Source organism: Corvus moneduloides, chromosome 1, assembly GCF_009650955.1.
Source record: "Corvus moneduloides isolate bCorMon1 chromosome 1, bCorMon1.pri, whole genome shotgun sequence".
NCBI classification, from domain to species: domain Eukaryota; kingdom Metazoa; phylum Chordata; class Aves; order Passeriformes; family Corvidae; genus Corvus; species Corvus moneduloides.
Genome location: NC_045476.1, coordinates 50,101,617 through 50,223,512, shown reverse-complemented (window position 1 = coordinate 50,223,512; position 121,896 = coordinate 50,101,617). Strand labels below are relative to the sequence as shown.

The following is a 121,896-nucleotide window of genomic DNA, read 5'->3' as shown; positions in this document are numbered from 1 at the left end:
TGAATCCACGTGAGAAAGAAACCTCTTGTCTTTTTTAGTTCCAGAGCTGGATCCTCTGAAAACTCATCTTCCCCTGTGATATCTGCTTGGGACCAGATAGAACAGTCCTTAACGCTATCCCTGTCCACGAGGCCACTCTTACGTGTTCTGCATCTGTCAGTACTAGCTTAGATTTTATGAACTTATTTTTCGATTATATAAAGTTGTTTAATCATCTTTCACAGATCCTCTTGCAAATCTCCCACTATCCTCCAAAGCTGGAACAGACCAAATAAAACAAACATTATAGGAGGAGCATTTATTAACCTCATCTTCATACCTGGAAAACTGAGAGTAAATATTCTCTCCAAGGTTACCCATGCACACATCCAGTTCTCCTACATTCCCACCACATCAGGTGACTTGATCCCTGTACGAACTTTCCTTTCCAAGGAATATTTTCAGCCATATCAATATTTAGTCCAGTTGTTAACTTCCATAAGGTTTTGTCTTTTCATACTTTGAAGAGCTATTGTTCTTAACTCCCTTCTATGAATTTTGCAGATTAGTTGCTGCATGGGTTCCCTTCTAGCCTCCAGGAGATAGAAATTAAACACACTGTATATAAAACAATCTGGAAATCTAGACTTCGATAGAATGTTTTATTTTAAAACAATCAAACCCCCAACACTTTACGTTCCACTCTGAGACCAGCACCAGATTTTTGGGGTTTTTAGTGAAGTTTTGCTCTTGCTACCTTTTCTCTCAAGTGCCAGCAGTGGATGTGATGATATCATACACTCCCCAGCAGAGCCAGCTGCATTGAAGGAACATTCAAGACCACCCTGGCTGCACAGCGACAGCCGTGGTTACTTGTGCTACTGTCACTGCTCAAGCAGAGTTGGCATCAGCTATTTTTATTATCACTTATATTTGTTGCAAACGTACGAAGGACATTTCGACACAAGCAAGAAGCTGGTCTTCAGCTTGGCAAATAACCTGGCCTTACCTGCTCTAAAGAGGAAACAGGTCTGCTAGATGTTCCTTTGGACATGGGCCAGCAGGATGAGGCTGACATCTTCCCTGTTCAGATGTCCGCTGATACACAGAGAAGAAAGGCTTTGGAATGTGAAATGCAGGTTAGGACCTGTTATCTCTGCTTTTTTCCCCCTCTCTGCCAAAGAGAACAGGGAATTCAGCACACTTTCCTGTGCTCCACTCCTTGCAGTGAGGGGATAAGAGACCCAGCGAAAGCAAGAGGTGCTGAGCAGCAACCCCGTACCTGGCTAGGGGCAGCAGCTGGGGATGTCAGTGTTTAGCTAATGGGAAGCTTGACTACCTGTAATTAACCTTCCTCTAAAGTTAATTAATTGCTCTGAAGGAAGGAAAATGTTCATGCCTCTTGGAACTATATAAATAATTGTCAGACTGAAGTTGTATATGATGCACTGTTAAAATCTTTGGGGCTTGGGGTGGTTTTTTGTTGTGGGAGTGAGGATAATTGTTGTGGGGAGTTTTGGGGTTTGGGCTTTTTTTGTTTGTGTTTGAGGGGTTTTTTTGGTTTTTTTTTTTAAGAGACCTGTTCCTAAGCATTTACCACACAAGTCTGTTAAAGATAAAACATAGAAATCCAAATTAGCAGCTCTGTCTGGAAGAAAGGATCATGAACCAGACAGAATTCAGCTGTAAAGTAACCATGGGATTTTTCAGTGTGAAAGGGATCACCTCTTTGTTCCCTAGATGCTGCTCCTCTCTGCCCAATCCTGCTCTGAATCCAGTGGTACAGAGAAAGGGGAAAACTGACATCTAGATCAAGGAGGAGACAAGAAATAGGAGCACTAGGAAAGCATGTTAGACTGTGAAAGGTGAGAAGCAGGAGACAGCTGCTGGCTGGCAAATTCCATTGCCATCCTACCACAGTTCAGACCACACCAAAATATCTCAGCAGTGCACATGAGAGTCATCAACCAGTTGAATGTTCCCTGGTGAAGGCAGTTTGCGTGTTTATTGTGAGATTAGATACTAGACAATATTTGTAATGATGTGTGTTGTTAGTGCAGTGGAATCATGTATCATCAACAGTGATTTAGTAATCAATGCTCCGTGGTTCCTCTCTCCTGCACTGCTGTGGGAGTTAAGCATCTGCTTCCACAGAACCTGTAAAAGACAGTAGAGTCGCTGCAAACTATTAAATCCCAACATCATACAGGGTATAAACATCAGTTACCTTTAGCCATCCATCATGTTTTCTTTATCTCCACGAGTTTTACAGCATTTCTACCATGAGACAAAAAGGGCCATCTTACAATTATTGAGGTGGTACTGCAAATACACCTCTCTCCCATAACCTTGGATCCACAAACCAAACTGGAAAAGACTGGCTACTGATCGTGCTGAGAACAGGAGCAAAAATGGAGCAGTGAGAAAAAGGGGTCTGGGCAAGAGCTGCAAGACTGGACTCCATGCAGAACCGATCTACTACCCCGGTTAGTTTACATGCAAGCAGTTCATAGATTTTATTTATTTAAAGCAAATATAAAGGTCTATGCAAACCCCTGTGATACACCTGAAAGCTACTTGAGGAGTTCTCTGTACTTTCCTTTGGGGTAAATCTTGAAAGAGAAAGACACTGAAGCATGGTGGAGTGTTACCTTGTGCCTGTGCTGTTTACCACTGCTGCTATAATCCATATATTATGGGAGTGGGTCAGCACGAGAAAATTGAGCCTGGAAATTTTGGCAGATCCTAAATTACTGAACTTAAGGTGCTGTGCAGAGAGTGCAATCTTGTCCTAATGCAGTACTGGAAGAAGAACGAGGGTGGAATCACAGATCAGACTGGTGGAACAGCTACACCAATATTGGCTCTTGGGAACCACAGTGCTCCATTCTTGATCCCTAACGTATCAGACACCTTCACAGTCAGAAAGCTCCACCAAAAACAAAAGAAAAAAGAGAAAAGGGGGGGGGGGGCAGAGAAACAACTAAGTTTTAAGCTTAAAAAATAATCTTACACAGGAAGCACCACTAGCATTTGCACAGTGGGAAAATTATTTGCACCATAGCTGCTTGTTAAGAACTGACTTAGAGAAAGGTTTGTAGACCTTTGTTAACAAAGACCTTCTTTCATGTTTTGCCAAAACAATTTAGTTGCTATTTGAATGTGAAAGAGATCTACCATTAGATATCAAAAATGTAGCCTCAGTTGCTACCACAAAGATTAAGAAATCATTCTGTGTAAGGTGGTCTCTCACTTCCTCAGGAAATTCAACAGCAGGCCCACTGAAGTGGCTCATAGTCTTTCGAAGGCCATTAGTGTATCCGCCACCTTTAACGAAAGTTTCAACTTCTGTATCCAAAGCAGTAGAAGTATTAAGGTTTATTTGTTCCAGTTTAATAACAAGTTACCTCAAACTGAGAAAGTGTGATGATGGTATTTTTTGTGCTCTCTGGATGTACCAACCTACTTACGGAAAACTGTTTTCTACCTTAACGTGATCAAAGTGGTGTATTTACGAATACAAGTGTATGACATACAGAAAAACATTCCTCTGCTGAACCTAACAGTCCCTACCTGTCCATGTACAGAGGCAGTGCTACCTGGAAGATTTTGTGCAGAAGTAAAATGTCAGCAAAGCAAGAAATTATGTCTACAGGTACTGAAGGTGAGGTGGCTTAAGTGCATTTTGTGTTCTCCTTTATGCTGCTGTTTAAGGGCATAGGCAAGGGCAGTGACTGTGAGAATGAAGGAAATTCATTCCCATCATTTGCCCAGCCAAAGAAAAAAAAAAAAAAAATTGCTTTTGTAGAAAGCAACAGAAAATGTTTAGCCCAGATTGTTTTTCTTCTCTAGTTATTCACATCAGTTCTAGAGGACTGCAGCAGCTAAGCAGAGTAGACTGATAGCAAAGGGTGGCAGTGGTGTTAAGTCTGCCTGAACTGTTGTTACTTTGTGAAGCCCTGCAGCAGAAGGTGCTTTCCCAAAAAGCATGCTCTAGCTGCTTGGGCCTCACCATTTCCACATCATGCAGCACCACAGTCAAATGCTTTGCCGAGTACTGCAATACGAAGTCTTAATGTCATTAGAGATTTGAAGTATAAGTTCTATAGGACAGACTAAACAACAGTCTTAATAAACTTCATCTCATGGGCATTGTCCTTATACACACACTCCCTCTTGGAAGTTATTCTGGCTCCACATGTAAACCAGTGTGTCTCTTAACTGTTGTCATCAGGTGCAAATTTTCCATTACATACCCAGTCTCAGACTAGCCTGGGTAGCAGCTGTTGTGAACTTCTTGTGGCCACTTCTTGGAAGTATTTGGGAACACAGCATATTTAAGAGCAAGTGTTATCTTGCATTCTCTAAGCTATGCCTAGAATTGAGGCTATACATAAACCTAGATAAATGTCAGGTTTGTCTAAAGTCAGTATTTAAATATTCCCTGCAAATCATTCTGAACCTCAGCTTCCTTTGTATTAGCCCAGAGTAACACCAAGGTTTTTTTACTTAGGTTGACTTATTTTTACTTTGTTGCAAAAGTGTATTATTTGTTCAGAGTTCTGACTACTCTATAATTCATCTAGGACTAAACAAAGTATAAAAACATCTAGAGAAAAATATGTATCTGTTTCAGTACCTGTGTGCATAGAAACAGTGTAAAAATTACTTTGGCTATTTAATTTCATATACAGAACCTGGAGCTTAAAGAAACAATGTTCCTAAATATATTCACAACAAAGCAGAGATGAGACTCCCATTCCTGGGGAGAATGCAAGCCACAAAAGTTAAAAAAACCCTGCTAACACAGAGATCTCTGCCCAAGTGGTCTCGGTTTAAAAACCCCCAACCAACCAACAAACCAACCTCGCAAAAAAACCCCGCCCACAAGTGAGGAAACAGCTGCAAATTATCCTTTCCATTTCAGGACTGTCAGTTTTAGAGATGGCCAATTAAGTCCAGCAATTATTCATACATTTCAGACATCTGCAAGTATGTCCAGTATAGTAAGTATTACCACTTTCACCTGTTCTTCAAATGGACTGCCTTACACACTGAACATGAAGCACAAAGTGCACCATGTAACAATGCTGCTGCCACTGGTAACTTTGTATGGACTTGTGCTAAGTGGGATGTTTAGGTCAACAGATCAAACTGTTGGAAGCAACAATCTCCAAGCTAAGGATCCCAACACTCCTTCAGCTTTCAGGCAACATATTTGCTGAACTGCTCCCTAGCTGGCAAATACAACTTCTCAAGCCTTGACAATTACAGGCCACAAATACCATAAACTAATGGTAGTAAGTAGCCACCTCTCTCTCTCGCTTCCTGTTATTTTAATTCCCTGAGCCTGAATGCCTCCCTCACTGCACTGCAGCTACTCCCCATGCATTTGCATCTGGCTGCCTCACTGTTCCTGCACACTACTCTCCGTAATTTACACAGAATGATCCAGGCTGGAAAAGACCTCTAAGATCAAGTCCAACCTTTGACCAATCACCTTGGCACTAAGTGCCACATTGAAACACAACACCTCCAGGGATGGTGACTCCACCACTTCCCTGGGCAGGGGGTCCATTCCAATGTTTAACCCTTTCTGTCAAAAGATCCTTCCTAATGTCCAACCTGAACTTCCCCTGGCATAGCTTGAGGCCATGGTCCTCTTGTTCTATCACTTACTGCCTGGAAGAAGAGACTGACCCCCACCTCTCTACAGCCTCCTTTCAGGCAGTTGTAGAGTGGATGCAGTCACCCCTGAGCTTCCTCTCTCTGGGCTAAACTTCCTCAGCTCCCTCAGACACTCCACATAGAACTTGTGCTCCAGACCCTTTCCCAGCTCTGGTGCCCTTCCCTGGACAGGCTCCAGCACCTCAAGGTCTTTCTTAAACTGAGGGGCCCAAAACTGGACACAGGATTTGAGGCCTGGCCTCACCAGTGCCCAGTACAAAGGGACAATCACTGCCCTGGTCCTGCTGGCCACACTATCCTTGACCCAAGCCAGGCTGCCATTGGCCTTCTCTGCCACCTGGGATCACTCCTGGCTCATGTTCAGCTGGCTTGCAGACCAGCACCAGAAGGTCCTTTTCTGCCAGGCAGCTTTTCAGTCCCTCTGCCCCCAGCCTGCAGGGCTGCCTGGGGGTGCTGTGACCCAAGTGCAGGACTTGACACTTCACCTTATTGAACCTAAGCCCATCAATCCAGCCTGTCTGATCCCCCTGCAGACCTTTCCTACCTTCCTGTAGATCAACACTCCCACCCAACTTGGTGTCATCTGCGAGCTTGCTGAGGGTGCACTCAACCCCCTCATCTGGACCACTGACGGAGATATGGAACAGGGCTGGCCCCAGTGCTGAGCCCTGGGGAACCTCATGAGACTGGCCAACAGCTGGATGTGGCACCATTCACCTTCACCCTCTGGGGCCAGATATCCAGACTCATTTTTTTATTCAGTGAAGAGTACACCAAACCATGGGCTGTCAGCTCTTCCAGGAGAATGCCATGGGAGGCTTTGCTGAAGTCCAGGTAGACAACATCCACAGCCTTTCCCTCTTCCACTAAGTGGGTCACCAGGTCATAGGAGGAGATCAGGTTGGTCAGGCAGGACCTGCCCTTCCTAAACCCACGCTAATTTGCCTGGATCACCAATAAATACTGGTAAATTAATCAGACTTGCAAGATTTAACTTCAGTGTTTCAGCTACTCTGCTTTCAATTTACTAGAGTTTTCAACTGCAATTTATGGGAAAAAAATTATGGATTCAAAGGTATTGAGCAATAACCAGTCAGAACTTTTTTGTCACCAATTTCTCCTGGCATATTCTATCAAGCTTTTAAGATAGTTGGATGTGTGCTGGTGTTTAACTACTCCTTAATAGTTCCTGGCACCAACACTCTGAAATAGCTAATGCAATTACATCTCATATACTTACCATCTTAAAATCATGACAAACTCTTTTAGTGGCCTTCCCTGCAAGGGCTTTGTGGTCCTATTCCTTTTGCTCTGGCAACATCAACATTCAACCAGCCACTTGCCAGAAAATTAAACAAAATCAATAGCATTTCCCTCTTTCAACCATCTCACCACAACTCCAGCAAGTGACAAGGATGGCTCAAGAGACAGCTGGACTACCCAACCCTGTTTAGCCATCCCATGTAACTGCTTACTGATTCTCAGGAAAGACAAGGCTCCTGAGAAGACATATAAAAAGCTTTATCACCCATACCCCAGTATCAAGTATTGTTTAACCAATATTCCAAAGCGACACAAAATGCAGAACAAAAGACAAGAAACTGCAGATCAGTGGACTTAACTTTTATTGAGGGGAAAAAAGTTTACATGTAGCTGTAAGTTTTTCCATCCATACTTCCAAAAGTTCAAAAAGGATTGGAAACAAAACTTCCTCCATCATTATTTCAATACCAAAAAGTTGGCAATTTTTTCTGTCATGAACAGCAAATTATATAACTAATTGCTATGTTCAATAAATATTTTTTCTCCTGCGCCAATTAAGGGGAAATATTCAACCAAGTACCACAAAGACCCCAGGAATTTAACAATTTTAATTTCAATTGTTATCCACTGCATTGCAATCCAAAAACTTTTTTCTAAAAAACACAGCCTTAATTTTGAGTGTACAAGGATCTATTCTCCCAGTCAGTCAAATACCAAATTTTGCTCTAGCTCAAATAGTCTACTCCCAAAGCAACTACCTGACAAAAAAAATACAAAAAAAATCCTCTGGTTCATGACTATCTAAGCAAATTCATCATTACAGAAAAGGCTCAAAGTCATTACTTGTTTATCAAAGTAATAGGTAAACATTTTAACAGAAAGATTAACAACTTACTTGGAAATGCAGGTTTATGTTAAAGTATCCGAGTGTGTATACTACATATGACATGCAAGATTTAAAAATATCAATGCTCTCTTCTGATTAGTCAGGAGTCCAACTGTTTTAAAAACGAAATAGGAATGACTTCCAAAATGTATCAGCACTTTGGGGTTCTCTATTTCATTTTACTCAAGATGTTTTACTACACAAAAACTACAACAATTACAATATTTAAGAGTATTACAATAAGGAGGGATGGAAAATAGGAATACTTCAACCGAAAATATGTATATTCTAAATGAACCAAAGACTTGTGAAAGAGCTGGAAGGAGGACAAGAAAGGGAAGATGGAAGGGAAAGCAGTAGGGATGCTAAAGATCTGAACTTTGTATTTAAAAATCAAGTCCTCAACTGTAACTCTTCTGATCTTCAGTAGCGCCCTGGAAAAAAAAAGATAACACAATTACTAATTACACAATCATAAACTAACTGTACACGTTAGCTTAACTGTGCCCAGCTTTTTTTGCTTTCACATTCAGAATTTCCATTGATCAATTCATATAACAATGTTTATGTCAGCCAGATTCTGTTTATTCACTTGTGTTCACTTACTTGGACTATAGGAACGGGATCTTGATCGCGATCGGTATCGACTATAGTAAGGCGATGGTGATCGTCTCCTTTAAAGGAAATTAAAAAAGAAACCAAACAACATCCATTATGAAAGAAGCCTTATTCACATCACTTCTACAGAACAGAACCACTTCCTTAGCACTGAAAGACTTGGCCTCCATGAATGATTTCTGCTTTATTTGGCTGTGGCTTATGGTTATTTAACAAATGCTTTTATATTTCTCTATTTGATGTGTTTAAAACTGTATGATATTCCCAGACAAAGAATTTAATAAACTCTCACTAGCCTTACAAACACATGAAGTGCTTTTCCAGATGCCTACAATTCTTGTTGAACAACATTCTCTGAAACCAGATAACTTTCAAAACAGCGAGATGGTTATGAAATGTCAAGCATTAAAAACCCCATCCACAAATAATCCCTTTTTAAACAGCAGTGTGTATCAGCTGTCTCTGGTTCTATATACAGCACAGAAAAACGAGTTCCCTTTTTATCTGTCCACTTGATTCCTGGGGTACATGCTCTCTACTTCCTTCACGTAGCAAAATTAACCCCTTGCCCAACTGAAAAACCAAATTACATAAACACTGAAGATTCTGACTACTTTAATCCCACAAAACTTAAGGGAAGGAGGCCCTAACACATAAAAGGCATGTATGCAGAATATTGCTGCAAACTGACTAACGTGTTTTGTAATGTAACTTTTCAGTATTCCCCACAAATCCACTGCTCTTACAGAAATAGAGTAGGTACCTGTATCTGTAGTCATATTCTTCATATCTGTCATATCCTCTGTCATACCCCCTATCATAATATGAGTCCCGGCGACGACCCGCTCCACCACCACCACCTCCTCCACTGCTATTAGGGGAAAAGAAAGAACAAAAACAAAAACCCCTTTATATATCTATTCTTTGTCTTGATTTAAATTATTAGATAAACAAATATAAATTATTTAAAATCTTTTTTTAAGTGGTCTTGTAGTAAATCAGACACTTAAAACTACACCACAAAACAAATCGCTAAACAAAATATTTTAATAAAAACACCTTCAAAAACTCCCAGAAAAATGAGGGATTTGAGTCTAATTCCCATCAAAATCAAAGGCAAATGGGCACCTTAGTATTTCAGCAGGCGAAAGATACATTAATTAATCATGCTGGGTATTATTTTTTAATAATACCTCCTTCAACACTTTTGTAAATAAAGATATGATAAACCATAGTAGAATTTAAGAGTGTATGTGAACCACAGAACTACATTCTTTATGTTAGTAACTTTGTGATAAAGTACAAACTGGCATAACTCTAAATCTTTTTAGAAGTACCTGGAGTTTTATTTCTTCAACCAGAATCCAGCACTCAGTTTTAATCCATTGAACTTACTGTGTTGGCCTGCCCATGTAGATGCCTGGGGTGGGTGTATGTGCTCTCTTGGTGATTGAGTAATCCACTCGAATCCTCCTGCCATCCAGCTCCATTCCATTTGCATGCTCCATCGCCTGCAGGAGAGACAAGGACCAGGGATGTGAAATCTGCAACCTACTGGTAACTATGGAAGGCTATGTACAAACACGTTATTTTCCACCAGAAAAACAAGCCCTGAACTTGTCTTGTTTAGACTGGTTACTAGTGCCCCACTGTGGTGAATGGCTCATCTCTTGTCCCCATGCCTGTCTGCCGGTGGTGTTACAGGACTGCACTGGGGTGCCGGACTAATGCGACTCTCAATCCCTTCCTAAGGGAGCACAGCCTAACTACTAACACAGCCACTCTCCCCAGACTTTATCTTTTACCCATCTGAAAGGTAAACTGAAAGTCAAAACAGCTTTTTTTTCTGAGAACTGCATCTTTCCTACCGCCGTCTCCGACCCAGAGAGGCCGGGCGGATTCAAAAGCTGTGCAAAACAGTGGCTTCCTGTAGGGTGCATATGGCCGGATTACTGCTCGTCGGCTGCCATTTCATGCTCTCCCAGCCTCCTGCCATCTCCCTTACAAGGACCTACTTCAGCAGAGCTTAGTAAAATGGCGGGTTCAGCCTACATGGATACCTAATTACAACCTTCCTCCCCACTCCCTCTCACAATAGCAGCTCGCTTAAGTGATACACACAAGGGTCTGCGCTCAGACGCCCGTGCCTTCAGACCCGCCCGCAGCCCCTGCACGCACTCGCTGGGTGTTCCAGCCCCTGCTTCTCCACTCTGACAATCAATACAATGGCCTTTCACAAACTCAAACCATCAAAGTAAGTTGCTCTCAAAGGAGCACAGCGTACTTTTGAGAATTATATTCATGCAAAAGTAGCCTAAAAACCCAAACGCCAACAAACCCACAACAGTTAATTTTAACAGCTAATGCCAGACTTAAAAGGATTTTTAAAAATTTGCTTTTTGAATTTTAATAGCTTTTATTAGCTGCTACAGGATCTCTGAAATACCAATACACACCACTTGCTTCTCCACACTAAGCACAGCACTTAGTCCAATATACATTATTTTAATTTTTCATGTGTGGAAAAGAGACACTGTTTCAATCTTGAGTTAAAGAACATAACCACGTTGCTGTTTTTTAGCTACAAAAAAACAACACCCAAGCTCAAAACATGAAGGTGCTGCTAAGCAGAGAATTTTTTTCTTTTTTTCTTCTTTTTAATAATAAAATATTTATTCAAAAATCTCAACTCCAACAAGAGCCTTATTGAACTTACATATAAGTCATAAAGGAGATACAGAAACCTGACATCCACATGATTTAACTGCTGTGCCCAAACTGGAAGTGACTGATGATCACTAACGTATTTATTGAGAGTGAGTTTGGATTTTAATAATGCTGTTTGTGTCCATACTATATCGCCACCTAGTGATTTGTGCTCCCGTACAAAACTAACTGTATCTAGCCAACTGCACGGCTCAGGAAAAGAGCATTCCAAGTCTTTCAACATACACTCAGGTATATTTTGTGACTAAAACATGCTCCTCAGCTTTAGTTTCCTAGCCTTAACACCTTTTTTTAATATCCTGTTCCACAATGATCTAAATTAATCTGTGCATGCATCCTAGGAAACTATGTGTGCACAAACGTAAAAATGAAGGCTGCAAATATCTGGCTGAAAAATTAACTTTATGATGAAAAGCATCTTTCTGAAGATGCATCAAGTTAACCTGTAAGAAATTTTCTGCTTCATGGCATTTTTAAGTCCAGTCAACAACTTGCAGAATAGTAAGCCTAGCTGACAAGAAGCCACCTCAAATCCAGAACATCTGGCATGCATGTCTTATTTAGTTAAGCCAACAAACACCTCTTCAAGAGGAAGAGTTCTTTGACAGAGGGAGCAGTACAGGGAAGAGCAACATACCAGAAAAAGAAATGAAGAATTAATTTTGAGACCTGACTGTTTGTTTTAGAAATACCAGGAAATGTGTTACATTTCAGTGGATAAAGATTAGTTCATGGTTACCAGGCTGCATGGAACTCCCGACATCCTGGTAATAATGTCTAATGCCCTACCCAATATTAAAACATTAATTTTCTTATGGTTCAGCCACTGCCAGCAATAACTGCCACCTAAAAAATTCAAAATAAATAAAATCTTTAACAGATATACAAAAGTAGTAAAGGCTCTTACAGTTCTGACTGCACCCCTCAAATGCAGAAAAGCCAAAACCTACAGTAATTAATTGTATGGATCACTCACATTCAGTAATTAGCAGCTGGAAATTCCTTCCAAGATGTTTCCAGATTCCCTGCACCACTCTTAATGTGCACATCTCAGGTCTTCGAAGTAAAGTACTTAAGTTGACATTATTAGGTAAGGACTGCTGCAAGATGACCAAAAGCCCTTTCTGAAAACCTGTGTTCATGTAACTAATACAACAGTATTTATTTTGGATGAAGGCTGTGAAAATATATTAGTGATACTAATCACTGGCATTTCTGTGCTTTATTGAAAGTTGAAGTACTTTAAAAGAACATTTTGGATTTTACAGTTTTATTGTATGTCATATTCAAAACAAATTTCAGTTTCCTTTTCTTGCTGTTTTTGAGTATGCATGACTGCTGTGTTAAAAATATTTAAGTGCCAAAGAGAAAAAATTGCATATTCTCTCTAACAATGCAGAAGACATTCTCAAATACTGTTTAAGATGGTCAAACAAAACTTTTAAAGAAAAAAATCAAGTAATATTTGGGCTTAAGACACACAATGCCCTCTTAAGGAGTCTTTTACTGCCAACAATCTGTTTTTATTACAACCTGGATTCTTTTCCAAATATCTGAATGTTGTTTGTTAAAAGACTTGCATGGCTTTTGCAAGAGGACGGTAAGCAAGAAAACAGCATTCCTATCAACATATAATATTAATTCTGTAGCAAATTCTATGGAAAAATTATTTTTGTAGGCTAGAATACACATCTACATGTTTGCAGTCAGAAAACAGAATTAGGGTTGGGAACAGCACAGGTTCCATCTTGGATCACATTTTTGAACTTTTAGAGTTTTAAACCTTCAGCAGACTATCCATAATAATGAAACTTATCTATAAGGTGTTAGTTTGACAAAACGAGCAGTTCCTGAACTACAGTTATCTCCAGTGGCTCAAAAAAGTCAGAAGGCATTAAATTTAACAAAGATTTCAATTTCATTTGATATTTAATACACTACATGATGTTTTCCACATGTATGAGCAGTTATGTAGAGTAAAACAAGTTTGGAAACACAACTTTTAATTAAGTGCACAAACTTCAATGTGTGGCTGGTAGTAGTTAAGCAATCAAGAACTCATTGGAAAAATTAGAAGACTTTCAGTCTGGATAACTACTTCAACAACTTGACATCACTACAAAGTTAGCAACATACAGACTGAATACACTTAAATAGACAAACATGAGCAGTTTATATTGTGATTTATATTGAAAATGTGTTTTCATGATTTAAAAATAACTATACAAGGTACTGTCTTTTTTTTTTTTTGTTCACTGTAGTTTTGGGGAGTTTCTTGTTTGTTTGTTTTTTACTGGAAGTTCTTCCCTACTGCATTTAATGCCACTGATAAAAACATCATCTCCACTCTATCACAGGTACAGCAAGGGATAAAAGACACAATGGATTAGATCCCCCTCTCCAGTATGTCGATTACTCGTTCAGTTCTGGATTTACTAAGAACAACTGAAAGAAAATTCTGGGAAAAAAAAAAAGTTCTGATGAAATTAATAAATTAAGAAACTCATCTTTACACTTGCGGCAGTCTGCCAAGTTCAATTCAAGTGTCCATTTCACTTTTGAACAACACTCAATTTTACATTCTCTAGTTTGAGATTTTGAAAAAAAAATTTACAATATTGTCAACGGTAACTTTTAAACACATACAATTATGAGCTTAAGCATTGATAGATTCAATGTATTATCTTTAAAGCATACTTTGGAGCTTCAGAGTCAAGAAATACAGGATTTTAGACAACCAGAATGAAGAACTGGATGTTTCCGCAAGTATTAGCAATTTCATGGTATTTCAGAGTCTCTAGAAGTCTGTAACTTGTAATTCCAAACATCTGAGACCTTCTAGTGCTCTTTTCTGGTATATCAAGGGTTGTTTTTGATACCATGAACAATACTTAAACCATTTCTTCAACAAGCCATGGGAGTTTTGTTCAATAATGTTAGTTCTAAGCTTGCACCACAGACTGTATGTTTTTCAAACTGAACTGATAAACTCTGTTATTATTCTGGTCTTTGGCAACTGAATGATGTTAATGGTTTGTGTTGATTGTTAATGAACAGTACTTCAGAAAATGGTTCTGGAAAGATGGTCAAAACTCTTTGAAGAAGAACTAACTTTCTAACTATCTAACTAGCATTAGAAAATTCCATATTGCCAACAGCTGCTGTAGCTAACACTTCTTAAGATGAGTTCCTCCTACAGACAGTACATTCACAGTAGCCTCAGTTTAAACAACTAACACTTCACAGTCTGAGCTACTGAAAAGCTGGTTTAGCAGTATATGAAATCCCTGGTAACTTTAATAAGAACCACGTCCCTAGAACAGCCAGCACTTTTCACTCATGATCTCAACTTACTGTTAACCCTGACACAATCAAATCCTCCCCCAACAACTTAATTTTTTTCTCATCCTAGTACATAGAAGTTTGTGATCCTCTTAAACACAGGAAGAAAATCCTTATGTGATGGGCAGATGAATATCCTCTATAATTTAGTGAAAATATTGCAAAACAACATTACAACACTGGCTCCACACCAATACTGCAAGCTATCTAAGAGAAAGCAAGAAACAAATCTTTAGAAGATGTTTACAGATAATGCTCTTTGCATGTTGCACCTGTAGTTCTAAGGACTTGGAAAAGGGTGGCCAAGACAAGACACTGCACCACCCAAGCAAAAAGGCGATACCAAATATTTTTAAAAAACCATCAACTTTTTGAAACAAAACTTCACAAAAAGTGAAACCCACTATACCCATTCTAAAAACAGGTAGATAATAACAGAAGCTTTTAAAACAGGCTTTGAACAAGCCCACAGACAAGAACATTGGCACAGCAAAACCTCAGGTTTCTAGACAACCATTAGACATTCATCAGAAGTTTCCTAGACATCCATCAGTCCTTGACATTTACTGTCTGCTATCACACTTTGAACTAAAGAAAGTGTCCACAAGCATCTTCAATATGGGTCAAAACCTAAGATTCCTGTCGAGTGTTATTTTGCAAACACTATACCACTGCAATAAAAGACATCTGATGGAAAAGGAACCTTCTGTCTGATCATAAAGTTTCATCTTAACCTCAGCAGAGTTTCAAACAGAATAGAACATATTCTGCAAGTAATCTCCTGGATTGGACACATACTTTGAAAACTTCTTTCTCAGTCCTGTTAAAGTGGAATGTCTGAAGCTACTGTGATGCTTTGACAGCTTCTCTGCCTAGTAGTTAGCAAAAGCTAAGCCTGTGTGCCTCTTTATAACCAAGAGGATCATGAACAGCTAACAACAAGGCTGCTACAGTGTCATAATCTGAAATTTTGAAAGCGTTTAAGTAAAATAAACTTTAAAACTGCCCCTTTGGTGTTTTTAGGACACTGAGAAGTATCACCTTTAAGAAACGCTATTCTACATTGTCTTAAGAGTTCCAGCACGTTGAGCTAGTTGGCAACTCAAAATGTCTTTACCACCATATGGACACCGTACCACTTGGTTTCAGAATTAGACCCACAGCAAGATTTTAACTAGTGCAATAACTGATCCAGTTTGTAAAAGCAGTAGTAACAGGGATGACAAAGAGGGATTTCAGCTGCAAGAGAATCCACACACAACTGACACTAATCAATCTTTAAGTTATGAAAGTTTAAAAATAACTACTCACAATTAATCTGATGTAAAATTTTAGTATTACCTGTATTTCAGAGCTTGTCTACTGTGAAGCTTCCTTGCGCTAGCCCTCTTGAAGGGCAATAGTGAAGATTATGGAAAATCCTCATTTTTCTGTGGAGTTCTACTCTCATTTAATCCACTGATCTTTAAAAGCACTGGAATTTAGTTCAACATCTCATCTCTTGATTTAGATGTTTAGGTAGTTGAGGGTTTTGGATTTTGGCTATTGTTTTTGGTTGGTTGGAGTTTTTTTTAATTATTATTATTTTTTAAGAGGAAAGTTACTTACTCAGAACAGAAGTAATTTAAGTGTCATCGCTTTTATGCATACTCAACTTTTCAAACTATCTTCCAAACAGAGAATTGCTTCATTTCCTTCAGGATTCTCCTACAAGGCCTGTCACAAGATTTCACACCTACAGCTATCTATATCTATCTATCTATAAATCTATCTATATTTATGTATCTCCTCTTTTTCTGTACCAGCTGCCACTTATTGCCATCTTCAAATCTGTCCTCAAGGCCCATGAAACAAGTCAAATAAACAAGTTTCTCTTCTGTCCTTCTTGCTAAAGTATTTCAGTTATTTAAGTTCCAGGTGTTGGGAGGGTTTGCATCCTTTCCCCTTCTTCAGGCACCAACCCATTGGGAAAAAGAAAAATGGGTTTAATTACATTCCAAATTATTTTAGTTCCTGCTTAAGGCCCTAATCTTTACTTCTGTATTTCTGAATGCAAGTAACATCCCTTTTTGTTTTCCTTTGCATTCCAGTTTCATAGCATCTGCCAAAACAGCTTTATACTCAACAAATTACTTCATGCTATTTACTCGGAACATTTTAAGAAATGCATGGTGTCATGCATGACCATTGCCCATGATAAGCAGGAAAAAACTACTTCTAAAGACATATGAAGCTGTAAAACTGGTACATGAATGTGCCAAGGAATACTGTGTAAACATTTTGGATGTGAAATATTTTACAAAACAGTTGCTTTTTCAAAATCCCAACAAATCCAGCGTGTGAAGAAATACAAGGCTAGAACTTAGAAGAGAGTGGGCCATTAAAGACAGATGGATACGCAGCTATCCACCCCATGAACCTCTCTACCAACTTGTCCAACTGAAAGTGTAGGAAAATATAGAAGGGACAGTAAAGGAAGTTTTGTGTCCTTCTACTCCCCTCTATTAACCTGCAACAACCACACACAAACATCTACAAAGACTACTCTTCCCATAAACTGATACTCAGTTGGATCACACCACAAGTCAAAGACAAGAACTAAGTATAGTTCAATCAAGTAATCCACAAAGCTGTGTTTTTTCATTAAAATATCATCAAGTATAATCAAAGTTCTTATTTTTCAGCTCCTGACAGGTTCCAGAGTTGCCATCCTCCCTGCCTTCAATGCTAAATGATCTATAAAGTGAGGAGTCATATTTAATATCTCCTTCTAAATAAATTTATCAAATGCACACAGAATCAAACAGCAAATCTGAAACATCTGCCCAAACCTATTAATCCATAAACAAGATGAAGTCTGTGACTCAGTTTATCCCAAAGAAAGAGATTATCACACAATGCAGGCTTAAAGACATTTTTTTAGAGGGTGTGTCTTTACTTTCAATAGCAACTTTATCTACAAATTTCAGTAAATGTGGTAAAGTTCACAGTATCATTACAGGGGTTAAAAAACTACTGCTAATTGTATATTGTGGTGAATCATAGCACAGGCTGCTGTTCATATTCTTTGATTCTTTCCTTATAGATCAATTACACTAACAACTCAGTCTAGCTATTAACAGCTATCTGTTAAACAACTAGGAAAGCAATTGATTAAGGCACAAATCAAGGCAAACCCCACTATTTTTCAAACGTACAACATGCCTAAGAGAAGAAAACATGAAGGGAATCTCCAGAATTTTGATTCAGAAAACAACTTAAAAAAGTTAATTTCCAAAATGTTTCAAAAATACTACTGACATAGAAGCCTCAAAAATTTATTTGCATTTTGAAGTAACAGATTAAACTCTAAGTCCAGTGCTCACTGGTGATTCAATAGACAGCTTATGCTCAAAATCTGTCCACGCATCTGAACACTGAAAGCAAATGCTTCATTTGTTTAAAAGTGCCATGCTGCTTGAACAAAGCATTTTAAATTAATCTCACTGTGAGAATCTGCTAGTGAATACACACTCAAAAACTTGTGTTTTTTTAGACAATTAATGAAGATAATGCATAAAGAGCACGCCTGAAAAAAACAGTAAAGCATGCATTTACCTCTTTAGAATCATCAATTCTCTCAAAATAAACGAAAGCAAATCCTCTTGATCGTCCAGTCCGTTGATCATAAACCACATTGACACCAGTCAAAGGTCCATAACGGGAGAAGACTTCACGCAAATCTCTCTCAGTAGTGTACAAACTGAGACCAAATACTCCAAGACAGGTATTAGGATCCGGATTAGCCTGGTAACACAAATATTCAACTCCAATTAATTTGAGTTAAAAAAAAAAAAAAAATTCTTATATAAAAAAAATTATCAATTAGAAACAAATTTGATCTGAAGAAAATTGAACAGGTTAATACAAAGCTTAACACTCCAACAGTTACCATTCTACCTGTAAGATCATTTTAAAAAGCAACTACTTCCAATGGTTTTTATTTTAGAAAAAAAGACCAAGAAAAACTTCTGATGTTGGTAAAAAACTCAGTTGATAAAATTTAAGCATTCTGATTTACAAAAAAGCTACAGAGCAACAGGAACCCATGTTATTAGTATTTCATACTGAAATTACCAACAAGGGGCAGACACCACATACAAATCTGTGCTGAGAGAAGTTCTGCCAGCCTGAACTCCCACCTTCAGCCCTTTTGCACGACAATCACAGGCACTAAAGAGTGCACACTGCCTCCAGCTGCCCACACTGTGTATGTGAGCACTTGAGCTCCTAAGCATAGACAACTGAACTGTAATCTAGCTTCTACTGAAACTTTCTCCCCCTCACCATTTCCTATCTAATTACACTGAAAGTCAATATTTACATTTCAAAGTTAATCTTTCCACTTGTAAACGGGATGAAAGTCACCTGTTTCTTTCATCTAGAGAGCAACAAGTGTTGAAGGCCAGTTCTGTGAAACTGTAATCCAAAAGCAGGCATACTTCCTTAGCGCAAAACTCTTAACTCTCTAACATGATGTAGCATACTTAATAAATTTCACTTCAACTAGACAAAGTCAAATATGTAATAGTACAAGGTACAAGTTCTCTTTTAGGATCAAAATTACTCTACATGACAGAGAATTCGTATCTGATGCCAAATCCTCTGTTAGAATTATTTTGATTGAAATACACGTTTTTCAGTTACGCTTCTGGCACCTTTAATACTAGATGCAGCAATTTAAAACACCAGCAACAAGCACAGAGATTTAATGCTTCTGCCAAAATAACGACTGGAAGTTGACACAGATAAAATTTGTATTTCAGTTTCAGGTAAGTCATCTGTGCACAGTAATTTATGCCTCAGAACCTGCTTTTCAGCCTGATTCAAAGAGTGAAAAGGTTTAGATCTTCTGTCATATTTTTTCAGCACATTTGTTCAGGAACCTGTTGTGAAAATAAGACGCCCGCACTACTCATATATTTGAAGTTCCTTTCTTTGCATTTGTCAAAGTTCAAACTTCTGCTTTAAGACATGAATCTTTTGCAATTCCTCACTATAGCTGAAGAGCACAAGACCTGGCAGTTTGTAATTCAGAAGTTTTAAATTATATACATCAATATATGTATTTTTACTCCATATTTCTATCTATCTGATAGTTCAATTGCACTGGCAGCTATACTCATTTTATTACTAAGCTCCTGTGAGTATAACGAAATCTGTCTTTTAAATCATTGTTTGGGTAAATTCCTTCACACATCCACACCTGTTGCCCTTTTTTAACATCCCTCTTACACTTAAACCCTATTAACTTTGCTGAGGCAAGAGAAGTACTGAGATCAGTCTGCAGACCCCAAGTGCCAAGTGCCAACTACACCACCACTGTAAGGCCTAAACTGATGGTGGAAGACTAAAGGGCAGCTTTTGTATTATGTTTTTGTACTGCCTCCCATCAACCCAGTATGCAAGCTCTGTCTAAAAGAAAAGTGGCAAAATTGCTACCAATTTCCCTGGTGTCTTTAGGACCTTGCTATTAAGAGGATTTCAAATTTGTCTGATTTCAGTTTCATTTTAACACTACCAGAACTCCTTAGAATTACCAAGAAATTCACTGTGAAAACACTCATAGTGTTTCACAAAATCATGTCCAAGGCAGAAAAACATCTTCACATAGCAAAGCATCCTAATATTTCCTAAAGTAGTAAAGTGGATTCTTCCACCTTTCACCACAAAGACGGCTAACCTGCTTGAAGTTCAGCTATTTCTGCCAGTTTTTCAAGACACTAGGTTAATGTTTCCTTCATAGTGATTACATGCTGGCAACAATCCATAAAAACCTACTACGAACATTGTTTCACAACAGCTTAAGCCACTGCATGCTGGCACCGCTGGAATCTTGCCCTTTCCGCACTCTCGTCTTCTCCCTCACATTGGTATTACCTGCTCCTAGTGATCCACTTCACCAGGGTAGGCATGCAAAAAAACCCTGTATGCTTTTTGACAGAATTAATAAAAAAACTTGCAGACTAAACCAGATTAAAACTAAAAGGATCAGAAACGTATCACTGCCCTCAACAAGGAAAAGGCAGAGCTGTGTAGCTGTGTGCAGTGACACTCATTTAGATCAGCCTGAAGTGATGTGAAACTAGAAGCTGAGGCACTGAAACACATTAGGCAAGAAACTGGAGTGGAGGACTATGGTACTACGACTGGAATACCTCTCTTATAAAGCAAGGCTCAGAGAGCTGGGCCTGTTTAGACCAGAGAAGAGATGACTGAGAGGGCAGGCATCACAAAGACGGAGCCAGACTCTCTTGGGTACTGCTCAGCAACAGGACAAGGGGCAATGGGCACAAACTGAGACATGGTAAGTTCCATCTAAATAATGAAGAAAAACTTCTTTGAGGCTGTCTGAACACTGGAACACACTGACCAGAGAGGCTGCCGAGTCTCCTTCTCTAGAGAAGGAGACGCCTGCATGTGATCCTGTGCAACCTGCTCTAGGTGAGCCTGGGGGGGGGGTTGGACTACCTGATTTCCAAAGGTCCCTTTCAACCCCAACCATTCTGCTATTACAAAGGAGGACACTGGGAGAAATCTCTTCTCCAAATGACAAGATTAGTACTTTGGCTGGTGCAGCTATACTTTCTCCTGCTCATACAAAGACACTTCTCATTTACATTTTGAGAGACTTACTGCTCCTCCTTTTCACAACTGTAAATTTTTCTAGTCTATTATAAAGATTTACGTATTAGCTAAAAACACAGGGCTTTATTTCAAGGTAAACCAAATTAAATAATCAGAAGTATAAAATCACAAGCAACCTTCAATGTATGCTCTATAAGCAAATAAACAGTTGGGAATTTCCTTCTATGGATTCCCATGTCAATCTTATCAATACTGTCAGGTTGCCAGCACACACAGAGGTAATCTCATTTTTGTAAAGACTACATATACTTGGACCTGTAACAGAAGTAGCATCAGAAGAGCTCAACTTCTAGAGCTGATGGAAGCAGATGTCACTGTATCTGCGCATACTGACTTGCAATAGAAAGTTTTTCAACTAATTTCTACAACTTCTCTGCCAGTTGCAGGCCCAAGAAGTAAGTGCTCAGATGTAAGGACAGAGATTGCCTCACACATACCTCCCACTCCCACCCAATTCCCGTATCCCCCAGTGACAAGACAGCAGGTCAAGCTCAGCCTGCAGGTAACCTGGACTACACTGATACAAGCAGCAATTGCTTTCTTGATACTCAGCCTTTGTGAACATGACATACTCTGCTGCCAGTGTGCCTTCTCCTGTTGGACATTGGAGAATGACTACGGCTCCTTCGACGACGGTACTCTGGTGTGTACGATCTGCTTCGAGAACGTCTCCTATGGGAATGAGAATGGGATCTGGAACGAGTGTAACGTCTGTGCGAATGTCTTCTGGACCTGGATCTTCGACAAAGAGAAAGCCTTTAGTCAGGTCATAGGCACATAAAGCATTGAACTGTAAACCATACATTTTCTACTGAAAAATCTTTTTTCAGATGATCCCTACAATTAAAACCATTAAGCTTCTTCTACCTTGCATATCTAAAGATTGCATGGATCTCCAATAACCTGCTCGGTAGCACCATTTTGAACTCATGTTCTGGCATACACTGAGGATTATTTTCACAACAATTTTCAGGAATTTCAAAGTTTAAACTTACATCAGCTTGGCTGCTTATCTAACGAACAATTGCACAGTGATACAAAAACTAGACATGCCACACTGTAAAGACCTGTTTTGACTGAAAAACTGTAAAATCTGGTAAGACTACAGTGCTGCAGTATCTACAAGTAAGGTTTGCTAGACATGAAAATTACTCCAAAAAAACCCCCAAAAAACCACCATCCCAAACACCTGCTTAACTCCTCAAGCACTTCTTTGCACACATCTTGCTGATGATAAGCCCAATTTAAAACAGGCAGGTAATCATCTGGCTAAACACTGCGAGAAGACAAACTGCAACATTAGCTGAACTTTGGCAATTCAGAGCACAGTAACTCTTTCAGTTGCTCTCGAATGAAGTGCATAAATAGAGAAGATGTGTTACTGATGTCTCTGGGAAGGAGAAACAACTTAAGACTATTCCTCTTTCGCCTCTAGTGCTACAAATGCTGTTTTCTGGTTTCTCTCTTGGTTGATTAAAGAAAAATTCAGTAGTTCTCCCCATTTTCATTAGTATGTTGGTAAAATGGAACAGAGAAGATAGGTAGTATAAACCAGGTAATATTTATGGCATATTTAGAGAAAAAAGCCCAAAACATTCCTCTTCCGATCCATGCAAGCTCTGCTAGAACTGAGAGCTATGAAGTTTTACCTCCACACATCCATACTTGGGGTAGAAAAGGACAGAGAAGGACATGTGCAGCACTGAAAAATTTAAATTAAATCTTAAAACTCTCATAGATCAAGAACCTTTCTACACCCAATTTAAGACTTAGTTTTTGATTATGTTTTTAAAGCCTCCAATGAAAAAGTGTCAAGAACATTCACAAGCAGTGTTTTTCAATATTTCCAACAGTTAGAGAGCTTACCCTTTTTATCTAACCCTGACTGCCTTTGCACCAGGTCTCACTGGATTTTTTTTTCCCCCCCTAAAGGAGAGGTCCACACAAGAATTCCCCCAGGAACAATTTTGCGAGAAGGAAGCAAAAGCTTCACAGAATTGAAATGCAATCCATTTTCTCCCTTCTGGAAGACGCAAACCTACACATTTCAGTTGTGATTTCTATGTTACTATTTCTATTCATAGTACTTTTTCTATTCATACCCATGAAATCATTTCCCAACTTTCTCCACCTATATGAGGACAAACATGCAAATTAACATATCCCTGTTAATACATCCCAGAAAGTTTTTAACTTTTACAATAGGAGAAATTTCATCAATTTACCAAAACAACAGCAGTAACACTGAGTTGACATGAATAACTTTCTGAACATACCTTGATTTTGATCTTGACCTAGAGTGCGATTCAGAATGTTTGGAAGCCCTCGACGGACTGCGAGATCCTGACCTGCTCTCTGATTTTACACGAGCAGGACTCCCAGCTGGAGATTTTGACTGGGAGCGAGACTCCTAACAAAAAAGACAGTATTAAAAATGGTATTGGTTGTGTAAATGCCTAACTCCTAACATTTAAAGTACAGTAATTCTATTATATTGATTGCTCCTGAAAAACAAATGGTTAGGCAATACCCTCCAAAACAAATTTCATTTTGCTAACCCACTGTTAATATTGTATGCTTGCCTCAAATAGTTCCCTGCTTGAACCAGATCACCAATTCTCTATTAACTAAGTAATCATGCAAATTCATCTACAACTTGATCATACAGACACTGGAACATAAACCATACATTTACTTAACCTAGGACCCATTCATTCTTCCAGATTCTTTTAATTCTACTTCACTCTTGCTTTCTACTTTTCTTCATTCTTCATTGAGTTTTTCATTTTTCATACTTCGTGTATTCTTCCCCAATTCAAACAATTCATTATAGCCTTAAAAAAATATTCAAGTGCTTCTATCTGACCAATCTTCTGTTCAATTTTTTCCCCCATTCAATTTTAATTTTCTGATCTTTAATACTTTTCATTAGCCTTCTTTTATCTTGATTTATCTTCCACATTCTTGGAAAAAACTCTTCAATTTCTTCACGAACATTAACCTTAATGGAAAAAGAACATTTAGTATATTTAAGCACGTGGGGATTATAAAACTCTGCTGGAGTTCAGATGTTATCTACCAAATTGAAAAGCCAGCAGGTAAAGTGCAAGAAACTATTTTATAAAACAACTTTTTAAAAAAATATCTTTAAAACTGTATAAGTGTCTATGTTCTAGCAATAAGCTTACTGAGTTCTCAGTGTTTTACTGTATTTGCAAAGCTACCCTCCTCCCCTCTGAGATTTTTTTTGTAAGATACATAGATACACTAAAAACTAATTAGCACAAATATATTGAAGTATTGATATCAGAGATTCCCCCCCCTAAAATATTAACTATGTGCTTCTCAGTATCGAATATCCCAAATTTTACTCCTAGATTACTAAGACACTGTCAATTCAACAGAATAGCCAAAGATTTCCAGTTGAAACCTATCTATGCACATACTTACTCACATAATACATGCACATACATTTAAGCAACATAAATTATTATTCTTCCTACTTTTTCTTCCTCATTGTTACCCTGTTTTCCTTATATAATCCATCTAAACTAAGATGTAGAATAGTATAGTTAAAGCAGTCCAATAAAAGTAAAAACAGGAGGGGTTTTTTTCTTGCATGGTAAGGCACACAAGAGAAAAACTAGGAAAACAAGCAAACAAAGAGCAGGTTAGGATTTCCTCACATTTTATAGTGTACAGCATTTCTAGGGAGCTTAGCTATAAAACCCCCTACAGAATAGTATGCTATATACACCTGTAACTTCACAAAATACTTAATGAAAAAATGCATAGCAAGTTCCCCTTCCAAAGGTGTTACATTTCATGTTTATTTGCATGATTTCTCCTCCTGACTGTCCTCACTATTTTTTTCTCAATTTCTTTCTTACTCTACCTATGTCCAGATTTGCACTTTCTTTTGCAGTTAAAATTCTTCACTACTTTGGGCTGGAGTCCTTTTCAGAGGATGCTGTCCTCATATTTCAAGACAGTAAATTCACCAGAAATGGAACCTAAGAGGCATGAGCCTCTAACAACTATTACAGCCACACTACCATTCCCCTTTACCTCAATAAAAAGGACAAAGGGCACATGGAGAATGTCACCTATTAGGATGACAGGCCTGCCAACTTTAACAATGATGGCCAAATTCAATGCTTGGTGGTGACAGGTGGACCATGTAATCAGGTCTACATAACAGGTTACCCTTACGAAGATGGCTGTGTGCTGAGCTAACTACGTGACTTCACTGAAATAAATTATGTGCCTTTAAATATTACCAAATTTGATTTGGTGTTTTGACATTTGAAATCCACTGTTTGCAATAAAGAAAAATTTCTCTTAGAACCCCTAACATGATTTTTTTATCACCTCGCCTCTTTGTGCTCTTCAATGTTTGATAGCCTCCTAAATTCTTCCCTTTATAACTCATCCTTTGCAACAATTGCCAATTTCTCTCCCTAGTAAAAACAGTCAGTAATAAAGAAAAACATTCGAAGTGACATCAGATTTAGAAAACACCCTTCAATAAAAAGACAAAGAATTCACTCTTCTCAGACACTCCTTTTACATAAGGATACTGCACTGTCCATACTTTTTACATTTGAAAGATCAATTCTTGAACAAGAACTCTGGAAACTTGAACAAAGGCAACCCCCCATCCTCTCCCACCCCCCGCCCTGGTCCTGCACAATCTAGAAGTGTTGATAGGGGCCAAAAACACCACGGACCCAACTGCTCCCATACGATGTAGAAGTCAGCTTAGTGTCCTTAGCTATTCAACTGAAGCATCTTATGATACCACTCACAGAGCCTTTAACAATATCAGCTATGACAGCAAAGCTGTATTAAGTTGACAGAAGCAAATATTACATAATTTCATATAGGTTAAGTCCTTCGGGAAGTATGTTTAAGACCTTTAAGAGATGCATTCACTAATATAAAACTTGAAAACTGGAGTGACAGAAAGGACAGTGTAAATTCTTAGAGATTTCAAACTTCCTTAACCAAGTAACTGTAGATGTAAACTGCAGCTGAAGAGAGATTACCTGATAACAGTCGAACACTGTCATTGGCAAGCAATTACATCTCATCTTCTGATGCAACATAGTTCACCTAGTTATAACTCTTACAATGCTTCAAAAGGAGACTAAGGGAATCACAATAACCTGCAAAAGTTTAAGGATTTAAGGATGATGCTGAGAAAGTACCTAGTAATACTTATATCAGCAAGACTATAGGCAGGGATTAAGGGATTCATAGCTTCAAGGAGTCACAAAGGGAGATCTTAAAGAATTTTTCTCCTCTACTTCCTACTATAATTAAACAATTAGCAAGCTGTATATTAGTCTATATCACAGACCAACCCAACTGTTCTTCATAAACTATTTATATCCATTCCGCAATACATATGACAAAAGTATTCAACATTGTTAGTATGTCATCCTTATCATAAGAAAACAGACAACTCTATTATCCCAATGCACTAAAATCTCTCAATTCTGTACCAGTCTGATCTTAGCTCCATTCTTACCACAGAATTACTAAACACTGTGTAGGAGAGAAAAGAACAAAATTGCACCTTGGCTCCTCAGCACTTTCCTATCTTTCTGTTCTAAAGATCCTCAGTCATTTAAGGGCCACAGATGAGACTCATCTTAAGCTCAGCTTCTCATCCCACCACCTTCCTACAAAACAGTACCTATCTTAATGCCTTCGGCTTTACTATGCAGCTATCCAGTCACTACTTTCACCCTTACAAACTTGTAGGCAGGTAATGCCCTATCCCCATGTTAAACTACCTCGATTTGCTGTCACTAGAGCCTGCAGGAAAAGAAACAGAGCTTTGTAAGATTCTTCAGATCAGACTCCCCTTTCAAAACAAATCCTGTATCTGCCAATAATAACACTTTTCCCAGGAAACACCTCTCCCCAAAACACCAACCCCACCCCTCACCTAAACAAAAAATATTACTCCCCCCCATAATTACAAAAACCCCAACTCAATTGTAACAGTGTGCTTCTTCAGAGGAAGATGTAGTGGCTTCCTCAAGTACACACCAGGAAATGGGACTAATGATTCACCAAGAATTGAAAGCTGGAGCCAAAATCATAGACAAAACACAAAATCTAAGGTTTGCAGCCTCAGTTACTGACTCTCTGAATAAAATGCACAGCTAGAAGCACTTAAAGAGAGCACTGAGAAGTATTTTTAATCCTTGTTACCTTCTTTCTTCCCAGGAAAAATAACAAACCAAAGTGATATGGAAAGGATCTCTCCTCCCCCATTATTCCATGATCACACACACCCAGTCACTGAACAACTGTCAACAACTTTAGATGATCCATCTGAGCAAGGCATCAGTCAGTCCATGTATTTCATTCATACTGGTAAAACTGTTTAACCGATCCAAGTTCTATCTATCACTTAAATTCCTTGCATCTTTCAAAATAAATTCTACTTTCCAATATAATTATTATTTTAAAAGCATTAAAAACACTTTTATGCAGAGGAGAATTGCAGAAGTCTTGAAGAAGTACTCTTTCCATTTTCCACACATCAAGAGAAGGTATGATGAAGAACATGGGGAGGAACCACAACAAAACAAAACAAACAGACCAACCAACCAAAACCCCCATCAAACCAACCAAACAAAACAACCCCGTTCTTTCACGCTACTCTTCTCTCCTGAACGTGTCATGCCTTACCTCAACTCCCACCTTACAATTTCAAAGTATGACTGAAAGGCTAACAAAATTTAGAGCAAGATGCTAACTAAAAATAATGATGTAAGTTTAAATTAAGCTTTCTACAGCAAAGCATGGGAAATGGGAAAAAAAAATCATTAAATCACACAGAAATTTCAGGTGAAATTCATTTGACCTGGGGTGAAAAAAAGGACAGGACAAGTAGTCTAGCAATACCATTTCCAAAAATCCTGTTAAAAACTCCTACCCAAACTAAAAAAATAAGTGAAGTCAAACTCTATTAAAAGGGGACAGAAAAATGTAAGCAGTCAAAAAAGAAACATGAATTTAGCAGCAGCCCACATTCACTGGATAGAACTGTTAAGCTACTGACATCTCACTTATAAGGACAAGATTACATTTTGACAGGAATCTACCAACTTTCCTTGAAATTCACAAGAGAAGTTAAATCCTTTCTGCTTCATACTATTATCTGTCACTATACTAAAAACGAATCCCTTAATTAGCTACTCTTCTATAAATATTACAATAGTACACATAATAAGCTTCTGTATAAAAAGCATCTCGGAAGTTGCTACCTTGAAGACATGGATATTTTAAAAGTTACTAACATAAGCAAACTTATGTATTTCTCAATGATCCTACTTATGAAAAGAAAGAAAAAAGAAGAGGCTTCAGCAATAAACTTTTTGAAATTACAAGTTAATCTTCTCACTGAGTCTTGAAAATACACCTCTTCAGGGAGGGTTCTGTAGTCACTCCATTACCACACATGGAAGACAGTAAAAAGAATTTGTGTTCAAAAGGAGCAGTCTTCCCAGCTGACAAGATCCAGAACAATCCAGAAGTTATTAAGCTTGATTAAAAACAACAAAAAATAAAAATTGGACTTCCAGAAAAACTCTTGTTTCCCACACTGGTCATTAGACACTGCAAGGTGATCACAACACTCCCCAAACAAATGCAGAACCCCTGAGCATTAGCACTCCGTTGTGCCTGTGTTTCAAAAGGTATGGGAAGCAACACGCCTTCCTTTCCACAGAGGTGGCAGACTGCCACCGCAGGAGATGGAATACAATAGCTGGGCAAGCCCGACCCCGACATCGTTGGTTTTTTATTCCCCCCAAGAAATCATCTCAAAGTTGATTAGTTAGGTAATTCCATAAGTATTTAAGTATTTAAATCCAAACTTCATGAAGCAAATATAAGGCACTTTCACAGCTAAACTGACCCAAAAGCCACTTGCATACCTGTGAAACACGGACACTTCCTTCAACAAGATGGGCCACAAGCAAAAACATGTATTTCTTGAAGTATTTTTTACATTATACTATTTATCTCACTGTAAGATCCTGCACAGAGCAGGAGAAGGCAGCTCATTAGAATGAAGACAATCAATATAGAGCTAAAAAATGGAATTTTACCTTTGTTCTGATAAAATGTTTTACCCATTTAGATGAACAGCACATTAATACCAGTAAAAAACTACTAAACTTTTAAGATTGCAGAAATCAAATGTTAGCAGAAGCTCAAAAAAACCCCCAGCAACCCAATCAAAGTTTCAAGCCGAGCTACTGAAGTGCAGGTTTATTCAGACTCCCTCTTGTTCATTGCTCTGGGAAGCATCTAAAGTCGCACCACAGACTGAACACCAAATAAACAACAGCCTATTAAAAATAACAAAAAATATGAAAGGAAGCAAAAGTTGCCTGTCATCTGACAGAATTTGTCTAATCTGCTCATAAGAAGCACTCAATGGTGATAGATTACTTTGATGTTTCCAAAACCAAGTCACTGGATAAGAAGCACAACTTAAATCTCTTTTTCTTCTTAATGTCCATAAACTCAGCTCTACCACATCCACTATATATCTAATTCTTCTGTCAGTTTCTTTCCATTAAATTACAATGGGGGGGGGGCAGGGGGCCTCTCTTCGGTTCAATCAGCCACATTCTTAATAGAGAACTTATTAAAGGTGAAACAAAATGACACAAAAACAGAGCAGATGTTGATTAGTCTGAGCATATTTGATTAATATTTGCTTTAAAAAAAAAGGTCAATAAAGGAGTGAGCTCGAGAAGGAAAAGATCTACAATGATTTTACCCAATACTTTAGAAACGGAAGTTTTAAAAGAGTGCAAACTAAGCAATTTCATTGGAAAGTTATTTCCATAATTACTCTCAATTTCCTGTTCAGATTAGTTAATATGATTTTAAAGTCATAAATTAGAGACAAAGCATGTAAGTGGGCAGCATCTCACTGATGATAAAATTAGCTTCTAAAATAATTCTGATCATACTCAACTTTCACCGAAGTGCTTTTGGAACAATATGCATCTACATAGAAAAAATATAAAAGACCCTAAACTAAACTTAAAACTCCCTTACTCCTTTGGAATTTAGTTTTTAAAAGCACATCACACTAATTAGCACTTAAACTGACAGGGGGTGGAAGAATTGAAAGGGTACTCAGAACTGCTATTTGTGCCAATTTCCAGGAAAACAGGTTCTTTACAAACTTTCTTCCAGTTTCTGCAGTTCTTTCTCCCAGTGAAAACTTTTGCTCTTGGTGCCCTGTGCCTGGATGTAGCAAACTGAAACACCAGGACAATCAGCGCCTGACAGAGTCCTATCCAACTGGAAACAGCAGACTAAACACTACAGCCTCAGAGTTACATGGGCTTCATTTTATGCCTCTTGAGCACTTTCAACTGAAATGAAACATACAACATTAATCTAAAATACAATTTCTTATTGCAAGTATTCGACTACCATCACAACAAAGCAGTATTACTGAAAAAGAAAAATAAAAATGCTTACAAACAAATGCTCTTCAGTAGAACCGAAAAACTAGAAATCAATCAAGTGTCTGCCATTATGCTCAGTTATGCCACTCCAATTTAGAAATGTCAGTGTAGGGAGCAAAAACAAAAGTTTTCCAAATGAAGACTTAACACAGCCAGCAGTTCTTTCCAACAGGTAAATTTTCCATCACCAAAAAAAAAAAAAAAAAAAAAAAAGAAAAAAAAAGGAACAACTGATGAGCAGAAGTCACAGAAACTGCTACTGTAGGACTTTTCGGACTTCACGTACTCTCGAAACATTTTACTTCTACATTTGGCAGGAGGCAGTGTGCAGAAATACTGGAATAACAGAGCTGTAACAGCTTTGTAACATGAACAACAAATCCATCAAGGAACCCAAGACCAAATTCTGACAATTAACCTAACATCATTTCTTTCCTAACAATAACCCACTGTGGAAATACAGAAAAGAAAATCATCCTTCAAGATATAAATCTGGACTGTAAAATGGGAGACTGACGTCATCTTAAAAAAAACCCAAACCAACCAAGCATACTCACTGCTCAAGTTTTTGAAACTTAGTTGTTTCCCTTTCAAAGATCTGTTTATTTACCCCAATATTGTTTAGCTACACAGCCACCTTTTGTCCAAGCAACCAACACAACAGGTTTTGTTTACCTCATGCGAGGAAGCAGCAGCAGTTATTGCATAGCTAGGTAAAGAACTTGCAGCCTATGGAATTTTTTTTATCACCACAAAAATGGCAACAATAGTCATGTAAAAGTAATTTTTGGAACACAATGCCATTCTTCTAAAATTTTATTGCTGGTTTCCCCAGAAAGTAATTGTATAAGTAACTGCAAGGCTGCTGTCACTGGTTCATCAGAAAGAGTCACCAAGAAGATGCTCAGGTGTTCCTCTACAGAATCTCTTAAAAGAACGTACAAAAAAAAAACAAAAAACAAAAAACAAAAACAAAAAAAAACAAAAAAAACCAAAAACAACAAAAAACCACCAAAAAACAAAAAAAAACCAAAAAAACCAAAAAACCACAAACCTCCGCAAAATCAAAAAAGAAAGTAAATTGAGATGGAGGAGCACACAGTTCGTTCCTGTTTCAAGCAGCTTCTAATTCCTGCTTGCCCTGATCATCGCTAAGAAAAACAAAAACAAAACCACAGAAACACTGAAAATAGAAGGGACCTGTCACATGTGTACATGAAAAACCTCAACCATCAGAGGGAAGACACAGACCTAACGAGGTTACAAAGCCACAGCAGCTCGTTCGAAGCCTTCAGCTGCACCGATGAGTTTCAACGGTTTAAAAACGACGGCCGGACCTCCCCAGTAGCCGGAGGAGGCCCGGCCCGAGGCAGCTCCTGAGCCGGGAGAGACCGCGCACCTCGCACAAAAGAACGTGGGGTCCCTCCTCTTTCGGGCGGGAGGAGGCCTCGGAGGCCCGGCCGCGGCCGGGGGGGCAAGAACGGGCAGGACAGCGACCCCCGGGCCCGGCGGGCAACAAGGCGGCTCGGGACAGCGGTAAGAACACAGAGCAGCGGGGAAGAACGCCGGGGGCTATAGCAGCGCCGTTTGCACAGGATCAGCCTGCGCTGGCTGGGCGGGGGCCGACCCGCAGCACCGGACTCGGCACCCGCGCCCCACCGGGGCGATGGGAGCAGGGAGCGTGTGAGGGAGAGACGCGGGGAGCTGAGAGGGACGCGGGCAGCTGAGAGGGACGCGGGCCGTCACCCACGGCCCAGGCAAGCCTCGAGCGCCTGAAGGAGCCATTTTAGAGCCAAGCTGCGCTGCCCCTACCCCCGCTAGGCCCGAGGCTGCCGAGCACCGCCACCCACCGTCCTCGGGCCCGATCCCCTCCTCAACACGGCCCGCGCAGGGGAGGCCACTCACCCTCCCCTCGAAGTTGTTCTCCTCCACGTCGCTCATATCGGCAGAGTCCTGGCCACGGGGCTGGGGCGAACGGGGGACGCTAGTCCCGATTAGCAGCAGCAACACCCACGGCCGCTGTTATCGCCGCCGTTACCGCTACTGCCGCTATTACCGGCACCACCGCCGCCGCCTCCCGCCCGCGCCTCCCGCACCGCCGCAAAATGGCGCCGCCGCGGCCGCTCCGTCTGCGCCCGGCACCGCGCGCGGGGCGGGGCCGCGCCCGCCCCTCACAAAGGAAGCGACGAACGCTGCGGGGAGACCCGCCGCGCATGCGCGCCCCCGCCGCCCCGGTAGCGCGCCTTCGCCGCCGCGGGAGCGAGCGCGCTGCCCCCGGGCCCGGCCCGGCCCGGCCCGGCCCGGCCCCGCCCCGCCCCGCCCCGCCCCGCCAGGTGTGCGGGCGTTGCTGCGAAATGTGGAATATGCAAACAAATGTTCTTAAGAAAGGATGTTCTTTGATGTCTGGTATTTGCGAGCTTTCAAGCCTAATCAGTGAGAAGAGAGATTTAATCCCTGAAATAGGCAGGTGACAAGCAAGCTCCAAGTGATGTCCAGGCGTTAAAAAGACAAATCAGTTGTCGGTAAAGTTGCTTTAGGTCAAGGTTTAGGACTCAACATGCTTCAGTGATCTCAGACCTAGGGGGAGGTTAACAGAGCTTGGGAAGAAGGACGTGCCACTGATAGTGGATACAAAGAATGCAGAATTTACAGGCCACTAGGACATCTGGCGCAACTCTCAAGATAAGGAAGAAACTAATAAAGGCAACTCGGCAACTGTGCTGAAACCAGCTCCGACTGGGTAAAACGTAATTCCGGCAGGGGGAGGTCTGTGACCGACTCACAGACCACCGACTCAAGAAACCCACCGACTCAAAAGAAGAAAAGACTGAGCATGCAGACGAATTAGCATGAGAAGCGAGAGAATAATTAACCAATAGAAGGTAGAATACTAATTAGTAAGAGAACGAGGTAACTTGTGGCCAATGAACATTAACGCCTTTGTTTGCTAAAATGTATAAATAGTGAAAAGTTTTGGTAGTCGTAGTGATGGCTTTGTGGATTTCCCACCCAGCACCCCTTTCTGTGCAGAACTATAAATAAATCAAATACCTCGACTCTGTGTGCGGACTGGCCTCTTGCACACCGGGTGAAAAGAACCTATTTTGGGACAACACGTGACAGCCCCTCCTGCCACTCCATGCCCAAAGGCCTCCTCCTCTCTCCTACAAGGACTGCTCCTGCACGCCATGAAAATTACCAGCCTTGCCCCTTATCTTCCCACTTCCCCCAGCACATTCTCTGGGGTTCTGGTCTCGCGGTGTGGGGAAGATCATTTATATAGATGTATTTATGAAACCGTATGAATTTGTTTAGGTCCACATCATGAGGGGTGTTTTGTTATGGCAAGAGGACATTTAATATGCAAAGCTGGAGGGCTGCTTTTATTGTTGTACACACGTGGAGGTAAAGTCACAGGAGTCGGTCTTGACTGCTTCTATGAAATAAAGGCCTAAATTTTGACTTGCAATCACGAGAACTGCATTTTAACCATGATTTTGTTAAAAGTTTTATCCTTTCTGCTCAGTCACCTCAGAAAGGTTTCCCTGCTCCTGTGTCCTGTGCAGTTTTGGTGCTTCCTCCTCCAGCATGCACCAAAGCTAGAGCTGCTCATACCTTGCAGGCATTTGAGACAAAGGATGTAGTTCCTTAAGTCAGAAAATTTCCAAAGATGATGAAGCAGCTAAACTTGCTCTGTCAGTGCAGGAAAGCACTGGGTTTCCAACAGGTGCTTTGTCCCAGTGGAGATGTCACATGAACACTGGTAGCCAGTGGTCACCATAGCTTGAGGTTCTAACAGAGCCTTGACATACATTCTTTACAGGAATGGTTTGTGTTTCTTCCTACCTGGACCATAAATTATGTTGATGGTTTCGTGCTTCTGTTGTAAATGGAAGGCTGGAACTGTACATGCCAGCCCTTGCTCTTTTTCCTTGGTGATTCGGAAGCAAATAATCGATTAAAGAGTAAATTATCTTGCAATGGTAAAGAAGGCAGTATTGAGGAAAGGTCTGCCTTGTCATCTAGGTCTGCAAAATATTTAATTTTGGCAAAAAGTTTCTTGCATGTCACTTAAAAAGTTTCATTCAACTCCATAGTCAGTTCCTGTTTAATTACAATTAAATTTTCATTCCTTGGAGGCTGGTCTGAGTTTTAGCCTCTGCTGATGTCTCACTTTCCAAAAAATATTCTGAATCCATTTCATAATCTGTCTTTTATAACAGCTCTATTCCATTCAGCTCTGGTTGAGAGATTTGTTCATCTCCCTTTTCAAATGTAACTTTATTAGTACAGTACTTAATCTACTGCAAGATCACATACTGTTCTGGCATATGCCGATCCTCTCCAATGTTGCCTATATTCTAACTACAGGAACGAAAATGAATGAGCATGAAGGACATGCTTAAATTCTGAGATGAAAATGCTAATCGGTCTTGTACCATAGAATGGATCACTGAAAAAAAATGGAATATGATGGACCCACTGAGAATACATAATGGTTCCACTAAAAAGAAAACAAAACAAAACCAAGCAGGGGAGGGAGGGAAAGGTCAGGAGAATACAGGACAGGAATACATTTTTTGTAACATGTGCATATATAAGATCTAGCTACAGTCTACATTGTGATTTCAGTTCCTGAGAGTTAGACTAGAACTAATGCACACATTCAAGATATTTGCATTATTCCAGCAGATTTTTTTTCATTCCTCTTATCCTAAAATGTTCTGGCAATTAAACCTAAAACAAAAATGACAGTTGCTGATACAAATACCTATTTTTAAAAAGTCTAATAAATTTTACATTTTGAATTGAAAACTACAAGCTGCCTTCACCATTTTTTCCCATGACTTATCTGCCTTCATTGTTCTTTACGACTTCACTGTAGTTTCCTGGAGCATAAAGACAATAATTATTTTATATTGTGTTTCAGCTTTCACTCATTATTAGTAAAACTGCAAAGCTGATCTGGGTCTCTGTTAAATGGAGGATGGTTTGAGCACAGAAAACATCTAGAGATGGCCTAAAGGATACACTAACATGACATAATTACATGTTCTTCAAGCATGCCTTATAGAGGTTTTTCAAGCAATATTGATATACTGGTTTAATACAGTGTTAGCTTTACTGCAGTAATAAGTATAGAGTATTCTCAATTTTGGGAAAAAATACATTTTGGGGGGAAAGATAGGCCCAGATCAGGCCCATTCCCTAAAGTGAAAGGGTATAAACAACTGGTAAGGGATCAGGAAGAGGGAAAAATAGGAGTGGCAGTAAGGCAAGTATAAAGTTGCATGTATTCTTATCTGCATAAACAGATTATAGGATTAATTGGTTAAGCGAGGAAGCAGAAGCTATGCTAATCGCAGAGCATATTGATTAGTGTGCTGTTCTCTAGCCATTACCATTCAGCAGTTTAAACATATTATGAGAAGAAATTCTTAATACATATTTGAAAAGGACAGAGCAATAGCTATGCAAATTAAATTCAAAAGGACTGTCTACAGATAATGAAAGGCAGGAGAGGAATGAAATAACATTTGCACCAACGAAAAGTCTGGCACCATCCTCTTGGCACTCGCCTTTGAGATATTTAAACGCACTGATGAGACCCCCTCTCAGTCTCCTTTAGACGAAACGTGCCCAGTCCCCGTTCCGCCCGCGCTGCGGGTCGCAGCGCCCGGAGCAGGGGCGAGGACGCATTCCCGCAGAGCCGGGGCACGGCGCCCGCTCCCTCCCGCCGCTGGGGGGCGGCCCGCGGCGCCGGGCGGCGCGGGGGCCGCGCGCTGCGGCGGGGGCGGGGCTGCGGGCGCGCGGCGGGGCGGGGGCGGAAGCGGCGCGCGGGTGCGGGCCGGGAGCGCAGCGAGCGGAGGTAGCGCGGGGCGGCCGGCGGGGGGCGCTGCGCGGGGGGTGGCGCGAGGGGGCCGCGCCGGCCCTGGCGGAGGCGGAGAGCCGCGCCCTGCGCCGGGGCAGCGGGAGCGTGGTGGGGGTCCGTCCGTCCGTCCGTCCGTCCGTGTGTATTTTCACGGGGGAAGGGGTGGGGGTGGCTGCAGGCTCGGGCGGGACCGGGATGGCGCAGGGTGGCTGCGTCTGTCCCGGACACGCGGGTCCGCACCGCCCCTGAGCGCCCGCGTTGGCCCGCCCCTCTTTCAGGAGCTGCGGGACAGGCTTGTCTTCCTTCGGGCTTCCTTCCCGCCGGGTCCCGGTACCTGCGCGGCTCTCGTGGCGGCTGCGGCGGTGTCACTGCGGGCCCCGCTGAGGGGCGCGGCGCGGTGAGTTGTGCCGGGATCGGGGTTCCCTCCGGCCGGGATCCGTGTCCCAGGGCTGTGATGCAGTGTCCTTGGGTGGGGAGGAAGCGGCGGAGGAAACGAGGGTGTTCTGGTTTCCTTCACCATTAGCAGTGGTCTTCCAGTCTTAAGCTATGACTGCAGTGACTCTGCAAGATCGATGTCTTCTACCGTAAGGACATAACTTCCAAAGAGGCAAAGCATGATTACAGCGATGTGATGGAACTTACAGGATGGAAAAAAAATATATTCGTATTCAGGCAAAGGCAGGATCCTTAACAATGTCAGATTAAGTGATCTCCGGGCACTAAAAAGTCTGCATAAAAAACCCCAAAACAAAGGAGTAAATATTTCACTGAAATTGGTCTCTTTGGTGCTATTGAAGAAATAGGTAAAAATAATACTGAATGAAGTCTGCAAGGTTTGAAACATTCAGTTTTAGGATATTATAATATATGAAATTTCCTGACAGCGAGAGTTGTAGAATAACGCTTCCTTCTTACAATATAATAAAATTGCTTTTATATGTAACATCTGATGATGTTTTGGCTGCACTTTTCTTCAATTAAGTTTATTTTGGTAAATATGTATAACGTACTATTACCTCTACCTTTTTTCTGTAGCTCTGTTCATCATTCATTATTAATAAACTCTCTTTTTGGTTCCCTAACCTAACATGGCAGCATCCTGTAAATTCTCTTTTATGTCTTTTGTCCTCTAAAAGATACTGACAACTAGAGTGGAGTGTAATTTCTGTGTTTGTGTGCCACAAAACAAGCAGAGAGAATTTTTTTTCTATGCTATGACATGACGTGGAGTTTCCTTAGAACAGTTCAGATTGGGTTAACTAGTTCTTTTTGGTTGCTGTTTTGGTTTTTGTTGTTGTTGTTTTGCCCCCTCAGTGGGCGAACTGGGGGCAGAGGGGTGTGTTTTTTCACTGTGAAAAGTGATCTTTGTAGGAATTGCAACTTTTTATTTTAAGAGAACCTTCAGAATATGAACATGATGCACATCATAGTTAAGTGTGCATGTGATTTGTACTAACTGTAACGTAGGAACAAATGTAATGAATTGCTGTTTTGGTCTTGTGAGAATATCAGAGAAAGGAGACAATATGAAGATAATATTAGATTGTGAGTAGCATCTTCTGGTAGTGTCACAAGCAGTGTGGTTGCAGTTTTAGACCAAATGTAGAAATTTATTGTTATCTCTGTTCCTATTTTGACTGCAGATACCCATGTGTATAAAGCCTAGGTTATTCTGGCCTCTTTATACTATTTTAGTTGTTAAAATATGTAGTTGTTTAATAGGTACTTGAGAGCTCCAGAGAATTAAGCAATTATGCTGGAATTCCTTTGGTGTAGTAAAGAGGTCTTTTTCCTAGTTTTTTACAGCTGGAAATAAAGCTACTTCTCTCCCGCCCCCCCCCCCCCCGTTTTCTTGTTAAAGCTTTTGTAGTATCTGATTTTAGACACTCTTTTTGTCTGTTACCTCCTTGAAGGAGGCACTGGTATTAGCTAATCACAAATTGTGGTGTATCTTGGGGATTGGATGTCATTTAGCTGCTAAAATTAAGATATTTCCCCTGGAGTTCATGATCACTTGTACATTTTCTGAGAATAGTAAAGGGGACTAGTTCTTGCGTCTTGCCTAAACTGTAAGTAGGATAAATGCATGCTGTCAGCTAAAATTGTCAGCTGTGTAGTCAATGTATCTGAAGACTAGTAAGTGTCAAAACCAGCCATTTTTCAGTAGCTGTGAAAAATCTGTGAGGCTCAGTTACTCAAATGAATTTATTTTTCCTGGTACAAGTTTACTGCTAGAATGTACTTTATATGCTATTTATTTTTTAACAACCTCTTTCACCTGTGATTGATAATTTGTGCCATTTTATGGGCTGGGTTTTCTCAACTGAGCATTATTAATAATAGCCTCTTATATTTTCTTCTATGATTTACAAAAAAACTTTACAAACTTTACAAAAAAGTAGGTGTATTAGCATTTGCCTATGTAATTTAGAAGATGAATTTTGGATTGCTCAGAACTGAATGAGTACTTTGCCTACATAAAATAGGGCCTGGACTAGAGGGCTAGACAAGGGAATGTAAAACTTATTCTAATGAAATTGGTTTCTTCAGTAATACTGAAGAAATAGGAGGCTACCATGATATAAATAATCCAGTTAAATTTCTGGGTACCTCTCCTTAATGTTAAGAAGAAAATATTTTGCAGTGCACACCACTGAGGTGTTACAGTTAACTAATGTCTGTCATAATCCATTATTATGCTCAGATGAGCTGACAAGTCAATCTAGAAATAAGATTGTAGAAGAAAAGATGTAGAAGAAAAGAAATCACTTGTCTTTAATTTTTCCTCCAGTGTTATTTTTCTGAAATCTTCACCTGGGTCTGCCTACTGGGAAGGAGCACGAATCCAAAGCCTCGTCTGTATTGCAGTTTTGCCATAGAAACATAATTTCAGTGGGCAAATTCATACTCAGTTTGAATTCTTCAGGTTTCTTGAAAGAAAACCAGACAAGTTAAGTTCTTCCTCTCTCCCCGGTGGAACAAGTCCTTTTTTTTGTTGCCGTTCTACAGGAATAGTGTTTGTGTGGTGCACTGTGTGTACATGTGTGAGCAGTGGCAATCTCTCCCCCACTGCAGCTGTCACTTTGTTAGTTGTCTCCCCACTCCCCTCTTAGTTCTCTTGAATGACACTTGCCTTCCTTTTAGGTCTCTTTAAAACATTCAAAGTCCCTCTCTTACCAGTAACCTACATGCATCATTCCGCAGCCTTGGCTCTCTATAAAACTAGTCAAAATTAGCTAAACATTATCATCTCAGGAGGAAGTTTTGGAGTCTCAGGGGCTTTGGAAAGAGTGATACAAAGACAGCTGTGATATTTCACAAGGGAGCAGAGGTACTGTGGGAGTACTTGTCACAGCCTGCAATTAATAAATTGTGGCAGTGTTACTGGGGAACGAGAAGCCAGGAAGGTGCCTTGTGCTCTGTCATAAGTGACTCTTATCAAGGAGCAAGGGTCCTACAGTGACCTGAATGGCGGCTATAAGGCATGAAGAGAAAATAAAGTGTCCCAGCGAAAATGAAGCTGAGATTTTTAAAAAAAATATTTATGATTACTATTATTATTTAAGAACCTGATACAGAGATGTAGAAATGTTTTGGGACCTAGATGGACCCAGTGGGAGGAGGGGAAGTTCAGCAAGTGTAACATACTGTCCCTATTGATATACTGTCCCTATTGATATCTGCTTGCTTTAATTTTCTTCATAAGCCTTGCCAAGCCATTTCCCCTCTCAAAATCTTGAATCTTGGCTGACTGCCCATGGGCAAGGAACAAAGAATTTCTGTTTTTAAATGGTTGGTTTATTTTAAAAGCATTCATTGGCAGTAGTAGGCAAAATAAAGGGGGAAGGTGCTGAAAAAAAAGATACTCTAAAGTACTTGAGGGGAGTCCTTAGACACAATGCAAAATGAAAATAATTATTGGTAGTAGGTGTAAAGCAAAACCAATTAAAATAGGACTGCATGCATTTAAATAGAAACAGCTCTCCAGTATTTCTAAAATACTGACAAAAGGTAGTCTAGTGTTTGGGCTCTCAGATAATTTTATACCAGAGCCACTGTAAGCTTGTTGTGTGGGTTTTCAAGCCAAAAGCAATATGTTTGTGCTTTCAACTCGAAGTTCAGCTACAAGACAAATTGGTGCTGTTCTTAGAAGTCTGTAGGAGGTAAAACCATTCCTGGTTTAAGATACGTTTGAGGTAGTCCCAGCAGCTCATCAGCAGCAGTACTGTGTCTGCTTGATGAGCTGTGACTTTTGTTGGCCCATATATCCTTTGGCTGCATTGAGAGACAGGAACTGTCGGGAGCACACAAGATTTTCTTCTTTCTTTGCAGAAAAATAGGTATTTTTGGTAGTTACCCATTTTTGCTATTCCCTTAAACCTCATGTTTCCTTCACTTGGAATATCCATTAAAGGTATTCCCCAAAAGACAGCTAGCAATAAGGCAAAAGGATTTTTTTTTTTTCAGTATGCCAAGGTAATTGCAAGTCTTGGGCATGTAGAAGCAGGGAATGAAGGAACACATGCTGCAGGAGAAGGTATAAAGATAGATGCCTTGGAAAAGACACAAAGGCAGACTCCTTTGGCAGCACGCTCTAAAAGTGGTACAGAACTGCTAAAACCTGCAGGCCAGCAGCCTTCATAGTGCTAGAGCAGCCTTTTTTTGCCCAGAAATGTGCCTTCTTACCTGTTCTTAAGATATCAATGTGTTTTATAGTACTGGTATTTTCACTTGAATCTAGCAGCTATTAATGTAAACGGTCTCTTCTATCTGCTCATCTATGATGCAGTTTGAAAAGACCCTTGAGTTTCATCAGAGCCCATTTGGGTGGGCTCTGTTATGTCAGGATTGCTGAAGTTTTGTCAGTCAAGTATCTATCCTCTTTTCCCTCTCTGCTGTGATGTTTTTCTGTTGACCAAATTTTACAGCAACAATAATAGAATACTTGAAGTGCTAAGAGTAAATTTTAACAAAAGACAGCTAAATGTGGTTTCACTTGTCTGGGAACTGGCATTGCTTTTAATGGTTGGTTCTGAGTAGAAGATCCTGCTCTTTTATGGTGCTGTGCAGCTGTCTGAGTGAACCTGGGAACCAAAGGACAGTGTTGGTCTGCAACAGTCACCAGTATGGATGTACCAGTACAGGACAGTAGTTTTATTGGCATCTTCTCAAGAACTCGTGCACTCATAAAAATACGAGGAATGTGATTCTTCCTTATGCACTGGTTTTAAACAGGGCTCTGTGTAAACACTTCACTTCTTTGGGCACCTGTTTGGCAGCTGCACCTCATGCAGATTGCCAAACCAACAATCGCACCTACTGCCGAACCAACAACCATCTAAGACTGCAAACTACCAGAATACAAACCTCATTTTTGGCATTCCAAAAAGTCTCAGCATGTGATGTCCTGGGATTCTAGGTGCTAATTTCATTGTATCAGTCTTCTACAATTAACTGGCTAGTGAATATGTTCTATGCTGTTTTGGTGTGTGTCAGTTATTCCTTAGACTTCCCATTTTCATTGCTGCGCAGAAACTGCAGATAGTTTCCCAAATAACGTAGAACCAGCCTGTCTGCTCTCAGAATGGTCAGTGCAACTGATTCCTGTCAGCTGAGTGATGCTCAAAGTTTTCTGTTGGAAAATTAGAAAACAAAATATTTTGGAGGTCACAGAGGTAAATGGGCCAGAGGGTGCATCCTGTAAATAGATGCAAAAAAAGGGAAAATAATAGAATGGAGCTTGATGGTACTGTAGAATTTTTTTCCTGGTATTCTGTAAAGCCCAGTGATTCTTGTCTTCCTGAAATGTTTGTTGGCTATTGCAATGAGATATCACCCTGTGTGTTTACAGACAGTTTATTGTTTACTGATACAGTACCCTTTCTGTACTGAGGGATGTTTGTTGCCATGAATTTAATAGTTATTTCTTGTACAGATGTAATTTTAGTGTGGTAATTTTAAATCATTAATAATTTCAGAAACTTCTTGTGCTCCCACTGAGATGGTAATAAATTCCAATTTTGTACTGTACAATTATTTTATAGTAATTATTAATGTCAGCTTTGGTACTGTCCTGATTTCTGTCTGCTGTCTGTTCTATTACAAGATTTTTTCCACTTCCTCTGTAATTGGATGCACGCTTCTATGACTGTGTATGGCTTTTTTTTTTAAGCTCTGTCTTGATAAATCACTTCTTCTGTTTATGCAGTTAGTAATAATAACTGGTTGCAAAGCCAGACCTGCTCTTGAATTCACAGTGTCATGTTGTTGTTCATCATAATTTGGAAGTGAGGAACAGATAAATATTGTGGTAGTAATAGGTTAAGTAAAATTCCCACTTATCAAGCCTATTTTCTTAATGTATTAGTTCATTAGTTCATTAGTTCATACCTGTCTAGGTATCTAGAGTATCGCTGAGGAACTACTGCCTTAGTATTTGAGATTCTATCTTTCAAAATTATATGACCAAAGAGGTGACTGTATTGGACTGTATGTTAACAATATTATTTTCACTGCACTTTTCTTCGCTTTATCCTTAAAAGTATTTTTGATCTTTGAATCAAGTGGGATTCTCTCAGGCTTTGGTTTTCTGTATTCTTTGCATTTGCAAACTGTTTATTAATAACTACCAAAAATACCTGATGGACCTGCTGCTTTTTCTCTTACAAATAATTATCGTCATCTGTCCTGTACATTTTTCAAAACTAGAAAGGACACAAATCATCTCTGCAGGACTGGTTTAAATTTGCCCTGTAACCATTTCTAGTGGTTTAGGAAGGCTGCCATCTCTTGGGTAGGCTAGAAAAATGATGATGAGTATGTGCCAGTCTTCCATGAGCTGACTGACTGGCAGAAGTGGCAGTGCTGTAAGGTACAATAAGCTTTTAAGGATTTAGGTATGCCTTGTTTTCCTGATAACCTGAGGTTGTTTCAGGGGATGTATGAGGCATTCCTTTGTGTTGTATGTTAATATAATCTCTTGGTTTTTCTGAGAATGAGTAAAGCAGAATCTGAGGAAGACTTTGCAACAAAATTCAAGAATGCTGTTTTGTAAGTATGGGCTGGTTTCCATGGAGAGGGGTCAGTATTCAAACTGAAGTCCAATGCTACTGTTTAGTTAAGTAGTATCAGAGCTACTAGAACTTTGCTTTATTATGGAACATACAATGCATGTTCTGTAGCTTTTTCTTTTACTTTTGCTCCTTTTGTTTCATGCAGTAAATAATATGGTTTATATATGACTGATTTTGAAATACAGGTCACAGGATAGAGACATGATTTTATTTTGGAGTGGATGAGTGCCTTAGTTCATTGTTTTTGTTGCCAGATGTATGTCAGTGTTGTGCTAGCCCTGGACGAAGTTGTATCCACGTTGGTAGGTTTTGGCAGTACTTTTCTTAGACAATCAGCAGTGAAACAGTGAAGAAAACCAAGCTCTTTGTATGTCTGTGAGAGAAACATAGTGTTGGATCCTCATTCAGGAACTGGTTGTAGCTCCAAGTTCTAGTGTTGCTCCTGGCTTGGGCTTGTACTTTCCAGAATAATTGAAATATGCATGCTGATTCAAAGAACTTCAGAAAACTGGCACTTGAATCGGTGCTTATTGAAAGGATTATCTGGAAAATATTCTCTTCTTCATTGTCGTGGTTTGACACTGGCCAAATGCCAGGCACCCATGAAAGCTGTTCACTCACCTTCTCTTGCTCTCAGCTGGGCAGAGAGGGAAAAAAATTAATGAAGGGCTCATGCGTTGGGATGAGGACTGAGAGAAAACACTTTTAAGGGCAAAACAGGTTCAAATTTAAAGGTATAAAGTAAATTTATTATTAACAGAGTCAGAGGATAATGAGAATAAAATAAGCCTTTTAAAACACCTTTTTTTCCCCCCAGCCCCTTCCTCCTTCCCACCGACAGTGCAGGGAAAGAGGGTGTGGGAGTTTGGGTCAGTTCGTCACTTGAGATCTTTTTCTGTTTGCTCAGGGAGAGGAGTCTTTCTTCTGCAATGCTGCAAGTCCCTCCCACGGGAGACAAGTTCTCCGTGAACTTCTCCGGCGTGGCTCTAATCTCATGAGCAGCAGTCCTGCCAAAACTGCTGCAACGTGAGTCGCTCCCATGGGCAAACAGTCCTCCCGAAACTGCTGCGGTGTGGGTCACTCGTCCACAGAGTGCAGTCCACTAAGGATAGGTTCCTCTAGTTTGGAACTAGGGGCCCCCTCTCTCCACCGCGTCTCCCACTGTATCACAGCTTTCTCTGGTATCCACCCGCTCAGGTGTGAGCACTTCTCCCACGGGCTCCAAGTGGATCTCTGCATCCCCCGTCGACTGCATGGGCTGTAGGACTTCACCATGGTCCTCACCACGGCCTGCAGAGGAATCTTGGCTCCGGCGCCTGGAGCACCTCCTCCCCCTTTTTTTCCACTGACCGTGTTGCCGCCATGTTGTTCTCCTTCACACGTCCTCACTTCCTCCTCTTCTCTAGCTAGAAAAAAACCTGCTACCACCAATTCAAAGATTCTTGCAGGATCCCGCAGCGCCGAGAGGTTGATTTCGTCCAGGTTCCGCATTGGGGACTCGCCCGCCATGTTTCCCCCGCCAGCCAGACGGCCCTGCTGGCACCACGCAGGCGGTGGCGGCCGCCGCGGCATGGTTGGCATGGGGCAGCCAGGCAGGCCAGGCTCGCCATGGGCTGCCGAAACGGTGGGGGTGTGGTGCATCGCCACCAGGCCATGCCAAATCAGCACGTTCATGGATTCTTGGATTGCCATTTTGCCAGAGTTTTGTTTGATTTGGGTTTGTTTTGTTGAATATTTTGTTTTGTTTTGGGTTTGTTGGTTTTGGGTTTTGTTTCTTTTCTTTCCCTCCTCACATACTCAAATTTTATTCTGGTCGTACTCCTTCATCGTCATGGTTGTCTTCCTTTTGTCTCAGTCTCCGTGATTAGGGATGGTAGGAATTCCAAGAAGGTGTAGATCAGATGCACCCTTTTTTCCTGTTGCTCTCTGCAGCGCTTTGACTGCCTTTGCCACAAAAGTCCCTCAGTTGTGGTTGGGAGAGTGGTATGCCAGCATTTCTCTCCAGGATAAATCAGTGTGAAGAAGGATGTCTCAGCTTCCTTTTTTTCCTGCTCAGGGAGGATTTCCAACTCAGCAAATTCTGTACTTTGAGAGAATGAGAGTAATAAAGATCAGAAGAGGCAATGTTCCTTCTTACATGTGTGCTTTTACCTTATGGGATACTACCTCTGAATTATTGAAAATTAAAGTCCATTCTGAGTCCAAGTTTTGTTTAAACTATAATGTTCTCATAGAGAAGTGGTGACCCTTCAGGGCAACAGGAGGTACAAGAATATTCCAATCCATCCATTTTACTGTGCTATTTTCTTCCTAATATGTGCTCCTGCTGCTCCGATGCTGTGTTTTTCCTACTTCCAAATCATGTGGGTATAAGCTTGGGCTTCCCCCCGCCCCCCCCATGTAACCTTGGAAGGGTCTTGCAGGGAGTATGTTATGGGTCACTAGAAGTGCATGCTTCAGGGGGAAAGAGGAGACCAAATCTCCAGAACTTTGAGATTACACTGGAATTCATTAAGGGGGAATGGCCTTTAAAAATTTGTACGAAAAGTGACAAATACAAATAGTTCTCTTAATTTTGGTGCACCTTGCTCCCAGTTCCTTTGCGTAGTGTCAGTATTTGGGTGTTAGGCAATTTCCCAGCAGGTTAAGTCCTTGATTTCCATTAGTTTCGGTAGTCAGCATGTACACTGTGGATCAGATATACGTGGCGATGGCCCAGTCTGCAATTCCTGCTGCTGCTTGGCAGGAGTTTATTCAATCTGTTCCTCTTGGCTAGACCTCTTATCCTGGCTTGTGGTCTTATTTACAGTGTGATGGCAGAGTTATTTCTGCTCCAAAGGACTGTAGTGATCTTGTCTAAATGCTTCAGGATGAGATATGGTTGGAGATATGTGGAGAGCTGAACTAAATTCAAGTTTTGTAAGAGCTATTTGTTCTTTTCAGTTTTGTTGGGTTGTTCTTTTTTTTTCAATTATTATTTTGATTAATAGAAGAAGTAGAGACTTTTGGGAATGGGGGTTGAAACTTACGGTCTCTTCTTGAGGGATACTGTTTGGTCTTCTCAGCTATCACATGAATCCTCTACTCCTGGACCTCATAAATGTCTTCCATCATATTTAATACTGTTCAGAGATTATGTAGATACATAACGATGTGGGTGCAGTTTGTTCTTTAAAGTCTGAGTGCAGAGCCATAGATTTGGCAAAGAGCTAGGGAAAAGAAGTTTTGGTTAGTGCATGTTTAGGGAAGATCTGTTTCAGGAAATCTTAAACCACACAATTCCAGATATTCATGCTGTGGAATGTAAGTTTTTATTGTTTTCTCTCTTATTTTATGTACTTAAGACAAATTTGTATCTTAAAACAGTTTTAGGGGGGGATAAGCACATTTCTTGAACAAAATACATCCCACTGCATTTACAGTGGGGGTTCAAATTACTGTGTGTTGACTGTCTGTCCTTGTGCACAATCATGCCCCACAGTGGAGGGTGAAGTGAGCTTTCCTCATTCAGTGACTTGGGATTGCCACTTGCATTAGTGCACCCAGCAGTAAGAGTTTATGTACTGGCAGTGGTTACCATAGGGCATTTTATACACAGCACGTTGTTACTTTACAGCAACTTTGGTGTCCAAGTCCTTATGTCTCCCTGCCTTGGGTTGATCATTTTCAGAATAATTGAGATATGCACGTTGATTTTAGAGCACTTCAAAAATTTGCCACTTGAATGAGGCACGCTGGCTTGCTTGTTGAGAGGATTACCTGAAGAGCGAAGGTGAAGGGTAAGCGACAAGCAGGGCTCGGGGCCCTGCTGGCAGTGACACTTGTGTAGGCAGCAGACAGCAGGGTGTTGGCATAAGGCTGGTGGAACTGGTCAGTGGAGGGGACAAAAAATGCCATGGAGACAGAGTCAGGTTTAGATGAGAGCTCAGCAGTGCGAGATACTCGGTATCGATATTCTGATACAAACCAAGGCCTAACGTGCCACTACAGAACGTCTGGTGAGGAACCCTATTAGATGTGTAATATCAGTCTAAAAAGTGCTTGTGTCAGGTAATATGTGGGGAAGAACTGGGAATAATGAGGAAAAGTGTAACTATTGTGTGAAATGAGTAGCTTTATCTGGACTATGTTAAATAATAGAAATTCTCTTTTAAGAAGGTATTGAATAATTGGAGTAGTTTCAGAGCTGGGTGAAAAATGAGAAATACAAGGTACACATGGAAAGAGTCTGAAAATGTGGGATACATTTGAGGGGTAAAAATTAGTAAAAGAATGATGAATATGTAAATATATGTGCATGTACATATATTATGAGTCCTGAACATCTGTTGTCACTGTCTTATAATGCAAGAAGAAGGAAATGCTGAGTGAGATTCTTACCAAGCTTTCTTTTAAAAGTAAAAGTTGAAGTCAGTTACTGGGCATTCAAATGCATGCATTCATAATAAAATGGAAATGAATTCTATGTTCTTCCCTAACAGTTGCTTGAAGTTAGGTTTTAAAATGTGTTTCTGTTTTAAAAGCATGTAGCTTGAAGCCTTCAACTGCAACTACTCCACAAGTAAACGAAGATATCTTCACTTTTTGTTTAAATCTTTTCTTTTTTTTCCCAGTACATCCTTGAAGATGTGTGGCTCAAACTGCTTCAAACTGTCTGAACATTTGTTATTTAAGTGCTGAAGCTTTCCTACCACTTGCTTTCCTCCTGAAGCCTTAGTCTATTGAAGGATCAGAATTGGGTACTATGGTAAGATATTTTTTAAAGTCGTAGCAAAATCCTGAAGGTAGGTGCATTGTGCCAATTTATTTTGGTTTTATCTTTTATTCAGTAGTAAGAAACCAAAACAAATCTTAATGGTGTACAAAACCAGGAGAGGAAACTTTGAACTAGCTAACCAATCAAGAAACATCATTCCCCATGTTGTCTGTTCATACTTGCTCTGTGCCTCGAAGTGAAGAGTAAGAATCAAGTGAATCATTGAACAAGATCTTGTGTGTAGATGTATGTGTATAGTTCATCACAATGTTGTATAGAAATGTTTTACAGGTCTCTTCTAGATACTGCATTTTCTTTGAAATGCATTTGAGTTTAATGTCAGTTTAAATTCCGGTATTTAAAATACTTAAGGTGATTTGTGGAAGAACAGAAGTTTTGATTTTTGGAGAATAAAAATAGGTAAACATAGGAGGAGGAAACCCTGTGAATAACAGGTGAGATGGAAAGATAACTGAACCTCTAAGCAGATAAAAACCCACAATTGTTTGCTAGATTATGCAATGATACTGTATTTGGAAACTGATATTTGTTCTTGATCTCAACAACTGTAGCAGTTTTGAATAACCAAGTGGTACTTTACAAATTTCAGGAATCACGACCAACTAAACCATGAGAAGATATGTTCAAGATGATCCAGCTAGAAGATTTTTCACTTCACAGAAATACTATTTTTGTTTAATATGTAATATAATTTGACAAAGCCAAATTCAGTTACTTACCTTGAAATTAGGACACGCCTGTGGCCTTCATCAGAAATGTTTCTAACATTTCCAAGAAAAAATATGTCCCAGAAACTGAGTATGTTTTTACTAGTCTTTGGTATCATTTGGGGTTTGATGTTGCTACGCTACACTTTCCAGTATCCAAGACGCCAAAGCAGTGCTGAGCTGCGTGGACAGATATTAGATCTCAGTAAAAGATATGTCAAAGCACTGGCAGAAGAAAATAAAAACCTAATGAATGGTGGTGGTGGAGCCTCTGTGGCAGGATATGGTAAGAGGAAAAAAGCCATACTAGTTACTTGAATATATTCTTTTTCTGAAAACTGTAAAGTTATAATTTTTTTTTTTAAGTAGTATATGCTGCTCTTCAGCAGAAAAAACCTCTTTATAATAACTGATTTGATTTTAGTTTATTCAATGAAGTTGAAGATTAAGATGAGTTGCAAAATCAGGCTTCAGACATGAAATTTTTGCTTTCCAGGATTTTTTTTTAGATCTCTCCAGGTACATGAATACAGTTACTTACAGAAGTAACAGTTACATTATGCTTTTTTCTGAATCTCCAGCTTCTGAGGAATAAGCACGTGCTTGATACAGGGACAAAGTTTTCTATTGTCACTTCGACATTCCGGGTTCTAGTACCTCATTGCTAATTTCTCACTTTTATTTCTTGAATTTTCTTCTCCTTAAAAAAGCAGTGAAAAAGCAACATACTAGTTGAGTTTGTAGTCTGGAGACTGGAAGGCAATTATGAATTTAGCAGAATCTCCCCTTGTTTTAGAAGTAGCCATAACAGATAAGGTTTATTGTCTTGTGAGCTTTAATACTTGCTGCATCATATCTCTCTGTCTGATTTGCCTGTCTTGTGAATATGTACCTAACTTGATAAATAAGTGGCCAGTATTCACTACCTTCTGAAATATTGAAAAGATAACTAAAAATGTTTATTTTTAAAAAGTAGTATCTGAAAGGATGTGTAGTAATGTACTTTGATCCCTTTCTTAAGATTTCCTTAAATACCTCTGCCTGTTGTAGGATGCCCTTTATAGACATTTGGTAAGAGTGCAAGCAGCAAAAATGTGTCTGAAGTCTTTTTGCTCCTGCTCAGGAAGAAGGAAGCAAGTCTGTGATGACAAGATGTGCAGGAGCAACCCAAGAGGAGTAGGACAGTAAAAAGTGTTTAAACCTTCAATCTTTTCATTCTTAAAATTAATTTTTATGACAGCAAGAGACTGCCTTCTCTTTTCTTCCCTGTTTTCTCCTTCCACTTTTCTTTTTTGTCATCAAGGACTTCCTTCCTTTACTGTGTAATTAAGTTTTTCTATCATTAAAAAAAACCCTGAAAAATCCTTTTGTACTGTAGCTTTCTCCTGTTCTGTAAGTCTTACAGTGTATTTCCAAATGAGACTTGTCTTCTGAGGTTTTGTCTGAAATTTAATAAAAAATGAAGTAATCTCTTGATCTACAGGCTGATCATCAGAATTAAAACTTGACAATTCCTTCCCTCAGACTGTTGAGCACAGAATGATATTACAGAGTACATGACCCACCCTCTGTTACTGGCAGTAGACCCTGCTCTGGCTTGAATTGATAAGCAATTTATTTTTTATTTTCTCAAAGTTAACATTACTAAACAAGAACTAGTTAATTTTAGACGAAGGGGCTGACCTGAGACTTCTCTTTTTTAAACCTAATTTACTACTGATTTTTAATTTTATTTATTTTACTCCTATTTTTTCACTTTGATGCCTGTGATCTTTCTCCCCAATCTTTCTGCTTAGTTAAGAACTAATTAGAGAGTGGGGGGTAGAGACAGAGTTTGTAGATGTCTTCATGTGTAATGGGAGTCTTGACACCTTGTAAAATCTGGTAAGTTTGTTAATTTTTTTCAAATCTGAAAGAAGATGGTGATTGGCAACAGCATAATTAGCTTCTGTAGAAAGATGTTACTGGTTTTGTGTTCCAGAGCATGAGATTTTTTTTTCCTATATTTTCTCTTATTTTTCAGTCAATAAATATGTAAATAGATTTTTTTACCCTTGCTTTGTAGCTTAGGTAAGAAGCAAAAAGATACCTTCTAATAGCAGCTTTTCTATGGGCTAAATCTGTCATTTAGGGGAAAGCTATTAACTACCTTCTTTATGCTGGAAAATATTTAGATATAGTCTCTTGCATCCAAGGCTAAAAGATGACATATCTGAGTATTCCAATGCTGTTGTCTGGATGAAATTTGAAATAATACCTTTGAACAGTCACTTCTAATGTTCCAACTAGTGTTTTTGTTCTTACACTCTAATATTTAATTGGCTGCCTTCACCATTCCCTGTTATGGTGGTATCTCCCTTCCCTAAAATAACAAAGAAATGGTATTAAAGAAAAATCAAGCAGCTGTTTAATTCTGTACTTGTATACCAACCTGTACTCCTTTCCAAAAAGTGTGGTAGGGAGGATAGCAAGTGTTAAGATGTGAATATGTTGAAATAGCAGTTCTTTTCCACACGTAGTAAATAACAGGCTGTAATTTGTTTTTTCCATTATCTTCAGCTGATCTTAAGAGAACAATTGCTGTTCTTCTGGATGACATCTTACAACGCCTCGTGAAATTGGAAAACAAGGTTGATTACATCGTTGTGAATGGCTCAGCAACAAATACCACTAATGGAACTAATCATCAGGTGCCAGTGACTTCAAATAAACGTGTAAAGCCAGCAAGCAACATTAGATAGCAAACAGGGCTGCTTTGTGTTGCTATGTCATTGATGGATAATATTTAAGATAAGCTTTTTATCTCTGGCTAGGGCAAAGAAGTAGTTGACTCTGAAACAAGCGTAAACTATTGTATTCTACAATGTGCTTGGATCTATGTAGGCCTAACGTGCTTAGGTTCTCAAAGCATTATTTCATTGCCTTTGAGCAGTGCTTCTGAAGTGATCTTTGTTGTCTCTAAAGATATTTTGATATCATTGATTTGGTGTAGTAGACCATTGGATAATAACAATATGTGGAAAGCAATGAGAAACTTATAGGTAGGTTTCTAAATATATTTATTTAAGTATGAATATAACATATCTTTTGGATAGGCGAGCAGTATTGTAGCTTATTCATTTTTTGTGATCTGCATTAAGCCGAGGTAACTGAGGAAAATGTGTTGCTAAACAAACGTTAGAAAATGTGTACACTTAAAATATTTTGTTACTTACTTACTAAAACACTATTAAATTGAGGATAGCATTGGTGGTAATATTTTTAAATTGTGACCCAAAGAATGTCTTTATTTGCACTATCTGTCAGAGTAGTTAGAGAATTTACTGTATATTTAAGAAAATTTATTATAATAGGAAAATTTTCTAGGTAGTAACACTGTCCAGGTTTATCTTTATGCCAGAGATAGGGCAGTTAGATTATCAAAAGCAAATCATCATCTGTGATCTCTTAGATGATTATTCCTTAAAAAGATATTTAAGTGTATGTATTTTGTAATTGCAGATAAAATTATTTAAGTGATGGAAATAAGTTTTGGAGATGTGAATATAGTTTATTTTTATTCATTGCTGTTTGTTTTTAACATTTTAATGCCTTGCAGTTTGTGTTGAGTATAGCACACCATCTCCCTGAGTTGCTTTCTAGATCAGAAGGAAAAGCAATGACGGGAATCAAGGCATCTCTGCATTTAACAGAGGTATATGTACTAAGGGTGTCTTATCATGGAATATTTGAGAGCTAAGGTAATGTTTGCCTTATGTCTAAGTCAGCCTTACAGCAAAGTAAATTGCATGCCATGTGGGTGCACTGTATCTCAAATGTTACTGAAATGATATTAAAGTGCCACTGAACCTGTTTTTTAGATTGTACTGAATGTTTGGAGGGGACAGAATGTTCAGGGACTTCTGCCAAAAGTGTCCTGTGAGTGAGGTTTTGGGGATGAGTAAAACCTGAGGCACTCGATAATATACCAGGCAAAGTTATGTATTTTTTTTCTTTCTTCTGTTTCCCTGCTGATATTCTCAATGGTTATAAAGGAAAATACAATTGCAATCTTAGTTAGTACTTACTTAGTATGCAGATGATTTTTTTTTTTTTTGTCACATTGTGTGTAAACATGTACTCACTTCAATACAGAAAGAAAAAAATAAATTTTTAATTGTACTTGTAAATGTTTCTGTTTGGAGCTTTTTTGGGGGGGGGGTTGGTGGTTTTTTTTTTGTTAAATAGTCTTGTCATTCTTGCTACATGTGCTCTATCTGTTTCTGGATTGGAAAGTTGTACATCTCTGAGGTTTAGTAGTACTCTTTCTGGTATTCTTCCTTCTCAGTCACTAAGAAATTCTTGAAATTCTAATGCCCTGAAACTTTCCTCAGGTTAGAGGTGAGGGGAGAAAGAAATGAAAATAAAACAACTGGTTTAGATCTTTAATGGCAAACCTAAGAGTGAAGAGTTTAACCTAAGAGTGAAGAAGATACGTGCAGAACTTCTTTTGAACCTGCACGTTGACAACATATAGATAGATAGATAGATAGATAAATAGATTTTTATATCTAGCTGTCTGGTTTACTTCCTAGATACTTGATTGTTACAAACCAAAACCTTTGTGCTGTAAACACACAGCTCTTGTGTGTATAGACAAAAGTAACTTTTTTTTCTTGTGAGGGTATATGAAACCTTGAAGTTATTGAGGCGTCTTAAATAAGCATAACAAGACTCGCAAGCTGAGTCTTTGTCGCTGTGTGCACAAGCAGGTTATTTTATATTGGAGACTGATACATGCAGTCATGGTAATTCCTGGGGCCATTAGCAAATAGCTGCTTTTTTTCTTATGTTGTGGTAGCCCAATGGCTCACTGGAATTACTTTGTACTTGACAAAATGTTATATATAGTTATTTAGAGAAAAAACGACCTCACTTATGGCATAAAAGTTCCATTCATGAATACTATTGAAAGAACTGTGCTCCAGCAGTGCAGAAGGTGAAAGCTGACCTTCAACCTTTTTGCTGAGATGGCAACACTTTTCAGAGTGGCAAAACTAAACTTAAGGTGTGCAGACTAAAGTTAAAAAGGGTAAGGAACGGATAAAAGGAGGGTCTCAGCTGACTTTCCTATTAACAACAGTAGTAAGAAAACACCTGCATGTTCTAGCCTGCAGCCTCCTATATAGGACATGTGAGAGGTGTGGCAGCCCTGCAAAGACAGGAGGTTGTGTAAAGAACCCAAGGGCTTGTGAAGAAGAAGCAGGAGAAAGCCTACAACTTTCCCCCAGGTCCAAAATGCTTGACAGTATCACAGCATTTGGTTGTGTTGCCATTTTTTTCTTTCTGAGGAGTATTTAAGTAGTGTTTCTGCTGTGCTGCAGTTTTTATGATGCAGCTGTGTATTTCCCATTTCAGATGACATCACAAAGACCCCCAAAGTGACTTCGTTCAAGTTGTGCGTCTATGGAATCGCCTTATGCTTTGTTGGTTCTTAGGCTGGATGGGGCTTGGGGTATTATTTCCTTTTCTTCTCCTACAGCCCTTTGGAAGGCAGGAGACCTCTCTTATATAAAGAACTGCTGATATGGGGGATGGGGGAGTGTTTTGCTTTTGTCTTGAAATCTTTTGGTAAATTAGGAGACTTCAATTTTCCCAGCTGTAATTTGCCTCTTGAGTGTTTATCAGCTGATTTCACTAGGTAATTGGCAGTACTTCTGTGCCTCTGAGTGATTGCTTAATGTAGGTAGCAAAAAATGTTCAAGACCCACTTCCAAATAAAAGTTCTAATGAAGAAAAATGGAACGAAAAGAGTGTATACTGATTGCTGTCTAAATAGACAGAAGCAGCACAGGTCTTGATACAGCCCTCGAGTTCTACAACTAAATACCTGGCAGGCAAAAATCTTGGGGAAATTGTCTTTATTCTCTTGTTCTTTCTGTTGCTTTTCTCATCTAAATAAATAATTTTGAATCTCTGTATAGTAACCTTAACATAATGAAGATATCCAAGCATTGTCTCACAGTTGTGTGTGAAGAAGAAAAAGTGCCGAGTGGTTCCACATTGAAGAACTTTTGGGATGAATGGATGTACAGACTCTTTGAAACACACTGAGACAGCTCTTAACGAACTGCCTATGCGCTGTTAGGATCACAAAAGTTTGCTGATCTGTTTTAAATGAACTAATTTTAAAAATACAGAAACATGGCACAAGGATATACAGGTTCTTGTGTTTAGTGTGGTGAAACATCAGTATTCTTGGCACCCAGTATTATGCGTCACATACTGCACAGTTGTCTGTTTTTCCAAGGAGCTGCTAAATCCTTGTTTTTCAATAACACAATCATTTAAAGAAGCTGACTAGATAGATCTGAATTCTAATTAAAAATATTTGGTAGTGCAGAGGTTTCCAAGCTGCGGCATGTTTGTGATGTGTGTAAGTTGCTTTAGCAACCAAGCACCTCCTGTGCAGGTATGTGTTTTGGGGGTATTTGCTGCTATCACAGCCTTTGTGGGAATGCAGAAGCAGAGTAAATTTTAGAACTGCTATCAAGAAGATTATTTAGAAAAATGATTGCATAAAATTTAAGATCCCAGTTTATTGTATTTTCTTTAAAATATTTTCATTCCTAAAAATACGCTAATTGAATGAGCTGAATGTCTAAAACACTCAACGTAAAATTGGTGTGGTATTTTTAAAGGTGATACAGAGTGTCAATTGATACATTTAACAATCCAAATATGACTTTCCTTACCTAAGGATTGTGCTCTTTCATGGTTTTGTACTTTACAAAACAAAGAGCCTGCTAGGTTTGGGGTTCAATTTAATGTATGTGATAGTGTGCCACCTTCAAAGGCAAGAGTGAAATGGAAACTTCCCTTTCTAGCAGCCAAAAAAGTGAATTAGACTTTTGCTGTTTCTCATGTGGAAAACACCAGTACTTGAATGGGTATTTCACTAATCTCAGTTTGTTAGGAATGATCCACATAGGCATTTGAAAATACCCTTTAGGTTATTAAAATGAAACCCAAGTTAAAAAAATTCACATTGCATACATTTGTGGAATCACATCTCTTAAGCAGCAGTGGTGTCACATGCTGCTGAATTATCTTATCTCTAAGTGATCTTAATTACTACAAGTTTCCTAGCTATGTTTGTCAGTACCTCCAGCAAAAGCCTTTCATTATTAATTGATCTGTGCTTGCATATGAGCTTCCATATTCCCTGTGGCATTCATCAACTTACTCTTGTCAGTTGGTGTCTAATAGAGTTCTGTTTCTCTCATGGCAAAACTGAAGAGAAGCATGTTGGCATTTTTAAATACTGTAAACTAGGTTTAGTAATACACAAACTAATTTTTATTGTAGCATAGTGTATGTTCATGGTTAGAAGTTTATAGAAGTGAGTACTGCTTGATTTGCTTTTAAGTATATTGGGATATTGATAACACGTGTGGAGGGAAGAAACAATTTGATGGAAACTGTTTCTGTTATTCTTTATGCCACTTAAATGCTTCTTGTTTTCAGAAGAGCTAATCAGATAGTAATTGACCAGATCCATAGAAATAGAATGACTGACTACTACTTCAAAATGATGACTTGAGGTCTAAAATATCAAAACGGGTTTTTCCTAAATTATTTTTGCATTAGTGAGGTGGCTGTCTTGAATTTATAGATGTTTCACTGAGAATAATTTCAAGCACTTGTCAAACTCGTAAGGGTTTTTAAAAATTTAAAGGGTCACACATTTTATTGTTAACAGAGGGTGTTGAGAGAGACTGTCAACACCCTATGAAGCATTAAGCTGTTGCCTTTGATGTGTAGGCAGCACCTTAGGTCTCACAGAGCTGTACTGTAAGTATGTGTCCATATGTTCAACCCACTTTGATGTGTTCAGGGATCTTGGGCCAGCAGTATCCGTATGCTACATCACAACTATAGGAGGTAAAACATGCCATCTGGATTCCTGTTCCTTTTACTTACCTTGTGTCGTGGCTTCTTCACCATAGCAGAAAGCCTTCTTTTTCTTCCCTGCTATTCAAAATTATTTGGTAGTTCACAAAAAAAACCCCTCTGTTTTGAGCAGTCTCTAATGAATTTTATTTCGGATGTCTATTAACAATCTCTTAGAAGGGATGAAAGACAGGAATGGGTTTTCTAAATTCAAAATGTATTCCAATACTCATGCTATGACAGTAGAAAGAGAGTGTTTGAGATACCTGTATTAGCTAAGAACTCCATTTCTGAGTTACAAAGTGTTTCACCTTTTATATCTGTTCCCACGCAAATCTACCAATCCAGATTTAAATCCAAGCAGGTCTTGGGGGGGGTCTTATTTGCACTGGGTGCTAATAAACTGAACACTGTATTGCAAAACACTTCCTGTGATCTAATCCAGTAAAAAGATCCTTAATTATTTTGATGGGAGGTAGTTCATAGGACAGATGCCTCCCAAAAAAATGACTTGATTTCCTACTCTCCATAAGTTCTTACTGGCTGTTCATGCATAAACACTGACATGAGTGGCATATAGACTAACATTTGTACCCCTCACTGAAAGTTGCCTTATTAAGAAACCTGGCTCTTCTCTCTAAACCCAAACTGTATTTTAGAGGACTGTTTTTAACAAAGATCTTGCACAGATGAGGCACATCAACCCACGACACAGAAGCTCTGCTCATTCTGTCTGAACCAGGCTTGCCAGAGCACTTCCCCACCACACACCTCCCCATTTATTGGCAGTGCTGGGATCTCTGGCACCAGTGAAATGTGCATACAGATAAGGTATCTCAGAGATCTTCAGTTTTGTGCAGCTCCTCTGCAGCAGTGTGTTCCTCAGTATGTTCAAACTCCCTGTCTGCAGAGATTCTTGTCCTGCTTTCAAGGTCCCCTTTCCACCATCTGTTTCTTTTTTGAAGTTTTGGTCACAGGAGGAATTTTCCCTGATTTTCCCCAGACAATCCTGACTTTTTTTGTGTGATTTTATTTTCTTCCACTGGCTTGCTTGAAGATGAATCGACTGCAGTGGGGACTTGCTCCCATATCTTTCCTGCCTTTGAGGGTGACCTGTTCGCGTTCAGATCTGAGTGTGACAGAATGTGTGTGTTGTGTTGCAGTGCTGTCTGCTCTGCTGAAATTTCTTATACATGTGGCATAGCCACAGGACAAATGCCCAGACCATATGCCCTGTCACCTTATTTGGATACTGCTGGGAACCTGAGACTGTCCCTGTTGTTTCATCTCTCTCTGAGGGATGTTTTGGCAAAACATTGCCATGGTCCTTGTGACGTTCCTCTTCACCTTCTACTGCATTGATGGTGGCTTGCCCAGTTCAAAACAATGTGGAGATTTCCCTGAATAGCTGTATCTTTCTTTTTTTTTTTTTTTGTTTTTTGGGAAGTATCACTGTCTGGTATGGAAAAAGCCTTTCTTCTTGGATTCAATTTCACAGTCTGAAGGCTTGTAGCTTATGGTAGCGGGCAGAGCCCAATTTAAATACCAATTTCCTAAAGCTCGGATAAGGAAAACATACTATATTTTTTCTTCACATACTTGGTCACTTTGTGGCCAGCCTGTTTGTATCAAGGGGAAGCAGTCAATTTACACAGATAGTGCAGTATCAGAAATAGCAGCCTGTGGTGGATTCACTAAAAACACATTGGAGGAGTTGTTCCAATGTGGTGACAATTGATTGTGGCACATGGAGAAGAATTGGGACTTGCAGGTTGCCAGTCTAAGAACCATCTTTGGTTAGGAATGTTTCCCAAAGTTGGCCTCAGGTAGTCTTGAACTATGAACAAAACACATATTTTCTAATGCAACATATATTTTTTTGTGTAAAGGAAGAGGGATCAGTGACCAACCAAAAATACCGCTCACCCACCCACCAGAAATATGGTGGTCTAAACAGTAGCAGCAGCAGAGGGCAATGGGGGTGCAAGGCAGGTGCTGGGAGGGCTTGGGTGCTGTGCTGTGCTGTGTGGCTGGTGGCACCCGTGACTGCGGGTGTCTTTCTGAGGCACTGCGCTTGTGAGTGGGTATGTGTGTGGCCATGCCCTGGCACTGCTGCTCAGGGAGCATGTCCATCCCAAGGGGCACAGGGGGTGCCTGCCTTCCTGGGGAGTGTGTGCACACCACACGTGTCCTGTCCTCGATATCAAGCCCCTCAAGATTTGAATCAAACTTTGCAATTGTTTTAGTTGTTAATCAGTAGCCATAGCTGGACAGTAATGATTGAGCAATTGCATTGTGAATGTTGTATGCTCGGCTAATTTTTTGTTTTAAGGAAAAGAGAAGACAATCCCAAGATGAATGGTCTGTCTGGATGAAAGCCACCACGAGTGAAGCCAGCAGAACTGAGCAGTAACTGGGGGAAAGGTAATTCCAGATGTGGGCAATCGCGACCACCTACTCAAAACAGACCCCAGACGCAAATGGGCAGAACCGTCCCTATGCACCAATTAGCATGACAAATGAGAGATATGACTGGCAAATAGGGGGTTGAATACTAATTAACGGAAAAATTATGCAATTTATAGTCAGTGAATGCTGATGCCTTTGTTAAAATGTATAAATAGTGTAAAGTTTTGATGATCTAGCCTTTTGTGGGTTAGCACCTAGCTCCCTGCTTTGCGCAAACTAGAATAAAACAAAGCACACCTCCCCCGGTGTGTGACTTGTCGCTGCGCGCCCGGTAGCGAGCTCCCGGGACAACACCCCGGCGCGGGGCTGCCCGTGCCCACGGGCGCCGCACAGACCTCCCGGATCCGCACGTTTCTCAGCCGCCGGTGCGGAGCGTGCTGCGGGCGAGCCGCCCGCCTGCCGCCCCCTTCCCTCCGCCTGCCTCCCGCCTGTCCCCCGCCTGTCCCCCGCCTGTCTCCCCCCGTCCCCCACCTTTCTCCCGCCTTCCCCCCGCCTGCCCGCGTCCTGTCCCCCCCTCGTCCCCCACCTTTCCCCCGCCTGCCTCCCGGTGCCTCCCGGTGCCTCCCGCCCGCAGCTCTCCGTGCGCGGGCGACGCCCGGCGCTCCCGGGGCCCTGCCCTCCCCAGCGCCCGGCCGCGGGCGGCCCAGCGGGCATGGAGCGGCTGCAGGTGGATGCGCAGGCTCTGGAGGAGTACGCGGAGTACCGGCGGTGAGGGCACAGGGGCGGCGCGGTGGGGTCGCTGGGGCGGGGGCCGGGCGCTTCCAGCCGGCCCAAGGGTGCCGGCGGCAGCCGTGTCGCGTCCCCCGCAGGCGGCCCGCGGCCCGCGATTCCTCCGGGAGGCATGCTCGCCCCCGGCCCTCCTGAATTGGCTGCTTCGGGGGCTGCGGCGGCTTCGTTGAGCCACACGCAGCGGCCGCCGTTCACTGTCGCAGTCGGAGCTGCCGTGGCTGGTGTGCCCTGGAGAGGACGCGTTGCAAACCTCGGCTGTCAGCAGTGAAGTCACGCATCGTCCCTCTCATCCGGGCCCGCCCGGCAGCGTGTCTGTGCGATGTGCTGTGAGAGGCCATCTGGTCTACTAGTGGCATCCCTGCCCACGGCAGGGGCGTTGGAATTAGGTGGTCTCTAAGGTCCCGTCCAATCCAAGCCAATATTTGATAATCTGCCAGCCGTAGTGCTCTTTCAGAATACAAGGACTTCTGTGCATCACGAATTCCAAGTTTTGCATTGTATAAATCCCTTATACTGCTGCATGTCTTTGCTAATCTTGTCAGCAGTCCTCTCGACAGGCTGAACAAAAATAAACACAGTCATTGTGCTGAGATGAGGTCTTAATTTAGTTTAGGAAAACCTTGAGTAAAACACGAGAGGAAAGCACAGTGGTATTTCTTACATAAGATGTGCAGTGATTCAGTGGGTGTTGGCTGGGTTGACATGCAAATGATAACGTTGTGTTGGCACATTATTCTGGTGCTGTACAGTGCTGGCAGTGCACAAATCCACAGAATATTTGGCAAAGAATCACTCATTCAGTGTGTTTTAGCATATCCAAGAAAGAATAACTGAAATATTTACAGACATTATTAAAATCACTTTCAGCATAGGTAAGTGCTGCAGTTAAGTCTCAACTCTATTTTACATATTTTATGTATTGTCATTAATTGTTTCCATAAATGCAGAATTTGGATGCTGCTCCAGAGTTCCAGCTATTCATTGCCCTTGAATTTGAACATAGTGATAGCTTTAACAAATGGGCCTGTCTGAACTGAGGGTACAGCTCCCACCAACTTCAGCTGCAGAAACTGGCATAGTCTTCTTGCAAATCAGAAGACAGCTTAGATGTGTTGTTTGTTGCTTTGGTGGCAGTGTGGTTACCTGCTTGCCGTTGAACACTCAGACTAGACTAAAATTAATCTCCTGATACAAGTTTGCAGTATAGTTGGGTGTAGATGAGTGAAGTGACTTGTCAGAGGTTAGTCAAGAAGTCTGAGGCAGGGTTGGCTGGCTACATGACCCTTGATGCTCATTGCTTTTTTTGCCAAAAGAACCGTTGGTAGTTTGCTGTATTAATTTTTTCCTTTTCTCTTAGAACTGGTTTTCAGTCCATCAGAACAAATTTTTTAAAAGAGCATTATTCAAAAAATATTCTCTAAAAATCAGCTATAGTTCTGTTAAATTATTAGAACAGTAATAGGAAATAAAAGATTTATTTTGCATTTACAGAAGAAGCGCTGCTATATATTATTTGAAAAAAATATCTGGAGAAACCTACTTTTATTGTCTTCATTTTCTTATGGCTTTTTTTATGTCGTGTATACAGAATTGTAGGTGATGATGATGGAGGAAAGCTCTTTACTCCTGAGGAATACGAGGAGTACAAAAGAAAAGTATTACCAGCTCGGCTACAGAACAGGTTGTATGTCAGCTGGAGATCACCAACTGGTATGGACTGTAAGCTTGTAGGACCAGAGACACTGTGCTTTTGCACTCACCGGTGGGTAGTTTCCCTTCTTTTACACTTTAATATTTTTAAAAATCAAGAAAATGTGAAATATTCCCAGACACATTACAGTAGCACATAGGCAAGTTTATTTAAGGTTTAAGGCTTGAGAAAATTCGGTTTTAAATAGTAAGAACTGTTTGTAAATGTAAATGTCAATATATTTTTGAGACCAAAGTGATTTTGTAGTCTCAATAAATTCAGCTGTAAGGCATGAGTAAATGTAGATCAGATTGATTCTAGTAGTGCTCTCAGAATGAAACATAAGGATATGTGATATTTATGTAAAGAATAGATGTAAAAGCATCTGATGTTATGCACTTAATTGAAAATTAACAATTAACAATATAATTAAAATTGCTTCAAAACCAAACTTGTCAAGTAAATTATAAGCCTTTCAGTTAGCTATCTGATAAATGCTAAGTTATAAAAGTTATTATTTTTCCTGTTACAGGTATAAACAACACAAAACCGACTATGAGGTGCTTCCCAAAGAGTGGCCTATCTGTGTGCCTTGCAGAGTGAAATGCTGCCCGTGCCAGTCCTACCAGTTTGTGCCCCTGAATGGCACCCAGCCCATCCGCTGCCGCTGCAAACACTTCGCTGATCAGCACAGTGCAGCACCTGGGTTTCCCTGTAACTCCTGTAAGTTACTGCTGGGCTTGCAGCACCCTTTGCCAGGAAACTCAACAGGAACAGCAAGTGAGGGATCTGTGTTCTGCCCTGGGTGTTGGGTATGTGCTGCACTTGTCACCGATGTGCGTTTTCATCCTTGAGGAAGGATGAGAGTGGGAAGGAAGACAGCAGCTTTTGCACAGGAGGGTTTAGAACAACATCCTTAGTTTCCCCAGGTCCTGTGAAGGAGTTTAAATCTCTGAATGCTTCAGATAGTGCTTATGGAGATGGATGCCTGAAGATACACAGCATGAAAGCACCCTGTTTGCAGTTTGTCACTTCCAGCTGCATGCACATGCCTTTTCTACCTGAACTTGGTAATTTGAGAGAGAGAAGTGTTGATCTTCATTCCTCTATTGCCTAGTTGACTATAACATTAATATATTTTTATATCTTCTCTCAACTCAGCAGGAAGTAGTACTCTGTTCCCAAATAATACTAATGCTAGCACTCTAACAAAGCAGTTCATGAGTATACAGATTGTGGGTCCAGAAATGCAAATGGGAATGGAGTTTCAGCAAGATCTTAGAGAAGGGATTAAGAGGAAGCTTTTTACTACAGTTGTTTGAGGTTAATGTAGTGAAACAGCAGTAATTATTAACCGCAGGAAATAAATAAAGCACAAAGATGTTTTAGTTTGAAACCTCAAATTACATAAGATGAAGGGGCTTTTTTTGCTAGAATTCTGTGCTGTTACTAAATTTCTTTCATGGAATGTCTCTATTTTGTACAGAGAAAACTGTAAGCAACTTTTGCTGGTTGAGAATCATATCCCACAGAATAAACCATAAAATATCTTTATGACAGCCTTTCAAGAATTTGCCCTAAGTAATGTGAAAATCTTAAATGTGCAGCTGGATTATTCAGGCTGAATCCATAGAACACAGTGTTTTCAATATTAATATATATAATGCCTTTTGTTTACTGTTTCTCAAAAATACCAGACACTTCTGAGGGCTTCACAGATTTCCTAGTGAAGTGCCAAGAATTGCTTCTCTTTTGGACTTGTGTTGTTTTAATGTAATGATATTAGTCTTGTCCAGTGTGGATAAATCTAATATGATAGATAAGTTATAACTGAAAACCTTAACTGCTTGTTGCTCTGTATATATTGCATAAACTGTGTTCTGTGTCCAAACACAGAGTTCTGTTTCTGAGGAGTACCCAAAATAATATGAAAGAACCTTTAACATTTCCAAAAATGTGATCAACATATGGCACAAGACTTAAAAGAAATCTTTCCTGGTGCTCGACAAAATGAACTGTGAGTTGGAAGCAGGGTAATTTGAATAATGAAACATTTGCAACATCACTTCCTCAATTTACTGGTCACATTGCTCCAGAGGGGCTTTGATGACGGCTTTAGATGTAGCTAGAGCAGACACGTCACTTCACTCTGTTTCTGAATGTTCCATGACATTTGTATAAATATTTCAGTTACATCCTGTGGCTGTGTAAGCTTAACCCCTGAAAGTCAGTCTAATGATAATCTTGTATAGAACCTGTTTTGTTGCTTCCACAGTCTCTATTTGCTACTGAGAAAATTTTGCTAATTTTAAAAGACAATTAAATTGTGATTTCTGTAATAAATTGTGATATGAAGTTTCTTAGCCATGCAACATTGACACATGCTATACACCTTTGGAGGGAATGGTGCCAAAATGCTGGCAGGTTGTCAGCTTTACCCAGTGTCAGAACTTCTTTTCCTTTTATTCATTGTAAGTGGATGGAGAGGGGTGTTGCTAATGACAATGGACACAAGTTGCAACATAGGAAATATAGTTAGATGTCAGAAAAGAAATTTCTGATCCAGCACTGGTCCAGGCTGCTCAGAGAGGCAGAATCTCCATCCTTAGAGGTACTTGAAACGTGTCCCAGTAAGAGCCTGCCACTGGATGGCCTTCATGATCTAATCCCAAGAGTCCTCCTTTCTCTTTTGTATGGTCTTTTCATACAGCTGGATGCTCAAGTTCCATCACCGTCTCACTCATTTTTTGTCTCTTAGGTTCCAGGTGCTCAGGCTTTCATAGCTGCTTTACCTGTGCATGTGGTCAGCCAGCATATGCTCATGAAACAGTCGTGGAAACAAAAGAGGAGCGCTTAGCCCAAGGGAAGCCTGTGGGGCATGATGTTCCTTACGCTGCTATGGGAGGACTGACTGGTTTTAGTTCTCTAGCAGAAGGCTACATGAGGCTTGATGACAGTGGAATAGGTATGCACAGCTGACCTGAGGTGAAATTTTAATTCCCCACCTAAGTTTTGAAAAGTACTAAATCAAAATAGATTTTCAAAGTTTGAAGGCAAATTGGATCAATAGGAGTAGGACTGCAGAAAGACTGTTCCTTTCCAGCTGTCCTCAGGTGTTAAGGGATCAAGTTGTCCCACTCCCTGTAGTGAGTTGATAAAAAACTCTTTTTCAGCAATTCTGGTGTTCAACCTAGTTGCTTCTGGTTGAAATGCAGCATATCCGTAGAAAGAACCTCTAACTTCTAATACTTCCTGTAACCTAATACTTCCACGTTCTATTTATGTTAGTCCTTTAGCCTAATACTACCCAGGTATTTCTTGGTTATATATTTACAGCATTTTTGTTTTCAAACTCAAAGGTTAATAGCTGTTCAGCATAAAAATAATGAGGTAATTGGTAGAACTTTTTAACAGACACATTAGTTGGTCTTGACACTTTTTCTGCTCTGTGATTTTGTGTCGTTTAATAACGCACATTTTGTCCTGAAATACTGTTTTATCTATTATTGCCACATACACATTATTTATTTTTAAAATTCTGATCTGGATTCCTGGATTTGTCTGAAGTTTAGAAACTACAACATTACTGTAGTAATTGAAGAAACAAAGCTTTTCACTCCTTTTGAAGCCATCCTTGTAATGCTTTTGTTAACTCTAGTTTATGGGGTCTGCGCTGAGAGTCGTAGATATGAATCTGTAACCTTGTTTTGACCCCATCATGTGTATTAGGACTATATCTCCTGGAGTTAATTATTGTTTTCATTCAACTTATTTTCTAACAGGTGCTCCTTCTGCTGCACTTTTAGAAGCCCCTATTACTAGCATGGATCATCCATTTCTAAAAGCATTTCAGGGGCCTTTGGGTTCCGCTCAAACCATGCCGCAAATAGCAGGTGATGTATAAGTAGGATAATACTGTTATACAAAAAGAATTTAATATAAAGTTAATTGATTTTATTAATGAATTGAAAGATGCTCAGGGCATTAAAATGAGTATTGAAGCCTTGCTATGTGATAAGTTAGTATGACATTCATGTGCTTCAAATGCTTAGAATAACTTAATCCTTGCTATTTTTGCTTGTGATGTGTTTTTTTACCTTAAATTATTTTTTTCTTAGGGTTTGTTATCTTTTCCATTAATGGTGTCATGTATTCATTGGATCAATTTTTAAAATTCTTAATTCCTCTTAGAAGTTCATCATGTCTGAATGGGTTGTACATATTCAGCACACCGGTGAAACTGCCATCTGCCAGCAAGCTTTTTCTACGTTGGATTGTGGATCACTTACACTTACGTCCCTTAGTTAGTACAACAAGTTAGCAATTACTATAGCTGTTGAACTCCTTTAAGACAATTTATAATAGGTGCAAGCCTAGACTAAAAAGGTTTCTCTTTGGTCCCAATTGCTGGGTTTTGTGCTTGCCTGTAAAGCTGAGTTTCCATTTTAAATGGGTTTTGCCAAATGTAAAACAACTAATGGAATAGCAAGTATCATTAATGAAAAAAGGGGTTTTGTTTTTTGTTTATGTTTTGTTTTTCAGGTAGTTCAAGGGCCACAGGGCAAGTTTCTCATGGAAAACAATCAGAAGCTGATGACATGGCTTACTTTGAAAAACGTTATCAGGAACGGGCAAGTTACTACATTTATTGCTTAATTTAAATACACTTTCAAAGAGGATATCTAAAACTGATAAATGTATTATTTAAGTGGCATATAAATGCATCATATAATTCCTTCTCAATTCCTGAGAAAGCTAGCTTCTTAACATAAATTTTTAAATAGAGTTTTGAGCTATTACAGGATTTCAGAGATCAGTCATGTGTGGGATAGCATTTACCTTAACCAGGCAGATTTTAATTGAGGTAACTCTCTATTACAGAAAACCAAAACATTTTACTACGTGGCAAAAAGAGACAACAGTGCAGACTCATGGAAACTCCCCAGTGACATTTAGGACTGTGTGTTTGCTACTTCAGTTCTAAAACTTTATAATGTTCCTTTTTTTTTAATGAACGTCTGCGTAAATTTGGCTAAATCTGATAGGGTAAATGATCTGTATCACTCACTTAGAGGTGCCTCCTCCACCTCACTGACTACCTTCAATTTAAATGCCCTGCAGTGTAGGTTATTCACATGTTTAAATACCTATTCTTTCCCCACATTAGCCCTTTAGCTCCACCTAAATATACATATATATATATACATACATCTCAGCTGAAGTATGTCTCGACTGTTTATGAATTCTTTCGTAAGGCAATGCTGCAGAATTAACTTTTAAAATCTAAACTGTTTTGCTGTTTTGCTTGCTGGCTTGCAACAAGGTGTTTGTAAAGGAGAAGGCTGTTCTAGCTTTGTGAAATTTTAAATAATTTTCTTTGTTTTGTAAATAATCGCAAAAATATGGACGGATGTTACAAATATTACATTGGTTCATAGAAAACATCGAATTCAAATTTGTCTGTTTCTTTTTTCTCCCAAGATTTTATTTTCTTTGCAAAAGGTTGTAGGAATTTTAGATAAAAACCTCAAGCCTCCAAATAGGGAAAAGTGGTTTAAAATGCATTTCTGTGTAGACCAACAACATTTTCTTAGCAGTGAGTTCATTTTTAGACAGCTGAATGAGGTCTTGTTTCCTTTTGATTTTATTTTATGGTAGGAAAAAGCATATTAATTCTTTTTTCTTGCATTTTTGATAGCAGCATGTGTGTTAGATGAGATGTAAAAGTCTCCACATCCTTTTTATATAATTGCTCTAAATATGATTTCATTTACTAGTGTAACAATACTTGAGAAAAACCGTAGCTTCTAAAACCAACAGATACATTTATTTGGATTAATAGCCTTACTACAAAAGTGGCAGAGTGGAACATGTACATGTTGATAAATTTTACCACGCTGTAAGAGCCTGCTGTGTAGGAAAGATCTTACAAGAGGAAGTCATGGCATTGTGGGTCAGCGGGGAAACACTGAGATGAAGGTTCAGCTCTGTTCCCGTGTGGTTTTGTGTGTGCTGGTTCGTCTAGCTGTGTCTGTTAGACATCTGCAATAAAACTGCTCTACCTTTCATTGACATAGAGATAAACCCGTGAACATTCGTGAGAGACACTGGCCTTGAGAGATTCTTAAATCCCTAGATTGCCATTATCAGAGATAAGGCAGCCCTGGTTTCAATAGGGAGGAGCTGCAGCGCCATGCAAGTGCTGCTTTGTCCTGTGGTACAAATGTAAGCAGTGCTAGGTTGGGATAACAATGTTGTGTACCTTTGTCCACTGCATGTATCACCCTGGTAAATTTGTGGCTGAATGTAGAAATTTAATATTGCATTGCTAGCCAGCTTGCAAATCCATGTTTGAACCACTGCTGGTGTCTTTTTTTGTTACAGCTGAAAATGGAGAAAGCTGCTAAACGGAATGAGAGGAATCCAGTGCCATCAAAGAAGCCATGAGATTAATAAATATTTCTTTATTATTTGGCACATTGTTCATTATTACATTGAGTATCTTTCTCTGTGCCTCCCCGCATACTTGTATTTATTCATTTATTTATTCCGTTGTTTTGTTCCTTTGCCGAAATTAATTTAAAATTATCTTGTTGTAATAAAATTGGTTTCTTTAATCAATGTGTTTCTAATCTCCAGAACTGTTACACAGATATTTCTTTGAGAATGGAGAAGCATATTTAGAGAGTTGCAGAACTGTTATTTAAGGTCTGAGAGAACAACCTTGTGTTTAAATATTAGGTTGTAGGAGGGCAAAGAAAAGATATGTCTTATTCTTAGACTTTCATTATATATTTTCTTTATTTGTAGAGTCCTTTAAACTTATCTTTCTTATGGATTTTTATGTGGTGAGATTTGTTCTGTTGATACTGACAATTTAATATTTTCTTTAAATATTTTCCCCCTTTCTGTTGATTTCATTGCCTTGACATAAAATTCAAACATACTCTTCTTCTCTCACACTTCTGCAGTCTCTGTTCCTACCATCATATAAATATTAAAAAAAAAAAAGTCATTCTGTACACTTGCAAACCCGTTTCCACACTTATGAGCTACTTGAAGGGATCTTGCTGGTATACATTATCCCAGATCTCTTTGGTGGTACAATTCTCCCAATTCTTTTTGTCTGTCACTGTCCATAACAATTATTACACTAAACTTCTGAAAACCTTAAGTGGAAATGGATATATTATTTATAGCATGTAAAGCAACAACTGCATACTGTTTGGTACAAACTTATTTATCCAACAGATTCATCCTGTCTAACCCAACAAAGAGTGGATCATCTCAAGGAGGTGTGCTTTTGTATTCTTTGTCCATATTCACAGCTGTGGCAACATAGGTTGTATCAAAGGTAGTGGGCAGGAAAATATAAAATTTAGTGATTGTGTGGTGGTTTAATTCTGCAAAGCAGCACAGCGAGAACTTGGAACAGAGTAACTGGCACGGAGTGCAGCTTAGGAGGCAAAAGCAAAGCCTGAGTTAACTTATTCTCCTTTGAGAACAGAGAGGTGTAAGTCAGTTTGTTCTTAAAAATACCTGAAGATGTCTCTTGGATTGGAAACTTTACGGGGGTGGGGGGATGTGTACCAAGACTCTACAGCAAGAATTGGGAGAAGCCTACAAAGCTTTATTTCCCATTGGAAATAATGCCTCTATGTGCCTGATGGGCAAAGGAAAAGAGGTGGGTTTGAAGGCATTTATTGCAGGGCAACTTGGTTTCTGTTCAGGTATCAGCTGCAGTGTCGGGGCTCAGTTTTAAGGGAGCCTTTTACCTTAACTCTGACCTATACTGCCGCTACTGCAGATGCCAATCAGAGAGGCTAATCTGCTACTTTAATTTAAATGCACGATGCATCAAAGTGTCTAACTAGTGCTTTGAAAGTACCTTTACTGTTAAATTCTACAGTTACATGCTGCTTTAGCCTAATAAATGAAAGTACTGATTTGAGCTCCCTCTTCTGGCCCTGGCAGGCAATCCATTCTACACATCCCCTGCTTGGTCTTGAAAATAAATGGGGTTTTCACAGTGTAATCACAAGAAACAAACAAATACAAATAGCATTCATAAAGAAAAGTAAATAAAAATACAGGAAAAAATTATCTCTGTTTTTCAAAGAGATTATTACAAGCTTAATAGTGGAAGTTCGCTCCAGTTTCCTTCTTATCCCCATGACTTTACCCATGAGGGAATGCAGTTCTGGAAATCTATGCGTGTCTTGCAGCAGTGAGCTTTCTCACAGCAAAATATTGCTAAAGAGAGAGGTTTTAATAATTACAAAAAGCTTTTATTTTGTGGGGTTTTTTGATACTGATAACATAACTTTCAGGAAATAATGTAATTTTTTACATCTTGAATTGACAATATTTGTCTGTTATTTGTCTGCCAAATTCAGTCCTACTAAACTGTACTTTGATCATCACAAACTGGTTTTACTAAGGTAATTAAAAAAAATTTATTCTGTGCTTTAACTTTTTTGATGTTGCCACTCTAAAGATAAAAAAAAAGTCATCACATTTATTTGATGATATTTAGTTTTAGTTGGAAAACAGGTTCGATCATAAAAATATCAATGGCATTAAATATTGCTTAGGAGTTCTGACCACTTTTCACTCATGTTGATGATGTCCAAGGAAAAGAAACTCTCCGTCCTTACTAGAAGGCATGTTTTTGACTTCTTAGTATTTGCATAGTACTTTTTGCTGAAATTTTATTGGCATCTATACATGAAAAACCAGCTACAATATATCTCATAACTTTGCTGGCTGTGAAAACTGGATACTGATGTCATATCTTAAGTGAAATTTAACTTTATCCTAAAAACCAAAAATCATTTTGTAGGATCACAATTCCAACCACCAATTCTATTGAAAAATTTCTTTATACATCTGTTAGAAAAGAATTTTTTTTTTTTAATTATGAAAGCAGAGAGCAAATGCTAGTGTGTGTGCCATTAGCAGTGTTCATTAAATAAAGAGCTTGGTTTAACAGGTACTCGCTGATGGTTTGTTTTCCTGAGAGCAGCCATGAACTTTGAACAAAATATCATGGGACAGATAAGTTACCAATTCATCTGTGCGATTTATTGGGCGGGCATAGAGCTGTCGTTCAGCTGGAAGCATTAACTGTTTCTGACCCTAATCCAAGGAATCAGGCACGGGGAAAAGGGTTTGTTCTCATCCACACGAGTGCTCTAAGCCGCTAAAGCCTAATTGCACAGGCCCTGGGCAATGCTTAAGCATGTCTTATTTTTAAAATAGGTGGCTTTCAAGTCAGTGTTTTGCCATTATTACAACTTTCCTAGAGTGTGCAACAGCATTTTATCACTAGTTTTGATCATCCTGTGGAAAGGCTTAGATGCACCTTATGTTTATGATAGTGGACACTGGTCAGTGATCCTAAGTGGAGCGCGAGGAGCTCCTCCCCGTTCCGTGTGTTTCTGTGCTAAATACAAACCACGTCTGTCTGTCTCAGGTTTGGGAGCGAGGGGAACGCGACGTGTGAATTCACAACCAGTAATGGCATCCGTGCAGTTACTTTGTCAAGTTGTCAGTGTCTTTACAGCATGTTGTGCATACTAAATGGTTGGCAGGTCTCATGACTGTATGTCCCCAAGCCTCTCTAGAAGTAGTTTGTAGCCATGTGGCCTAAGAAAAGAGACAACTTTGCAGGTAGTGATAGTATTTGTTCTTAGCACAAATATAATTGAAAAAAATCCAACAAAGGTTTTTCAGTCTAAAAGACCTTGCACAGGTGTGCCTGTTACGGGGTTTTTTGTAACTAAATATACTATTTTTGTCTAGAGGCCTACTCTTGCTTTGGAGCCTTTAGCATCTCTCTTCTGGTAGAAGGAATTGTTACTTGCTTTACACTGGTTTTAGCTCTGATTTTATATTCACTGTACCCATAGTGGCATGGCTGGGCACTGATCCCACGGGCTCCTTTAGTTACCTCCCTAGGGAAGGTCCCAGGCTCAGCCATAACCTGTCACCTGTGTGATGCTGTGTCACAAGCAGAGTGGAAGGCTCACACAAAGGTTATTAGTTGACTCACGAGGTGCAGAAAGGACCCCATTTCTTTCTGAACTTCTCAGAGAGGAGTCTAGGTGGGACTGGATCCAACCTTAGCCCCAGACCCAGTCAACAGTTTATGTCTAAAGGATTATACAGGTGCAATTGGACCTTTGTACAACTTTGTCCTGCGGAATTAAGGATGGCAAACCAGATATATTTATATAAAATATTTAGTTTATTATGATAATAATTAGATGAAAATATCTTAATCATAATTATTTACTCCACAGGGTAGAAGCTGTAACTACTAGCACAGTCTAGTGCACTGTTTTTAAGCAATATTGGAGCAATTTCAGGAAAGCTAGCAAAAGCAATTAATAAGTAGAGATTGATTTGTCACACCAAAGACCGAGGCCAAATCTCTTTTGCTCAGCCTTGAGAAATAACCTTGAGAAGCAACCGCAACCCAAAAGAGGATCTCCACACACACTCCAAGAAGGGTCAGAAGACCCTGCCATTAAAGAGTGGGACTGGTCACCCAGATGTGTCCAGGCCAGCTGTGTCAGTTCAGCAGCTTTAGATAAGTTATCAGTAGTATCACTTTTTTGTTCCTTTATCAGGCACTTCACCAGGCCAGCTACATCTTCACCTCACTCTCAGGATGTTTAACTTTGGAGCTAATGAGTCAGTCTGCTTTCAGCATTATTCAACACCAAAAGCAGCATGGATAGCTTTACGAATAGGGCTGTGTTAAAGTTGGTTTACTCCATTCCAGACAGAGTATCCTGTTACACACTGGCTGAGCACAGTTCAAAACTATTTGATTCTAACTGAGGTGTTTAATCTTATCCTCCCTCTCCCATCAAGTTTCTGTTTAAGTGAGAAAAAAAGATAACATTTAATTTTGGAAAAAGAAAAATAATCTAATTCAGATTTCAGAATTTCAAGTACTGTTATTCCCCTACAAATTTACATCAGTTATTCTTTACTGAAATGTCACAAAGAATTGTTCATCAAATGAACACATGATGAATGAGAATCTGTTGCACAAATAAGTTTGTAACTATGCTTCCTTGAATATTTGGTAGGCCAAAAAATTAAATAAATTGAGAGATAAAATATTTGCTGTTGATTGAAGAATACTGTAGGAGGCAGTCGGAGTCCTGCTGGGAGTCGATCTCCTGCCCTAAAATCGTCAATTTTTGTGTAGATGGGCAAGAGGATGTTGGAAGGGGGGAGTGAGAAAAAGTAAATTCCCCCCAAAATTAATAGTTTTCTTTAATGTGAGGGTTGTAGCAAGGAGAGGGAAAAATCCAGGAGTGCCACAGGTTGCCTTTCCTCTTTGGTCTGCTGGCTAATTGGTGTGCACATATTGGTCAGAATCTGTGTAGCTTTGAGCCAGCTGGAGGAGGTAATGCTGGTCATCATGTCCCCAGTAGGAATCTGGGGAGGTGGGCCAAACTTTACTCACTCTGTTTATGGAATAACTTTTGCTAATAATTACATGTAATTGTCATAGGTAATTCTCCTTTGGGTTCTCTTTCTGGCATTCTGAGACTCAGAGTGTTTTCTTTAATATTGTAAAGTACAGAGGTTAGGAGTGTGCTTCTAAGGTTATTGAAATGTTCCGTTGCATAGGTGTTTTCTTTCCAGCTCCAAACTCTGGATCCTTTCCTTTGAATTACAGGTAGAATGTTGTCTACCAAAAGCCATGTTTCTGGAATTGTCCTGGTTTTACAGTGGTTCAGATACCAAGTTATAACTGCAGAAACGATGCTTCTCTCAGCCAACCCAAACCCCGAGTCTTGCATGTAAGGAGAATGAGGGGTGTGCCAGAACTGCTGTCTCCCTTGATTAAGGAGAGAAAGAGAATGGATACCACACACATGCTAACATTTGTGAGAAAGGATTGATAAGTAAGATTTGCATATTGCTAGCTGGTAATTAAACTGCTAAAAATGTTCATTGCAAACTATTTCTCTGAGGTACATTACCTGTCCTGATCCGATTCATTAATTCTTGGAAGAAGATGAGACCTGGCTTGCAAATGCACCTAAAATTATAAAGACTGAAAGCTCAAGGTGGGGCATTACTTGTCTTAACAGCAGTGCCACTGTTTTGATTTAATTTTTGGCTGTTGTAAGCCATCAAGCATCTATGAAAAATGACAGCTAATAACTTGTATTTTCTCTCCACACTTTGAATGTCAGTAAATGTAATGACTTCTTGAAAACAAGTTGTGCGTTGACTGAAGCATGTCCTAGGACTAACACAGTTTTTGGCAAACTTGGTTTTAGTAAGGTAAGTAGTTTGTGTATGTGTGGAGTTTGTTTTTCACCTGGATGTAAAAGCTTTTATTCTATGCAACCACTTTTTAAAGTACTTGCTTGATCTTTGATTGTGCTGGGGGTTATATTCTCTTAAGTTCTCTTTGAGAAATGTTGGGTCTCCTAAAGAAAAAACTTGTTTTGTGTGAGCAAATCTTGCTGCACTCCACAATTCTGTAAAATTATGGAAACACTGTTTTGGGTTTTCTTAACATTCAGGAAATACTACAAGAAGGTAATATACAAAATGCTGAATTCTTTTTCTTTGTCCAGTATACGTTATGGGCTTTCTTTAACAACAGAGCAATGCTTTTTAAAGAAAAATGGTTCTTTGCTCCATCTCAAGAAGGGAAAAAGATCTTTTAAAAACCTCTAATGTTGAATGTGCTGGACAAAGTACTCTTGAGAAGACAAAAAGGACATATTTAGCAGCAGTTCTATGACAAGCATAACAAGGGTGATGGCAGCTTTTGGTTTTGTGTGCAAGCAACTGGTGGTTCTGCCTAATGCAAACTAAGCCAAAATTAAAAGATGTGTCTGAACTTTTTGTGTGTGTAGGTAAATGACTTCCTACATTCTTCTTGGGAAAGGAAAAAAACAACCGTGCATGTTTATTTTGTGACTGGCCTGTTCCTTTGTCAGGTGTATTAAGCTGTCAGTGTCAATAAAATGTTGTAGCAACACATTAAGAGAAAAACCATGTGAGGCTGCTGTGTAATGTGTTGGTGTTTTTCTAGTCACAAAATTTTCTTTGATCTATTGTTTTTAGATTAGAGGATTATGTTTTTGAAGCATTAGCATATGTTTTACGAGCGATAGGATATCAAATGCATTACTTTTTTTCCACAGTGCTGTGGGGATATTTAAAGGAAATTGTAAAAATAAGATCTGTATTCCATTCCACAAATACCAGTTTGAGGTATGCTTATATTTTCCCAATGGTATTCCTGATATTTTTTTTCCTAATTTCCTAATTTCTAATTTCCCTAATTTCCAAATTTATGGCAGCTGTTTTTCTGAATACAGATGTTGGTAGAGCAACAGATAACAGTGAACAGGCAGGAACTGTTTTATTAAAGTTTTTAATTGTATTTCAGTTCTACATACAAAATGATAGTAATAAATGAATCTTTCTCTTTTTGAAACCTGCTACGTGAATGTATTTAAAAACAGTGAATATACATGTGGGACACAAATTCAAGTGACCTGTAATTTAAAAAAATTCTAATGAGAAGACTGAAAAACATGACATATTTGCAAAGTGCTGTTTGTATCCCTTGATAAAGAGATTCACGAGTGGTAGTTAATGTTGGTAAGCAATGTAATTTAATTTCAAAACTTCTGACTGATGAAAATGGTAGGCTTTGTGTGACATGTTAGCACTGATGGAAATGACCTAAAAGAGCTGCTAATCGGCATTAGGAGACTGATGCAGAGGGCTAGTAGTTCCTACTTAAAATGTTACTGTCTAGGCAGGCTGTTTGGCATGGAAACATTAGACTACACTGAAGGTCATGAAGAAAGTCTTCTACACTGCTTCTTAATTGTAGCCTTTAGAGAAAAAAATTGCCAGCAGAGATCTGTTCTATTACTTAAAGTTTTGTCACTAAGCTTTTAGACAAATGCCAGTGTAAGAGATTCCTCTCAGTTCCTTCCTCTGAAGGGTATCTGGCCTTAGTATGGAAGATTCTGATCTTTGCAGCATGCTTATATTCTAGTAGTTGTCAGTGCATATTTCTGTAAGAGGTTTGCATAATCTCTGCTGATTTGTATATTATCTTACTAAGCAGTATCAGGCAACTGTGGAAAATCTTAAATTCTGAATAGACTAAACATATTTAAAATTCCACCAAACTTGTGATGTCTGAGTGTTGATGAGAAGTACAGGCTCTGGGCACTGCAGATACCAGCTGATCTGAACTTAAACATGTGTGACCAGGTGAGTAACAAGTTTTAAAGCATTTAAATCACACGACATGTAGCAGATGTTTGCAAATACCGGCGCAGTGTTCCCTCGAGGAGTTGTCTGTTTAACTGAAAGCAGAGCAGGCTGGGAAGGACTGTCTGATATGTTGCCATGAACATACTCTAGAAATTAAATGGTTTTGTCAAAAATGGTTCAGGTTGTGCTGGGAAAGTGATTTTTAGAGTATGATTTGCCTCAGGTCTATTTCTGGCTGACCCAAGTTCTTTTGGTGCCCAGAAAACAAAGTACTTCTGCTTCTTCCCCTTCTGAGGAAAAGAAGTCCTCCCTTGGTCACAGAAGCTTAGTTGAAAGTCAAGATTGTAGGACATTAGGCCTCTAGTCAGACTTTGCAGTGATAGGCAATGCAGTGATGCTCATTTTAGCATCTGTGTAATTTCCACAGGCTTGTCCTTGCGGCTTTTTGTATCTCTCCCTTCTTTATTGATCTCTATTAAAAACTCACTGGACACAAATATGGATTGTAAACGCATACTTGCCTACCAGGACAGACATATTATGGTGATTTAGTTGGGTGGGAATGTAACAATGTGTGCTTATATGAAATAAAGCCAGCTATCGCAGTTTGAAGCAAGCTTTAGGGGATAACGGTTTCTCTGCAACTTGTAATTACATTGACAAGAGGTGCTGCTAAGTTGGCAGATACAGCTGTTGTCAGAAATCTTTTTAAAGAGACTTGTCCTGCAGTTGCTAGGATTGCCATGGCAACAGGCTGCTGAGGAAAATGCTTGTGGGTGGGAAAAACGGTACTTGGCATTCATAAAGTTGAGATGGTGTAAGGAGTATGGTGTTCTCCAAAAACACTTGTTTAGAATTTGCTAATGTTCCATAATTTGAGCTTCTTGAAAATTTTAATGAATCACCTGCGGGCACACCCTTCCACATACCAGCACATTTTCCAATTCTGGTTTAAAGTTAGATCATTTAGGCAAGTCTGTGCTATTAACAAATACTAATATGAAACCAGGTGCTCTTCAAAGTAGTCTAAATTTATAGTAAAATGCCTCATACTGAATTATTATGATACTCTGTTTTTTGAGTTACAGTTGTGCTGTGAATCTGATTTTAAAAAAGGAAGAGGGCTTTTGGGGTTATTTTTGACGCACTGTGTTGAGATACTTTTATGTACAAAGCTGCCCTGACTAGCCTGAGCAGGCAGCAGCCAGCAGACTTTCTGTTCCATTTCTGTATGTTTTGCACATCACAGACATTTTTGGGCTGGCATGCCTGAGAAGGAAACAAGCTGGGATGTAACCAAAGCCATACAGGTGAGGATGGAGTCCATGTGGGGTGTAGTGGAGTTTTGGTAGTTTATAGTATTGTCACAGTACTCAGATTGCTTCACATCACTCTTTTTTGTTACAGAAACAACTTTTAGGGTAGAGATCCCACACACTAACCCTAACGTGCTTTGGCTTATTTACTAGATGGGAGATTTGAGCTACAAAGGACCTTGACTTTTCCAGATCTTGTATTATAAGTGTATTGTTAGACAGTTTGTGGATGAAAAAGACTTCTGAGTTAGTGACTGGGAAAACACAAAGGGTTTTCTGTAAATTACGTATTTTTAAAATTAATTATTCTTGATTTAGTTTTTAAAAGGAAAAGATGCTAGCTTCTACCTCAGTGCCAGAGACCAGGTTGGCACACAAACACCAGATCAGAAGTTGTCTGAAGAGAAACAAGTTCTCAGAAGGGAGAGTGTAAATCTTTTGCAGAGGGAGAAGGAGCTAGAACTGAAGGTTCAAGAGCTGAAATGTAAACTTCAGGTATGGGGAAATGCAAAGTGGACACTCCTCACTGCGAGTGTTTCTGATACCTCTGTGTTGTGTCTCATCATACTGCAGTTCAGCTGTGGATTGCTGTTTGAAACACAGAAGGATTAAGCTGGTTGAGTGAACACTTGTCTTGCCCTGGTCCAGGAGATGCAGTCACAGTGTGTTAGCACATATTTTGCAGTCCACTTGGTGTATGTACTGGCCTGCCACCACACTTGACGCAGCTTCTGGTTTGGATGTAGGTGTTCAGTTTTACCATGGAATCACTTTGTGATTAAAAATGTGCTTTTGTGTAAGGACGTAATCTTTGCCTGGCTTTTTCTTTTTCCCTACATAGGGGGAAAAACAGATTTCTGTGTGTTTGGCTAAGAATTCCTAAGCATCACAGAATGCTGTGGAATTTTAGAGTATTTCCTTAGATTCTGCCTAATAAAATGGATGCTTTTGTTTCTTTCCTGGCATTATCTGAGAAGCACAGTACTTACTAATAGTTAGTGATATGGCTAAAAAGGCTGTGAATGATTTAGAGTGTGATAAACAGCAGGAATATGAAGAGATTGTGTGAAAAGATGTTATGTTTGCATGAATTCAGAAATATGTTGTACAAACAACAGATATGAAAGGAAAATCTGCCTCTGTGTAAATCCCTTTGGCATCCCCCAAACCTGAACTTGCACTCAACTGTTTCTTCTTCTTGCAGACTAAAACTAGTCATAACCAGCTTGGCTATCTGCTTAACTTTTCCTAGAACATCTATGTTTCTACATAAACCAGACTGTCATTGCATGGATCCTCCATCCACTGAAGATACAATGTTTGTGCACTTCTGTGCAAACTAAATTGCCACAGAACAAATGTTTGCAGCTAAGAAAAAATATTAGGATAGAAGGAAATCTTACAGTCTGATGATGTTTTGAAAAGACTGTTTTCTACAAATTTTAATTACTATTTTGTTTTGAATGCAATTAAATTACTTTGAATGAAAAGGTTGTGGATACTCTCTTAAGTGAGAAAATATTTGCTCACTGCTAAAAACACTATGGTAGGCAATGATTTATTTGAGAAGGGTGATTTGTGATGGTGGTGGCAGCTTTGAGTGGTACTTAAAGTGCCATCATAAGACTTTGGATGCACATCTGAAAATACAAAATTATTTAAATCCTTCTACTTTTTTTGTTTTGTGTGTTTGTTTTTCTGTTGGCATTCTTGGTTTTGTTGTTTGTTCTAATATCATATAAGTGAGCCTGAAAGGCTAACAACATTTAAAGACTGTTTCAATACCTAAGGGGGACTTTATAAAAACATCTCTGTGGAATGAGAGCAAGAGTTTTTAAATTTAGGTTGCCCCTTGAGGGATATAGCCTGATGTGGTGTTTGGGCTTTTTCTTGGGTCAAGAATATTCCTTATTTTGTCGTAAGAATATTCCTTGTAGGAACGTCAGGCTGGCTGTACATAGAGTGAGAGTTTTGCTGCACCACTTTGGCGTGTGGCAGTGATGGGAGTGAGGAGTTTAATGAGGCCCTGGACTTGATATCCCTGAACTAATGGGTGGGAATTTTCAGCCGGGGAAGAAAAAATTCCATGTTTTCTGGAGACTTGCTAGCAAATGGGGAGTAGTTGGAGAAATGCAGTGCTGAAATGAGAGGAAGGAAATTAACCATTAACCTTTACAAAACTATAAAAGAAAATAAAATTATTCTCATTGGTTTGTATGTCTTTGTAGGCATTTTGTTAATGTTTTGAGGAGGGCGAGCTCTGTGTGTGTTTATCTCTAGTTTTCAAAAGTCTAGACTGTGGTCTGTGTGTTAGTAGGGCTGGTTGGCTGTTGTGACTCTTGATGTATCTTTCCCTGACTTTGTTGAAATGCTGCTCCAAAAATGATAAATAATTCATAGAGAAGGAAGCATCTAAGAAAACTGCTGAAAGCTTTGAACAAACCCTACATACTTATATTAAAATAAAAACGAGAATTTTGGCTGTTAGGGTGAAAGCATCGATAAAATCGAGGTATGGGGTTTTTTTTCTAAAATTGGACTATTAATCATTGCCTTGCTTATCTCTTGAAGCCATGCCTGCTTTTTTGTTTCCCAGAAGTTTAATTTTCTTAGTTTTCTAAGAAAAATACAGTGTTGCATGTATGGAGAGGGGAGTATTTCCCAAAAGCATGGCTGAAACCTGATTTTTTTGTCAGCTCGTTTTGGAATTTGCATTATCTGCCTCTCAGTGCTTATCAGATGACTTCGGCTCCCTTCTGCCCCTTTACTAGAAGAGCTTTCAACTCTATCTCCAAGGAAGATGCTAATTAGTAAATGCATCTACTTGCTAGAAGTAACTGGGTAGTCAGAGTTCCTTGGGTGTTTGTATTGCTGTGAGAGGTGTATCTCTTTGGGTAGCCCAAATCACTTTGCTAGTTTTAAAAGAAGAGACAAAAGTGCAGTGGGAAGAGACTTGAAATAGAAGTGACCATCAGCTCCTTTAAGAGGGAAAGTGTATACTGGAATATGTGTGTGTGTGTGAAAGATGAGTTAAAGAAATTACCAAGAGAGGAAATAGGACAAAAGGGTAATTAGGGGCAGGAGGGAATTGCCATGTACAACCTGGTCAATACTGAGGCATAATGAATGTATTTTTGGTGCTTCCTCATTGCTTTAAAAAAAAAAGAAAAAGAAAAACAAATGATTTAACAGCTGCATGAGACAGATTGCTGCTGCTACCTTTTGAAAGAAACTAAATTATTAACATGACAGGTGTTATCTGAAAATCTGTAAGTTCAAGGGGCCTGAATAGAGTTAATTTTTAAACTGCTTGAGTTGTGGAAAAAAAAATCACGGCAAAATGTTGTTTCCTCCTTACAACTTAGGCACCACAAATAAGAACAATTGTTTTGGGGAGCAGTTCTCACAAGCCATAAAAGTGGTTACAAAAATTTGTCTCACTGTTCTGTGCTCCTTGGAAAAATTGCACAAGACTTAGACAGAGTATGACTTAACTCAAAAGAGGATTTAATTATGCAGAAATGTGGTATGTTGGAATTATTGTTTTTTTTAGAAACCAGAATTTAACGGCTATTGACATTATTTTGGTTTTATAAGTGTAACCAGACAGCATCCGCACAGCATGAAAACATCTGTCCTTTGCTAGATAACATCAAAAGCTTTGCTACCTTTGCCACAACCGATGTATTTGTGCAGTTTTATTTTTTGTGTGTGTTAAACCTAGACTTCTTGACGCCCTTTCTTTTGTAAAGAAATATAAGGAAATCAGAACAAGGTAACTAAAAGGTTTCTGTTCTGCAACAGTTAGAAACCGCTTCAGCTGCGCAGCTTCAGTGCCTGTCCTCAAAAGCACAATGCCACCACTTCGTGTGTGCTCCCCTCCTATGGGGAAGCGCGGGGGGAGCGGGCTGGGAATGAGGTGGGATGGGAAGATGGATTTGTACAGGGGGAAGCTGCCATCTAGTGCAACTTCTCTGGAGGCACAGACCTGAAGAAAGCTGCCGGCGTGTGCTGCATAGCGGTGTGGTAAGGATGGGGCTGGGCTGCTGTCGGGAGTGGAGTGGTTCCCCCGTCTGTGGCAGGGGCCGTGGAAAGGCAGGGAAGGGATGGTAGTTGTGCATTTGGGAGAATGACAGCGAATACGTTTGGCTATTTTCAGCTATACCCTAACCCACTTTAAATGTGTTTGCTTAAGAAGCTTTGCTGTTTTATACTGAATTTAACAGCTTGTGAAGCGGACTAGAAAATAATGAGCTACGAGGAGAACCCAAGTAAATTCTGGTTTTGTTGCTTGTGAAGGGAAAACATCTAGAGCATGACATACATTTGATTGCTATTGGAAAAAAGAAATTATTTTTTTTGCTAAGCCCCAATTTCATTGTTTAAACTTGGTAACATTAAGGTAAGTGTTAACAAGCAGGTGCATTTTTAGTGTTGCATCCTGTGTGGGGGAGTAGTGCGTAGAAGAATAGCTAGGTTGTGAGACAGGGCTGTTTAGGGATTGACTTTAAACAACTTTACTGATGCCACGTGAAATAGTAGCAGTTGCAGTTTTCTGGAGATCACGAGGGCGATTGAGCTCAGTGGGGTCCATAAGCCATGTTAAACAGTCCACAGGTAAAGCAAAGCTGTCTTGGCACTTGTTCTCACCCCATTGCCCAGTTTGGCTTTGACTCAGTTGGGTTGGAGATAAAGGGAAAGAAAATTGTTAATGCAGATCAGAGTTAGAACAGATACAGATTCAGTGGTGTGACTGGGGAGTCACAAGGTCATTCATTTGATAGAGGAGATAGTTTCTTTGGTGCCGTTCTGGTGACGGTGTGTGTGAGGTGTTTTGGGGTTGTGCTTTTGGGTTTGCTTTTTTTTTTTCCTTTTTTTTTGTGTTCTCAATCCCAACAAGTAGCATTCCATGATAACCATCATGTAAAGGGCTTTTATTCTTGAAGACTCCTTGAGTGATGTACTAAATTGTTGAAGTATTAGACAGTCTGGACACTGACACCTGTTTCAATTGTGCTAACACTGAAGTCATGTCTGCATGACGCATTGTGTCTTACACCGCCAAAATACTTGAAATGCTGCTGAAAGGAGCTTACAGCACTTTGATGCTTCTCGTAGCTCCACATGTATTTGTGTAGTCCTCTTGTTTTGTGTTGACAGTGTGTGGCCTCGTGTGGTTTGAAAACTATTTTTATTCAGGAACACCACAGCCCTCACCCCATCTCCTCACCCATTCTGACATTATTCCTGGTTGCCTAAGCTAAGGTGCAAATGAATGGTGACATGAAATCCTCTGACTTTTTCAAGAACATGCCGTTGTAAAAAAAAAGAAATCCTGCTATCTGAAGTGGGGAAGTTATCATAGCAATCTCACAAATATTCTAAATGAGGAACAATGAAGAAGACAGGAGTTCTGCTGAATGTCAGGTGTCCTCCAGAGTGCCTGAGTGCCGCAAAGGGTATGCAAGTGGTAATGAGTGTGGAAGTGTAGAGCTCCCTGCAGAATTAATGCAGTTTTCAAGATGACTAAGTAGCAGCTGGAAGCAGGCCATTTTAAAACTCTTGTGGGATTTGTTCTAAGTATTTTGAAATGTTTGGTAAGTGAAGGATACAGAACACAAGTCTTTCTGGCATCGTGCTACAGCTGTGGAGCCACAAAAGTTGTCCTGTTTTAACGCACAGTGTAGCGATTCAACTTTTTATTTTGCTGAGAGTAATTTTTAAGGATCTATTTTCTGTGTTGTACCATCCCACAGAATCTTGGCTATGGTATTTACGAACAGAAGAAATGTCCAAGATGCACACAGTAAAAAAGTATGTTTAGTATTTTGCCTGTCATACCCACTTAAACGATACTGGCTGTAGGTAGGTGAGCAAATACTTTTGATAGTGCAACCAAGTGTGATGATGTCACTGATTTTGTTTCCAGCTCACTTAAAATGAAGTTCATGCAAATTCATCGTACAGGAAGCCCAGTGAACCCAAACAGATGGATGAGATAGCTGGCTATTAAACTGAAGCAGACTGTTTAATTCTGCCTAATCTGTCAACCTAACTGTCAAAATTGGCTTTACTGAGTTAAATCTTCTATTCAGTTGCCTAAGCAATGTACTCTTCCTTCAAGATCCCCAAAGTGCTGGTGCCCTCTCTCACTGTCACAAGCCTCACTTGTTTTGAAGCTCTTGGAACTGAACATCTTGCCTTGGGGAAACCTGGTGCATGCCAAACAACTATCACAGGTGTGAGTAAATCCAATAAAGTTTGAGTGCAAATGGCATTATTTCAGTTGTCGTTGCCTGTGCTTTCTTAGTTGGTTTATGTTGGTTTAACTGTGCCTCTCCTGGATACTGTCCCAAAAATAAAGATGAGTGACTGGAACATTTGTTCTTAATAAAGTATTTATATAACGTGTGTCTTGGAAACATAAGGAGATAATCAGTGGACTGGGATATCACTGGGACATGGTGTGTACGAAAATAACAAAGATCGTTCTTCTGGAGTGGAAATGCTTAAAAATAATTTCAAAACGGATAGAATTTGATGTAAATTCAGTGTCCAAAGAGAAATGTAATGGTGCTGACCACTTTACCAGCTCTCCCATGAAATGTTGCTGAGAGGATGGCAGCTTCACAGATGAAAAAGCAGGGGTAATTAGAAGTTCCCTTGATTGCAGGTCAAGTAGATACTCATAGTAATAGGGTGTAATATACATACTGACTTTTCAGACACTATAGCTTGTTTTATGTGGATGTGTCTGCTAATTTGTGATTTCAATTTTGAAACTTATTGGAGACTGTAGTGTACATATTCAGCTTTTTTTTTTTTTTGTGGGAAGAATTAAAAAAATATTCATGCTAATGTTTAAAAAAGGGGAACTCTTCAGTTGCTCATCAGAATTAGAAAGTGGGGGAGGGTGGGATAATTTGAACCATTTAAGGATGCAAGTTGATGCCAGACCTAGCTTTAGCATTCCGTATACTGCAAAATAGTACCTTGCACTAAAGGGAGACAAAACCTGCTCTTGTGGACTTTCATAAGCATTGCTATAGTTATCAGAAACATGGTGGTAAGCTAGCTTGGAAGGTGGTATGACTGACTCTGGTGGTTGTTTGTGTGGGGTTGTTTGCATGGTGGTTTTTGTTGTTGTTGTGGGTTTTTCTTTAATAAACTAAATTTTGCAGTTTGAGAAGCCTTTAGCCTGTTTTAAAGGAATTTAATTCTACTGTTTGCAAGCGTGAAGAGCTTGCATCTTCATAAAGCAGACTGTTAAAATGCTGCCTGTGTACTTAATGCTCTGTGCAGTTAATGGGCATTATCTGAGCCATGAACTGTCTCATGTACACAGGCTGGAAGGAGATTTGTCCAGTGGCTCCCAAGCCATCTGTTGAGCTCCTGGATTTTCATTTAGTCATGTGTAAACTGTTAAATTTTCTCTAGTGCTTGAATTGGTATTAACTGGATTTTGGTTGCCTGGTTGAATCTTCTGCTACATTAAGTTTCTATTGCTCTAATTTTTGAAATATCCTGCAGAAATCTTGTCTTGGAAAGAATTCTTCATGAGATGGGGTCTTTATTATTTTTAATGCAGTGAGCTACAGTAATTTTTTTTCAAAGTAGCTCTTGTCTTACACAGGAAAAACCGCCGGAAGTCTGTAACAAAAGTGTGTGCTTTTGGTCACCAGAGATTCCCAAAAATGCAGGAGTGCTTATTAAATCTTTTCTGTTGTTGTTTCATATTTTTAAGCGTTGAAGCAATAAATTCTGTTCACCTCCTATTGTAGAACTTAATCCACTGGTTTTTGTAATCCAGCCCATTAATGTCTGGCTGAATCACAGCAACTGTTCAATTGCTAATCTAAGTACTTAAAGCAATCTGTGCTACAACTTGGGGATTTATTTTTAGTTGGAGTTTGTCCATCTTTCAATTTCCAACCACTGCATCTTATTCTGCCCTTTGTTTGTTACAGGTAAAAGGTTTCTAGTCAATCTTTCATTGATATTTAAAAATTCCTGATGAAGTCCATTTTAAAGATTTCACTAGATAAACTAAATTTAAAAACACTTTTAACCTGTGTTTTTATATATTTATTTCAAATGTATCTGCAGAAACATTTATATTACATATTGCTTGTTAGTAGGAGATGTTAATTTGATTGTTCTTTAGCTCCATGTGAAACTGGTATTAATGCCATGTTAACTCTTCTGTTGTGTCCTGTTTCCTCACTAATTGCCCTCCACGCCAGACTTTCCAAGATTTTGAGGGGCATATGTGTGTGTGTGGTAGGGAAGAGAACACATGCCAGGACAGTGTGTTAGAGGTACTTTAACCATTTTACTTACCTTTTTATTTTTGGAGATGGCAACAAATCTTTACAGCAAGTCTGTAAAACTGTAGCTTGGTCTTCCATGTTCATATATATTTTCATATTCCTGTGGGCATGTTGGGTTAAGTCACAGTGGAAAGAATGTTGCTGTTTCTGAGTGTGGATTCTTAACTTGATCCATTTCAAAAGATTTGTTTTTGCTGAGTCTGATAGGTACCTTGTCTGATAGGAATATGGGGTTCTTCTAACTAATCCTGACAGTCATTCAATGAAGCTTTTTGTTTTGTTTCTAGAAAATGATCTTTAGTTTAATGATCTTTCTGCAGATAATCAGTAGGGAGTTCACAGGCTACCTACTTTTCCTGCTAGAAGGCAAGACTTTTTTTATTCTAGAGAATTCTTTTCCAGCAAGAAATCCTTTGCAGTCTGGCTTTGTGGATGTTATTTCAAATGTATGGAAGTGTGGATAATCCAAATTCTAAATTCTGTAATATAATCAAAAACTGGAGCACAACTAGGACATTTTATATTTTCAGTGGCAGTTAAGACTCCCACTGTTATCAGCAGTCATGCAGAAGCTCTTCCTTTAGCTGTCTGATCATGTAGTCATGTTTTTACTCTGTGAAGCAAGGCAGTCATGTCATAGGAGTAGAGGTTAAAAAAATTTGCTTTTTCACTCATTTCTTGTCAGGCATGTATTGTGTTATGCATACTTCACAAGGATTAATGCTTTTTTGGTATCAGTTTCTACGTTCTTTGGGTGAGAGTTGCTGACTTGCTTTTCCTTCTGTTTAAGAAGAAAGAGATGAATTGATTATCAAGTGAGATGAGGTACAGCAGAACTTGTACTCAGTAGCGACAGAATTAATTTCGGAGGTGGATCAACTGCCCCTCTCTGAGCACTCAAGAGTGTTACAGGTGAGGAGGCTGCTCTGATCCGTATTGATTTTGAAACACTGAGAACCTGTTGAGGGTGTTTCTTCAATGGGAAACATTTTATGGTTGGAGACCCGGCAGCAGCAGATGAAGCTTTAGGTTACACTTCCAAGTGAAGCTCTGCAGCTGACAGCTGTGGTTCATAATAGAACTTTTGATCCTGGTCTCCTAGAGGTTTTGTTTCCAGAGGCAGATTATTATCTAGATCCTGGATTTGAGCAACAGCTTTTCTTTTATGGTACTGTGTTTGGTGACTAACAAGACTTCACAAAGCGCAGAATATTTGGAAGTCGAGTGTTAATGAGAGAACCCACAATTAAAAGGTCAATGCAGTTATCCTGTAAATTGTGGTAGTGTGTTGGTTGGTTGGATGATCTCTTCCCTACCAAGAGCCTCTTTCCCTCCCAGCCAACCCAAAACAGAAGGTAAGGATATAGATGGGGAAACAGGCTCCATAGCAGAGGACTTTGCCAATAACAATTTTACTGGCCTTTGCTTTTAGAAATAATTAATTTTCTTCTTTTTTACCTCAGCAATATTATTTCCCTTAATTTTGACTGGGCAAGTGTATGTGCAGAAGGTGATGTTTGGTCAGTAGTTGGGCACTTTGTCTGTACAAATTCCAGAGACTTATTAATCTGCACATATATGAGATTGCATTCTGGAATCACCAAGATTACGGTCTGCACATAAGTTTGTGTAAGGTTGGAGCAGCAGTAATGAATTGAAGCATTCAAATTTTCATGGAGTTATTCAATTGCCAACAGAATTATTTTTCAATGCCATTAAAAAAATGTTTGATACACATTTTTTTTTAATGGTCTGATATACAGATTGGTATCAAATTGGAAAAGATACTGGATAGGTAGCATTCCGTGGCTCTTTATTGCTGGTGCTCTGTGAGCACCCTGCTCCTTCAGATGGAGAAAAAACTAGTGGCATGTGGTTTGTAGGTTTTTTTTTCTGGTTTATGGTTGGTTTGGGTATTTTTTTCTGTGTGCATGCTCGAAGGTTATGCTGTGTGAATCCACTAGGTGGTAGGCATTAAGCATCTTTTAGCTAATTGTACAGCAGTGAAATTTTAAGAGTGTTTTGAAAATATTTGAAGAGGTACTGAAATGCTGCTAGTAGGTGTGTTGATTGAATTTTGAGCTTTAGCTTAATGGTGTTGATGGTCCTGTCTGATAGGAGCTGGAAACTGCTTCTGCATCGACGTGCTTGTGAAATTGCTAGTGTTTTAGAGAACTGTGTTTATAGTATGAAAAATAAACGGGAAGAAATAGGACATAACTTACAGGATTCCTTCCTCGAGGACAGCCTGATGGAATACATGCAGATACTCTTCTGGTGTGACCAGTGCTATTATTTTTGTAAAGAGAGTGTGATATTGGATATGAAACTGTTACTGATCACTTTTCTCTGCTCTATTACCCACTTTTGGCTGCTGTTAAAAGGGGTGATTATTTTCTCTCTCCTTCAGAGTGTTCCATTTGAACCTGGCTTTTACCTTGCCCTGCCATTTTCTACCCATGTGTCTCCTGGTGTATTGAATCCCAGCTATTCAAAATAATGCAAGGAGATTCTGTTGTGAACTTGACTGATTTAAATAGTCTCTCTAAATACAGCACAAACCTCTTCCTGGTACTTACTTATAGGGAAGCATATTTGTACAAAGCTCATGCCACTTGGCTCAGTTGGAAATTGCTGTTTAAACAGCTGATTGTATGGAATGAATACTGCTCATTGTAGCAGCTATTGTTATGAAAGTAGGTTTATAATTTTTATAAAATACTGTTGGCTTTTTTTTTTTTCCCGGTCACTGTATTTAGTAAATATAAGGTGAGGAAATTCTTATTATTTTGACCCCAATCTGAACTTTTGCTGTGGTGTGTTTGTAGTGCCAGTTCAGGTTGTGGCATCATCATGCATAGTTCTACAAAACTGGTTAAACTCACGTCCTCATCTCCACAGTACCTGCAGCCCTCAGAAAGGGGAGGCCACTGCTGGTCCAGCCTCTGGTGGTGGTGTCAGTCATTTTACTTGGTGTTCTACTTGGTTGCTCTTAGCTCTGCATTTTGAGGGTCAAAAGGCTTTAATTCAGAAACATTCCTTGGCTGCTCACCATGTTTCTCAGTACAAATTCACTTTGGTTTCTGAATTAATTTTTTGATTTTTTTTCTGAGTTTGAGCAGCTCTCTGAGGAGCATTAGAAACTGAACCCCATTTGTCTCTTTATCTTGATGAGTATGACTTTAAAGTCCACTGGGGAGAAGTAATGAGAATACTAATAAGTTCTTATGAGCTGTTAAGCTTTTTGTGGTGTATTTTTCTTCCATGCTTTCAGTTTAAAAATCAGAGTCAATGATCTCTGCGTGAGACTTTTTTCTTTGTTGCATTTTCTAGTAGACATACTGGCACTTGATCTCACAGGAAAGTGGAATGTAAAATAAAGTAAAATATACTTCACTGGATATAGAAAGAGACTTTTGTAGTAAAAGTAATTTTACACCGCCAGATAGTGCTAACTTTTTCTGTGTTAAATTAATCTTGATTTTAGTAGGTCATATGTGGTCACAGAATTCATCAGGTATGCAAACTTGTTTTTGTTTGATTCACTTGACACACAGGAGCTGACAGCTTCTCTGGAGGTGATGTATGGTCACGATTCTGAAGCAGATGACTCAGGAGGTATTTCAACAGTTCTTTGAGTGGAAGGGCATTAAAGCAAAGAAATTAATTTGTGTCAGAAATAATATGGGTGAAACTCTGCAAATTCTTGCTGACTGGTTCAGTGACATCTTACAGGTAAGATGAACAATCTTTCTTTCTTGTTGGTGAAAATGATGAAATATGACACTGTCTATCCAAGTTTGTGAGGAATAGGCATTAGTAGGGACAACTGTCTGTGGCAGGGAGATTGTGCTTATGAACAATGGCTCTAAATCTCAGTTTCTCAATACAGAGGGAAAGGTAATGCATTGAGGAATAGAGTGTGAATTTTCCTTTATTCTTGGTGCAATGAGCTGGAGTTTACACAAAAGATGTCAAAAGAAAACACAGATGTCAGTACTTTTATGCAAGTATTATTTTGGGTGTGCTCTTCCATCTTGGTTTTGTGACTGAAATGCTTTAATTAGTCCTTTCAAGCGTCTTTTGGATAGAAAGATTTCAGATTTTAAAAGGTTCTAGTTCAAAAATGTTGCTGAAGGTGGTGATGAAAGACTACTGTAAAGAGCAGCCAATCTGACTGGATGTGATGTAGGTACAGGCTGCAGACAAGTATATAGATTTTCTTCCTCACTGAAACACGGAGTGTGGAGAATTTATACAAATAAAGCACACACCATTCTGCAATAGCATTCTGATGCTCTGTCTCAGTCTGAGTTGTAGGAGGTCTGGAGCATTGAAGTTGGGTGCAGGTTATTTGTCTTAAAAGGAGGTGCATGGTGCAAGTTGATTACCATTCATTGAGTTCAGCTTGTAAGGAAAACACAAAGTAGGGAGGTAACTTTGAGACTTTCCTATCTCTGTGCTTAATATCCATGTTCTTTCTCAGTTTAGGACTCAATCTTCCTGGAAAGACTGTCAGCTGCTGCTTCTCCATTCCTGCAGGCCCAGTTTCCTCGATCTCCTTCTTGTCACTATTCCATGTAAATGTTCTGTGTCAGCATGACTTCCCTGCCTCTGTGAGTTGTACATAATCACAAGGGTTGTGCCCTCTCATAGTGAATAAATTTTCTGCTCTTGCATTTCATTGTACCCAGAGCATTAGAGTGGAGTATAATGTTAATGAATATAATTACTTACAGCTGTTTATAATCATGTTAGTTATTAGAGGGGACAAACAAACATGCAGGTGGGTTTCTGTGATTGTGATTCAGAGTGGTATTCTGCATGTAGAATCATGGCTGAAGTTTGTTAACATAGTGACAACTTTGGTTTACTTATTTCAAATCTGAACTTTCCTGCAGAAGCTTCATAGGTACAGGAAAAGTACAGAAATTTGGTATGGATTGGTAGAGCACCGGCTGGTAGGTCAAGGTGGAAATTTTCATTTATCCTTCTTAGTCACTTCAACTTTTGCTATGCAATTTTTCTGTTGCAATTTAACTTCTACCTCCTTTAAAACATGGGGTGAGCAATTGTGTAGAGGAAATGCTTGTTTGAAGTGTTTCCCTTCTCTTTATTTTAGACACATACTCCTCTTCCTGAATTCAAATTCATCTACTGTAACATCTATGAAAAGCTATACAACAGGAAACGGGTCAGTGACAGTCAAGGAAATTTTCCGAGCCGGTATGAATCCTTCCCAGCATGCATCTCCAGGTTTTTGGGAGCAACATTGTCTGAACTCACTGCTCAAGTTTTATTTTTAGTTCCTTTAAGGTTAAGACAATCAAAAATTTTCACAATATTTACTGGAATACACAAGTTTGATAGGTAAATGAACAAGGTGGGGTTTGCAGGTTTGTCTTATGACTGTGTATCTTGCATGCTAAATACAGGACCATATTTCTATTTTAATTCTGGTTGCCAGTGTAATATCTCTTCTTCTGCAGATATGAGCAACAAACTTTGCTAAAAACAATATTCAGTGTAATTGTAAGCTGATCTTACTGATTTTTCTTTGTCCCTTTCTACATTCTATAACTTGAAGTTATTTCTGACTTTTATGAAAATACTTATGGTTTCCTGGTGAAATCTTTAACCTCATGCCACACTTGATAAGCTGTGAAATAGATCCCAGGATGTGTCTTCATCTCAGGCGGTACCATAGAGGAATGGAAATCTTATGTACCACTGTGTGGGCAGCACATGTTGATTTTTGACATGAAAATCAATAGGAGAAGGATTTTGATTCTTCTACTCTTTCATTTTTTGATAAAAAGCAAAATGAGGTTAGGAAAATAAAAACCAATCAAGGGAATGCTTAACTTTATTTTTGCCTAGTGATTCTCAAATCTGTTAGTTCTAGAAATTGTTGCATTACTTAAGTGTGAGGTGAGATCTGACATGAATCCTGATTATATTTCCAGTAGGTTAAACTCTTTGCATTTCTTGCTTGTTTTTGCTGTCTGATTGCTAACTTTTTATTTTCAATTGCAAGGCTGATTGCTTGGGTGGGTTTGTTTTTTTTTTTTTTTTTTGCCTTTCTGCTCTTTGAAGTGTGGTAACTTGATGCCAGAAGCATCTTCTGATTCCGAGGAAGAGGTTTGCAGTGGGGATGAGGATGAAATTCTTGAAAAGGTTGAGTGGGCTTAACTAAGAAATATTGGGAAAACTGGTTCTTCCCTCTCTATGTGCTGAGAAACTTTCTTTGAGCTTTACCAAGTTTTGGTGCATGTGCTGAAATACAGGTGAAAATTCTGTTTGGAATAATGGGATTGTCTCTCTGGGTCCACGTGTATTCATAAATTCCCTTTTTCCAGTTTGAAGAGATTTACAGTTTTTCATCCGTTTTATTTTGCATGGGACAAGTGTTCTTACCTTATTGGTATTCTTTTCCTGGGCTGGTGTTAGCCTTTCTCAGTTTTTTACGTTTTCCAGTAAACTTTTCCTCCATTCTCTTTTGCTGACTCTGAGGTACTTTCATTGTCTCTGCAATGAGAGTCCCTGCTGTGCCAGAGAATGGCCACTTCCGTAAATGTTGCACCCATCCTTTGATGTCATACTAACAAAAACTCAGTAGTTTAGCCTGCTTGTGAATGCTCTCGGTGATAAAACCAGTGACTCTCAATGGTTGTGTGCTTTAATATTCCATATCTATTTAACAGTGCTAGCCTTAAAAGGACCTCTTTAGTAGCATGTGGAATATGAAATTGAACTTCTGCATAGAAGTGCCAGGCAGTTTTATTCTGTTGAAACTCTTAGATGAACTCTTAGACTTGCTAACATCCCTCTTAGAATCTCTGTAAGAAGAGAGAGAAAAATCAGATAAATTAATTTTTCCATTAATAATGGAATTTCTCAGTAAAGGTTTTACATCTTAAACATGGGTGTGTATAAATGGAGAATGACTCTCAATCTTTACTCTCTCTCTCTCTAACTCAGTCCAGGAGCATGATGAAGCATAGAAGGGAGTAATTATGAGTACTTAAAATAAAAGTTTATATATAAAGTTCACCGTGAGCAAAGTATATAATACAGAAAAGATACTTGGCCAGTGTTGAGGTCAGCTTATGCCTTATTTATTTCTATCACACTGATCTGTACAGGCAACCCTTTCTGACACATTTCTTTTTGATAAATGTTCCTTTATCTTTCTAGAAGAAAATTCTAGGAGTCTAGTGGTGATGAGAGGTTGGTTGGGCTAAAGCTTCAGAATCCCAGTGGTACATTGCCTTAGCCAATGCTTCATTTCATACATTTAAATACAAAGATACTTTCTTAAAAAATAAAGCAGTGAAAGCTGGAATCTCTAGATTTGTGGTAAATCAGCACTATGTAGCTTAAGGGGATTGAGCTTTAAGGAGAATGTTGGTTTTTCAGAAGATTGTTAATGTAATTAAAATGAAACACAATAAAACTCCTCTTCTGTGGGGAAAGACCCTGAAAAGCTGAATTCAAATAGGCTCCAGGCTGTTTCTTTAATGCATTGAGTAAAATATTAAAATGGAAAGATTTAACAATTTCTGATTTTTTTTTCTTTTCCTCCTAGTTCAAAAAACCAGGCAGAGGAATGGCTGAATAGAAGACATGTTATTAACTACTTATTATCTATTAAGAAAACTGTGAAAAGCTTAAAGGCCCAGTTAAGGTGGAAGCTGTTTGAAAAGAACAACTTTGAGACAGTATAAAAGTGTTATAATGTTGGTATTTTGGTCTGTTGTTTCCAGATTTGTTACAAAACTTTAATTCTGTCTATTCCAAGTAAGCGGTAACTATGTAGAACAGTTTGTGTTTTCTGAATTCAGTTTTTGCCTTTCAATGTGGAAGTTTTACAGGCCCCCGAGATCAACCTTGAATGGTTTAAAAAACAAAATAACTCCACTAACCAACCATCAAGAAAAAAAAAGTACACAGACTTTTCTGTTTCAGTCTCCAGCCATGGCACTGTGCTTTTAACTAACTCCCTCTGGTGACAGGTGTTGTTCACTGCCTGAACAGCTTTGTCCAACCCTTTCTGGTGTGCTCATTACTTTTAACTTTGTTGATAATGTGTATCTCTTCTCCTTGTTGACAGAAGTCAACATCTGTTCCAGTTTTCAGGGTTCCCCACTATTCCTTAGAGAGGTTTAAAGAAGGTAAATACTACTTCATCTTCACTGCTGTTGGCTTGATTGCACATTAATTATTCTGATGATGATGCTTAAGGAAAAAAGGAACCTGCACTTTTGCCTCTAAGCATTGTAAAGGGGCAGTAAGCTCCCAAGAGGGATTTAAAATGAGATGTACTAAGGAAACCTATTGGGAAAAGGATTCTTGAATAATGAGGTGACATGAAGAAAATGCCTGCTTATGGGAGAAAAAAGTGAATGAATTATGGAACCTGGTGTTGCTGGTAGATTAATGACATCGCTGTTACTTTTGTATGTGACCACTTAATTAAAATAAATTTAAAAAAGCTCTTTGACTTAGGAAACAAGTTAGGCAAAAGGCTAGAACATTTGGCTTGTCACTTAAATAAAGGGAACACCTTTCTCAGTGATTAGGTTTTCAGAGATTCTCTTGGGTTTCCAGAAAGGAGACTGAGTAAAATATGCATTTGAGAATATGTTCAACTCCAGAACCGTTATGTGGAAGTTGGTTTAAATCCTGGTATAGTAGATTACTGTTGCTTGGTATAATAGCAGAATGAGAATTATACACAGACTTTGCTATTCTTAATGCAGTCTGATGATTACAATGATTTTGAAATGACATAAAAAACTTCCTCTTTTACTTCACATAAAATTCAATTCCAGCTGTCATAGGGAATTGTACTACTTGTTGACAGCTGATTTTTCTGACAGGTGATTCTAGGTACAGATGGTATAATTGTGAAAAGTACAAGAGCTGAGGAAGACGTTACACCTCCCTGCAGGTATGGGCTGTGCTGAAATGAGCAGCTCATGTGACAGACCAGGGAAGTTTCACCCATGGTTCACAGCCTGGATCAGGTCTGGGCCTTCTCTGTAAGGGTGTCAGTACTGCTCAGTGCTCCTACTTCCTCTGTGATCACAAAAGGATGGAGCTGGCCACTGACGTGTTACCAAGGACTCCCACCAATGTACAAACTAGTCTCCTCCAGTCTGGCCAGAGTCGGTGCTGGCTGCCGTCATGGAAGGGGATAGAATCTCAGGGCTTGTCTTTTATTTTGACAGTAGACAGTCCCAAAATATGTTGTAAACCAGGAGGGGGGAAACAACAATTAGTAGGTAAAAAGCAGAAAGGTGGAGAAGAAAAAATAGGCAAGCTGGCAGAACTGAAGTTCTTCAAAATATTGCTGAAAGTCTTTTTGTATTTATATATTTTTTTTTTAATTTGAGAAGTTTTGAAATTTGTATTCTTTGCCACCTTATGAGATTTAATAGTTTCTTAGTGCATGGTATGCTAGGGAGGAGAAAGCAGCCTACTTTCCTGCATTAGGTGGTGTGTTGGGCAGCATCTCCTCCACCTCCTTGCTGTCTTCTGGCACTGTATTGCTGCCTCCACAACTCAGGAAATCTCCCAAATTTGAAAAGCCACAAACTACCCAGTAAGTGCTCATGTTCCCATGCAGCGATTTTGCATGACCAATTCATATATTTGAACTGGTTCAGGGAGTACCAGCTGGAGCTCCAGCTATGTGGGCAGGTCTTCTCGGGAAATCCTGGCAGTTCCATCATCTCTACAAGAATGGCTTCAGTAAATCCTCCTCTCCTTAAATGCTGTCGCATTTTAAGAACAATTCCTAACAGAGATGTGGACTGCAAGGTGATGAGTAACCACTGTCCATTACAGTAACCACTGTGCTGAGAGGATGAAGCTGATTCATATAGAAGTCACTCTTCATTGTGTTTTATTCCCCATTTAGAGAGCAGTTGCTTAAAATTAAGTAATTTTTCTATTTGGATGAATGAGTGATGAAATAGATTAACTAATGTGTAGCTTGATATCATGGATGTTTATAAATTATTAACATGGTAGGATTTAGTTAGAACACTTTTGCTACCATTATTCAGATCTTGCTCTGTGCTAGAGGGTTTTTCACATACAACTGAGGACAAAAGAAAATGTAAAAAAACCCACCAAAACCAACCAAAAAAACCCCAAAAGAAACAAAGACAGTTTTACAAATGACTGAGTTTGCCAGTTGAATTTCAGATTGCTCCACATGTAACTGATGTTCAGCTCAGACTTCGTGCTGCATCGATCATTTGATGGAAAATTCTCAGTATTGTGTTCAGCAGTTGCCAGTTTCATCTTGGGAACCCGAAATTGTGCTCTCCCTCATTCAATAGCAGTGGCACTTCTAAAATGGAGACAGTGATTTTTTCCAAGATCTCTGCTGATCTGTGTTCCAAGACCCCAGCACTGACTAAACATGTTTCCTTTTGCTGTTTATGTAATCTCTCAGAACAGAGGCAAATTCAGCTTAACCTGCAGGCAGTGTCTGAAAATGATGTACCCATAACGTGCTTCTAGGCAATAGTGAAGACTGGGGGGATTTTACTTGGTTTATGAGTACAAAGTTCACATTTGTCAGAGTGTGCTTACCCCTCAGCATTTCTTTACCATACAACTTGGGCATGGACTTTTCAGTCATATTTTAAAAAGCCTATTTCTTTTGACCTCTAGAAGTTTCTTCATTATTTTTCCCCTCTTGTTTCTGTGTAAGGGAAACTTGAGCCCCTTGCATGTTTTACCCTATTGTAAAATTAGAAAACAATCTTTCCTTGCCATCTTTTCATATCAATCTGTTTTCATTTGGAACCTGGTGAATCTCCTTGACTGATGTTTGGTTTTTGTTAAACTAAATGGGAAAACCCACCAGTGTCATGTATTATATATCTTTTCATTTGCAGCTTTGCATTCAAACCCAGGAATTTGGCATAAAAGAAGATGGAACACCTGAGGTAGGTATTGTCATGGTATGTCAATTATCAGATGAGGATGATAAGATTGTCCTTGTTTAGAGGTGGTTGACTGGATTTTAAAGTGAAATATTCATTTTAAGTGCTGGGCTGAGAAAATGTTCCTAATTGCCTGTTTGCATAATTCTAGATAGCCTGGACAAATAAAACAATTGAGAAGGTAGAAAGCCCCAGAGTTTTCTTAATATTTAACTCAGATCTCACAAGGAGCAACTACAAATTGAATGATACCATGTTATAGACTTGGAGAGTAAGTCATTGAGATTCAGCCTCAAAAGATGTATTTATATTAGAAATCTATTTTTTCTGAAGTCAGGAAGTTGACTTTTTTCATCTGTCTTACAACACAATGACTGCACAGTGTCTGAGCACTAATAAACCCACCAAATTCAATTTTAATCACGTAAAAGCAGTTGAAAAAGTGTACTGTGCCCTTTAGTCTTTGGTTTGGGTTTCTTTTTTTGTGAAGCAAGTTTTCCTATGCCTCTGAAACAAATCTACAAGTATAAGTGAACCCTGCATGATACAAATTGTTGTTGATGTTTTCATTCTTTCTACTCTCAACTGTTATTCTCCGCCTGCCTTACAACTGCAGCTGGTGTCTCCTTGAACTCTGTTTGCAGACCCTTTTTTGAAGCTTGTTTGCCCAGTGTTTCAGTGACTCTTGGAGAATAAGAAGTAGATCTGTGCACCTTCATGCTTCACAGCTTGGCTCTCCAGCTTTGAAGTCAATCTTCACTAACTTATCTTTCTCTTGGATGTTAATCATAAGCACATCATTTTAGAGCCTCATATCTATGCATTCTTTACCTGAGTGCTTGTCTTTCCTTGGGTTCATTTTCTTGTGTAACTATTTCCTATAATCTTTCAGTCTTCTGGTCACGAGTTAAGACCAAAAAATAAATCCCTCTTTCCTAGTTATACTTGTGTATTAATGATTTGCCAGCTTTACAGAGGTGACTGTTTAAGCATAGAGCTAACTTACAAGAGTTGTGTTCATTATGAGCTTAGTGTATCCTGTCTACTGTGTTTGGGTTAAGAAAGTGTCATGATACAGTACCAGGCCAACACCACTGTGGTGGCTCCAGTGTCCCAGCACTGTACCACTGCATATCACTGATACAGTACTGTAAGTAATCTTGTTTTATTACATGACTTCTCCACAGTGTCTTTTAATAGCTTCACTTCAGCTGTTTTCTGCAGTGGTGAAAGTCTGCATTACTGCAGGACTGTCTAACAAATCCTTCTACAAAATTATTTCCAATGGGGCTCTACCACAGAAAACAGAAGAATAAAACATGCAGCATTTGAGCAGGGAGGTTGTCCTCTAAATAGTATGTCATAGTTCATAATAGTTGATTGGTTTTTTTATTAAAAATTAAGTGAATCTCATGAAACACGCAATAGTATGGGAAAGAAGATTCAGTACATCATGACTGAATATTAGTCCAGCTAGGGGGTTTTAAACTTATTTCACAGAAGTTGGACAGAACCATCCGCCCAGAGCAGCAGTCAGGATAATGCATAACAATCCTTAGATACTAACCCCCCCAAACTTTCTCTCATGCATAAATGAAACTTACTTCAAGGACTTAGAAAAGATTTCTTGGGACATTAAAGCTAGTTGGTTCACTTCTGCTTTCCATAAAATTTCTGCTGTGATAATGTTTTATAAATAAGATCTGAAGTATGCAAATCCAAATTTTAATGGCCAGTTTCAGGGTATTATACTTCTGTATTCTTCTGTCACAGGTACCCTCTGAAGTGCAAAGAGCTGCTCTTATCTCAAGAACCATTAATGAATTTAGCTGGTATTGTTTTTAGCAGGGATTAATACGTTTTACAGCTATTAATAAGAGCAAATTTCTTTGACTTTTTCTACCTGATGAAAAGAAGTACTTGATCTTGACTTTGTCAGGTGATACAATCCTAATCAATATAGCACTGCTGGCAGTTTTTAAGGATTCATTCTGGATGTGTGTGATGCACGTGCCCCAACCACTAAAGTCCACCAGAAAGCCATCTGTGCTTCCTGCAGCGCACAGAAATACAGATGAGAGTTTTACCAAGAACTGTAATACTAATAAATATCTTTCAGCTGTTTCTTGGGGAATCTTTTAGACCTCTGGTTGTTAATCCTTGTCCCAGTTCTTGGGGAAAATCTATTTTGCTTCAAAGTGCTTTATCTATAATCAGCTTATTCGGAATTAATCTCCATGCCCATCTGCAGGCTCCTGGCAGACTGGTAATTTCCCTTCCATCTCAATCTCATGCCCAGAGGAATTGTATACTTGTAACTAGCAAAATTTCTGTTGTTTTCAGCAAATGCAAATTTGCCACAGGAAAATAACATAGGGCTTTAAAACAGGGATATTAATGTTAGGTAACTGTGTAGCAAGAGCAATGTTTAGCAGTAAGATCTTGCAGCCACTCATTCAGCCACACCAAGATTCAATATTCAGTGTGTTTCAGCATCCAGTTTTGTGTACTAAAAAAAAATAAAAAAAGCAAGTAATATCAAACACAATGAAATGGAGTAAACACGATGAAATGTTGTCCTACAGCCGTTTTCCTTGTAGAATCAATTTTCAGTTTCCTTAGGGTGAGAAGGGGATATGTGTTGTTGACAGACATTTGACAGTATCTTGAAATGCAAATACACAAGTACAAAGCTTTTCAAGCTCTTCAGATGCTCAGATTTTCTTCACTTTACGTGTGTAGCCATGGTTCACTCTTGTATTTCTTTGCATGTGTTTGGATCCTCTTTGCTAGAGATTTTCCTTTGACTATTTAAAATGTTTTATAAATATTGAACAATCCTTTATGCCTGCAAGATCCACAGTTTTCAGATCTCATCTTTTAACCCAGATTTCAGGTTACCTGGGGAGTGACTAATTCTCTGGAGTCACTCTGATAACTAGTGAGAGTTGGAAATCACTTGTTTCTGTCTTCAAGTTTTTGACTACTTGTGTACAATCCCTTACATCATATCCTTCTGTCTGTGTGAAATAGGGATAGGTGAGAGATGTACAGTTGTCTTGTATTTTGCTGTTAATATTGACCCATGTCAGAGGAGTTCCTGGCTTGGAGACTGTGAACAAGCAAGCCTTCTTATGGAAAGATTCTGTTCCTGTTGAGTTTTGTTAATCTAGATTTCTAGATCAGCATTTGAGATTGTCTTTCTAGTAGTCCCTTTGTCCAAATCCAGTGTGTGCTCTTCCTCCTCAACAGCTGATGTTTACGCATGTGTGTAGAGCTGTGGATTTATGTTTTGTGTATGGAGTCTAGTGCTATTAATGTGCTAAGTATTTAGGCATGTAATCCCTTCTGATAAATCCAAAGAGCCTAAGTATAAGTGATGGTTTAATAGCAAAATAGCTGCTGTTGGTTTAGAGTTACTTTGGGTTTTTCCCCCCCTGTGCTCCTCTAGAGAGATAAAACAATATGACAAATGTTAAAAGATGAAGTTATAGAAGGTGAATGGCACCTATTTCATTCATTCTTAGTAGAAAGACCAAACTGAGTATTTCTGTAATTTATGGTAGTTCAGTGAATTCATATTCCAAAATTTCAAAACCTCATACTCTTCTGGCTGCCACTGGGATGACAGAGCTGGTGCTGAACATTTGCTTGAATTTTGTTGTTAATGAGCACTATGATGTTAAGTGTTGCTGTCCATTGGGAATGCTATGGCACAACATCTTGTGAAGGCTTTGGGCCCTAAGCACTTACAAGATGTGTTCATCAAATGCTTGGTTGTTATTTGTAATTGAGTTTGTTTTGCTTACTGATGAAATCCTTCTTCCTCTGTTTGTAGGATGATAAAGTTAAATCTCTTCTCCTGAATTTGTTCTGCTGTAACAGACTGATGCCTGAGCAGGTGCTGAGAAATGATTGCTTCCTCACAGTTGGTGTGATTCCAGTTTCACTGCAACCAGGTGAAGAGTATGAGACACATGAAAAACAAAATTCTGAGAAAACAGATGGAAAAAAAGAAGTAATTTACCAAGGGAAATGGAGTAAACCCTACTCAATAGATGAAAAATTTTCCATCAGATGTGTGTTTGAGACTTGTTTTGAAATAATTGACCTGATCTGAAATATCAAAGAATAAAAGGTTTGGTAGGTGCATTCATTTTTGAGATTATACAGTCTTCATTTTGGTTTTTTTTAAAGTAAATTTTATTTTAATTAAGTATTTGGGATTATAAGTGTGATTTTATTGATTGTGTTCTTGATTTGTCAGCCTTTTACTTTTACTTGTGTGTGGGCTTTAAATTTACAGAGACTAGACTTGTTAGATGCCAGAGATTAAGATGAAGCTTTAGTGAGTTGGTTTCTTATTGAGTTTTCTATCCCTCTTCATGCTCTGATTCCAGATAACATATTCCTCTTAAAGATGCTCTAGGGCATTATTTTTTGCTGAAGGTTTGTTTTTATTGCATAGACCAGTTGTTCTTACAGCAACTGCCTTTAGGATTTAAGGAAAAACCCCAATACACTGCTTTGACAACTTGTAAAAGAAATGGTGAGCACCCTTCCTCTTTTCTGTCTTTTTGCCTTTGAAAAATGCAATTGGCTTTCTAGAGAGCAGTAATTCTTCTAGTTGCTCCTTTGCTGTGCTGCTGCCAACCCAAATATTCTACACACACCTTTGCAAAACCAACTCTTTGTTTGCTCTGCATCAGTCTGTGTATATATTTGAGATAGCTATGTGGCTGTGATTTTCATGAATGGGTTTGTGTGCCTGCACCACTTTGTTGTTGATATTTCTATTGAAAAGTTTTGTCAGCTCTTTATCTTTACAGGAAATGGTTGTTTATCTTTATGAAGGTTTTCCTTTCTTCTCAGAAAGGAGCAGGTCAGAGCGTGCAGTGCTGCTGTAGCAGTATATTTAGCCTCTGGGTGTTGCTCTTGGACAGCGCTGTTGGCAGACTGCTGTTTTGCAGAAGAATTACTGAAGCTGCTTGTTGTTGGATGAAGAATGTCAAAATGCAGTATGTAATAGGCAAGCAGCAGCACCAGGGAAATTGGGGAGCCCTCAGGTACAGTAATACTGTCCACAATGGATAGAAGATACCCTTGGCAGGCTCTCGTTTGATATTAGACTTGGATATCTATCCTTAAACCAAAATTAGTTTTTTCAATATGGAATAGTTTGTAAGATGCTTCATCCTCTTTTCATTAAATGATGCTGATTTTTTGATTTCAGTAATGTGTGTGTAACCAATGACAGTGAAATATTTGTTAAAAGTACTTTTATGTAGAATTTTTGGTTAATGTGATAAATATTTTCATTACAGAAATCACAGAAGAATAATACCTTGTCAATGAATGTAAATATTTTAGAAGTTTTGTGGAATGCTTTCCAAATACTGATTGCAGTCTTTCACTATTAACAAAATGCTAACCCTAATTTCAGTGAATGTTAAACGCTAAAGAGAGGTTAGACTAACCTGATTGTTTGTATCGTGCTCCGTAATAAATGTTAGGATAAATTTTTGCCTGGTTTTCCTGCTCCAGAGTCCATGCAAACTAAAGTGTACTTAAATTCCCAAAATGTTAACCTTCTTGGTTTTCTGGAACCAGAAGTCTTCATATATGCTTGATTAAAGAAAAATAAATTGCAGATTATTCAAAAGTTCTTCACCAGCTGTAAGTATTACGAAACCTTTTGTTATGTATGAGCCTTTTCTATTTGAATTAAATGTTGATTAAAGTTTTAGTGTCACCAGTTCTGTTTGTTTCTACGTTGACATTTTCTATGGTAATTTTGTAGATCTGGCTTTCTTCTCATTTCTTATTTGCCAGAGGCCTTAAGAAAATAGGTTGGTTCAGGGTCAAGCTGCACAGCTCTCCTGCCAAAGCTGAATACTAATCGATGGTAATGGACTGCCTGCTTTGTAGTTTGAGACATCTCTTTCAGCTGTGTCTCTTCCAGCTAGAAATGGGTACTTGGAGGATAGGGAAGGGAGGCTGAAGTGATCCTGTAGGGATCGTCTGCCTCCTTGCTCACTTGCTGCTGCTTCTAAGAAGCCCAAAAGAAACTTGCCTCACTCTTTCTTGGTATCAGCAACCTGCAGCTTTGAGCAGTGTCCTTGCACACACCAGGATGGTGAGGGCCCATCAGGGGCTGGCTATTGCTTTACTTGGAGGTAAGGTATTCAGCTGTCATGGGCACAAGGCTCCTTAAAGCCTTTAACAGTAGGCCCGCAGTTCCAGCCCTGGTACTGGCAGCTTTCTTTCGTCAGGACTGTTACCCGTGTTACTTCTTCAGAGTTGTGTTCTCTCCGCACTCCTCACCTTGATGCTCACCAGTTGGGCCTTGGAATCAGTCTTGGCTTTTGCTCAGTACATCATACCCAGCTGGCCAGTGCAGCTGCCTTCTGGGGTTTAGAAATGGTAACAAAGTTACCTCGGAGGAAATGCTCTCTTCAGGCACCTGCAACCACTTCCTCTGGCTCTGCCTGACCCAGCCTGCAGCCCTGCGGTAGGGCTGGTTTTCTTTGGCAATAGGAGTTCTTTCATCAAATTGGGAGAACGTCAGCATTTCTTATCTCCATGGTTTGGGTGGAGCAGGAGGAACTATTTCAGTTCTGACTGCTGCACCTCTGCGCAGTTCTGGAGACTCCTGCTCTTCTGTTCAATACCTCTTAATCTTCGTGCCTACATCCATAATAACATTACTACATCTTTGCAGGTAGTTTGCTGCTCGCTTCATTAATATTTAACACTTGTGCCTATGTAGTTTTAAGAAAGGTTGGGGCGGGTATTTTGTACCTCAAAATAGATTTCTACTAGATAAGAATCCTTCTTACCAACACTCACTGGGAATTTAACCATTTTTTCGTGCAAGTATGTATAGCCTGCAGGTTAAATTGTATTCTTTTATAGGTAACTGCCTCAAGAACTTCCCCTAAATGGGCAAAGATTGATTTCATCTCCAGTCGCCTAATCTGCAAGGAAACTGGCATGAATTTATCCTGATTTCAAATCAGGAGTCTAATAGCTTTCAAGTTTATGACTTTCTAGACTGATGAATGTTTGAGAGCCTGATCTTCATTCACATAATTTAAAACTCTGGTGAAAACTTTCCTCAGATTTCTGGGTGTGTGCTGACAGACGTTAAGATAATGCACTGTGCCACAGCTCCTGCAGGAGTTGTCTTGGACTGTGTGTTTTTCACAGCAGACACACCATGGCTAGATAAACAATTTTCAAATTGTCCTAAATCTGCTGTTACCACGCGTGGTGGTGGCACATGGGCTCAAGTGTTGGAGTTGGGTTTTGGCAGCTTTAGATTCAGGGACTGCAATATGTCAAGACCCCACCATGTAGAAGCCTGAGTTAAAATGATAAATTGGACTGTTTGTAATTGTATTTTAGTATATTATATATGTCTAGCATCTCTGTGTTAATGCTGTAAGCTATGTTACCAACAGGTGGAGAGAAACAAGATTTGTTCTGCTGTGTGAAGATGTGATGTTGTTTTGTATTTGTCACTTGCTGTGTTGCCAGTAGCTATTTAGCTGCCTGAGGCCTGTGGCTGAGACCCCCTTCCACTAGCTGTAATGCAGAGATGGGAAAGCTTGCCAAAACTCTCTGGCATACCTTTCTTCTCTTGTGAACTTTCAGCTGTTCAACTTTCCTGTAGCCTTAACAATCGGTAGCACAGTCAAGAAGACCAGATCTGTTCTGTCTCATCTTGGCAGTCCAAGTGTGGACCAGAAGTTTCTGGTATTCTGAATATGGTATTGCAAGTTTAATCTGTCATCTTAGCAGCCCTCTGGCTTCTTTCTGACCTCCTTTTCCAGCTCCATGGCCTGGTGCTTCAGCAAAGCCAAGAGCTGTACTGCCTGGCATTGTTATACTGGATACTGACAGATTTCACAGCTCTGGAGAAAGAGTCCTTGTCAGAAGTCAAAGAAGATGGTGAATGTGAGCCTTGGGGCTTTGAGATGCAAGATGACATTCCTTTAGATTCCTCAGCAGCAGGTTTTGCCCTTATCAGGTGTGTCTTGGGTTTTCTCTTCTCCCAGATGTGGCCTAGGATGCTTGTGGTGTAAAAGTGTGTGTTACAGCCTTGGTTGCATGCAGTTACCTGCAAGTGCTAAGTGAACATATACACCCTCCTCTCCATCACTTACTGAGCTCTCCATGCATTGCTGCAGCTTTTCTTTCTAACCAAATTCTTGAGAACTTTTCTTCTGTTCTCTCTCCCTACTCTGGTAATAAAGTTTCTCTGTTGCTCTCAAAGACCGTCTCTTGTGATGTTACTGGAATCTGAAAATCTGTGAAATCCAAGTTCTTAATATTGTTACCTGATGTACCTGGGGTGGGTTAAGTTATTGGCCTGCCAAGGCAGCAGTAGAGTAGACACAAGGACAATTCTTGAAGGAGAATAAGAGCTATGTATCCAGTAGACAGTATTTCCAGTGTCTTGAAGCTCTGTAGAAGGATTTTTAAGTGGCAATTAACACACTTCAAATTTTTATGCTGTGTTTGCATGAACTGTACTAATTGCAAGCTGTGCTAGTCCTACCAGCTGAAACACTGAATAAACACACAAGAAGCCTTGTGCAGCGCAAAAGTCACATGCAGTGTGAATCTGTACAGCCAGCACAACTCAGAGGATTTCTTTGTGTACAAGAATTTCAGTTTACAGGATCGATTTACTCTCCCTCAGGAGAGAAACGGGGAGAATTCTTTTGGAGAAAGCAGATTGAAGATGCTTTGGTCAGCTACTGCGATGAAAGCTGGGTGAATAGTCCAAAGGAAAAGCCCACTGGCCTCTAGATCAGGAGATGCAGGTGAAGGCTGCTGGAAGTAGAAGTGGTGTTATTTCAAAAACTTTTTTCCTCATAGAACTTTGAAGTTGAAATCTGCAGTTGGGAAAGGCAGTTCTGTTCCACAGCAACTTTTCTTCCGTCTCCTAATTTAACATAACTGTCAAAATGGTGATTCCACGAAAGTAAAGCCAAGCTCTCCTTCAGGGCTGGTTGTGACTTGCAGGCACAGTTAAGGCCACAGTTTCCAACATATCACATGAAAGAAAGAAATATTTCAAAGCTGTTCTGGTTGGACAACAGTATGTTTACACTAATGTCTTTTTCCTAATACTTTTTTGAAGTATTTTGTTAACCAGAGCCTGACTTTATTGTATTACAGGGACATATCTGCAAAGCCGTTACATTCTTGAGACACCTTTTGCTGTTGGGGATTTATAGTTCAGTCACTATGACTCGACAGACTTTGTATTTCAGTATGAATTCTCTATGTTGCCTCTACAAATGTTGCTATTGTAGATTGAGAATGGTTTGGTGCTAGTGTTCTCTTAGAGACAGTGTTATTTATTTGATGGTGCTGTTTGCAAGTAATGTGACTGCTAATGTGCATAAAATGTGAGCCTGAACATTTGGATATTCTGTAGTGATTTTCCACGGAGCAGCCTTTTCCCCTCCAACTTAATAATAGACATCCAGCCTTGCCTGCATGTGTGCTGCAGATTTTCTCACTGTTTTACTAGGGAAGAGCTATTCTTTAAAGATAGGATCAAAAATCTCACTCTTATTTATAGTCTTCTGTTCCTACTGCTGCAGACAGAAACGGTGTGGGGAACTTGGGGAGATACTGGATACCAATGACTTGGTTTTTGAATGCCTCTTTTTCCTTCCTGGGTATTTTTGTTTCAGTCAAAGCCTCTCTAAAAAGACAGGTTCTGATAGGAAGCTTAATAAATATGCACTGGAACTTGCTCTAAGTAGTTCGTATGAGGTGTACTTGATAGTGCCTATACATATCACCCATACACTGTTTCAAACACGGGGGGGAGTATTAGCTCCTGCTGCTCCTAACTCTATCAGAAGTTACAGTTTTAGTCCTTTGCAAGAACACAGTGTCAGGAAACAACCTGTGTGTGCTGTTAGGTGAGCCAAAATGCTGAACCTGGTTTATTGAACACTTGGTGTATTGAAAATTTTCTAGTCAGAGCACGCTGACAGGCCAGCAAGTTGCGTTAATATTTTAATACCTCAGGCAATTTATAAAGTTAATCTTTTGACATTTTTATTTGCTTTTCCGCTCAACATCATGATCAATTTTTTTATCTTTTAAAAGTTTCGTTTATGACTGTCATTTAATTGATGATAACTACAAATTATACTAGATGCAAAGCAATAAATAAAAGAAATGCAAGTAGTATAATTTGGAACATGGTAATCTTAGTAGCCTGAGTCATGAATTTCATCATCCACTGCAGTTAGTATAATTTTATGATTCATAAATCTATTCATTTCTTTTTTTAGTGTGTCGTCAGATAAACAGCTCAACAGTAAGGTGGCAGAATTGTCTTGTCTCACCCCGGTTGTAGGAGAGAAGGCAGGTCTAATTGTTCCTATACAAACACAGTAAATCTGTCCCTCTGACCTCTTAAATCTGCAAAACAGCTTCCTGTGCTTCAGTGGAGCACTAGCTCATTAAGGCTTTCAGATTATCAAATGACCACTACCTCAACCTAAAATTTATACTTTGTTCAAATTGTTTAGAAGTGCATTTGTTCATTTTCTGAAGGTGACCTTCCACCATGGATCAGTGCACAGACACACACAAAGTGATCCTGGGCTGACTTAAGCCGGAAGTGATCAGCATTTGCTTAATGTTAAGTCAGTGCTACTACAGAAGTACTGTCAGGCCCTCGAATAGTTGATGTCTCTAATTTAACTGCAGAAACTGTGCTTTTCCCATTACTCTCTGTGGATTCACTTCCAATTTAAAATCCTCAAGTGATGTGATTTGTTTTGGAATGTCCCCTCTTTCTAGGTGCCATGCCAGCCACAGTACCTGCCACTTACTAAACTTGAAGTTTGAAAAGCCCTACAGAAAGGATCGGTCTTTAGATAGATAGGTAGTTGGAGATACATTATTAAATCAGAACTTACCTTAATTCAGGAGAATGAGTTTGCTCTAATAATGTTGCTTTTTCAGGAACCAGTGTGGCAAGAAGAAACAAGTTAGGGGCATATAAATATATGACCAGGGTCTTTGAAGCCCTGGTCATTCATTATAAAATCAACATCCTCAGTTCACAGAATCACAGAATGGATGAGGTTGGAAGGGACCACAGTGGGTCATCAGGTCCAACCTCCCTGCTCAAGCAGGGCCTTCCTAGAGCACAGGCACAGGATTATGTGCAGATAGCTCGAGTATCTCCAGTGAGGGAGACTCTCTGGGCAATCTGTTCCAGTCTTCAGTCACCTGCACAGTAAACAAGTTCTTCTTCATATTCAGGTGGAACTTCTGTGCATCGGTTTCTGCCCATTGCCTCTTGTCCTATTGCTCAGCACTGCTGAGAAGAGCCTGGCTCCATCCTCTTGCCATCCTCCTTTCAGATACTGATAGACATTGATAAATAAATAAGCTTATGCTAAGGTAAATGTCATACAAGCTGAAAGTGCTGGGTCATTGGCTCTTGGCAAATTAACAATACAATCACAGTGTGCCATGAAGAGGCAGCACTTTTCACTGCCCCAAACCCTGGGTTTTTAAAATGCTTGGCAGGGTCCTTCTCTGCCATGTGTCTGTCCATGACAGCTGAAACTATCCTGCACTGGCATGCATACATGTATGCATTTTGGTGTTTGTATTTAGATTCCTCTATGACTGCTACTTTCTGGTTTTCATTTCATTCGCCTACATCTCTGCTCTGTGGGGCTCTGTGAAAAGTGGTTCAATTGTGCCATTAGAAAAGCTACGTTAATTCTGGAATAACCCGTGAACTATCAGCCACTGTGTAATATCTACAATTTTTTTCCTTGTTTTTATGAACAATCTTAGTATGATAACTAACTTCCATTCATAAGTTGCTGTGCAAGACTATGTCACTTCTAAAGAGTATGCAAAATCATGTATTTTGACCATGCACTGGTCATGTTAGTAGCGTAAAAACCAGGCTAAGTTAGCTTCATCAAGTTAAATGCCAAGTATCCAGCAAAAACAATTGGAGAAGACAGAATTTTTTAAGAGTTAAAACATAGGCAGTGACCTCAATGCTATGATCTCTTGCTTCAGTAAAATAACAGAGAAACTCTTTTTAGCCAAGGTACCTTTTCCAGATTTGGCATCAGTCACCAAAGAAGAATAAAAACTCACCAGAGACAGTTTAGAGAGGAGTATAAGAAAGTCAAATGTCTACAAACTGGGATCTATGAGCTAGAAAAAAGACTTGGGTAAAGAGAAGGTTTAATTCTTCAAAGAGGCAGAAACCTAGAACAGAGCTGAACAAAATGGAGTTGTTGTTCTTATGTTTTTGCTTTGGGGATTAATAGATTGAATTTTACAGCAAAGGAAGTTAAAGTTAGATATGGCTTCAAACCGGAGGAGAGTAGGTTTAGATTAGATATTAGGAAGAAATTCTTTATTCTGAGGGGAGTGAGACCCTGGAACAGGTTATCCAGATAAGCTGGGGATGCCCCATCCCTGGAGGAGTTCAAGGCCAGGTTGGATGGGGCTCTGAGCAACCTGGTCTAGTGATAGCTGGTGGGGGTTGGAACTAGATGATCTTTAAGATCCTTTCCAACCCAAATCATTCTAAGACTCTATGATATTGGTGGGAAAAAAACCCCATTCTAATTCAGCATAATTAAACTCTGGAATGTATGGCTTAGTAGTGAGATAAGGTAACTGTCTGGCAGAGTGACATAGGTATGTATAGTTAGTATTGAGTGGAAGCTGGGCTGGAGAACTATATTTTCTGTTCTACTTGGCTCTGTCTTTTGTGTTTTTTTTTTTTTAATGTATCACATTGCCTTAAGCCATCACTATTAGGTAGGTTGGTATCAGCAAGAAAAAAGTGTGTGAACTCGACATACCTTGAAGTGGGTAAATTAAAAAGAGGAAACCTGTGTCATAAACTCTCTTTTGCAGATGGTAGGGAACAGAGCCCTGGTTAACTGTGTGCAATTGAGATTTGTCAGCCCTAGAAAGCTTAAAAAGTGGCTGACATTTTGCCTTCATTGGAAGCTGCACACAAGTTGCTTTGTACCAAAGGCAACCTGACATTTGCAGAGACCTGCAGCACTCCAATTAATAGGTTCTACTTGCAAGGACGATTTCAACAAAGGCTTTCTCCATTATAAAGTCTTGTTCAGTACATCTCTAAATCAGTTTTAAAAGTTTTTAATCTATTTTATGCAAAGGCCTGCTGTCCTCAGCTGGTTGTCAAATCCATTGCTGCAAGCTGCGCTGGCCAGACTGTTATGGGTGGATGATTAGTAAGATACTGAGCTTTGTTTGGATACAAGGCTCAAACTACCCACAAGTGCCTCACCCTGTTGGAAAACATTCTATTTAGTGTGTGCTGCCTGTAGGTCTTTCACAGGGGAGCATTTTCCAGATAACACACTGCCCTCTGGTAAATTGTCATCGGGCTGGGCAGGAAACTGCATTTACATGAGTATTCACATGGGACCCAACTGCCTCCCAAATATCTGCTTTAAACACGACTGACTTTGTCCCTCGAGAGAATTTACCAGAATATTACAGGCTGTTCTTATGCCTCTTCTTTTTCTGCAAACAGTACCTGACTACAAAAACAGTGTCTCTTTCTATACAGGTCATAATTTGCTGTTGATTTCCCTCTACTATGCTTGTTTGGCATATCTGCTGCGGAGGTACTTATGTTGATCCAGTCATAGCTGCCTTCAGACAGAGAAATAAGCAGCAGAAGGAGGGGAACTTCTGAGAAATACACCTCCTGCTTTTGTTCAGCTGTTCCTGGTAGGAGTAATATTAATAATAATGCACAAGTATGATGCAAGCAGACTTGTTTTTTAAAGGGAGCAAAGCGTTCCAGACCATTAGCTCATACTGTATTTTTGCTATTAACGTCTTTCTAATAGAAACTGAAGATCAGAGGCTGAGGGGGAATGCTGAACCAGAGGAAGGTAAAGAAACCCACCTCACTCTTTGCAAGGTTGGAAGGGGCAGCAGGAGATTGTCTAGTCCTCTCTCCTGCCCAAAGCAGGATCAACTACAGCAGACTGCTCGGGACCATGATCAGTTAGGTAGTGAATATCTCCAAAGATGCAGACTTCAAATGTCTCCATGCACTTTGTTTCATTATTTGACCAGCTTGACAATAAAAAAAAGCTTTTTCTTACGTTTAAATGGAATTTCTTGTATTTCAGTCTGTGCCCTTTGTGTCCTTTCATTGGGGTCCACTGAGAAGAGTCCGGCTCACTTTGTTTTACACCCTCTCATCTGATATTTATACACTTTGGTAAGATCACCCTTGAGCCTTCCTGTTTTCAGGTTGTGAGCTCTCCACCTCTCCAGGTGCGGCATCTATGTAGCATCTTCATGAATCTTTGCTTCACTTCCTCCAGTATGTCCATGTCCCTTTTGTAGTTGTGAGCTCAGAACTGGACTTCATGGTACAGAGGACTCACCAGTGCTGAGTAAAGGGGAAGGATCACCTCTCTTGAGCTGCTGGTGATTGGCACAGGCAGGTGCTTCCCCTCTGCCCCAGTAAAGGGAAGATCCCACCTGAGATGTCTTGGAGGAGGTGTTTGAATGGATTGCTGCACACCTGCAGAGCTGAGCAGACGTGTAAGTACTTTGTACGTGTTCGTGATCTTGGTGACTGATGGGGGAAAGTTTGAATCTGAAAATACTTGGTGTAGTTTAACTGAAAGAAAAATCTTTTGTCGCTTGAATGACAAGGGATTGCTGAGGTGATCAGCTCTGTTGCAGGCACATTCAGCAGGTAAGAGGGGGATCATGATGATCGGGGGGCAGTTTCCTGATGCAGGAAAACCCCAGGCAAGCTCAAGATCCCACCATGAGCTGGCAGCTTGTGCTGGCAAACTATGGAGGGGAACAGGAGTAAAGATGTCCACCCCACTCCAGAAAGAACAGCCCTGGGGAGGATTAGGACACCAGTAGCCTTCCTTTTTATCATGGACTGGCTCTTTGTGGTTTCATCTTGGTGCCTGAAATGTTAACAGGGCCGCACATGCTAATATAATTACTGAGACCTGACACATAAAAACAACCCAATCCCCCCACAACGGTGCAGTGGTGGTGCTCCTGCTCCACTGCTGGGTGGTGAATAGCAGAAGCAGGATCTGGTTGATGCAGGTTGAGAATCTTGCCTAAAGTGAAGCATCACCAGTGTTTCTGTGATAAGCACCTCTCTTTGGTGTCTAGTCCATAATTTCATATTCTGAAGAACACCAAGTCCTTGGAGGGCAGAAGGGAAGTAGGGGGAGAGTGGAATGACCTGGGACCTGGGAAACTTGGTACTAGGCAAGGGTCCTTTCTGCAATGTTTTGCTGCCAGCTAAGTCCCACTAAGTACTGAATCATTGTTCAGCTATGGTTTTGCTGAGGACTAAGCATTCCTGTTCTCCAGGAGATAGGAAAGGGACAAGCTTCGAGTACTCCTATCCACCATAAATTCTACCTGGAGGTACTGTAAAGTGGCAAGTGTGCTCTCCAGTTTTGATCACTGAGAGATGAAGCAGAGTGCTCTTTACTTTCTACAGAGTCTCAAGCCTTCTGTCTGGTGTGTGAGATGATGAACCAAAGCCTTGACCATCTTATTCTCTTCCACATCATCAAGGATTCAGATGCTTTCCATGACAATCTTTGCTGGGACTAATCAGTATGGGTTGGAAGCCCAACTTTAGAAGTGCTTTGGATGTTGATAATCAGACTTCTATACTGAAATTGCTTTGAAAGCAGTAAAGAAATAAGAGCTGACTCCTGTTAAAGCAGCTGTCCTTGAAAAGAAACCATCTGAATCTTCATATAGGTCTCTTGGATAAGGTACCTGGTAGTTATTAACCTTCCTTCTATGAAAAAGTATGGGTATTTTGATTCCAATATCTTACTATTTATTTAAAAAATACATTTTTTTGTAGTACATGGTCAATCAAACTCACTGACAGACAAATCATCTCATGACATTTTAATTGTTCTTCTTTCATTATAAAAATAAAGAACTCAGCGCAAAATCTCCTGCTGTAAGGCAGGGCACATACATGTAATTATAGGATGCTTTCGGTGTTTAAAAAAAAAAAAGAAATTAAATGACTAATACATTTTGCTGGTGGAACTGACAGCTGTAACAAACCTGCTTCTCTCATCAGCTGTAAGCTTTTATCCCTGCCTTGTACTAATGAATAAATCATCTTATTACATAAAATTACATTCTAATTGCTCCCGTGTCAGTCTATTTCAGGTTAGACCTAGCCAGTAAGGTTCCCTTGGTGCCTGGGTTTTCCCTTTCTGCTTGACTGCTGAGCAGTCACTTTTAAAATGCCTGGGAATTATCTTGGAGGAGAAAAATTGGGAGAAGGTAGGAGACAAAGGGAGAGAAGAGAGAATATAAAGGGGACAAGAAATGAATGTAGGAGCCATGAGAAAAATCTGAAGGAGCTGTTGAATGGAAGAGCTAAATGAAAAATACTTGGAAAAGCTAGCGGGATGTGAGTGGGAAGAGAGGGAAGATGAGTCAAAACTACGGCAAACCTTCCTGTGTTATGCCTTGTGTGGAGCAGCTCGTGGGAGTTCTTGGTGTTGGCTAAACAGCCATGGCCATTTGTGTGAGAGGAGCTTTTCCTCAAGCTCTGACAAGTTGTTATCATCTAAGTTCTCCTTTTCCTCTTAACTTCAAATGTTACCTAGAAAACATTAATTGGTCATTTAATACTGCAGAGTGAAGGGTTGTATCCCCTCAACCCTCCCCATGTTCAAGTGAAATGATTGATTCTCAGATCAGAGAAAGGCAATTTCAGTAGGCTTTCCGTCGTAGAGAAAGTGTTTCCAAATTAATTGTAACTAAATGACTTGGAATTCATTCTTCAACTACCAACAGGTGGTATCAACTCTCATATATCGATCTTTTTTAGGTCGATTAGAAAAAAGACCAAGAGTGAGTAAGACTCCCTTGAACAAAAACAAGTGCACCTGTGAAGAAATCATGCAACTTTAATTAATTAGGCTTAATAACTGATTTAATTGAGGCTTCCTGTTGTAGATAATGCATTTGGAAATGATGGTGCAGCTCCTAAATTACTGATGTAATCATTTGCAAAATAAAAGTAGGGCTTCTTGCTGCTGTTCTAAGATGTGCTAAAATGATGTCTAGAGTTTTTGCTTTTGTTTCTTTTTGTAATGTGAGATTATCTTGCCTACCCCATTTTTTTGTGAAAGACTAGAGTACTAGTAGGATCATACATTATAAACAAATGAATTTGATTTGAGGCAGGCCGATTCTTTGTTCTAAGACTGTTTACAGTTCTCTTTTGTAGGTTGTCTATAAAATAGATTTATCTTAAAGTCCTGGCAAATGGACGAAAAGCTGTCAATGCTAAACATGCAGAACCCTATTTCCTACCTGATATTTCTGGGTTGTTTTGGAGTGAAGATGTAACATTTTTCACATACCTAAATTTTTTTAACAAATTGCTATACAGAAAGAAGTCTTACATCCAGCAAAACAAACCATTTGTTCTGCCTTTCCAGTACATAAAAAAAGAAAAGATGATAACCCTTGCTTTTTTTTGTTTGCTGAGTCCCTGCCTTAGAAGATCCATATTACTGTAATTTGTTCCAAGAAAGAGTCCCTTTGTAGAGGCTGCACAAGGAGTGTGTGGGATCCCTGTTTTTATTTCAGGTTTGAATGTGGAAACAAACTGGCAATCATTTGGTTTTGTTGGGAAAAATGAATAGGGAGTTCTGTGTCTGTTACAGCACCACGAGGCAAGAATAACCCAAACAGATGAATAGAGGTAATTCCAATCCTTGATTACTTTTCCTGTATGAATGCAGGCAAACTGGGTTTAGTACAGACCTAAAGGCAAAGGTTTGTTACAATTCCAAACTCAAATGTTTTATCATGCTTTTCCCTTCAGTTTAATTGCCACCATGGACATGATATTGAAGGAGCATTGTGATTTTGGGGCATTGCTGTTAAGGTTTGCTTTTGATTAAGAGTCTTTCAGATAAAGTGATTTTTATTTTTGTTTCTATTCCCCTTTTCCAGTTTTCTCCCTCCTGGTACTTGAGGTACCTTCTGCTACCCATTGCCGTGATGTGTTTAACTCTTCCAGGTGACAGGACTGCTTGGTATCTCTTCTGAAGCTGGGAGGTTTCCAGGGAGAAGTCAAAACTGTTCACTCATGAGAACGTTCAACACCAGTGTCCATCCATCCTCTGGCTGTTGTGTGCAGCTGGAGGTAAGAACTCACATGCACTGACTTCCCACACAGTCCTCTTGGAGTGTAAGCAGCAGGAGGAGTTCACAAATGGTCATTAATTACAATGGGGAACGGGGTTGGTACCCTGAAACGGTGCTGGTGAGAAGTCTTGTTAACAAACGAGGACAGAGGGATAGGCTATGATGTTACAGTGTGCTGATTCTGACCTATTATTTGGGTCTTTGGCCAAAACCAACTGAGCAACATGTAAATAATCAGCAAAGAATATTTAAAATCTTTAAAAGGATGAGAAAAAAATTTGGATTGGTAATGGCTGGAAACAGAGACTAAAAACTAAAAAAAGAAATGGGATAAATGAATTGTGAAAGAAGAATATGCACAGAAGAGTGAGTAAGAGTTAAATTAGTAAGAAAGGCTGGATGGCCAGTGCAGATCTGTTTGGGTTCCCATGCAGGGAGTATCTAAGGAACTGAGCTAAATGAGAGAGGAGCGTTTATGGTAGACAGTAAGAAAAAACAGTATAGAGGCTGTTTTGAGGGAATTCAGATGGTCAAACATGAGATGGTAGGTTTGGACAGACTGTGGTGCTGAAGAAACCTCCCTGAGCAGGATGATTTCTCCAGCTTCTGAAAGAGGGGGCTGCAGGCACTGGTCATGCATGGGTAGAATCAGCAGAGAGAGGATGCTGAAGGTCTGCAGATCCTGAACATCAGATGAAGCACCATAAAAACAGGAGTGGAGATGTGCTGAGGGAAAACAGAGCAGTGGTACAAAAGCTGTAGAGTTAATCTTTGGAATATCAAGCTTATTTTTGTACAATATCTAATGAGAACTGTGTCTGAACACTACATGAGCAAGCACAAGTCTGCTGGGATGTCTAAACTGTTGTGGTCACTTTTTCCATGTGAAAAGAAACTGAACTGAATGCAGAATATAGGGAAGAAGAGAAATCTCAGCCTATAAGACGTGTGTGTGAAGACAGACCTGTAAACACAATCTTTATGGTGCTTTTCAGTAAAAGCCTTGCCATGACATCAGGAGAATAGGATTTGTTCCCTTGTGCTAAAAAAGCAACTACTTTGAGGCAGAATCAAGCACAATTTTTATTTTGCAAGGAAAATAAAAAGAATGTTTTTCCATGGGCCTTCTATTTTTCATGTTTTTGCCAGTTTCTTGAAGTGGGTAAATCTTACATGGCAGAAGGAGCTGATTCACACATCATCCATAAATAAAAAAGTCTGCTCTGCTGAACTTGTAGCACAAGTAATGCCAAACACCTAGGTTAGGTCTGCCCTCCACATTTTCTGCTGTTTTCCAAAGGGTGTCTCTTAGGTGTTTGAGATTTACTTGCAGTGCTCATTAGCAACCTTCAGGCTTTGGGATTTTTTTGTAACCACAGAATTTATTGTATTCAAAGCTACATTATTGTCCTGTGTACTTGATTGAAGGCCAGATCTGAGCGAGAGCCCTTATTGATTTCAAAAGTGCTAAGTAGAGATTGTAAGTTTTTTTTCCCTCTGTACTAATGCTTTTCCTATTGAGAGTCAATGGAAGCACGTGTCCAGGCTGCAGGGTGAGCAGACCTAATCTTGGGCTGTCTCAGCGGGACCGAGTCAACACGGAGCTGAGAGCACTATTGAGACTTTGGTGATTATTGAACAGAAGGTGGCTTGAGGTGTATGGAAACTGCTGCCATGATAACATAAATGAGGGGAAAAACCAGATCTAAGCAGTTAATGAAATGAAAAGAAGGTAGCAATAGGCACAGAGACGAATTGGTAAGACCTTGCTTAGGCACCTCCAAGAAACAAGCTGCTGGGTCCAGTGTCAGTGGGGTGTGCATTAAGTAGACTGAGTGGGAAGTTAATAACAGAGGAGAGAGGTGTTGCTGAGAAGAGCTTAGTGTGCTCTTTGTCTTACAATTCATTGGAAGGACCACAGAATTACTTTCTCTGGAGATGTTTTTTCTTAGAAAAGGAACTGTAAAGCTCTATGAACGTCAAATCAGGTACACCAACAGCTGCTGCTATTAAGTAAGGGGTAATGTGTAGTCAGATCACCAGAGAATTCTACTAATACAATCAACCAAAAAAAGCAGCTTAATTAATGGTTTGTGCATTGTAGTTACATACACTGAAAGCTCCATTAAATATAAAATTTGCAAAATTTGTTTTTGTTAAGAGTCTTGAGCTCATTAAATGTGCAATACCCCAGGAGATGCTTTTTGTCCAGATCACCTGTGTAACAGCCTGACACACAGAGAGACTGCTGTTATAGAGCAGCGGCTACTGGGGTGTGAGTGAAGTGAGTCCTTTACAGCCTCCTGGGAGAAAACAGTCTACTGATGTAATCTGAATTTGGGGTGGGAAACAAATTCATATTAAAAGCTTTTTTGGGGCAGGGCTGTATGGGATAGTTACAGAGCTGATGGATGTGGTTAGTTCTGATGTTTGTTTCAGTTTCTTTGGACGCTGTGATAAGCACGTTTTATTTTCCAAAGCCGTAGCCATACAGTCTGTGTGTCAAAATTGAGCATATAATTACTTTGCAGTACTTCACTGTTTTACAATTTCATGTTTTTCTGATTGCTCTCTGCTGCTGCTTTATGGATTTTCATATTCTCCCTTGTTGGCCCATGAAGACAAGTACACGCACGGACAGGAGCCTACACCAGCAACACTGCTTTTGTACGTAATTTCATCACCCCAGACAGCACCAGCCTCATACAGCTTTGGAGGCTCTTCCCATGCAATGGCTCTGGTGTGTCACTGGGGCCAGTGAGAACCAGCCTGTCATCCTGCACAGGCAGAAAGAAGTGGTCTGGACAAGATGAGTCTCCAAGAGCATCATGAGTCCCCTGACCATCATGCAGATATTCAGGGCCCATCCCAAACAAGCAGCAGCAATATCCTTTGGATGTGTGCCCACACAGCACATGCTGGCTTGCATCCCAGTGCTAGCTCATGAACATGGTCTCTGATGCCCTTTTACAGTCTCTGTTGCTGGAGGATGCTGGAGAGTGAAAGTGAAGGCTAGATGGGATGGATGCTCAGAGCAGTGGGGCAAGTGAGGATGGGGCAAGATGGGAATAAGTGAGACAGCAGAGAGAGGAGAGGCCAGTACATAGGAAGAAAGATGACAGGTAAACGTCATTCATTGCCTTTCTTTCAGGTTTTCATGATTCTCCCTTGCTGAGTCTTAGAGGGGCAGTGTAGTTTTAGTTTGTTTCATGAACTTAAAAAAAAAATCAGGGATGAGGCAAAATAATTGAGCCCAAATCTGTATAGGGACCTGGAATCCGACCCCCATCACTTGACAGGGATGCCTGTTGTGAGGTCAGCCATGTCACCTGGAGAAGTCCCATGACTGATGTGTTGCTCTTTCTGAAATAGCATGTAGATGTGTATTTTTGTTTATAAAGCCAAACTGAAATCAAGGCTCTCCTTTCGCCTTCTATTCCTGTCCTTGGATGGGCATGCCTGTCCTATCTGCTTCATAACCATTGTTTGTGTATGAGCCCTGACAGCCCTTTTAGTGCTTTCTTCTTTCTTTTTTTAGTAACACAAGCGGAGTTAGTTGTGTTTCATCTCATCCTGGCATTTTTGAGACTTGGCACTCTCATCCATCTTGCTGTGTCCCCTGTCTTTTTTTGCTTTGCATTTGCACCTTTTTTTTCCACCTTAGTAACCTACTCATATGTTGACATAGCATCCAAGCAAGGGTGCCCTACTGTTCCCCAGGAAGAGGCAGTGTAATTAATTTCAAAGACCTTCCACTGAAAGAAACCTTTGCCTTCCTCTGAACGAGGAGAGCTATTCAATTATACTGGAAAGCTGCATGTGGGCCCAGGCAGAGAGACACCCCCTCCCACCCCCCTCCCAGCACTTTCTGAAGGACTGCTATATTGTCATCTGACAGAGTCACTCATTTCCAGATAATTGGCTTTTTAAAGGACATCTATAGGACCCAAATAACTCCTAGCATACTGTTTATACCATTGACCTGCCAGGTTAGCAAAGGTTAGACTTAATTGCCCCATTTATGGCTAATGCATTCCAGTTTCACTGTTGCTTTTCCTCTGAGGATAATTGCTCAGACCCATATTTTTGTTTCTGAAATCCTGATGAATAAAAACAAAGGTCCTGCTTTGTGAATTGAGTTGTTGCTTTTATTGAGAGAGACAGAGGTCACGTAAAATTCTTACGTTTAGGAAGTGACCACATCTGTGGGTGAGTGGCTGTCCGGGTGAGCCTTGCTTGGCCCTTTGACAGCTCAGATTTCCCACTGCGCTCCATCGTCAAACCTCTTTGTGTGATGCAGCTTGTTGCTATAGAAAGCAATTTCCAGGCAAATAGTGTCCAGCACTGCTCTTCTCATTCCTGTCCACAGAGCACATGCCCTGTGGTTACTAGGGTGGTGCAAGGAACACTGACAGTGCAGCTTTCCTCATCACAGCCTGTGCCTGAATGTCCCTACGTGGGTGAAAGCTGGTGCTGATACAAGAGGAGACACAGAGCACCTTCTGGGCTGGTCTGGGGTGTAAACACAGCACCGCTCTTGAGTGTTCTGCAGAATTAATCCTGATGTTTCTACCAATACATTTTGTATGCATCCTGTGTGTCTCCAGAAATTTTACTGGTAAGGATGGAGCAAACTTCTGGCAGCATACACTTCAGTTTCATGGCAATAGTCACTCTGTCCTTTCCAGCACTAGGTGATGTTTCTGTTCTGTTAGGAGTAAAACAAGAGCTGCAGACTTCAGTGCTTCTGTTGCAGATTTGTAAAGCCAACACTACACATACAATTGTGGGTTTTGTTTGTTTTACAGTCAGGGTAGTTCTGGCAGCAGATTTTGGGTGAACAGCTCTTAGAAAACAATGTCATGGCTGACAGGAGGAGACCTCTCCAGCTTTCATTAACCATCTGAGGTTATTGAGGGCTAAAAAATGACAGCCAGGAGAAGAACCTCCTGTCTCTGGCATCCCAGGGCACCCTGAAGCTGTCAGCATGGGAATGGGGTGTAGGTTAGGTGTCCATTCATCATGGGCTTCACATGCTCAGGGCTCTGCCTGCAACTTCACACCAGTGACAGAGACACCAAGTTGTCATATTTGACATCCTTCATAGCTTGGTTTATAAGGCTTCGCTGGATTAATTCCCATTTGATTAAATCACACCCTTTCCATAAAGAGCGGATCTTGATTGACAGCCTTCCTCTCATAAAAATGCCTCCAATATTCTTGTGCACATGGTGAGAGAGGATCATAAATTTGCTGTAATGCTTTAAAAGGTGAGAAAGCTGAGTGTCAGCTGGTGCTCAACCTTGCCAAATCTCTGCATAAGGAGGAGAGCACTGGGTCTGAAGATTAGCAGATAGCTTGTAGTAGTGAGGAGACTGGTTCAGGGGATAATACCATGACGATACATTTTTGGGAGTTTGTGTGTTGCACAAGATTGAAAGTGAAAGTAACAAAGGAGACAACTTACTGTTGAACGTGATGGATCTACCATGGTTCAAGGCAGGGTTAAAAGTCTTTATGAAATGTATTGTACTTCTGACAGAAGTGGTAAGTTTAGTGCTGGAACTTCTGGTGTGAACATCTTCAGGGAAGTGTACTTCTTCTGTTCTTGGGGATGAATCCCCAAGGAAGGGTCTCAAAAGTTCAGTTGTGGTCACTGGCAGCATATGTAGAAAGGAAGGAGAGAGGAATACACAAAGGCTCATCCCAAATGCTAGTGAACATTGGATTTCATTTGCAGAAATTTTTAAGAACATTGCTTACTCTATTGAGCCAACTTTACTCTCTGTTTCATTCAAATCACCTGCCTTCCTGAGGAGAGAATAACAAACCTCATAAACAATTGGTTATTTTTGCTGTGAAAGTGAAGGTGGTTGCACCACTCTTTAAGCACGTAGTTGTCAGTCTCAGCGTGAAGATTGTTTTTTTCATAACATTGGAATAGGAATTTTGTGCTTCTGGGAAAGAAACGTGAAGCTGACTCCATCCGATTTTTTAAAAAGGAGCTCCTTTTTTGAGACACTTAAGAGATGGTTTAAAGCAGCAAAATAGATTATACACTTTTATTCTTGTTTATGGACACTAGCAAACAACTTTTAAGTGTTGTTTATCCTGGAGGTTCTGATCTAATGTGAGATAGCAACCAAACTTTTAAAATGGCTTTGCAGAGTGCACATAGTTTCGGTGCTGCTCTAAATGAGGGAAAATTTTAATCCTGATCTTGGAGTGGCTGGTTAAAAGGTGATGTGTGTCCTGGAAGACAGGAGTTGACGTGAATCCCTGCCTCCCCCAGGATGTGCCTTAGTGAGTAACCTTTGTTGGCACAGCCTGTTTGCTCCCATGATGCTCATCAGCCCTGGGCTCATGCATGCCTGTGGGGCTGCCTGTTTTCAGACAGCTGAAATAAACCCTGAAGGTCAAGGATGTGCTCTCTCAAGGATACCATCCCATCAAGTCTGAACACACATCGGTGAAGGCCACAAAAGGAAAACACCAATTCAATAAAACCATGTCGCTAGCGGGACCTCAGTAATTAAACACCTGCATGCAGTGATTGTAGGACTAATTACTGCAGTCAGAGCAGCCTCTCAAATGCAGTTGTTTTCAATCAGTGCCTCAGCCTTAGCAGATGTTTAGAAGAAAACAGCTCAAAACCCCACCTTCACCCACCTCTGGCTCTGTGCTGATGAAACTTTCAGCTTGTTTTTATCTTGCTTTTCATCTCCTTCTCTCCAATGCCTAATCTCAGAAATGTTGTTTGACTTTGGATGCCAAACCCTACATATTGA

General features: G+C 39.7%; 4 protein-coding genes across 14 annotated transcripts; 3 read left to right on the top strand and 1 right to left on the bottom strand.

Annotated features, from left to right (window-relative positions):
• Positions 1-7,275: 7,275 nt before the first annotated feature.
• Positions 7,276-32,830, bottom strand: TRA2A (transformer 2 alpha homolog). 4 transcript variants are annotated; one of them, XM_032109638.1, is made up of 9 exons: positions 32,611-32,813; positions 23,880-24,191; positions 23,467-23,600; positions 21,763-21,928; positions 18,101-18,289; positions 9,830-9,945; positions 9,198-9,305; positions 8,423-8,490; positions 7,276-8,250 (listed from the first exon to the last, which is right to left on the bottom strand). In XM_032109638.1, the coding sequence occupies exons 4-9, from the start codon at positions 21,793-21,795 to the stop codon at positions 8,240-8,242; spliced, it is 525 nt and encodes a 174-aa protein (XP_031965529.1). In that variant the 5' UTR covers positions 21,796-21,928; positions 23,467-23,600; positions 23,880-24,191; positions 32,611-32,813; the 3' UTR covers positions 7,276-8,239. The 4 variants fall into 4 exon arrangements, with proteins under 4 accessions (XP_031965529.1, XP_031965503.1, XP_031965512.1 ...); XM_032109612.1 differs by lacking the exon at positions 23,880-24,191 and having other exon boundaries at positions 32,611-32,830; XM_032109621.1 differs by lacking the exon at positions 23,880-24,191 and having other exon boundaries at positions 9,198-9,302; positions 32,611-32,830.
• Positions 32,831-36,522: 3,692 nt separating this feature from the next.
• Positions 36,523-53,303, top strand: CCDC126 (coiled-coil domain containing 126). Of its 7 annotated transcripts, none has more exons than XM_032109652.1 (5): positions 36,537-36,574; positions 36,856-36,974; positions 48,264-48,397; positions 49,017-49,420; positions 51,694-53,303. In XM_032109652.1, exons 4-5 carry the CDS (start codon positions 49,183-49,185, stop codon positions 51,873-51,875), a joined length of 420 nt encoding a protein of 139 aa, XP_031965543.1. In that variant the 5' UTR covers positions 36,537-36,574; positions 36,856-36,974; positions 48,264-48,397; positions 49,017-49,182; the 3' UTR covers positions 51,876-53,303. The 7 variants fall into 7 exon arrangements, with proteins under 7 accessions (XP_031965583.1, XP_031965543.1, XP_031965592.1 ...); XM_032109668.1 differs by lacking the exon at positions 36,537-36,574 and adding an exon at positions 36,676-36,691; XM_032109682.1 differs by lacking the exon at positions 36,537-36,574 and adding an exon at positions 36,693-36,707.
• A 6,756-nt stretch (positions 53,304-60,059) lies between these two features.
• On the top strand, positions 60,060-68,571 carry FAM221A (family with sequence similarity 221 member A). 2 transcript variants are annotated; one of them, XM_032109592.1, is made up of 7 exons: positions 60,062-60,243; positions 61,853-62,026; positions 62,487-62,677; positions 64,713-64,919; positions 65,737-65,847; positions 66,497-66,585; positions 68,339-68,571. In XM_032109592.1, exons 1-7 carry the CDS (start codon positions 60,188-60,190, stop codon positions 68,399-68,401), a joined length of 891 nt encoding a protein of 296 aa, XP_031965483.1. In that variant the 5' UTR covers positions 60,062-60,187; the 3' UTR covers positions 68,402-68,571. The 2 variants fall into 2 exon arrangements, with proteins under 2 accessions (XP_031965491.1, XP_031965483.1); XM_032109600.1 differs by lacking the exon at positions 64,713-64,919 and having other exon boundaries at positions 60,060-60,243.
• Positions 68,572-74,146: 5,575 nt separating this feature from the next.
• STK31 (serine/threonine kinase 31) lies at positions 74,147-102,599 on the top strand (the record flags this gene model as incomplete). Its single annotated transcript, XM_032104453.1, is given in 17 exon segments — positions 74,147-74,267; positions 75,291-75,323; positions 76,113-76,234; positions 77,872-78,048; positions 79,959-80,065; positions 80,860-81,083; positions 86,677-86,795; positions 89,441-89,496; positions 89,498-89,618; positions 90,370-90,483; positions 91,006-91,077; positions 91,980-92,060; positions 93,461-93,604; positions 94,646-94,672; positions 96,800-96,865; positions 100,686-100,870; positions 100,872-102,599. Coding segments are annotated over 17 exon segments (1,803 nt in total), but the record flags the coding sequence as incomplete, so codon positions are not given.
• Between the last annotated feature and the right edge of the window lie 19,297 nt (positions 102,600-121,896).

Bases quoted from the DNA above. Each gene is read 5' to 3' on its own strand.
- TRA2A (XM_032109612.1), bottom strand. From the start codon at position 32,646: ATGAGCGACGTGGAGGAGAACAACTTCGAGGGGAGG. The intron at 21,929-23,466 runs GTATGTTCAGAA...TCTTTGTCGAAG, and splicing joins AGGTCAAGATCAAAATCAAG to ATCCAGGTCCAGAAGACATT. The intron at 9,946-18,100 runs GTAAATGCATGC...TCTCTCCTGCAG, and splicing joins GAATTGATGATTCTAAAGAG to GCGATGGAGCATGCAAATGG.
- CCDC126 (XM_032109692.1), top strand. From the start codon at position 49,183: ATGTTTCTAACATTTCCAAGAAAAAATATGTCCCAGAAACTGAGTATG. The intron at 49,421-51,693 runs GTAAGAGGAAAA...CATTATCTTCAG, and splicing joins AGCCTCTGTGGCAGGATATG to CTGATCTTAAGAGAACAATT.
- FAM221A (XM_032109592.1), top strand. From the start codon at position 60,188: ATGGAGCGGCTGCAGGTGGATGCGCAGGCTCTGGAGGAGTACGCGGAG. The intron at 64,920-65,736 runs GTATGCACAGCT...ATTTTCTAACAG, and splicing joins GCTTGATGACAGTGGAATAG to GTGCTCCTTCTGCTGCACTT. The intron at 65,848-66,496 runs GTGATGTATAAG...TTTGTTTTTCAG, and splicing joins AACCATGCCGCAAATAGCAG to GTAGTTCAAGGGCCACAGGG.